This window comes from Panthera tigris, chromosome D4 (genome assembly GCF_018350195.1).
Source record: "Panthera tigris isolate Pti1 chromosome D4, P.tigris_Pti1_mat1.1, whole genome shotgun sequence".
NCBI lineage: Eukaryota > Metazoa > Chordata > Mammalia > Carnivora > Felidae > Panthera > Panthera tigris.
Window position 1 is genome coordinate 51,428,038 of NC_056672.1, and position 144,179 is coordinate 51,572,216.

Consider the following 144,179-nt stretch of genomic DNA (forward strand, 5'->3'; position numbering starts at 1 on the left):
TTTTTTTTTTTTTTTTTTTTTTTTTTTTTAATTCAAGTTAGTTAATACACAGTGAAGTCTTAGTTTCAGGAGTGGAACCCAGTGATTCATCCCTTACATTAACAACACCCAATGCTCATCCCAACAGGTGCTCCCTTAATGCCCATCACACATTTAGCCCATCTCCCCACACACCTCCCCTCTAGCAACCCCAAGTTTGTTCTCTGTATTTAAGAGTCTCTTATGGTTTTCCTCCCTCTCTGTTTTTGTCTTATTTTTCCTTCCCTTCCCCTATGTTCATCTGTTGTGCTTCTAAAATTTAACATATAAGTGAAATCATATGATATTTGTCTTTCTCAGATGAGTACACCATTCCATTAGGGAAGCCCTAACAGTAAAGAACTGTGGATAGTGTTTAGAAAACATGGACAGGCTTTTAGGAGCTGAAGACAATTAACAGAGGTGTAAGTTGGCCTTTAGTTACAGGGGGCAAAAAGCCAGGATTCTTGGTCCTACAACTACAAGAAATGAATCTGCCAACCAACTGAGTGAGCATGGATATGGATCTTCCCCTGAGCAGAGAATCCATCTAGTCTGAGCCCAGACTCCTGACTCACAGAAAATGTGAGATAAGAATGTATGTTGTGTTGTTTTAAACTGTTGAATTTGTGTTGATTTGTTATGTAGCCATAGAAAATGTATACAATGTATGTTAAGACAGTATGGCACAGGGTTAGTAGTACCACCATCTACCCACTGTTCACCCTAGATTGTTTTCTCCAACTTTCCTCCCTCAGTCAATTAACCATCAGACCCATTTCTCTGAAGTATCACTTGATTATTTTTATCCGTTGATCCCTACCTACTCTCATTGCCTTAAGACAGGCCTCCATCATTTCCCACCTGGAAAAAATGTTGGCTTTTGTTTCTAGAGCATTTTCTTTTCTTTTCATGAATAGTTTTGCAAATATTTTTCAAAGTTGTTTCTAGAGGAGCTCTTATCAAAAGTAAACATAGGAAGACAGAGATGCTTTGTCTTTTATATTTCTATCTCTTTCACTGGTTTACACAAATCATCCTATACAATTCCCACCTCCCCGGCAAATTCCTCTATCTTCCAGTCTATATTCCTCCTTCACTCCTCCTGACAATGGACCTTTCAGATACCTCACAGCCCTTCACATTCTATGAAGCCAACTCACTCCCAAGGGTCGATCAAAAGACCATACTAGCTTAATTCTATTTACATTTTAACAGAAACCCATACAGGCACACTGCCATCACATGGTATTTTTCAGATGTATCTTGCCAATGGAACCATTATTGCAAATAAAAGTAAACAAACAAAAAAAATTTTTTTAATATATAGAACAGATAAAAGCGGGTTCAATGAAGATGGTGCTGTGGAGGGACAGGTGGGTAGGGTGTATAGAAACCTGGTGCAGAGCTGGCTCAGTCTCTACTAAACACACACTATGTCAGCCCGGCAACATACATGAGGAAACACAGGGCTCAGAGCAAGACAATTTGAAAAACATTTAGGGGAACCTAGGTGGCTCAGTCAGTTAAGCCTCCGAGTTTGGCGCAGGTCATGATCTCATGGCTCATGAGTTCCAGCCCCATGAGTTCCAGCCCCATGAGTTCCAACCTCACGTCAGGCTCTGTGCTGACAGCTGGGAGCTTGGAGCCTGCTTCGGATTCTGTGTCTCCCTCTCTCTCTGCCCCTCCTTTGCTCATGCTCTCTCTTTCTCTCTCTCTCAAAAATAAATAAACATTTAAAAAAATTGAAAACCACTTTTTTAAAGCAAAATTTCAATGATCCTCAAGAGAGACTGGTAGACATTCTTGATGGAATCAGGTCATTTTGCCAAAAATTTAATTCACAAGATGCCAGTTTATCCTTAAATTCTTTACATTCTCAAATCGCATAAAAAGCCAATGTATTAATTTCACCAATTTTGATCATTTTCATGATAGCTAATCCTGGGGTAAAGCTGATTTGTGAAAACAAAAGTATTCATGAGATTTAGGCTTTTTCATTCTTTCCCATGTCACAGTAAATGCACTTGAGGCTATCTCTGACCTTTACTACATTGGATCAAAAATTGACTTTTTTCTCCCTATAGCCTCTATCCTCCATGTGCAAGCAAAATTTTATGTCTTAATCACTGACAGAATGCTTTGCTTAGCCTCCCTATTGTATCCTTACAGAACAGGGGCAGGGGAGCTGTTTCTTAAAAAGAAGCAGCACATCTATATACTAAAAAATTTAAAAGAATAACCATCTCATATCTTAGTGATCTTGGGAATCTTGGCTAACTTGTATCCAACATTTATATAATGAATGTGCATATTATGTCATGAAAGTGATTCATGTCTCCATGTGGAGTTTTAGCAAAGAGGATTTTAAAAGCTTGCATAATAATACAGATGAATCTGGCTACTACCATTGCAATAGATTACTGTTACTTAATGACACTAGTAGCATCAACAGCTAGAATTTATTGAATTTACTGTTTGTCAGAGCAAAGTTAAAGACTATACATAATGCGGTTTACCAAGAAAACATATAATTTGTTGTTAACTCCATTTAATAATTTAGGAAAATGATACTAAAATGAATGAGGAAACTTCAAGGCAGAGACTTCTAGTAAGTCCTAGAGATGGGGTCTGATCTTAGCTCTCATCATCTGCAATACCTGTTTTCTGTGTTACTGGCTTAATTTTGGGTTGTAATGGAATACCATACCCAAAATTTAAATGAATGATTATTCATAGTAAATGATAATTTGCACTGTGATATCCTCATATCAATTTCTAGGTTTAAGCACCAAGATGGGGCACCTGGGTGGCTCAGTCAGTTAAGCATCTGACTCTTTTGTTTTGGCTCAGGTCATGATCAGGTCAGATCAGGTTCGTGAGTTCCAGCCCCAAACTGGAACTCTTACAGGCTCTGTGCTTTAAGCACGGAGCCTGCTTAAGATTCTCTCTCTCCCTTTCTCTCTCTCTGCCCCTCCCCCTCTCATTCTCTCTGCCTCTCTCTCAAAAACAAATAAATAAACCTAAACAAAATGTTTTAAGCACCAAGAACCTTAATGATGTTATTTGCTTTAGGAGGAAAAAAATGGAAATTACTGTACAGTTCTGTTTTGCTGCTAAAATAATCCCAAAATAATCCCAATAGCTCAAGGAGAAATAGTGTTTAAAGCCAATATATTCTAACACCTAAAATTTGGTACCATTTCTCACTTTTATCTCTGTAACAGATAGTTTATTCATTTAATAATTTATCCATTAAATATTTATTACATTCCTACCATTGATCAGGCACTTTACTATGCACTCAAGATGAAGGCCATCACTGTAGTGACCCAGATCTGGCAATGGACAGTGAAAATGTAATAATTATTCTACCACAGATGTGTACAAGTTCAAATGGAAGCACAAAGAGAAGCATCCTTAAGTCAGTTGGCTAAGGTCTAGTCTCATTCCAGAGTTAACCTTTGATTGTGATGATATCCTTCTTATCAAGCTTACTCTGAACTCTATCTTGGAGTTAAGGTCTTTTTCAAAGCATGGCTCTGAAATGTTAGGCAAGTCTAATATCATGTCCTTTTAGAACTTGGAAAAATAAATACTGTGGTTTGAAAAGGCTGGTAGGATTGTAGATAGAATATATTTCTCCTTTAGAAATGTATTCCTAATTTTTTAAATTTGTTTTCTCTTGGGGAGAGGGGTAGGGGGAGAGGGACAGAGAGAGAGGGGAACAGAGAATCCAATGTGGGCTCTGTGCTGACAGCAGTGAGCCAGACATGGGCTTGAACTCATGAGCCATGAGATCATGACCTGAGCCGAAGTCAGACACTCAACCAACTGAGCCACCCAGGTACTCCAAGAAATTTTTCTTATAATTTCCAATATACTTTTTATTTATCTGAATCAATGCTTTGATAAGCTTCCTTTTCATCACCTTGGTGATAGCACCTCCACCTGGGTAAAATGTACTCTCCCTATATATATCCTATTAAAAGGTGGTACTTACCCGATTTATTCTTTTACTCTAACCAAATCAGTATCCATGCGCCTACTGACATTCTGAGTATATTATAAAATGAAAATTGGTAAAAAAAAAATGAGATTATTTTGGTTTCTAGCTATAACTTTTGTAGCCCAGTTAAAAGTCTGACACAAGGCAATTTATAATTGAACATGTGGTTTTCCAAAAGATCTTTTGTAAGTCAGTTGTTTGGATATAGAACTCATTTTTTTCCATTAAAGATTGCAATTCGAGATTATGTTCCCAAACCAGTCTTTTAACCTAATATATGAACTCAAAAATGGTACATGAGTATTAACAGTAAAGACTTGTATTCTGTCTCCTGGGTCCCATACGATTCAGGAAGAAGAATAAGGAAAAATATCCTTTACAATTCCTTGTGCACAGTTCTTTCTATGGGTAAATTTTTGAATATCTGAATTATTATTTTAGCACCTTATTATTTCTTTTCTGTATCTAGATTCATATTTTCAGTAAATTCACTCATTACTATACCTCAAATGGTCTTCCCTATATCCCAAAGGACTTCCTGATGAAAATAATGCCTATAACAATCACACGATGCTCATTTATACTATCTAAATCTTTGCATATATACCAATTCCTGTAGTCCTCACAGCAACCCTATGGAGTAGATATTATCCCAATTAAAAAAAAAATTAGGAATCCAAGGCACAAGAAATTAAATAACATGACCACAACGACACAATTAGTAAGGGAAGACAGAACTAGAATCTAGACCCAGGCAGTCCAGCTCTAGATACCATACATTAACCATTTTTTCATATATTAACCGTGTTGGGGTGGAGGGATGAGGAATGGAAAGGCAAGGGTAGCCAAGGCCTTACCTGAATCATGTGTGAGTTGGCTTCTTATCTACCAGAGACAGGAAATAAGTCACTTTCATAGATGCTTTTAAAACTACAATTTCTCATTACATGAGACGACAGTATCTCTAAATGTGTTTTCATGGTTTTATCCTTCCTGAGACTCTTATGCAACTTATGAAATTGACTGTATGTGAACTGTACCCATTGAACTGTCAGCACACTTCATGTGCTCCAAATCCTGATACAGAAAATCAGTATTACTATAAAAGAACAGAACAAAGCAAAGGCATTTCAAATTTGTCACGATGGTCTTGATAATGAAGAGAGCTATCCATAACTGGCAGGCTTATCTCAGAGCAAACCGTATTAAAACAGATGTCACCGAGTTCTCAACAACAATTATTACATTCATTCCTATGTTGCTTCATTAAGCAATAAATATATGAAAAAATGTTCAACTTCATTAAATGTCAAATAAATGAAACTTTTAATTGATATATACATCATACGGGCATAATGTTTTATATAATGGTAACATTCAGCTTGTGCAAAGGGATGGGAAATAAAGGACTCATATGCCCTCTTGATAAAAAATCTATATCCAAACCTAGATCTACATACCTATTTCACAGATAAAACTCTATATCCATATAGATGAGAATCTATATCTTCATACAGGATACTTTGCTAATAGCTATTAACTTTTTTAAAAGATTATAACTAGTGGAAGCCTGTGTGGCTCGGTTGGTTAACCATCTGACTTAGGCTCAGGTCGTTATCTCATGGTTCGTGAGTTTGAGCCTCACGTTGGGCTCTGCACTGACAGACTTAAAAAACTTAAAAACAATAAAAGGTTATAACTAGCAATTCCACTTCAAGTAATGTAGTTTAGGAAAACATCAACAGAAATGCACTGATAAATAGGTAGATGGATAGACGTAAGGCAAAAAAAATCAGTTGATAGAAATATATTTTCAATGGTTTACAGTAGTATTTTTGGGAAGCAGCCTAAGTGTCTGTCAGTGAGTGAACAATTAAGTAGATGGTAGTACTTCCGTACAATAAAGTATGATAAAGTCTCCAATACTGTTGAGTGAACACAGCAAACTGCAGAATATGCACAGAGTATAAAAATATATATATATCTGTTAAAGAAAAACCATCTGGAGAATGAGAGCATATTATTTTAGAATACATATACTTTTGAATTATTTGATTTTTTACAATTAAAAGTATATAAAGTTAGACACTTGAGACTAATGTAACATTGTGTGTCAACCTTACTCAAATAAAAAAAGTGAAAAAAAAAAAACCACATAGATAAAAGTATAACTTGACCAGTTAAAATGGTTTTTTGAAAGTCACATATTTTGGTTTGATGCATGAGCTACTGGATGCATTTTGACAAAAATAATAGTATTTTTGAAGTGCTATTAGGATTGATTTTCTTTCCACTAATTTTCCTTTACATTATGTGTATTGTAATGTCCTAAGAGAAACAAACAAAAAACAAAACACTTGATAACAGCTTTATTATTATTATCAGTTATTATTATTAACAGGGAGATATTTTTCTTTTTTTCTTCCTTAATTGTGAGCCTATCAATTTCTTTTTCTTTGCATCACACAAACCATTAACTTCCTTTGATACCAGCTTCTTTTTCTTTAGTTGTTGGTTCTTTTCGAAGCTATTCTAAGCTACCGAAATTTTTCTCTATCCTTCTGCTCTCAGTTGGCTATTAAAACAACACTTTGACACCAAATTAATTGTAACAAATACACATACTATGATTCTCCACTACCCATTTCATTTTCCCTGGTCTGATGCCCCCCAGTTTGGGGACAGCCTTCTTTACATTGTTTGTAGTGAATGGAAACGTGGTAACAACAGGTAATTGCACTGATTACCATATGCCAAAATAGGCTGATCTAAAGTTACACACGAATAAGATTTGCAAAAGTAAAAGCAAATTTACTAAATGTGGAAGAGCCTTTCACATGCATTCCAAACCTGCAGTTAACTTCTGAAATTAAAAATCTCCAACACAGCCTCAAGTTGATTTACTGTTTTGCTTACCAATGAATGAATGAATTCATTTCTCAGCACCTAATAGGAATTAGGAAAACTTGGGTGATAACACATTTATAAAGTCTGTTTTCAGCAAGCTTCCACTCTAATAGAAGGTAAGTCAAATTAACAGAAGGATTAAGAGTGTTCATAGAGAAGCAGACATGAGTTTTTGCTGGAAGTTCAGACTAGGGAATTATTATTGCAAGCAAGTGAAATTCAAAGATGCTAGATAAGTTGCAGAAAGCTAGACAACTTTAATACCATATGAAAAAGCTACTTAATTAATTAAATGTCGAGCTTCATTGAAAAGGAATTAAGATGAGCTAAGGTGGCTGAAATTTGTCCTGTCAGAAACAATAGAGACTCCGCATTGTAAAAGTGACATGATCTAAATTTTTATTCCTTAGCGTGATGACTTTGTTTCTATTATTTCCATAGCTAGTGAGTGTCTGATATTATATTACTGCTATTTTCTTCTTCTCCTCCTCCTGCTCCTCTTCCTCCTCCTCCTCCTCCTCATCATCATCATCATCATTACTATCATCATTAACTTAGTTTATTCTCAACGGAATCCAAAAAGTAATCCACCTAATCTCCATACTTAATCTCCAAGAATTCAGAAGTGAGATGTCATATTCTTTCAAAATTTTGTGAATAATATATTATTTTTCTCTATTCAAGTAGATTCTTATTCTTGGGCTGATTAGAACGCCATATGAACTCACAAGGCAACTAGAGTAGAAATTCAATTTAAAACCAGAAACCTTGATATAAGATAATGATCCCTAGTTCTGACCTCATTTCTTCTTCTTCCCGGTGTTCTGTCTAGACCTGCTTCCTATTAACTCACTTTGTCACAGTACCCCAGCATTTCTGGTCAGCATATCTTCTTGAAACCTGTTAGGCATCTTTCACACTTACGGTACTGAGTATAACTTCTGAAAATGGAATTTCACTCTACACAATAAAATCTACTTTGGAAAAAAATCATTTTACTTACTGCTTAGAATATTTTTTCAAATTTTGTTATGAAGAATTCTAGAGTTTTAAGAGTTATTAAAAATTGGTACCACCTCTTTCCAAATTATAGTTCATTTCATTTCCAAAAGTTCAGGTATTTGTTACAAAAGAAAGAAAGAAAGAAAGAAAGAAAGAAAGAAAGAAAGAAAGAAAGAGAGAGAGAGAGAGAGGAAGGAAGGAAGGCAGATCTAAGTTGCTATCTTGGAAAAAGTGCTGTGAAACACATTTGCCTGTTTGTAACTGAAGTAGAAATACTATTAAGGGAAATAGGGGTAGCATGTCTAATATAAGATGTGTTAAGGAGTCACATTTCATTGTCACTATAACTGTTGATAATCTTTTTGTTAAGTGGAATCTATATCATCAAGTAAACTATAAAAGCCAATCAGTTCTAAAACCCCAGGACATTTCTTATTGCTGCAATACTTTGCAATATTTCTCTGGTTTTACATAAAATACAATATTATTTATAATTTAAAAAGCATACAACTTTTTGTCTAGATCATCTCATAGTTCGGCTGTAACAGCCTAAGCTTAAAAAATACACATGAAATTTGGACACAAAATTCTGTCAAAACTAGTTACTGATTGAATAACTACTGAAAATTGACAACTGGAGAAATATCTTACACAATGGCGGCTCTATTTATGAATTACTTAGAACTTAGAAAAGTACCTTATAAGCTGATATATTTGCAATGCCAAAAAGACATGATACATACAACCTATGTGGACATTTTTTTGAAGATTAAGCTTCATGAAAATCTGAGATGTTAGTGACATAAATTCTGGCTCTCCCATGCTTTTTCTACCTGGTTAAAATTTTCTCAATGATATTTGTATCACGGTTGTTTTATTTCATGATAAACACATTTATAATAAGTCACATATATTTAGTAAGCTACTAGCATAAGTCCCTTGTACATCTCTAAATCAGGATTCTGTTATTCAAAAAAAGTCATACTTTCTCAATGGAACTAGAGATCCCAAAGGCTAATGTAGTATGAAATGTTTAACGCTATTCAGCTTGTTCTCAATTCGGTGACATCTTCCCCAAATCTGAGCTCAAGTCCTTCAGAGTTGTGTTTTGTTAAGTTACAGGTCTGAATATTTAGTAACATATTGATAACCTCCAGATCAAGTTCTTTGGCCAACTCCCCCAGGCCCTATGCTTTCTTTAAAAATAGACTTCATTTTTTTAGAGTACTTTGAGGCTCACAAAAAAACTGTGTGGCAAATATGGAGAATTCCCATACACTCGTCTACTACTCACACCCCTCAGAGTCTAGCAATATCCTGCACCAGACTGGCACAATTGTTACAATCAATAAACCTACACAGACATATAATCATCACACAAAGTCCAATTGTTCATTAAATTGCACTCTCGATGTTGTGCATTCCCGTGATTGTGTGGAGTTTGCCATATGTATTTTATTATAGCTGACTCAAGCCCACTTTCAAATAATACTATAACATTTTACAGGTAGTACCTTATAATAACAAAACATACCTAATTCCTCCCCTGTATCATCTATATCATTCATTTCACTTACATATATCATCAAGTACATTTTTTGTTATATTTATTTTGGAAAAACAAAACAAAACAAAATCTGTCATCTGTTAGGTCAATTAAGAAAAAAAAGAAAGAAAGAAAGTTCTTATTTTTTAATTTGTTTTTAAGTTTATTTATTCATTTAGAGAGAGACAGAGAGAGCAAGCAGGGAAGGGGCAGAAAGAGAGGGGGAGAGAGAGAATCCCAAGCAGGCTCTGCGCTGTCAGCACAGAGCCCAATGTGGGGCTTGAACTCATGAAAATGCGAGACTATGACCAAGGCGAAACCAAGAGTTGATGCTTAACCAACTGAGACACCCAGGAGCCCCCAAAAGTTATTATTTTATAAAGTCTTTGCTTTCCATCTCTTTGCTTACCGTGTTACCCACCTGTTCTTGCATGCTGTCTACTTTGTCTATTCAAGCCTTTAATCAATCATAGATTTTTAAATTCATGATATGATAATTCCAATATTCTTGCCATATCCGACTCTGGTCCTGATGCTTGCTCAGTTTCTTCAAACCATGTTTTTTCCCCCTTCAGTATAACAGTTTTTTTCTTGATAGTCAGACATCATGTACCAACTATAAGGAACTTCAGTAAACAGGCCTTTAATAATATGGTGGTAAGGTGTGGAGAGAGGGGAAGCATTCTATATTCTGTGACTTTCCTCAGTCTTTCTATATCCTCAGACTAGGCCTGGGACTGTGAACTTCACAACTGCATTTCAGTCCCACCTAACCCCTCTCAGTGAGATAGAATGGCTCGAGTGGGAATTGGTTATTTCACTTTCCCTAGGGCAATTGGGCTTTAATGAAACCCCAATAGTTTAGGCTCTGATAAAACAGTTTTTCTTGAGGACAGGCCTATTTCAAAATGGCTACTTTATCCCTTTCCCTGCCTCAAGCACAAAGGGCATTTTCTTAGATCTGTGAGACTGTGCTCCTGTAGGTAAAACTCAGGAAAGTGCAAGGGTCCCTGCATGCCTGTACCTCCCTGGAGTTTGTAACTCTCAGCATTGTTCCCACTGAGCCTCCAGTAACTCATCAATTACAGTATAGGTTGGCTGCCCCAGGACTGGATCCCACAGGTTTCTGCGGGTGGGTTGTTTCTCCAGTAACTTGTGATTCACTGAATCCAGCCTGCCTGTCTCTTCAATTTTCTGAGGCAGCACTTTGCCTTGTGACCTCACTTCTCTGACAGATCTAAGAGTCATTAATTTTTCAGTTTGTTCCAAATGTTACATGTTGTTAGGACAGAATAGTGACTTCTAAGCTCTTTAAGTGACTTCATGCCACACTGAAAACACAAACTCCACTTTTTTTTTTTTCGTTAAAAAATTTTTTTAATGTTTATTTATTTTTCAGAGAGAGAGAGAGAGAGAGAGAGAGAGCAGGGGAGGGGCAGAGAGAGAGGGAAACAGAGGACTAAAGAGACTAGGGCTTGAACTCATGAACTGCAAGATCATTACCTGACTCGAAGGTAGCCATTTAATGATCTGAGCCCCCCAGGCACCCTAAACTCTTTTTTTTTTTCAAACAATAAATATCACTTACAAACCAAGGGCATAAATATTCTATATACCATTAATGTTTGTGTTTATAACCCCATTCTAGGGATTATAATTGTGAATTTCAATATATAATTGTGGCTTTGAAAATATAATAGTTCTTCCTAAAATGTCTCAATGCCAACTAACAGCTTTTTTCTATTGCCTTGTCTGCCATTCTCAAGGTTGGTTTCAAATAGTGCTTCTGAAAACATGAAATGGTCTATAATTGAAAAAGAGAAGAGGTCTAGGGACCATGCAAACAGCAAAGGCATTGGAATGATCATCATTCACAAAAGACTCAGGAACATTATCAGGCATAAAAAGTGGTTTTAAAGACAGCTTTTCGTGATTATAATAGTTTTCATACTATAGTACGCCTATATACTATAGTATATAGTATATGAAATATAGTATATAGTATAGGCATACTATAGTATGCCTATATACTATAGTATATAGTATATGAAATACTATAGTATTTCATACTAGGGATGAAGTTATGAGACACAATATGAAAACATAATTAATGTTCCTAAAAATTAGCTTTTCAAAGATTATCCTCTCAGGGAACAACAGTTGGCCTGGAAAAGTAGGTGGCTTCTTTTAAAGTTCTTGGGTACATTTTGGTAAAAGTTTAAGTCAAACTTGTAGAGCTTTAAAACTAGGATGACTCTTCTCTTCAGGATATACATGTTATTCTTTATTTTTTCCCCCAATAGACCAATTTCTTTCACATTGAAATCTGTTGGGGTGTGTAATCCCCTTCTTTCAAGTTCTATAAAAGGTTTCAGAAAACACTGGTGACTCTGCTCACCACCCTTGCAGCCTCACACTTCTATATCACATGCCTACCATATTTGACTTGGAGCATAAATACTCATAAGATCTACTTTCACTTTGCTTAATCTTTACATTCTCAAACTATCAGCCCTGACACTGGGCCATCCATCAGGACCTTATCTGTCTCTTACAAGAACCTTTGTCTCTAAGCCTCCTCTTATCTTAATTGCTTTTCCAGTCCCTTATCCCAAAACAGACACACCTCCTTCATTCACCTTAACCTTCAAGTTTAGGGATTTCAGGAATGAAAGCCCTACTTAATCACCTCTCCTGGTACTAGGTTAGAATCCTGGATCACACGTTCTCACAGAAACATGCCCCCTTCTTTCAGAATATGTAGCTTGGTTTGCAGTTATGAATTCATACAGTGTGATGATGCTATGAAAAATTAGTAAGTGTGGTGGCTGCTTTTGCCCATGACTGTATCCCTATATCTTTAGCACTTGGTAAAAAATGAGTGATAAATCAGTATTTGTTGAATGAACAAAATAAACATCATTGAGTCTCATAAAATCATTATATGCACCAGCCAATTAACCTAGTGAAGGCCTAATGGAATGGTATATATTGATAGGAGGAAAGAGAGGCACAGTACACAAAATCAATCTTCACAGTTTCCCAAGGTCATTGTTTTTCCACTGACCATTAGGTAAATGCATGAATTCCCCTAATAATCCATAACTTCTTTCATATTTTCTCCATCAACCCTCCTGAAATGCACATATTTCTGAGTCTTTCAAAGTTAATTCATATTTTCTTATTCTATCTCCGTGTCTACTCCAGGGAGTTAAAAAAAAAAACTGAAATAAACTGTAAGGAGGAGTAGGCTTGAAACCGACTCTAGTGAGAGCTAGTCCATTTTTGTCTTGCACTGTCTGCTGCAAATTCCCAAGGGTGGCTCCTAGGTCTTGTAATGATCCCTTCTTCCCACTGTCACTCTTCCCAATCACGAGATGCTGCCTGGTCTGTTTGGAGGCCTAAGACATGAATGAATACCTCAGGGGCCTGTATCAGTATTTATTGTCGAGGTGGTGAAGGGTGGGAGGAAGAAGCAGCATAGTAAAAACCATCTGTGCTAAGAATTATAGAAGCCAGAAAAGGACTAGCAGGGAACCCAGCATCTATCACCACATGGAAGCCCAATTAAAACACACACATTCGAGAAACAGGATCTTGGCAGAACATGCCTCAGTGAGAAAATGCCACAATTCAAATTATACTGAACTTATTCACTATTAAGAAGAACAGAATAAATGGAACTAAAAAGGCAAGAATAAAGACCTAATGAAACGTTAAAAGTTTTTTTTTTTAACTTTCCCAATTTCAAGTAAATAAAATTCACATTTCCAAATAGACTAAAAAGAAACATGAATGAAACAAAGATTGGCAGAAGTTACATTATATGACATTAAGAATAACTATTCTCCTTTACAAATAACAAAATAGCATATAATTTGAAGGCTTATGGCCCAGGCATTAATATCTAGTAATATGAAAAGATATATTCTTTAATACACTGAAAAGCACAGAAAGTTACTAAAATACAAGTCTCTAAAAATAAAAATAAGTATGCCTGTTAGTTATGCATCATGTACAATTCAGGGATCCACACAAAAAGCTCCTTTGTTCACCAACTGATGAGCCTTGCATCATGGACTTGACCCTTATAGATGCCTCATCACTGTGACTATTTTTACCTGCCCTTTTTAGTGCTTCTCTTTCTTTATCTACCTAAAAGACATTGCAAGGCTGTGTACAGACTTCTTTGATACCAAATTAGAATTTCTGTTTACTTATAACAGTATCTCAGTATTAAAAACTTCTTGAGATATCTGTAAGCATGATTTGCTGGCTTTTGAACTTTAGAAATAGGAATATGGTGTGTGTTTAGTTCCTACACATTGCGGGAAAAAGTCTTTTATATCTAAGGTCATGTTCCAAGTTTTCCTTCACTAAATTTTCAGAATTTTACTTCAAACAATGCAGTATCACAATGAGAGATTATGAATCACTCATATGTAAAGGTTTTTTTTATAATATCAGGAAGTATTAGTAAATAGTATAAATATAAACATAAATACTCTTGCCTAGAATAATACTCCATTTATCTAGATGTGGTATATAAGTGAATTTTGCAAATAAACAAAACTCTGTTTCATAGTACTAATTACAAACAATATATGCATATTTATAATATATATAACATATATTTATCTAGTTCTTTACAGAAATATACTCAACATGATATTCAACATGGTTGGTGATTTAGGGTTGTTAAATAAATGTCAATTACTTTACTAGAGATTACTAGAGATTAATATGCCAGTGTTTCTTGAAATGTGAAAGACTATTTATTTGCCTCGGTTATTTAACGGTTAATATATGAATGTACTTTTCAAGTTCCAGAGGCTATATTTTATTATTTTAATCTCATTGACCTCTTTATGAGTGACATAATTTCTCCTTTTTTTTCTAACTATAAAGTACATTCTAGATAATTGAAGATGTTTGATAAGTGGACTCTGAATAAGAAATGTCACACATCTAGCTATTAGATGCCTATATGCCTATATTTACTTCATGTAAGTAATGATGACATATTTTTCAAGAAGTTTCACTAAAGAAAAAAAGAAGGGCTTAATCAGCACATGAAAAGTTTGTACAAATACTTGTTCAGGAGTTAATAGGAAACTCTTTGGGATGCTTAGCACAGTCTCTTTCTACCTCCTACTAATCATATTAAGTAAAATTGTACTAACCTTTAACATCCCAGCTAAAATAATGCTCCCTTGGGGATAGCTTCCATGAATCCCTCTACTAAATACTGCATCAGTACTAGATTGCAATTTCCAATCATACATTTGTATGAGTAGATTAATATTTGTCTCCCTCATTAGAACAAAAGCCTCAAGCACTGTTTTACTCACTATTATGTATAGCACCCAGGACAGTGTCTAGACAAAAGGGGTATTAACGGACATGCATGGAGGAAATGAATGAATAAATACAGTAATGGTGGTTCCGGAGAGAGGGCCTGGAGGAAATACAGTAGGGGAAGGTTTAAGCTCTGCAGACATACAGATCTGAGCTTTAATACCAGCCTCAGCATTTATCACTAGTATGTGTATTTAAATTACCCTTATCTGTGTTCATTTCCCCTACCACTTTGAGTGACAATGATAATGAAATAAAGCAATTTATATGAAATAATCTAGTACTTATTCAGTGCTTAAGGAAGATTATTAGTTTAATAGCTAATAATCTATGCTTTAGGGCCAAACCTGAGTTTGTAGCACATCCCTGCACTTAAGAGCTGAGTAATCTAGAAGTTATTAATTATCCTTAAGATTCAGTTTCCTCATCTCTAAAATGGTGATAATAGTATCTTCCAAATTTTTTGAAAATTTATATCTATATTTTAAATAAAGTGCTTAGCCCAGAGCCTGGCATGTGGTAAGTGCTCAGTACTTTCTTCTCAGAACTCACACACTATTCTCTTAACCACCTAAACCCTCACTGTAAAGTGAGCAGTGATTCCAAAGAGAACTCAAATGCATTAAGTATACAACCTAGGGAAATTAATATAAAAAAGGTGAAATGACCACGGGACCGCACATGACTTAAGTGTGGAGTCACGGTGGGAGTGAGAGCAGGGTTAGTAAGGGTTGCTTCTGGAGTCAAAATTTCTAGGATCAAATCCAGCCTCCTTCAGTAACTGATCATGTTATTTAGCTATTCTAAGCCTTCATTTCCTCTCCTGGAGATAAAAACAATACCAACATAGAGCTTTTATAAGGACTACATGAGCCAATGAATCAAAAGCACTTAGTGCAGTGCCTTGTCCACTGTAAGAACTAGCTAAAACTAACTGAATATATATAGAAGGAATGAGGCCATTAAAGACCACCTGTACTTACAACAGCTCTGGGCTAGAGACTGTATTCTCTTTCTTGTTGAGAAACGAAGATGCCAGGGATAGGAAAAACTGCCTTTCATTGAACTATAGCAGCATGGCAGCCAGTAAGTCCAGCATTTATAATGAAAATATTTAAGAGATGCTCTACTTACTTCACATTCCACAGAAACAGCCAAGGAAATATCTAGGAGCTAATGAAGTATGACAGATAGGATGAAGTCTTGTAAAATATAATAATTACAAAGCTAACTTTGCAAAGTATTAGTGATAAGTGTATATCCTTATAATAATTTTAAAGAGGAAATAAATGTTATTTTAAGGAGTTTATCCTAAATTCAGCACTGCCACCTATTTGGATTATCACAATGAATTTGAAAATGCACGTGTAAATATAAACAACATGGGCTGAAGTTTCATCATATCTCATATATGGAAACTCTATTCACTAGTAACAGGGTTTTACAAAGCATTTTAGAGAGCCAACCCTAAGGTTCTTTGGATTTTGTCTTTTCTCCTTGAACTGACTATGAGCTCAGAATTTCAATGTGAAAGATCTTCTATTGAATCTCAGATCCAACATCTTCACTAGACCAGTTACCTAATTCTCTGAGCTTCCTGTATCCCATCTGTAATATAATGCATATAATAAACACCTATTTCAAGTGATTACAATAAGAATTAAATGAGCCAGACACTGAAAGCATCTGGGAAGGGCCTGACACATGGGAAGAGCTGAATTAATACTGGATGTTATTATGGGGCACCTAGGTGGCTCAGGCCTAAAAAAGCCACCTAGGTGGCTCAGTCGGTTAAGCATCTGACTCTTGATTTTGGCTCAGATCATGATTTCACAGTTCAATTCACAGTTGTGGGATCTGTGCTGATAGCATGGAGCCTGCTTTGGATTCTCTCTTGTGCGCTCTCACTGCCCCTCCCCCACACATTCTCTCTCTCTCTCTCTCTCTCTCTCTCTCTCTCTCTCTCTTTCAAAATAAATAAACTTTAAAAAATAATAGATATTATTAACTCCTAAGTTTTATCCTTGGTTAAGTACAATGAAGGATCCTAAAAGTAAGTGAAAATCTAAGTATTTTAAATAAGCAGAATCGCTTATTGCATACATTTTGTTCAAATGCTGGTTAAGAAACATTACAGAATTTAAAGAAACATTGTATTACAACTCCAATTCCCAATATTACTATCTCAATAATTATTTTTAGGTTTAAATTTATTTGTTTGTTTATTGCTTATTAAAGCCAATTATAGCATTTCTGTATACATATACATATTTGCATGCAAATATAATAACTGGAAGTTATAAATATAACTGCCACATACTGATGTTCTATTGATAGCTTGTGTGGCAGAGATTGCTAATTACCAAACCATCTGCCCTTCTTTATTTTCACAGAACTAGACCTCTGTTTCCTTCGCAGTTAGTTGTGATCATCTGACTATTCTAGGCAATGGGATGTGAGCAAAAGTGATATGTATTTCTTGGAAAGTTGGATCCCAAAATCTTCCATGCTCTTTCCTCCTGACTGATCGGTCAGTATTTTATTTTATTTTCTTTGGTTCTCGTATATTAGATGCGGTACTTTATATTAGAGACATGGGTTTGGGATGTGGCAATGATGTTAATTAAGAGGTGTTTTGTTTTTTGTTTGTTTTGTTTCCTGTTTTTTTGTTTTTGTTTTTGTTTTGTTTTGGAGTGGGGCTCAAGAATGGCAAAGGTTAGGCACTTCTAAGAAGACAATGAGAACTGTAGCCAAGACAGTAAAGAGAGCTTGACCACATTCAATCTGGGAGTGAGTCACTGATTCATAAAACTCTTGCACAATTTTATTGTCTTACTATGCCGTGACAACTAAACTAAAATAGCCGGATCTGCAACAATAAAAAAACATATCCAATGATAGGCGTTCACATCTCCCATGGCTCACTGTCCTCCATATACTTTATACATTTCGTGCCAACTGTAGCATCAATCCCAATAGGATCCTAATCATTATCAATGCTTCGGTAACTTGCCAAGCACTTCTCAAGTTCATGTTGGAACCAGGGAGTTGGCACTAGATCTGCCAGTTGCTCTGTAATATGCAGTGTTTCCATATTCCCTCGCAGATAGCCTGAGGGTCACAATGTTGTTATAAGCCTCAGAGCGATACCGGACATGAAGATGGCAGAACCTTTTCAGCCTGATTCCATACAATGCGAATAGAGCAAAATCCCTTCTACCATCAATCAGTAACAGCTATGTCTTTATTTTTCGCAAGACACAGTCTTCCACTGCGTCAAGCCATGGGTTTCAGGTTCTTTTTATTATAACTGCTAGTATTATCTAACTAATACAGTTAGTTTTTCATAATGTTTATGGTTTCAACAAGTTAGAATCACCATAATAAAAATACACTATTAATTCTAAAACAAAATGCTTTATTAAAGTTGCCTAAATGTCCCAGGGTTTTTATGTATGCATTCCACTTTATCGTAGAAACTCAAATTCTGACCTTATAGTTCTACAATATTATTCACCCAGAAGATGTTTTTAGATGAATAATACATGCAAATAAAAGTGTGAATTTAAGAAAATTTAAGATTTTGTCGTTGTTCAGCTTAACTAAACTATGAGTCCATCCATATCCTTTGTATACTTATACCTTAAATTGCTTAGAATGTGAGGCTCAGTCAGTAATTCTAGAATCTTCTATCCTGACTAAACAAAGAATTTAAGAGGATCACCAGACTCCAACCTAAGACTGTAAGAACATTTGGACTGGTGATGTATTTTTCCAATTACTGCTTTCAATGTTCGCTGTCTATGAACACATTGAAGCCATTTAGGATATATTATTCTAGTAAATGAGCAGACTGTTCACACACATTAAATTCCTGTTCCTGTGTAGATTGTAAAATGCAATACCTTTATCTATTTCATGCTGGAATTAAAAATCCATATCACAAATTCTTAGAAAATAAACCATTATCCATTCCTGAAAAATGTAAATGAGAATGAGCATATATATTATTAGAAAAGTACTGAATTATAGCCACTATTTTTCTGGGTAATGTAGGTAAGATTAATATATTCTGCAACATACACCTATAATGTATGTTCTTAATACTTAAGCTAATGGAATCAGAGAAGGCAAAGGCCTTAGGACCCAGTGGAAGAATGAAGAAAGTATTTGTCTGTGAGCTGAGACTCAGGAAAAAGTTGGTGGTGGAACTGTCAGAATAGATAAATAGGTTTTAAGTAAAACTAGAAGGCCATTTTCCCAGTTTTCTCATTTTATATGTTTGCGCAACAAGATGTTCTGCTATTTATTTTAATTTAAAATATCCTCTAGGATTATTAATACTTACTTATACAGACATGCCACTTCTCTGCAAAGGATACTTTCAGAGGATGTTTGGCAGCAACTGAAGAATAAGTTAGATGACAGAAAGAAAAAAAAAAAAAACGAAACTACAGGCAGCTGTGGCTTTAATTTACACAAAAGATGTCTGCCTGTATCAGGCTTGTGTCTGTGGGAAAGGAAATTAAGCAAATCCAGAAGATGTTTCCAATAAATAATCACATTCTGGGGCCAAGCTGAATTTGAGACATTCTATAGGTAGTCGGGAGTCTAACAACAAAAGTAAGAGATAAAATGTGTGACCATGTCTTCATGCTGCCACTGTGTAAGATGAATTATATGCATTACTCTAGCCCACACTATGAGTCTGGGGGTTAGGAATAACTCTTCTGTCTCAAGTGGATACACCATCCCCTATTGTTAGACACTTGATTTGCTTCCAAAGTTTTTCTGGTATTAAAAAAATATGACAACAACAACAAAATCCTCTCAGCAATATTTATGGCCTTTTCCATGCTAGATTCTGGTTAGAATCAATTCTCAAATTCTTCTTCTTTTTGTAAAGAGAAAAACAATACATAAATATTGAGGTGGAGAATTTGAAGGAAATGGAGATGGCAGCATATGATAAATCGTAATGGCGCTCAGGAACTTAGACTGGAAAGAGTCCCAAATTTTCAGACTGAGTAAGTTTTATGACAAGGGCACATTGAAAGCAATGTTATAAGAAGCCTATCCTACCTAACACACTGACATAGTTCAGACCCAGATTTGGGTTTGGTAGAATGGGCCCTGAGAAGTGAATTGAAAAGAAGCCAATATGGGATCACATATCTATCACAAATACAGTTTCATTAAAACAAAGTTAAAATAGAAGCAAAGGGAAAAAGCAGAGGTTTTATAGTATATCTTGTACACTTTGATTTGCAGGCAAGAACCTGTTCTTTGAGGCCAGAACCTGTTCTATTCATCACTGTCCAGAGCACTTAGAATAAAGTCATTACCTTGTACACCGTTACATACATATATGATTGCAGTAATCATCTTTAGGATGATCACAGTATAGTTCTTAAACCTCTAAATGTCTGCCATCAAATTATGTCAAAGGAATGAGACAGACTCATGTTACCTAACTTCGAGTGTAATTGTAGGCGAGCGATTGTAAATTAACTGTATCCATTTACTTAATCACAGAGGACATCTGGAAATTCCTCATGGATTTTAAAAACATAAAGTTTACATAAATGAGGTACTTTAATGTAAATACATCCTGTAGTATAAAATCTGGTATAAAATTAGACACAATAATATTGAAAATTAGATGTTATGAAAAATGATCAAAGAGTTACCATGAATCAGCAAAGATTTTTTCCCCTGATTTGTTAAAATGTAACCCCCAAGCAGGCTGAAGACTCTGTTAAATTCACAAAGGTATCCGAGGAATTAAATTCTAGACAGAGTCTCTCAGAAGACTGTAGACTAATGGCTGCTCTAACCCTGTTGTCCAGTATCAGCGGGGCCATTTATTTTGGAGGAGTGTGCCCATCAGCTGCTTAAAGAGGCCCATGGCACTTAACTGAGCTCAAAGTAGGGGAGAATTACAGGATTTATTTCCTATGAACACAACTTGATTAAAGTGGCTCTCATCTGAAATGTGCAAAAAGATAGCAGGGCTTTTAAGCAAGCATTATTAAAGTCCAGGTACAGGATTAAGATCAATGGCTTAAATTAGGTAGGGCTGAGGTAGGTGTAGAAATGAAGAGAAAATTACAATAACACTTATGAGATTCTGGAAAGCAATTTACAATGAAACAATGAAGACAAAAGCCTTAGGGAGGTTCACCTCTGTCTTTCTCTCACACACACTCACGCACAAATGTACACAGAGTCATAATTTCTTTTCTCTGAGCAATTTGAATGACTTTGTAGATATGTGCAGAAATTGATTGTAGAGAGCTTTTCCTCCCACTGAAAATTGTGAAGTAGATGAAGACCTTGTACATCTATCCTTCCTGCCTCTTTCACCTTCCCCAGGTACACAGCACTCAGTGTTTTTATACTATGCTGGTTCCTTAGAATCCAAAAGGACATTTTGTTTTTCAGGTGGTGGATCATTTACTCACAACTTCTGTCATGCAAACCCACTGCCCAGTAATCCTCAGATTCTGCTAGATGATAGTCAATACATATAAGAACTAATTCAAAATGAGAGGTAATGATCAAGTAAGTTCAAGGAACATTTACAGAGTATCCCATTTTCACAAGAAAATACACCAGGACTGCAGCGAATAAAAGATCGAGTGCTATCCTCAAGAAACATATGATCTTCATAAATAAAGAGAATATAAAGGAGATTATGACCAATATTATAACAGGGATCTAAAGGGCAGAAAAAAAATGTGAAAAAAAGCTAGACAAATTTCAACAAAGAACATATGGGAACATTGTTCATAGGGAAGAAGAACATTCTTCATAGAGAAGGTGAAAGTTAAGAAGATGCTTATATCATTTACGCATAAAGAAAGAAATAATATGGGACTTTAAAGTTATTGGTAAATTCTAATCAAGGTTATAAATAGCCTGGACAATATGCTCAGTGTTTCTTCAATTAGTTGTAAACTGAGAGCTCAGGTACTAGATGGCCCCATTCAAGGTTGGATATGTCACAACACTCAATGGGAAAAATAGCTTGACCCACACAGCCCTCTAATCATATTATGTATATACGTCAAATATATGCTATATGTATTTCTTGCATTTATCTTTCTCTGCAACTCAATGCTGTCAACATACCACACAACCTCACCTTGTACCCATGGACCATTCCCATCTTGCATACTCCCCTTTATTACATCCTGACTTAGCCATCTCTCTGAAATCCCCCCCATTATAAATCTTGTAATGCTCCACTAATTTCTACTAAATATCCTTATGTTTCTCAGAAGGTCCATTTGTTCCTAGGCTAAAGGCCTCCTAACTTTATTTTTTTTAATTCATTTATTTATTTTGAGACAGAGAGCAAGCATGTGTGGGAGTGGGGGAGGTGCAGAGAGAGAGGGAGAGAGAGAATCCCAAGCAGGCTCTGAGCTATGAGCACAGATGCTGACACGGGGCTCAATCTCATGAACCATGAGATTGTGACCTGAGCAGAAATTGAGTCAGATTCTCAACTGACTGACCTGTCTGAGTCACCAGGTGCCCCTGTTTCTTTTTCTATTGAGGTTACTACTCAGCTGTCCCAGTCACTGTTGTGACATACTTAACTCATCCTCTGTCTGTTGCTCTAGCATTGCTGACAATGCACAATACTACCTTTCATGAACTGATGCCACTGGAAAAAAAAAAAAAAAAACTTAATATTCTAATTGGAATCATTATAAATTTATGATCCGACCCTCTGCTGGGTCTCTAACATTATTTGTACCCATTCAGTTCTATCGCTGGCTTTCCCCAAACAGCCCTTCCAAGTATATTCAGTCTCTGCCCTCTTCCACTCTCAGCAGACAGTCTATTGCCTGCTTCATAGAAAACAGTAGGGAACATCAGGTGGGAGCTCCTAAACTTTAAATCCTCTCACTTTTAAATCTCTGATTAATGACCTCCCTGCTGTCAAGGAGGAGTAGGAGTGTTTCAGCATTTCAAGGTTAATTTCACTCTTCATTTGAGACCACACACCTCCAGCCTCACCCATTTGTATCTTTTGTCTCTTCTTTCTTAGCTTCCTTTCTTCCACAACCAACATGTGCAACAGTCTCTAATCCTTCCCTAAAGTAACTTCCTTCCCTGAAAGAAGGAAATGTCTTCTCTCTCCAGTGCTGCCTGCTTTGAACATTTGTTATCAGACACCAATTCCTCCCCATTCACTCCTCCCCTTCATTCATGTACTGTGCTGGTAACCTACTGCTTTTACTCTTACCAGACTCATCCATGTCCAAAATCTGCTGAGCATTTTCAATCCTTCTCCTATTTGACTTCTACATGGCATCTGGATAGTCCCTCTTTGTTCACACACCCAACCACTCGACTTCTACCCTACTCCTTCTCATTTCACCCTGTTTTAGGGACACTCTTTTTCTCTTTCTTTTTCCCTTATTGATCCTTCTTGTTCTCATTTAACACTTCCTGGGACATCCTTCACTTTAAAAAACTACATACAATTCAAATTTCTGTATCTCATAGGGATCACTCCTCCCCAATTTGGGTCCATAGTTTTTACTGTTAATTAAACATTAGGAACCGGCCATATGAATCTCAACATGCCCGAACCTAAACTGTCATTTACTCTTACTTATCTCTTTCTCTAGTCCCACAAAATAACTGCATCAATTGCATAAACTCAAAGTGACTTTCAGATCTTCCTACTTCCTCATCCTTCCACACCTTACCAGGAACCAGTCTTAGTAAGTATGTATCATAAACAGGACATGAATCTCTTATCTGAATTACTGCAGGATCTGATTTATTTTTTGTGTCACTCCAAACCATCTTCTACATTGTCTTTGAATTTATTTTCTTCAAAAATATAAAATAGATCATGCCACTTTCCTATTAAAGCACAACTAACACCCAACCAGTTGCCACACATTTAAGTACAAAATTAATTTGAGTAGCTTCATCTAGCTAGGCATGCCATCTTTTCCCATAGTCCTCCTTATGCTTTGTCATAGACTCACTCTCTGCTTCAGCCACGACATCTAATGTTGTGCTACCTACAGACATTCAAAGCCGTTTCTAGAATTCATGTCTTTGCAGAAGTTGCTTATTTTGCTCTTCCTCTCTATCTTTGAGTCTCATGTCTCAGGTCTTTCCTGTAAAGCCTTCACAAATCCCTTTGCACCATACAGTATTTGAACGATCAGCTCACTGTACCACCAGTCCATGAGTTTTTTAAGTGAAGTTCATGTTTAAATATATCTATCATGAGTCTTTGCCCCTATTCTCCCACTCAGAACTCATTGAAATGCCAGCCTGTGAAAACTTCTGACCACTTGAGTGCTAAATATATGCAGCCAAATAATTATAATTCAAGAAAAAATGTAGAAGGAACATTAATTGACCTGATTGAGATCTGAATGTATTCTAGAGAAATCTAACTCTTCAAGGATAAATTTGTTTTTCTTTTTTTTTTAATCATTCTTAATATAATGGCATCGATGTTATAAGAAAGGAATCTCGTGGTCACTTCAATGTCATGGTGTGCCTTATCTCGTATGCTTTTTCATATGAAATGCATTAATAAGCATAGGTTTTTACAACACTGTCTTCATTTCATGTGGAATGCGTTTTAGAGCCATCCAGAAGGACCCACTGAGATGTCATCCCTCAGATTAAGGGCTTTTCGTTTGCTATGTACTCACATCTGAATCCTGAGAAGGTAAACTATTGCCTGTGAAGACAGATATATTTTTTTCATCAATGTCTAAACTTGAGAGCTTACTAAAAAAGCCAGAGTTTGTTCATTATCTGTGGATTTTTTTTAATATTACACAATTAACACATTTGAAAAAGCTTCATACTATAGATAGGTGATCATGCTATAGATAAATGATAGAGGCATATATACAGATATATTCGAAAATCTTCATGAGGGGAAACAAGAAAATCCAAATAGCCCACACATGTTACATTTCATAATCTTCTGTGTTGAAAAGATGAGTCTCTGTACCATGGGGGGGGGGGTACCAATAAATATGAGATATATTTCCTGCCTTCATGGAGTTTATGACTTACTTAGAGAAACAAGCCATAAATATGTGAAAAGTGAAATAACAAAACTTAAAAATAGACCAAAAGAACTGCTAAAGAAATATTGCAAGTCTGTTCATTAATGATCAAATAAATGCATGCAAATAATAACTGACAGGAATTCATGGGAGAAAAAAATATCCTTTCCTTTGGGATACTGAGACAAAATTTTTTAGACTATGTGTTTTGAAATATAAAGGTATTTTTTGTTTGACCTCAACAAAGATGCTGAGGTGTATCTAAGACCGAATCTCTATGATTACAAAGAGCTTAATTTACACTGTTTTCTTATAAATTTCAAACTTGTATAGCCCTTTGAAGAATTTTGAAGTAAAGCAGTTAAAAAGTTCAATCAGTGATTTTTTTTTTTTTTCCTGTGTGACTAAAGACAGTCTTGGCAATAGTAAGCTTTCCTGCCAGTGCCAATACTAAAAGAAAAAAAGGGACATATCAGACATATCAAAGTTAAAACACAGAATTACAAAGGAGGCTGAAATGGAGAATGCTAAGAACCGGACAATCTCCATTTTTCTGCCCTTTGAAGGGCACTAGGTATGGACCCTCAGGAGAGCCATGCACGTGCATGTGAAGTAGCCTTTGCTGCTGGCTGCTATCTGCTTCCCCAGCCAAGAACAATCCTATCAGAGTAGAGCCCAACAGGCTCTGCTTCTTGTCATCCTTGAGATAAGCACTGCAAGCTATTCTGTCTGGAGGTAAGAACAATGCTGATACGGCTTTGGGCTAAAACCAGTACGGCCAGGGAGCTCTGATGTCATCCACCAGCTGCTATCACATGGTTAAGCCTGTAGTTTCTTAACCATAGGTAGGCATAGAATCAGCTAAGGAGCATGTAAAACATACTGATGTCTTTGCCCCACTTCAAACAAATCACAATCTGTGATGGTGTGTTTGGACAGCACTCCTGAAAGTCCTCCATATGATTTAAGTGTGCACCCACAGTTATTAAACACTTTATCAGAACAGTGTTTCTCAGTCTTTAAAGTACACCTGAATGACCTTGAGATATTGTTGTAATGCAGACTCTGACTCAGTAAGTGTGCCGTAGGAATTGAGATTCTGCATTTCTAATAAGCTCTCACGTGATGCTGATGCTGTGGGTCTAAGATCCCCACCTTGGTCTGCAAGTTTTTTATACTTCCTTTAAAAAAATCAACAGAATCACGACAGAGTTGATTTTAAATCCCGAATCTCAGACTCTCCCTGTAAGAGACCCTGATTCTCTCCATGAGGTATTGTCTATACATGTGAAATAACAACAACAACAATAATAATAATAATAATGATAATAATAATAATAATAATAATAATCAGATGATGTTGACACTAGTGTGTAATCTTGGTTTAAATATTCGAAGCTACTGCTCCAAGATTTCCAAGGAAAATACTATCTACCCTGAAAACTACCCCTTGGTGGAGGTGCTCTCTCTCAAGGGAGGATTATAAATCATGGATGGCAAGTCTGGCTAGTGTAAGAACAGAATTGTTGAGCTCTGGTTTCTCCCAGAGTATTTCAAACATCAATCTCAGTAGCAAAGCAGCTCTGTTGGTTCAGTGGATTAGATGGAGAATTCCTTCCCTATTCATCACAGGAGACCTCCACAGGTATTCTCCCAAAGACACACCAACTTTAGCATGCCTCCATTTCCTCTATAATAGAAGGTATCATAATAAGCAAATTGGGATTGCCCACAAAAAAAGAATACTCTTAAAAATTATCGATTAGGCTGATGAGTAATTGTGTACCTCTCTTAGACAAGTTACCAAATAAGACAGAAGAGTTTTCTTAAAAGAAAACTTCATATAAGGGCGCCTGGGTGGCTCAGTCATTAAGCATCTGTCTTCAGCTCAGGTCATGATCTCACAGTTCGTGAGTTTGAGTCCCACATTGGGTGAGCTTGAACCCTGCTTTGGGTGAGCTCATGCCCCACAATGGGTGAGCACGAGCCCCACTTCGGGTGAGCTTGAGCTGTGCTTTGGGTAAGTACAAGCCATTCTTCGGGTGAGTCCCACTTCCCTTTCCCTGTCTTTCTCCTCTTCTCTCTCTCTTTCTACCCCCCTGGGATTCTCTCAGTCTCTCTCTGCCCCTTGCTCACTTGCATCCCCCTTTCTCAAAACAAAAACAAAAGCAAAAACAAAAACAAAACAATACCCTTCATGTAGAAAAAGGAAGGGAAAGGTCAAGAGCCATCCTAAAGCAAGAATGATCATGAAACCCACGTTAAAACAGAAAAGATGAATTTTGCTTTTTTTTTTTGTCTGATGACAGCAGCAATTGAATATAAGTACAATGCTCTATTTGTACTTTGGGTGTGTATTCTGTGCACATCTGTGAATATATACAGAAGAAAATACATACACACAAGAAGAAGATAAATTAAGACTAATTTCACTCTTTTAAGTAAGTGCTGAACTTGGTATGAAAGATTAGATCTAATTCTAGCTCTGTGACCAGGGTCTCAGCTTCCCATATGAAAAAAGAAGGACTTGGACTGCAGACTAATATCACCACTGCTTCTGAAGTATGTATCATGACAACTACTGGGTGAAGTCTTTGGCAAATCATGAATCTTCTTCATATCCCTGTGAAACACAGTATGTTGCACCTGGTTTTGCAAATGAGGAAAGGGAAGGCATAGAGAAATCACATCTGTTGTCCAATGGTGGGTAAAAATGATCAAATAGATTTAGTTCCTGCCCTAGAGAAGCTTTCCATAGGTCATTCTTTCATCAACCTTTTTAAAGTCTGCATTCATGCACTTGAAATTAGGATTGTAAAACAAGCCTAAGGACTCCAGAACTCCACATAGGCCTCTCATTCCCCTTGGAGTAAGCCAAGATTGACCTGGATGGAAGTTTCTGATCACTCCATCATAAGGCAGAGCCCATCTAAATAGGAAATGAAACATGAGAGAGAGACAGGAATCAATTAGTTTAGAAAAAAAAATGTTCTCTTCTTCAGACCAAGTCCAGCAAATATAGCTGATTAACTGTTGGGAGGATTAAAGATGGGAAGTGATTAGGAGGGAAAACCTCACAAACATAAAGCTTGTTGCAGGGCCTTCCTCCGACTAAGATTTTTAGAAAGACAATCAACTCATCATAAGTTTAGAGATTATTCAGATCCAGAAAGATAACCATTTGAGAAAAAAACTTTTCCAGCACCAAGGCTCTTAAAACTACAAGAAAGAGACAGGGGCACTTGCGTGGCTCAGTCTAAGCATCAGACTTCAGCTCAGATCATGATCTCACAATCAAGGGAATTGAGCCCTGCATCAGTCTCTGAGCTGACAGCAAGGAGTCTGCTTGGGATTCTCTGTCTCTGCCCCTCCCCCGCTCATGCTTTTTCTCTCTCTCAAAATAAACTTATAAAGAGAGAGAGAGAGAGAGAGAGAGAGAGAGAGAGAGAGAGAGAGAGAGAGAGAGAGACAGGAGAGCTCAATGGTGAGGATTCAAAGTTTCTCAGGCAAATAGAAAGGATCCCAAAGACCACACATCTTCACAATATTCAGGGGCTAATAGTAGCTTGGATGGACCAATTATAACTTAAGATAAAAATAAACACAGGGGCACCTGGGTGGCTCAGTAGGTTAAAAATCTGACTTTGGCTCAGGTCATGATCTCATGGTTCATGAGTTTGAGCCCCACATCAGGCTCTGTGCTAACAGCTCGGAGCCTGGAGCCTGGAGCCTGCCTCGGATTCTGTGTCTCCCTCTCTCTCTTCCCCTCCCCAGTTCTCTCTCTCTCTCTCTCTCTCAATAAATAAATATTTAAAAAAATAAAAAATAAATAAACAAATACAAAGGAGAGAGAAAAATTCTGGGGGAGACAAAATTAGAAAAGAAATAAGCCTACATATGAAAAGAAAAATCAGGAGTATATTTATATATTTTTACATGATCTATTCCATAAAGCAGAAGACCATTTTAGACAGTAGCTGTTTTATTCATTCAAGGAAATAAAAGGTAACACAGACTCAACAAATACAAAAACAAAACCCATAACACATAATATTTACATAATACACCTAATACATACAATATTTATGCATTTAGTCTCATCCACAAACGAGAAGGACAATACATGAAAATAAAAGGAGATTCCTAAAATTAAGAAAGTAAGTAAATTACAAACTTTCATAATTAAAAATAATTAGAAATAATAAACGCTATAATCAACCTTGAAAATATCAGCAGTGGAACAGACTGAGTAAAAATAATTAGGAGAGAAGGTATTCAATGTAATAGAAAGGCAATGGATATACAAATTATTATAATTTTTATTCTTAAATGAAAGAGAACTATCCATATGTAACAGAAAAATTCCACAAAGATGACAGGCTATCTCAAATCAAAAGGAAATCTCAAACCCATGGTATAAAGAGCTCACTATAAACCAGACCAAGAAAAAAAAAAAAAAAAAAAAGGGCTAGCTACAACTTGGATATAACAAACAGCAGATTGCAAAGGTAAGGAAAGCATACATAAACAAGAGAAAAAGTAAGAAGGAACAAACACATCTCTTAGAACAATAAATATAAAAGTGATCAATTTACCTATTAAAAGGGAAAACCTCTTAGATTCAAGCAAATAAAAAGCATACATTACAGTTAAAAATTGAAAATTAAAATTGAAGAATAGACCTGAAAATAATACTAACCAATTATAAAATGGTGTGTGTGTATGTGTGATATTTCATCAAGGCAAAAATCTAAGGTAAGTACTGAAAAGAATAGAAGAATAAAGCTTGATTTTTGTTTGTTGTTTTATTTGTTGTTGCTGTTGTTTTACAAAAGTATAATCCAATTTAGGAGTGTCACAAACTTTTTATGTCAAGCAATATAACATGTGCCAATTATTTGTACACAAATGCACAGCTTGACTTGGTAACAGTTTCATGCGCTACATGTATCATTAATCTTTTTTAAGCTGAGTATTGACTTTAATTTATCACATGATGAGCAATCATTTTAATTCCTCTGGAGGTGGTGCTGCTTATCAGTCAAAATGGTGTGTGGGAGCAGTGTCCTCATCTTTTTTTTTTTTTTTTTTACAGCAGTTTTTTGGGAGTTAATTTGAGCATTCCATTTTTTCCTTATTAATTTATGAAATAAGTATAAAATGGAAACATAGAAGTGATAATATTAGTATTAATATAATCAAGACCACAATGGCTTGCTGAAGTGAGGCTATAGGAAAAATAAATAAATTACAAAAAAGGAGAATGAGTACAATTCACATTTTCTGACCACAATGAAATAAATCTAAATTTTATAATAAAACCCTAACAGAGAACTCCTTGCATTTAAGCATGTCAACTGTGTATACAAATGCGAAATAAATGAGTACCATTAAAGGATAATCATGAAATGCTGGGCATAGATCATTGGATAATCTCTGTGAAAGGCGAGATGTATTATGGATTATCTGGAACAATCTTAAATTTACGGGTTGATATTTTAAATGACCTCCACCAAAAACATTCGGAGATCCACAGCAGATAAGCGGAGAGCTTGCTACAAACAAGAGATATTTTGTGCTTGTTCGTCTCGATTTTTCTTGCAATAAATATCAATTATTTGTATAATTAACACTAGCAGTATAATGAAAAAAATTAAAATGTACTTTTAAAATGTGCTTCTTAAAACAACAATGGGCTAATTTAGAGGTGACATGATGTCAGCTAATGAGATTTGGAGTCAGAAGCTCTATGGCTTGTGACCCTAGGCAAGTCAAAACTCCTTGAAATCCTAGCCTCCTGCTATGCTAATCCTTCATGATGACAGTGAGATAACACCTGTGAAAAGGAACTGACTATGGAAAATCCCACTATGGTACAAAATATGTTTATTATATCATTTTTTGTTAGAGTCTAACCAAGGACAGCTTTCAGTGGTAGGAACTGAACATAAAGGGTATATTTTCCCTGGTGGCCACCTTGCTTTTCCTCCCACAACTACCCTTGTTCCTTGTATCTATCAACAAATTTCTTGCATTCACATTTTGGGTTAAAGGTCTGCTTCTGAGGAAACGTGAATTATGATACAGGTTTTTGAGGCACAGTTTTGTTTTGTTTTGTTTTGTTTTGTTTTGATGTCTGGCCCAATAGCTATTATACTCTAACCACCACTGCTATTGCTGTCTTTGATATATTGGTTCCACTCCATCAAAGGTAATAATTAAGTGTCAATCTCCTGATACCATAAAACAGAACAATCTACCCATTCCACTTCCTGGGAGATCCTGGCCTGATGCAGTCACTATTTTAGAAAGACCAGTCCTGGAACCAAGCAGGGACTTTTCAAATGAAGACCCACCAGCCCCATCGGCATGCTGGTCGAGAGATGTGTAACCTCATAATGATTACAAGTTTGCCTCCAGGTAAAGAATATTAAGACAGTATTAATATGATACTTATAATAATATTAATTAATTAAAACAGATGATTTTTTTTACAAAATTATTCACACAGCACATCCACAGGTAGGACTACAGCCTTAGAAAACTAGAAGCACTCTTTCTCAATACTCACTCTCTGCATAAACCAGTGTCTGGGGTGGGGGAAAAAAGGAGTTTGTGAAACCAATCTACTATTTCCAGCATTATTTTCTTCCCTTTATCCTCCAGTTTGTCTGGGAGAGAAAGGTCATATGTAAAGAGACACAAGCCATCTTTGGCCTCAAGAGATAACACTGCATTGGCTCTCTATATGTTTTCATCTGTAGAAAGGTTATATCACTTACTGGAAAGTCCCACATCAAAAAATGTTGTAGAAAATTGATGGTGGCATTAAGTGCACTTATGAACGTTTGATGAGTGTTACTTCGCCAGCACCTACTCATCCTTCTGTAATTTTCAGGTTAGAGGTAAATGCTAGTGTGCATGTCCATCTGTGCTACCCCTTCTCACCTGACATGCTATGTGTAGGTCACCTTGTGAGCCTGACTTCCCTTTCCTTCCTTTAAAATTGTGAGTGCCACGGGGGTTGCAGTAACCAGCCCACCTTCTACTCTATCACTTCTGTGATATCCATCATTATCCAAGTTAACCTCTGCTCTTCCCAGAAGAGTCAGTTTTGCACACTGCACAGCTTTCTACCAGAAGGCTTTTCACTGCAGTATGGCAGACGCTCCTCTATTTCACCATCTACACATTGAGGATATCCATTCACATCCCTTAGTCCTCATTGATCAAAAAAGGAAAGGTGGGCCAATCTTTTTGGAGTGGCAATCACGTCCCAAGCACCATCACTAAGTAAAGTAGTAGGCATTTTACGCACATCGTCTGTCTTTATCTTCAGACAAAGTTTAACAAGTATTACCATCTTAGTTTTTCAGAGAGAACTAAAGCACGGAGTGTTAAATATGTAGCTTTCCCAAGGTCACATGGCTGCTAAGCGGTGGAATCAGAACTCAGACCCAAGTTTGAAGTCTATATCCTTTTTTTTAAGCTAGTGTTTTCCCCTTTTCTTTTGATGTATAATTTACAAACAGCAAAATACAAAAGTCTTAAATGTGTCTTCACTGAATTTTGACAAATGCATTCACATATGTAACCTAAACCACTATTAAGAGATATCAAATTACCATCATTTCAACAAAGTTTCTTCTGGCCTGTCCCCAGTAAACCCACTATCCACCCCTACCAGCAATCACGGCTGTGATTTACAGTATAGATCCTTTTGGCCTGTTGTCAAATTTCATATAAATTATGAATATTTATTATTCATAATTAACATACCATGTTCTCTTTTGTGTACGACTTCTCTCACTTAGCATCATTGTTACGGTGTTTTCCACAATGTTTCATGTTTCTGAGTAATATTACACCTTATGAATATACTAGCTTGCTTTTGTCCTCTTGATGGACATCAGAACTGGTCCCAGTTTTTGGTCTTTCTGATGTCTTTTGCCTTCTTCCTAAATATCTTTACTGTACCCTGACATACATTATACAATTTCTAGGTCTTTTTTTTTTTTTTTTTTTTTTGCACTGTTCTTTCTCAGAACTTAAATAAAGTATAACATCTAATGAAGGAGACACGGGAAATGAGGTGCGGGAAGCCAGATGGAGAGAGAGAATCACACCTTCTCTGTTCTACATAGCACCTCACTGGCACCATGCTCTGAAGCTCAAAGTACTCCTTACTACTTAGTCATTTATTTAACGAGTTATATATTTAAAAAATTATTAATACGTCTGAATCAGCACTTACTTATCACTGTATTTCCAACCCTTAATTACCATATATAACAATTTTTAAAAATATTTTCACATCAGATGATGCTTTACCAATTGGAAATCTTTTCTTTAGGCGTACTTAGTAAAAATTTCAAATTACGAATATGTCCACTAGGTGGTATCACACAGGTTTCGATTAGATCTTAAGTAAGGTTTTTATAATTATTATAAATTATTCTAAAATCACATGACAGTTAAGAGACATACGTATTCCTTACCAGCAGCACATATTTTCTCATAATAAACATCCCTATATTTAAATATCTTGAAAATTCTTTAAAAAGAATAATAATTTTAACACATTGTTTGAAAATCTTTGATCTGCAACAACATTCTTTTAATTATCACATTTCCTTTCTTAACCACAGGTGAAAAAAATACTGCATTACTTTAAAAAGAAAAACTTGTCAAAGAGTTTCTAGAGAATATTAAGCAATCGCATATTTTAAGGAGAAGCAGAATAAGTATCCATCCCAATGGCACAGGGCTTCATATGATAGTTAAGGATTGTAGGACTTCCTGTTTACAGTCACAAAAAGAGGATTTTTCTGCTATCCTCATTGAGGCTGTGTGGAAGTGGATATCATGTGAAAAATTAAAATATCATTGAAAGACATGACAGACATGAACAGTTGGTCACTAGTCCATGACTGCATAACATAAGAAACACTGAAGCAGAAATTCTCTGGGTTTGTTTCAGGATTCAAGCTAAAGCAATTATGTAGAACTCAACAGATTCCTGGTTGTGTCAGAACCCACCTTCTATGTTCATTGTGGACACACAGGGCAAATGTCTGTGACAGCTCCAAGCATAAGAGAGGAGACTATGAGGAGAAGAACAGTAAAGTTACCCTGGCTGAAGTATGCCTTATAATTTTGTTAGTTATTACAGATCTTTCTAGTCTCTAGTTTATGTCAAGCTGTTACAGAGTGAAGACAGAAGCTGATACAATGGTAGATGATAGTGTATGCCTCGGAGTCAGAACAAGGTTGAAATCATAATCTTTTTCTTTTTTTTAATTTTATTTTTTTTATAAAATCATAATCTTTTCTTAAGTAGCCATATAGTCTAAATACATTCTATAACCTCTCTCAGCCTCAGTTTCCTCATTCATCAGCACTTTGTTCAAGAGGTTCCTGCAATGATTAAGCAATATAACGTAAGTTATTCTCTTAGTGGATGCTCAGTGAATATTGTTAATGATAGCTAACATGTTTCCTGTGCTTGAGATGTGCCAGGTGTTTGTGGTAAATTGCAACAAAATGGTCCCCAAGGGATCACGCCCCCTAAATTCAGGCCTTGCGTAATCTCTTCACACAATGGCCTTACAACTTGTTTTGACTGACAGAATGCAGTAGAAGGGACATTGGTAAAGTTGTGGGTTTAGATCTTAAGAAGATTATAGTTTCTGCTTTTGATTTCTTGCCTTCCTGAGACATTATGCAATGAAGCTTTGGCTAGACTCCTTTAGGCAGAAAAATGACATATTTAGAGAGAGGGAAACACTGTAGGATGAATGACACAAAGAAGGAGGAGGCCCAGGTCAATCATCCTTACCAGGGCACTAGACATGGGATACTCTAGCCAAATTGACAGCTGACAGAAAACATGTGAATGAGACAAGTAAACACTACAGGAAGCAAGGACAAGTCAACTAGCTTAGCCCAGCCCATACTGGAAAGGAATCTGACTCAAATTCTTTCTTCTCTTGTTCCCCCCACCTCCCCTTTGGTCATGCCTCCAAAGAAATGTTTTAAAAAGCAAAAGGCAATATAGAAGACATATAGATATTGATATAAATAGGCATATAGATATACTCTAAATTTGAAACTTGGTAATGAGAAAGAAGAGGCATGTCCTACAGGGGAGGTTTATATGAATACACATTTTAATGGATATTTACTGGATTTTGGCTACCCAGCATTCTTGCACCTTCTTCTTGCAATGCAACTCAATTTCCTGTTTGGGATTACCCTTCATCAAATGGAAAATATGTGGTACAGGCACTGATAACCAGTTCTCTTGTTTCCTTTATCTGAGAAAGAAACATTAACTCATGCTAAGACAAACATATATTTCTTCCCAGAATTGGGTTGTGGTGTGGACTGAGGACAAGAAAACAAGCATGAATTAATTCCACCGTACTGTATGAGTAAAACTTTGAAGCAATTCTAGCCATCAAAATATCTGCTCTATGTCCACTGCTTCAGCCTTCCCTGCAATCCTGAGATGTATCTTAGTCCTAAGCATATACCTCCAATGAACTCTCTCTTTCTCGAAGCTGGCAACCAAAGAAATCAAATTAATACACACGCTCATTTAAATATGCTTTTTAGAAGTATGATGTCTTAGAAGAAGACATCTAAGACAACTCATAACTAAGCCTGGACATCCAGGTAAGTTAATAATTTAGTATACACAAACTTTCCATGGAACATGCTATTCATGAGGCCCTATGCTACTTTCAAGCATTCAGAACTCTTTGATTAAAAATGAAACCAGGGGCGCCTGGGTGGCTCAGTCGGTTAAGCATCCGACTTCAGCTCATGTCACGATCTCACAGTCCGTGAGTTCGAGCCCCGCGTCAGGCTCTGGGCTGATGGCTCAGAGCCTGGAGCCTGCTTCTGATTCTGTGTCTCCCTCTCTCTCTGCCCCTCCCCCATTCATGCTCTGTCTCTCTCTGTCCCAAAAATAAATAAAACGTTAAAAAAAAAAAAATGAAACCAAATCACAAATCACAAGAGCACCATGGTTCTGCTAACAAAATTTGACAAGAAAAAATCACCACAACAAAAGCAAAACCCACCACATATTAATCTCACTTATGAACACACAAGAAAATATCCTAAATACGGGGATACCTGGGTGGTTCAGTTGGTTAAGCATCTGACTCTTGATTCCAGTTCAGGTCATGATCTCCCAGTTTATTGGGTCAAGTTCTGCATCAGGCTCTGCAGTGACAGCATGGAGCCTGCCTGGGATTCTCCCTCTCTCTCTGTCCCTCCCCAACTCATGCTCGCTCTCTCTCTTTCTCTCAAAATAAATAGACACTTTTTATAAAAAGAAAATATCCCAATAAAATATTACCAAGTTATGCAAATATTATAAAAATAATAGACAATGACAAAATTTGGTTTATTTACAGGATATAGGGGAGATTTAAAATTAGGAAACTCATTAATAAAGTATTTCATACCAAAAGGTCAAAGAAAAAAAAAAAACACCTGATATTATCAGTTGCATTCAGTAGAAAATAGAGATATTATTAGTAGTTATTTTGATACTAAAACATAACATCCATTATTTTAAAAAAAATCAGTTAACTAAAAGTCAAACTTAATTTCTGAACATGGGAAATAATAATTTTCTAAAATCAAAAAACATCATACTAAGGGCACCATTTCCCAAGTTGTATTCCATTAATTTTAATATATCCTGGCCATCCACAATTTCTATGTTCCAATAAACATGGAAATGGTGATTCTGACAAGTCATGTTTTATAGCAGTCTTTTTCTTATTATTTAACATCAATTGTGTTGCTGATGTCCCAAAAGGCATATAGACTTGAGTGGGTCTGAAATGTATTGTTTTTTATTTAATGGCTGCATCCTTTCACTATTGAGCCACTTTGGGTGCCAGTTTTTCAAAAAATATGTTGAAACACATTTCATAGTATAAGTATCTCTATTAAATTCAGGAAAAAATAATGCTAACTCTTGATTTCTGCTCAAGTCATGATCTCATGGTTTGGGAGTTCAAGCCCCAAGGTGGGCTCTTCACTGACAGTGCAGAGCCTGCTTGGGATTCTCTCTCCCTCTCTCTGCCCCCCCCCCCCGCTCTCTCTCTCTCTCTCTCTCTCTCTCTCTCTCAAAATAAATAAACAAACTTTAAAAAAAAAAGACAGACTAGAATATCCATACAGATTCAATATGCTAAATAATTAAATATATGATAAAATGGCACTTCAAATAAAAAACTAAAAGGATGATTTATTCAATAAATTAGGGTGGCACAATTTAAGTAAAAGCATTGCATTACACCCACACATAGATAAATTTCAAAGGAATTCAAAATCAAAAAGATAAAGCAAATATAAGAAATAGAGAAATATATAAATATTTATTCTTGAAGTTGGATTTGTCTGTGTAAGCAAAGATGCAATTTAAAAAAAAAATTGAAAAACTCTAGTTTGGAATTCATTCAAGTGAAAAATATCTGTATGGTAAAAATAGATTATAAGAAAAGGGTGATATATTTATCATAAAATAGATTTGTAAGTCAATAAGGAAAGGTACATGCTAACAGAAATATTGGCAAAGAATATAGATAATATATCCATACATATGTGCATGAAAATACATAACACATGCATATGCAAATGTAGACATTAAAATTGTCAATAAAATATTTTAGAAGACTCGACCTCAGTAGAATTCTGAGTAGTACAGATGAAAACAAACTCCCTTCCCTTGTCAAACTGAGAAAGATACAAATAATGATCATGGACTATTGGTTAAAGTACAGGTACATGGTTAAAAGTGCAATGATTTCCAGCAAAAAACAAATTTGCATAATTACCAAAGTGCAAATTTGTCAATCTGCAGCAAGAGCGTTAAAAAATATACATATTATTTGATTCAGGAATTCTACTTCCTGGAATATATATTAATATTATGATCATAAATACACAAAGATGTATACGTAAGAATAGTTTTTCAGAAACAGCTTGAATAACACAAAGTTCATATTCCATTCAACTCACCAATTCAAGGGTACATCTCATGTTTTTAGTATATTTACAGGATTGTGCAGCCACCACACAATCTGATTTTAGAACATTTTTCTTCACCTTAAAAGAAACCTCTTGATTATTAGCCATCCGTTTCCATTCTGCTGTTTCCTCCATCTCTACATTCAGCCTTAAGAAACTAATAATCTTCATTCTGTCTTCTATACATTTACCTAAAATGAAAATTCAATTTGTGGCTTTTCATGTGTGAGACTGACTTCTTTCATTTAGTATAATGTTTTAAAGGCTCACCCATGTTTTGGCATGTATCATTATTTGATTTCTTTTTGTTGCCAAATCATATTTCACTGAATGTTTATATTAATTTTATTTATCACTGATTTAATAGACATTTGGAGTGTCTGTTTTTTACGGCAACTATGAATAATTTTGCTATAAATATTCATGTGCATGTTTTATATGAACATATGTTCTGTTTTCCAAAGTGGCTGTACCATTGGACATTCCCATCAGCAATGTATGACAGTTCCAATTTCTTTACAGCATTGCCAGTTCTTGGTATTGTCTTTTTTATTATAGACATCTTAGGTTGCATGAAATATCACATTGTGGTTTTTATTAGAATTTCCCTAATAGCTAATCATGTTGAACATCTTTTCATGCATATGTTGGCCATCATGTATCTTCTTTAGAGAAAAGTCTATTCAAATCTCTTGCTTATTTTTTAGGTTAGCTATTATTAAGTTGTAAAAGTTTTGTAAATTCTGGACACAAGTACTTTACCAGATATATGATTTGAAATTATTTTCTCCCATTCTGTTTTTCTCTCCTGTTTTTCATTCTCTTTTTTAACATTTTTTAATGTTTATTTATTTTTGAGACAGAGAGAGAGAGAGAGAGAGAGAAAGACCGAGCATGAGTGGAGGAGGAACAGAGAAAGAGGGAGGAGCAGAGAGAGAAGGAGACACAGAATCCAAGCAGGCTCCAGGTTCTGAGCAGTCAGCACAGAGCCCCACGTGGGGCTTGGTTTCAAACTTGGACCGTGAGATCATGACCTGAGCTGAAATCAGACACCTAACCGACTGAGCCACCCAGGCATTCCCTGTTTTTCATCACTTTCTTAATGGTACCATGAGAAGCACAAAAGGTTTTAATTTCAATGTAATTTAGTTTATTTTTTTTTCTTTTGTTACTCATACTTTAACTGTTGCTTTTAACATTTCTAACCCAAAGTGATGGAACTTTTCGCCTACATTTTCTTCTAAGAGTTTTTAAAGTTTTACTTCCTACATTTATGACTGTGGCTTATTTTGATTTAAATTTTGTGTATGATGTGGGGTAGAGATCCAACTTTATTGTTTTGCCTATTGATATCCAGTTGTCCTGGCACCATTTGTTGAAAACACTACACTCCTACCACCCTCCCGCCCCCTCCCCCGCAGTGAATTGTCTTAGACATTATGACAATGTCACGCTGTGTTGATTACTATAATTGTGTGGTAAGTTCAAGAAATGTTGAGCTCTTTAACTTTATTTTTTTTTTAAAGATTGTTTTGGTTACTCATAAATCCAAAATTTAAGGGCTAATTTACAAAGCATACCTTTGAAGGAAAGAAACCCAATGAATTATGTGATATTATCAAGTAAGTACACTAGGTAAATAGAAAAGATGATGTGGTGAAAGATACAAAAATGACAGAGTAGTTACAAAGGCAGGACTTTGGAACAGATAGTTCTGGGTTCACATCCTAACTCTGCTACTTTTGAGTTATTTGATATTGAACTTCATATTTATACTCCACACAATAAAGCAACAAATAAATACATTAGAAGGCTGTTGCAAGAATTCAGAGATAAAATGTGTAAAATGTATAGATTCAAGATAGTAGTAAAAAATGTTAGCTATTAACAAATAAATGATAGTACAAATTATCATTTGTTAATATTTAATTTGTTAATTTGTTAACATGCCGTGTTCTACATTTGAAATCCTGCCTGGATGCAACAAGTGTACTTTCTCCACAGGCAGATCTGTTCAACAGAGTTAGTTGCTATCTATTTCTAGTCCCCTTCTTAAGAAAGATTCCTTCAATCCACTAAAACTCTTCCATTTTTCTGTCTTGGGAGCTTCTATACTGCTAAATCTTCTGCTAGCCATTTTGGCCTTAGATTTTAGTTGATACAAGTGTTCTGTGATTATGAGTGATTTCCAAAGATTTCTAGCTCTTCTAAAAGTTTGTTTTTTTTTTTTAACTATACTAATAACTAGATTTTTCTTCTATGAATTTCATTTGAAATGTATTTTTCTTTTTAATAGACACCATTATACAATCAATATTTTAATTGGTCTCCAGAGGATTAACTAATCAAACACAAAATGTTAGATGGATTCTTCAGGTTCTGAGTGTTGGGGTTTTCTGGTTTTTTGTTTTTTGTTTTTTTCTGGGCAGTATTTATAGTGATCAGGAATTGCTTCTGAAATTAGGCTAGTTACTTCTCACCTTAGGTATTTTAATAATGTAGCATTCTAGAACTTTAAAGGAAAGAGTTTTGGGGTTAACAAGGATTTACTTCTAAGCTTCCAGTATAAAAGTAAAAAACTACAACTAAAACGAATTTTTTATGGTAATTTTGTTTTGATCAAAAAAGACAATATTTTATACCTTATGCTTACCCTGTTTCCTCCCCTCACTGAAGCACAGAGTAAATGATGATGATATTCATGAAGATATGATGAAATAAGGAATCACATACAACATAGGTGCAGTCTGGCTGTATTTACATCATAAGGACACAATGGACAGGGAAACACTAGTGCCAGCTCTACAGTTTATTACCTCGACACACTTCTTCACAGCTCAGCTTCCTCAATGGATTTGGACTAAATCATTTTTGAAGTTCCTTTCAGCATTAAGATAGAAAGGATCTATGATCAAAATTGCCTCATGCAGTCTCTGGTAAACAGAAGGTCAACAAGACACAAAGCATCAAAGAAACCAAAGCAGAACAGCATTGCGGACAATAGTTTGACGATCAACAATAGAATCGTGCTCTAAAATTTTGCCGACTCTAAATTATAGGTGAATGGATTGAATTTAGCTAACAATTTTGATGAATAATTTGATGATTACATCTACCTATAAAATTAAACATACACATTTTCCTACTATTTAATAGTCATGCTAAATAAGCCATACATTTTAGGACTCTTTATTTTCATTGTATAACTCTCCCTCAGGTAAAACCATTGTCTAAAAGGCAAAACCTATTTGCTAATCTAGTTAGTTTCAAATAACTCTTGATTTGACAGGCTATGTAATGTCTGAGAAATGTTATCTCTGGAAGGCACCATAGGGAAGTTCCTCTGTAGTTCATTTAGATTCAGGGAAGACAACCCTGTTTTTCAGATGAGTTTGGCAATGTATATTGAATTGGTAAAGATGTTTTTTAAAGTGGTTGATTTCTTAAAGATTATATAAAGAATACATAGGATAGAATTATAATGGAGTTGTTAAGAACTCAGCCTTTGGAGAAAGAAAACCTCAATTCAGATCTCGACTTTTTCATGTTATGTATGTGTTCCAAGGCTCTATGAACCTCAGCTTTTATGTCTGTAAAATAAGGATGATAATATCACCTACCGACTTCTTTGACGTTAAGATCAATGAAATAGCATAAATAAAGTACTCGGCACAGTCCCTGACATATATTAAGCACAGATAAATGGCAGCAACAGTGAGATCATTATGAAATTGGCTTCTGAAGTCCACCAGCCTGTGTCTGAATCCTGGTCTGACCATTTGCTTGCTCTGTGACCTGGAAAACTTCTTTAACTTTTCTGTGCCTCACTTTTTCCCTTTGCAAAATGAATAAAATCATATCTACCTCAGGGCTGTGATGAGGATTAAATTAAGTTTCTGAGTGTCAAGAACTTAAGAAATTTCCTGACCTATAGTAACTCCTAAAGAACAACAAAAAACAAATTAGTTATTATTATATTTTTATTGGATGAAGCTGCATTCTATAAAAAAAATTTTTCAGATAACTTCAGAAAGTACCCATCAGAAGGAAGCAATCTGATATGGGATTTAACTAGAAGCTATAAACATGAAAGAACAACCTATGGGCACAGCTGCTTTTATTTTGAGAGGTAGGAAGTTCTAAATATCCATACTTCACATTTACAAGCCACTGGCAGGTAGCTACATACCACAGAAGGAAAGAAAAGTTGCTCTTGGCCATTCTATTTATTTATTTTTAAAGAGTTTCTTAAAACATTGTTTATGACTAGTAATTGTGGTTCTTTTGTTTTGTTTTGTTTTAAGTTCATTTATTTTGAGAGACAGTGTGTGAGCAGGGAGGGGCAGAGAGGGGGGGAGGAGCGAGAATCCCAAGCAGGCTCTGTCCTGTCAGCATGAAGCCCAACACAGGGCTCCAACCCACCAACTGTGAGATCATGAGTTGAACCGAAATCAAGAGTCAGAGGCTGAACCAAATGAGCCACCCAGGTGTCCCTGTTCTCTGCCATTTTAAAAGAATAATTAACTACTTGGTTTGTCTTGATGGTGGTGCCAGGGTTCTTGTTGAGGATTAGGGCAGTATCTTTCAACTGGGGCTCTCTTGACTCATCTTTGATACTTAATTATAAACATATTGCTAATTCAATACTACTCCAAGGAGAAAACAAAGAATGTAGATATTTGGAGACGATTATAAATGTTATACTCTTTGATGGGGTGCCTGGGTGGCTCAGTCGATTAAGGGTCCAATTAAGGGTCTTGATTTCGGCTCAGGTCATGGTCTCACAGTTCACGGGCTCAAGACCCATGTCAGGCTCTGCACTAAGAGGGTGGAGCCTGCTTGAGACCCTCTCTCTCCCACCCTCCCTCATTGTCCCTCCCTGACTCGTTCTCTCTCATGCTCTCTCTCTCTCTCAAAATAAATAAATAAACTTAAAAAAAAAGAATTCAAATATTCTTTGATTAAAGCCCATTTCCCTGAAGATGGCTCTTCTTTGTGTTTATCAGAGCCTGCATTTGATTTGTGCTGTGCATTTTCTGGAAAATAAATTACACTGATAATCATCTACAGTGGTTCATTTTATTGAGATAATTTCTGTCAACTAGAATTTTTCAACCAATAGCATCTCCTAATTAAGATAAGAGTCAATATTGTTAAATAAGATACTGCAAGAAAAAAGGGAATAAAAGATACATATCAAAAGTAACCATTGTTACAAAATAATTCATGACTAAAATATTGTTTTTTGTAGGCGGGTGGGGAAGCATATCCAAGTGTTTTCAGTTAGTTTGCTAGATTGCTATCCTGAATATATTGTTCTTAATAACCTGGGATTTTCACAGACTAATCAGATTTTATTTTCTATGAATAGTATCAAATTTGCTTGAGAGGTTCCCAAAGGGTTTGTTGTTGTTGTTGTTCTTAGACTGAATACCAAAGAAAATTGGGTAATTTTATGGACTCATTAGGACAACATATGTATAATTATATTCTTTAAAAAAAAAAAAGCCTCTTCCAAACATTTAGCACAAGTGTAGACAAAATTGCCGAAAATAAAGATGTAAAATGCTATAATATTAACAATAAATCAAAATAGAAATTGATAAAGAACTAGGCATACATAGTTATCTAGCATATGGTAGTTGTAAATTTTTATACCAATTCGATTGTTTGATGTGTAGTCATTCTCAAGAGATCATATTTTGGCTATAATGGTGAAATGCCTCATCTTTGCGTAGTTCTTGCTTATGACCTTAAAGTTACCTGCAAAAAATAATGTAAATTTTCTGGCAATAATGTAAGCTAATTTCCTAACCTTCAGATCACAAATCCAACATGACTTTCAAAGCCTTCCATCACAAAGTTATGCTTACTTCATCCTAAGGCTTTAATTTCCCATTCCCTGGTACGAGATCCTGTCTTGTCAACACTTCCCAGATGTATCGTACCCACCACTGTGTTCAAATATCTGCTAGGGAAAGCTTTCCTTCTGAAAAAATGTTCCCTTTGCCCTCTCAAGTCCTGAGTCTTTATATGGTATCTATAAACCCATCTTTGGTATTCTATTCCTGAATAACTTCCTCTGCATTTTTTCAAAATATTTATTTTGACTTGGAAATCTATACTGGAACTATATATAGCATAATAAGTTTAGGATTTTATTTTAGAAATCTCAATTTAGATGCTTTGCCCTACAGATACCATTTTGAATGAGTCTCATTCACTTGTCTAGTTATGTCTGACTGGGCTTGTTTTACCAATTTTTAACCAGTTAACTGGAAAATGTACACAAAATTCATGCAGAAATCTTTAACTAGTATTAATATCTACACTTTCCTTTTGGAAACATAGATATGTTTTACTTTCTGAATTTGTCTTTTCAGATAAAATTATGTTCCTTAATCAAAACACACAAAAATAAATAAAGCAGGGATTTAAGAGAAATACTATGGCAAGGCAGACATCTTAAGAAACCCACGTCATAAGCATTTTATTTTATTTTATTTTATTTTATTTTTAGTTATATATTTTACTTTTAATGTTAATTTGTTTTATTTTTAAAGTTTATTTATTTATTTTGAGAGAGGGAGAGAAGGGGAGAGACACAGAGAGAGAGGGAGAGGATCCCAAGCAGGCTCTATACCACCATGCCAGAGCCCTATGAAGGGCTTGAACCCATGAACCATGAGATCATGACCTGAGCCGAAACCAAGAGTCAGACACTTAACCAACTGAGCCACCCATGTGCCCCAAGCATCTTTGTTTTAAAAAATAAAGAAACTACTTCAGAGGAGGTGATTGGTCCAAGACCATTGATTATACAGTGGAAGTAAGAATCCTATATGAAGCACCCCAACAGTTTTAAATTTGTGAGCAGATGACCATATTACAATGAGCAACAGACTCTGAAGAATAAATATGTGAAGAGTTTAGTGTTGTAATCAAATAACACTCACAACCAAATTAATCTGATGCATATTTAATGATATGCATAATCATTATTGTGTTGCACAGTGATTAGGCATAATTGCTAAAGGTTTCACATAAATTACTATCATTAGTATTGTTCTTACACAATCAAACTAAATATTTCTAGGATTATCTGAAAAGAAAGAAGAGAAAAAGCAACCAGGAGAAATGGGAAGCTGTTTTAATGGGAACCAAAATTTAAAGGAAAATAGAGCTCATTTACCTTAAACTATCTCTTTATACTGATGTACAAACTGATGATTAGAGAATGTAATTGCCTGTTTGGGTTATCTGACTTTAAAGTACATTTTTTTTTTTTCATTTGTCTGACATTGCCTGCTCAGCTCTGGAATCAGGAGAGGAACTAGCAGTCATGGGAACTGAGAGTCGTAAGTTTTCTATTTCATCTGTTCTTTAAGTACAACCCCCAGTCCCATCTTCTGCAGATGGAAGAATCAGGTAGAGTAAAGCCAAGATTCTACTTTCCTCTCAAGGAGTCCTAAACCAAACTGCAGTGGGAAGGGAACCAAACTGCAGTGGGAAGGGAAACACTCCAGCCTAGAAGACTGGAAGAAAAAGCAGAAGCTGCCATGAGAATACATTATCTTCTGGTTCCCACCGCAGATGACTTTGAAGTCTTCCTGGTTGGGTCTAGTAGTCTGAAGATGTTGCTCAGAACTGCTTCCTCTGTTGCCATCCTGGTCTCTTTCCTCATTGTGTCACTTTCCCAATTGGAAAAGTAATGATTTATGGTGAGAAAAACAACAGGTTTGGAGTCACATATTTATGTCTAACTGGTCACATATTCTTGGGGAACTCAACCTCTTTGAACATCCATTTCTTCATCTATTATGTGGGGGAAGTAATGTCCACCTTATACAGTTCTTTTTTTAATTTAAATAAGATATGTATATCAAGTTTAATTATAGTGTTTGGCACATGATTTTGGAAAGCAGTGTTCAATGGATATTTTGAGCTCTACATGTCTTGCTGAGTGCCAGAATCACAAGGTCATGACCATCTTTTCACCCAGAAGTGAAAAAATGCATTGCAATAATGCATCATGCAATCCAGCAATGCAATCAGTCTTCTTCAGGATGAAGAGGTTGGCTCACTGTTTACTATAGACGTGGTTTTCCTGGCACACAGAGCATGTCCCTGACTAAGGGACTTTGCACTTTGTGTTTCTTCTGAGCGGATCTGCATTGAAATCATAGATCAATTTCAGAAGTGACATCTTAATATTCAGTCATCTGACCCATGAATATGGTATATCACTCCATCAATTTGGATCCTTTTAATTTCTCCCAGAAATATTATACAATTTTCAGTGAACCAATATTGCCTATCATTAGTCGGATTTCTCCCCAAGTGTTTCAGACATTTGATACTATTTTGAATGGTAATTATTTTAACATATTTTAAAGTCTTCATCATATATATATATATATATATATATATATATAAATGAGCAAAGTCAGACATATATATATATATATATATATATATATATATATATATATATGAGCAAAGTCAGACATACTTCATATCATCCCACAACGACCTGGGAGAGAAACAGTGTTAAAATTATTTAACAAATAATATCAGGCTCAGGTCTGAACGGTCTGAAAATGCTGCGTAAGTACTAAGCTCCTGGTGGAATCAGGAAGTGGGAGACCAGCAGGAGTGACAAGTGCAGGGAGAATGGCCCTTTGAATAACTTCTCTTGCTAATTTTGCCAAAGCCAGCTATGGCGCTCCTCCTAGAGACCAAACACAGTCAATTTCCAATCAAGTGGAATAGCCAGAGTGAGTAACCCTGTTGTTACTCATTCAGAAATCTGCAGGTAGATGATAAAAGGTGTGCTACAAACAGAACATTTGATATTCCACGTGATCATTCATGCCGCAGCTTAAAGAGAAATACACAGAGACACGCCATGTTTGTGGGAATTTACATGTTCACAAATAACAGCATGTATTTTCCACAGAAGAAATTTAGTATAACAACTTCTCTGTGAAGTACTCAGCAGAGTGTATCCAGGTTGTTTCTCAAAATCCCTAGGAAATATTCAGAAGTAAGCAGTCTCTTCCCCACATTTACCAAGTTAAGCGGAAGGGATTCATGAGACCGATATAAAGTTTGGAAACCTTTTTGTCCGGTCTCTAACTCCACACAGTTCTATCCCTCCTCATCTTAACTATGGGATACCAGGCTTTGTTTGGACTTTGTAAAGAGAAGAGTGCTGACTTGGGAGCATGACAGCCTAATTTCACATTCTGGCTCTCCCAATTTCTGTCTCTGTGTCTGGGGCAAGTTATTTAACCTCTAGGCTCCTCATTTTACTTCTATATAAAATGGAGATGATAATACTGTCTGGAAAAGGTCACTGTGTCTGGCATTCAGTAAGTACCCAGTGAATGGGGCACATCATTAACACTTTCAGGTCACAAAGCACATTAGTGGAAAAGGCCGACTGTGATACAGAGACTCTTGATATTTCACAGTATAATCAGCTGGAAAGCTTTTTTGTCCTGTGGCTCAAAAGAAGATTACTCACACAAAACCCCAGGTGAACTATTTGGGAGGGTTTTAGAGAAGTCCTCACAGGTCTACACTTGCACTATAAGAGTGACCCCAAGAGAAATAATTCCAGGGAACAAGGCGAGCTTGATCTGGAGCTGCAGTATTGCTTAGCACCTCAGGGCTTCGCTAAACTCTTCCTTTGACTTTAAATAGGACAGTCTCCTTTTTTTAATCTTCAGAGAGAGGTATTCCATTCATTCAGCTCTTACCTCCTTACTGAGAAAAGGACATTGATATGACAAGGTTACAAAATGTGAAGGCAGAATCAAGAAGGAAAATCAGCTACTCTTTTCAGAGCTAGTCCTCAAAGATGATGGCTTAAATCATAGCAGATAATGTCTTACATGGCAATTAATCCTGAGCTGTTTACAACTTCAAGAACACACTGCAACATAACTGAATACTGAGGGGCCATGGGGGAAGCTTTCAATTTCTGTGTTGCTCTTCTTCTTTACTTATTAATTTGTATTAATGTTTATTTATTTTGAGAGACAGAGATTGAGAACACATGCATGAGCAAGGTAGGGGCAGAGAGAGGGAGAGAGAATCCCAAGTAGACTCCGATATGGGGTTTGATCCCATGAACCATATCACGACCTGAGCTGAAATCAAGAATTAGATGCTCAACAGACTGAGCCACCCAGGCTCCCCGCTTTTCTTATTTAATTAACCCTAAATAGGGAAGCAAATTTGGGATCTGGAATGGGAAGAAGATAAAGGACACTAGAAGGAGATCATCTTACAGATTAGGATGTGCATTTGAATCAGAAAGAGCAAGGACCAGATCCTGGCTCTACCACTAGTAGGCAAACTTGGCAAGTAACTTAGCCTATGTGCGCCTTGGCATACAGACAGGCAAGTAAGGGAAAGAAAACTTCATGGGGATATCATCCGAGTTAAAAATATAATGTGTGTAAGGCACTCAGCAATTAATAAATATTTATAACAAAATAAAATAGTAGTATTTGAAAGTAAAATTAAAGAGAAAAAAATTACATTCTAATAATTTCTTCATGCAAATACATTTTGCACTAATTTTGATTTTTCCCATCCTAAATTTGTTAGATGAAAACAAAGAACACAAACACACGTACATATACACATAGACACACACAATTTATATTTTAATAAAATGCCCTCTACTACAGGTGTCTACTAGGTGTCTGTATTTCCTTTCAGAGTATTTCTCAACTATTCTAATACACTAGGAGGGAGGAAAGGGAACAAATATTTACTATCTACTGTGTATCACCTCACTGAACATTATACTAGGTGCTTCTTCCATTTAATTCTCACCTTCTTCCAACAGAGGATTATTGTTCACAAACACCTTGCCATGAGTCACTCATCTGGTAAGTATTAGAGCTTAGGCTAGATCACAAATATGCCTGATGCTGAAATGGTAGCTTTTGCATGGCTAGAAATCATTCCAAAGTTGATATATATAGCACAGTGTTTCCAAAACTTCCAGGATTAGAAGAATCCCTGAAGGTACTTGTTAGAAATATAAATTTTGGTGCTTCATTCAAATCCAAATCTACATGACAAGGCCCTAGGGAAGCTCTATGTTTAATGATTGCTATGATCTGCATAGTTTGAGAACATCATTATAGAACATGTAGACTAGTGTTCTAAGCCTTTTATCTGTTCATTTTTAAAATACAATTGTTTTAGTACAGACTTGTTTTGAAACAAACATATTCTATAACATTAAAACTATATTAATGGTAAGTGTAAAAATTAATTCTGAGTTTTTAAGAAAAGTGGATATATGTCATTAAAAATATTCCCAGAATTTAATAAAAAAGATGAATACTATAAAATACTTAAGGCAAATCATATAGTCATGTCAAATTGATTTTTATACTCTTTAGTAGCATAAATCACAGAATGTTAGGCAATATGTGGAAGTTTTAAATATGTTAAAATTATTAAAACTGATAAATGATAGGCTTCTGAATATAAGTAGGAGTTCTAATTTTAGAGCTAGATAAATAAGTTATATAAGTTATTTAAGAATAAAAATATGAATGGGGGCATCTGGGTGGCTCAGTAGGTTAAAGTACCAACTCTTGTTTTTGGCTCAGGTCATGATCTCACGGTTTGTGAGATCAAGTCCCACATCAGGCTCTGCACTAAAAGTACCAAGCCTTCTTGGGATTCTCTCTCCCTCTCTCTCTGTGTCCCTCCTCTACTCATGCTCAAGTGCTCTGTCTCTCTCTCCAAATAAATAAACTTCAAAAAAATTAAAACATTAAAAAAAAACTTATACAATAGAGAATCTAAATAGGCCTATATCTATTAAAGAAAAAATATGTTAGCTTTTTTTAACGTACAAGTACAGAAAATTATTAATTAGTAAACACAATGGAGTAGTACAAAGAACAAAACGTGTGGAATCAGAAGATTCAAACCGAGCCCAACCTTTTCCATTTATCAGCTCTGTCACCTTGAGCAAATCACTTAACCTCTCTAGGTCTTAGTGGCTCCATCTAAATAATATTTGGAATAACATTTTCCTTGCAGAATTAATGTATGGATTAAAAGAAACAAAATATGACAAATGGTTTATTAATGATCTCTTATATAGAGCTATAAAAATGAGTGGCTTTTACAATCATGATGTCAGTAGAAGGGAGCTGCTCCTTCTTTGCCAAGTCTAAATCCATGAATGTTTTCTGATTCTCTGCCAAGCCGGAGAAAGGGGAAAAAGGCAGGAAGGTAAAAAAGATGCTGTTTTACTGAAGATGTTACCATGGCCTCTGGGTAATGCTAAACTAAGGACTCTCCTTTTGTATTACGGGCTACTTAGAAAGCATTTAAGATCTACAAATCCTCTTCAATAGGGGAAAATGGAGAAGAACATCATCATAATGTTCTTACACATCTCTCCTATATGTCTGCAATAAAGGTCTATTGCTCTCAGCTATTTCTGATCATTTACAATGGTGGAGATAATAGCAACCTCATAGACCTTGACAATCCTATTCTAAATCAGTACTTTAAAAATGGCTTTGAAATGTCTTTATACTCAGGAGCATAAAGGCCAAATTTAATTCTGATGTAGTCTTAATAAGAATGGGAGTGAGAACTATCATGGTAATGTATATAATAAGTATAACACTTCAAGGATATAACTCATTTGGAACTATGATTTGACCCTGACATCACTTTACTCATTGTATAACTGGAATATCAAAAACTACTAGCATGTATGAGCCACCATTCCTAAAGTTGTTTGTGATTTCAGAAAATGAGCTGACACATACAACATAGAAGAGCTGACATATAGAAGGCCTTGATTCAAATTCTAGCTCTTGGGGAAATTTCCTAATTACCTAAATGCTCTGAACTTTAGTTTCCTCATTCTTAAAAAAAAAAAAAAAAAGAAAAGAGGTAAGTGTAACTATCTTATAAATGAGTTAAGGTATATACAAACCATAAAGTGATCTATCAATTGTAGGTATAATAATGGTTATTAATAGGGTAGGATTCCAATGATGGTGATACTGATTAAAGGTGGCTTTAGCTTTAATCAGTTCATTTTAAATCTCTAAAATCCTATAAATGCCAAGCATATTCCCGAGAAAGTCTTAGCAATCTCTAGCCATCATGGATACAAGTACTTAAATCATAGTTCCATCTTTTCCCTAACTGAAATCAAACCTAGCATAATACTTATGACTTGATCCCTCTAAAAGATCTGTTTCCCAATCTGTAAAATGCAGTGTTATAAATACTAGATGAAGGGATATAAAGCTAACTATCTAGTTAGTATCCTTTAAATATTTGTCAGTTTATTAACTGAAATTTTCTGTTCTCATAAGGCTGCTCTCCAATGAGCCCTTTTTGATGCTATTGTCTAGATAAATAATTCTGGTAATATTCTGGTTTGCTCGAATAACTAGCTCCATCTGCTCACTAGGACCTCAGACTTGGCCTGTCATCCATGAGGAGGGCTGTAACTGAAGTCAGCATCCCACTCAGCATTGGCAACCTTCTCAAAGCATAGCAGGCTACAACCTTCCAAGAGCTCCAAATCTGCCAGGTATGTGGGCTTTCCCAACCAAATCCCACATAATCTGTCATCCAAACCCAAGCTTTCTGGAACCCAGCTTTGCCCTGGGCTCCAGATAACAATGCACACATGCTTCCTGTATAGAGCAGAAAGGCCACAAAATTTTGTATTCTCTGCTTCCTCCAGAGAATACGCCACTATAGCTCTAGCAACTTCACTTAGGTCCCAAGGGTTCTCTATGATAGGATGACAAGATGTTGGTACATGTGCCTCTCCTTATGGGCCCTGGTTTGCAAATTGCCCTCATAAAGACCACTACTTAACCAATACAAAATGGCACTGTGGAACTTGTCTTTACCCACCTTCGTCCGTAACTATCATCTACCTCCTGAGCAACATCACTGGAAAAGTTTTATACATTGCATATTCTCTTGTTAATATCCAGGCTCCCTGCATTTCTCCTCTGCTTTCACTCCTCACCGTCTGGTTAGTTTCAGGAAATTAGAGTGCATCTTACAGGAGCAAACCACCCTTTTCCTAAGCCCCTATTTTCCTATAATTTAGTGCTGTTTTTCTATGTTACCAGAAAATATGGTCACCAAGGATAGATACTGTCACTAACTTTAAAAACACATTCTTACTGGATCCATTCACTAACTGCTAATGTAGTGATATTCCAAGGAAATCTTAAATGATTTATGAATGTTTCTGATAACCCAAAATCAACACTGCCCCCCAAACCTAAGAAATATTTTCTTTTCCTTCCCACATATTTGTCTCTTTTATAGAGCTTTGTGTTTTTGTGCCATTTCCATGAGTACCATTGAGCAGCCTTCCATTTATTTCAGGATGTCATGGCTTTAACAATTTTTAGCTGTGTTTAGGACTCTTGTTCTTTCTTTCTTTCTTTTTTTCTTTCCTTCTCCCTTCTCCACCCCCCCAACTTTTTTTTTTTTTTCCTTTTCAGTTCCTGTGACCCAGTAATTGTTTTCCTGGCTTACTAGTCAAGTGAGAAATGCTCTGATAGCATGTCAACAAAATGTCAAATACTGGGGGAGAGACTCTATGAGTGTTATTGTGATTGATTGCTTATTTGAATCTTTTTTGCTCCCAGCTGCTCCTTGGATGTTGTATCAAGGAAGATGAAAACTATAGCTAAAGCTCCCCTCTAAAACTTTATAGAAAACAGAGAGCAGGAGATGGAAGCCAGGCAGGGCTCCTGGGTAGATCACTGAAGGGAATATTGTTTGCAAAATATCCATGGCTTATAGGACAACCAGGCAAAGTGAGCTGATGAGAACTGCCCAGAGCCACACAGCTCAAGAGGCACTGAGTTAGGAGTCCTGGCTATTTTCTGGTGCCTCTGCCTGGATCTCACAGTGGAAAGCAACACTACCTCTTCTATAATCTGAATTACTGAAGACATAGGAAAAAAATGGAGGTGGTAAAACATAGTCAAGTCCCTAAGAACTGTTATTCTATGACATCTAATAAATACCATCCTCTACCATTTCCACCAATAAATTCAAGACATTTATTTAGAGTCTGTCTTGTGCTAAGTTATAGAAGTGTATAAAACAGGGTAAGCTACCCTCAAGGAGTTTACTGTATAAATAATTCTGATACAGTAATAAGAGCGTTCTTGATCAGTAATAAAATCCCAATTGAAACATTTTTGTTTCTGGAAGAAAGAATCTGATTTATGATACAGATACTGGGCATAAGTAGTAAGGTCAAAGAGTATTTTTTTTTAGCAAAGCAAACATTTGAACAATAATGATTAAAAATGATTACCTTAAAAAGTAATAACATTCCTTCTGTAGGGGAGTTAAGTGGAGGTTCCTAAATAGTTATTCTACTCCAAATCTGTTCAACAAATTACTGAAAATGTTGGGTCTAACTCAGCCGTCCCAGACATTAACCATCGCTGAGGGTTATTCACAGGTATCTTTCCTCAGTCCAAGAAAGGGACACGAGATTTTTAATTAAGAGACTGAACATCAAAAAACTTTCAGTGATTTGTCTCTCCTCTAAAGGCTTATTAAATTTTCTATTTAATGCAGCAAAACTTCAGACAGAAACGTTCTTTGAAAAAAAAAAAAAACACCATAAATTAGTCCTAGGATGCATTGGGCTTTAACGAGGGAAGAGGAAAATGACAGGAGAAATAAGTCTGAGATATTTCTCAAGCAGAAGTGTCTCTATTTATAGCAGCAGCTAACACCCAAAACAGATAACCATAATTTCAAGAGTTGCCTGAATAACAGCTATGGAACACCCAGCAGGCATGAAAGGGTTACTCTAGATACCCTGAGGAAACACAAAGGAAAAAGTCAGCATGATCCCTGCCCTTGAGGAGTTTCAAGTTTAACAGGAAAAAGGGCTCTCATGTGAAAACAAAACAAAACAAAACAAAAATAATAAAAACCCAAATACAGGCAAATTAAAGGCACATAAGAAAAGAATCATCTTTTCAGAATTATACAAATTCCACTTCTAATAGTCCAAAGAAGATAATACTATCATAGCTTAATCTGTTCAAAGAAAAAGAAAATGGCATCTTTCTGTGATAACCTTAAGAAAAATAACCTCTTACGGTGATATTCTTATATGAACAAGAGCAAATACAAATTAAAGATAAGAGGATTAATTCTTAGTGTTGAAAATAAGGCAAGAGATTTCCTTCCCCTCTTTTTCTTTGAGCATTTATTTTCAAAACTTTCTAGCTATAAATATTTTGAACTATGTACAATTTATTTTGAAAACTAGATAGGCCTTTTGTCAGCTTTACAACCCTGAAATGTGTTTTTGTGTTTTGCTTTGTTTTGTTTTTTGTTTTTTTCTCAAAAACCAGAGAGCTATCTTTTTGAAAGGTAAACATCAAGGGAGCTAACACCCCTATCTTGTTTCTGTGGAAGGGTAGGAGCCTGACTTTGATTGGTGCCCTACTCTAAGTTATAAAAATGCCTCCTGTCATAAACAAATGAGGAATTTTCATTCCCCTAGATAAATTCAATTAGCTAACACAGATGATCAACCCAATTACTAGGTAAAGTTAGGTGAACTATGTGTAGTAAATGATGCCATTTTCAAGTACTCTTACTTGAAAACAGATTTGTAATGAATTCTATGTGCTTGACCCTGAAAGGGTGAGCTTTCTTTCAGTCTTTGCAATCTCTTAGCAGATTGTTTGTGATATGCACCACAGATTGGCGTAATGCTTATTCCATAATAAAACTTTTTTCCTTCTCTACTCTCCACCTTTGTGGAGAGGATTTCTAAGTTGGAAAAAATTTATTTTATTTTAGGTTTATTTATTTGAGAGAGACAGACACAGTATAAGTGGGGGAGGGGCAGAGAGAGAGGGACAGAAAGGGAATCCCAAGCAGGCTCCACACTGTCAGCGCAGAACCCAATGCGTGTGGCTCAAAACCATGAAACTGCGAGATCATGACCTGAGCTGAAATCAAGAGCTGGACGCTCAACCAACTGAGCCACCCAGACACCCCGGAAAAAAATGTATTTTTAGTTTTATTTCATCAGTTTGTCAGTGAATGACATTCCTGCTTCCTCAAGTCTATCATGAGAACTTAGAAAAACAGATAAAATTAAATTTCATAAACTGGGGTAGGCAAAACAAGTATTTTTTAATGCCCTTAATATTTATTTCTGTTTTAGTTGTCCTGTTTACAATTACACCCTATTACAGGGAGCTATTATGATTTTAATTGTTATGGTAATGCATTTGTAAAGATAGCTAAATTATGAAAAACAAAAGAAGGAAGAAAGGAAAGGAAGGGAAGAAAAAAGAAAAGAAAAGAAAAGAGAAAAGGAAAAAAGAAAAGAAAAAAGAAAAGGAAAGGAAAGGAAAGGATGAAGGGAGGGAGGGAAGAAGGAAGGAATACTTTTGGAAATCAAAGAGTTAAGTTCTAATTCCAAATTTCACCTTGTTTGTAACTGACAATGATTCACAGTGTCTCCATTTTTATTTATTTTTTTAAATATGGAATCGATTGTCAAATTGATTTCCATACAACACCCAGTGCTCATCCCAACAGGTGCCCTCCTCAATGGCCATCACCCACTTTCCCCTCCCTCCCACTGCCCTTCAACCCTCAGTTCATTCTCAGTCTTTAAGAGTCTCTTATGGGGGTGCCTGGGTGGCTCAGTCCGCTGAGCATCCGACTTCGGTTCAGGTCATGATCTCGCGGTTTGTGAGTTTGAGTCCCACGTTGGGCTCTGTGCTGACAGCTCAGAGCCTGGAGCCTGCTTCAGATTCTGTGTCTCCCTCTCTCTCTGCCCCTCCCCTGCTCATGCTCTGTCTCTCCCTCTTTCTCAAAAATAAATAAACATTAAAAAAAATTTTTTTTTAAGAAGAGTCTCTTATGGTTTGCCTCCCTCCCTTTCTAACTTTTTTCCCCCCTTCCCTTCCTTCATGGTCTTCTGTCAAGTTTCTCAGGATCCACATAAGAGTGAAAACATACAGTATCTGTCTTTCTCTGTATGACTTATTTCAGTGTCTCCGTCTTTAAAGAGAAGACAATATGAGGCACCTGAGTGACTCAGTCCATTAAGTGTCTGACTTCAGCTCAGATCATGATCTCATTCTTGAGTTCCATTCCTGTGTTGGGCTCTGTGCTGACAGCTCAGAGCCTGGAGCCTGTTTCAGATTCTGTCTCCCTCTTTCTCTGCCCCTCCCCACTCATACTCTGTCTCTCCCTCTCAACAATAAGTTAAAAAAATTTTAAAAATTGTGCTAACTTTTATAGTCATTACTTCCTTGAATCCCTTTCTGGTTTTTATCACCCAAGTATGCATCCTCAGACAGTAGAGTTTAATCTCACCTGATTAAAAGAAAAATTGTATATATATCTTTTAGGCTTCTTTTAATCTATAGTTTCCCCTTCCACCTCTTTCTTTTTCTTCCAAGTTTCTGTGAAAGATCAAAGGCCATTTAATCTGTAGATTTTCTCACAATCTGATTTTTTTTTAATATTATAAACTCTGTAACATGCTCTTATGTCCACACTATTTCCTACTTGATCAGACTCAGGTTTTATCCACATTAAGTCTTTGACAAGGCTGTAGATGGCATCATGTTCTTTCATCAGAAGGCACATGATACCTCATTTTCTCTCCTGTTATGGGATGTTAACATCAATGACGTTAATGGCCGTTGATGCTTATTGCAGATCCATTTATTCACTGGCAGTGTAAAATAGTGATTTTTGAATTCTATCATTTTGTTTTCATTTATTAACTAAAATAATTTTATAAAGAGACATTTTCCTTGTAAAGAGAAACCATGCTTTATTTGCCTACCCAAAGTTATAGGAATATTGGATGGGAAAAATAAGTGCTTGTTGTTTTCTTGTTATTTGTTAGTTGACAAGATAATGAATCAGGTGCCTGTGATCCTGGAAAGGTAACCAACTGGCTTTTTAATATCATTCTGTACTCATCAATTTCAACATATTTTATAGGTTGCAATACACTGAAATTGGTATCTTAAAAGTCAAGTTGTTCCATCTTTAAACAGTGGGAGCCACTTGAAGTTATTCCCTGAGTTCTTTTGACATTATTTTTAGAGCTGTTGATATATTCTCTGCTATCTAATATGGCAGAATATTCCACACTTATCTTGTACATTTTCTTCTCCAGACCATGTATTCACCATTCCCCCAGAAGCACTGGTTTCTTTTAATGGGAATTGGCATTTCAAGACTATAAAACTGAGCACTAAGGATGCTCATGGGTAGGGGTTATCATTATCTATAGACCTGTTCAGTACACGGACTTAGAAATACACACACACACACACATACACACACATACACACACAGTACATATACATGTATTTATATACACATGCACACATGTTTAATTTTTAAATGTAACTTATCTCATGAGTTTATTCTGGTATTTCCAATTCAAATATAGTACTACATAGTTTCACTGATTTTTTTTCTATGTTACACCCTTATCTTTTTCTCTACTGACAACCTTGATTTCCATAAGAATATAATACGATAGAATTTAAATATCCCATATATTTTTTTAATGTTTATTTGCTTTTGAGATAAAGAGAGGGAGAGACAGAGGTTTGAGCAAGGGAGGGACAGAGAGAGGGAGACACAGAATCCGAAGTAGGCTCCAAGCTCTGAGCTGTCAGCACGGAGCTCGATGCGGGGCTCCCTCTCATGAACTGCAAGATCATGTCCCCAGCTGAAGTTGGACACTTAACCAACTGAGCCACCCAGGAGCCCCAGAAATATCCCATAATTTTTTATTTGCCTTATCCAATGCCAAAAACATAATATATACAATAATAGTCTCGGAAAAACAGGACACATATAACTAATATTCTATAGTTTTTCATTTGTTTTATTCCATTTTATAAAAACATTAGTATAAAAATACTGTCATCACTGATTATAATCCTAATATATTTAATTTTGTTTTTGCATATGCTATTTCCATTCTCCCTCCCATTCTCTTAATAGTTTTTCTACATCCACATTGTCAAAATATACATAAATTATGCCATAAATATATATTCACTCCCTTTTAGCCCTCATTTAATTTTAGTTTTGTAGATACATAAACTTAATGCTCAAAACTACATCTTGATATCAATGATTCTCTGGGCATTTTGCTCATATGAAGCTTTTCTCTAGTAGATTCCTCAGGAAGAACTCAGTAGGAAAAATTCACTTAGCTCTTCCATTTCAATAAATATTTTGAATGCTTTTTATGCTTGAACATAAGTTTTACTGGAAATATCTTTGGCTTGCATTTTTATTTCCCTGAATATTTTAAATGTTATTCTATTTGTTTTTCTGGCATAAGACATCGATGTTAAAATGTCTGATAACAATCTAATTTAATCTTCCCTTGAAGTCATGTGCATTTTTACCTAAGCCTAAAGAAATTTTCATTTTTAAACTCCATAATTTTATAAGAAAAATCTGATTTTGGCTATCCTGAATCACAATTGTCAGCTATCTTGTATGGTCTTTAAATGTGTATTTTCAAATCTTTTTTTTTAGGACATTTTTTTGGAATTATAATTTTTATTATTTATTCCATTTGTTGGCTTTGGTTTATTTCTTCAGGCATTCCTATCATCTGTAGAATAGATCTTTTTTTCTATCTTCAATTGTTTTTGGCATGCTGTAATCTTCTAAAATGTTCTGCTCCTTATTCTATCTTTTTAATGGAATTAAAAATCATTACTTTTATGTTGCTCATTTTAATTTTAGTTTCTCTAAACTTTTAGGAGTGATCTTGGACCTGATAGCTTTCTAACTTCACAAAGCTTCCTCTTCTGTTGGTTTTCAGTAGTGTTACTTCCGGTGGCTTGCTTTCTGAATTGTCTTCGCTCTGTTACCCTTCCTGACTTTTAACTCAACTTTTTTTCCCTTGACTCTACTGTTTCTGTCAAGTTCTGTATTGATTCCATGCCCAGAGATTTCTCTGCCATGTGGGGCACTGTTGAAGAAGAGCAATCTGGCTGTTCAATTTTGAGAGTTCACTAGGTCTAGATTATTCTATTCCTTCCAGACCTTCTCACTGTGTGCCACTTGTGCTCATTGCTGATTGGAGTGGGTAAAACCCAATCTCTTGTTAGCAAGGTCCACTGTCCCTTCCAGGTTAATATCTCCAACTCTCTGGAGGTTCTTCTATTATAGGTCCCCAGTCTCCCCACTGTTTTCCTCTCCTAGTTGCTGCACAGATGCTGATAACACCTCTTGTGGCTACCGGTGTTTTATCCTCACCTACTTGTATGCCACTGTAAAAGTTAGCCATGTATTTTTGCTTTTGATATCTGTTTTGTCTGTCAGTTTTTTATGGGAATCTGGGATAATACAAATGTCTGCTTCCCCTGTCATCCTGTCTTCCTAGAATTCCACACTGTGGTCCTCAGTACACTGCAGGTTTTCATTATGTGTGCAATTAGTTTTAACTGAATAACAAAGCGAATGATAAGTTAGGAAAATTCTAAGTCTTAAGTCTTTATCAATATATATTGGCATAAGTTATAGCATACATTGTTTATGCAGGTACTCATATGTAGATATGTAGTATGGCATAAGAGAAAATAGGACATATGGAGGAGAGAGAGTAGTGTGATTGTCATTTATTAGCATAAATTTTACCCACAAAAAAATGGTAGATGTTCGCAGAAGTCACTGTTGGTCAGATAAAAGGACAGAATCTCTGCCACTAGCTTTACCCTCTTTTACTCTGGTTTTGTATATTCAAAATCATCCTGGCTTAATGGAAAAGGTAAAAGACATTGATTTAGACAGAGACAAGGATCGCCTAACTATATGTATTCTCATTAGCCAAGTGCTCAAGGCCATTTGCTATCAACCTGATCTTATCACCAAGTCTTACAAATTACCTAACTACCAATTGGTCTCATCTTAAAAGGAAACCTTGTCTGAGGCTTACTTCTTCTTTGATTTGTATATTAAAAGTTCCTCCTATATACCTGTGATCTGTTTATATAGGACTGTAGAAAGATCCCACTAATGAGTACCAGTTCATGAAAAGATCAGCCTCATGAATTAAACTCAGTGAGAATAAATATAAAATGGAAAAATGACATCTTGGTAGAAATAACCTGCATTAAAAGAAACGCTGTTAAAATCTCTTTCAACATTGATTCATTACATTCTAGCATTTAATATTACAGGTAGTACACCTGATGCTGGTCTGGCTATCTTCTATTTCTGTGACTGAGATCCCTCCCCCAACTGTCTTTTTTTCTACTTCTTCATTCTTATTTATTTATTTATTTAGTTAGTTAGTTATTTGTGAGAGCAGGTAACATGTAGGTCATAAGTATGAGATTTGGAACCAGACGTTGTTTAGTGTCCCACTAAGTAAAAAACCATTTAAAACATGTGGGTCCTGGGGTGCCTGGGTGGCTCGGTTGGTTAAGCTTCTGATTTCCATCTTGATTTCTGCTCAGGTCATGATGTTACGGTTCCTAAATTTGAGACCCAATGTCAGCATGGAGCCTGCTTGGGATTCTCTCTCTCCCTCTCTCTCTCTGCCCCTCCCCTGCTCGCTCTCTCTCTCTCTCTCAAAATAAATAAATAAACTTAAAAAAAAAGAAAATAGAAACAAAAAAAGATGTGAGGCCCAAGGGAATTTACTTGACCTCTCTAATCCTTAATTTTCTCATCAATAAAGTGGGAATAAAACTGCACCTCATACTCAGAAGGTTATGAAGTTCAGTGATATGACATATTTAAAGGGATTAATAGCAAGCATTTAACCAAGGTTACCTATTACAATGCTTTATTATTATTATTATTATAATTACTGTTCGTTTTTTTTTAATTTTTATTTAAATTCCAGTTAGTTAACATATAGTGTAATATTAGTCTCAAGTGTACAATTTAGTGATTCGACACTTCCATATAATAGCCAGTGCTCATCACAACAAGTGCCCTCCTTAATCTCATCACCTGTTTAACCCATCCCCCCACCCACTTCCCCTCATCAGTTTGTTCTCTATAGCTATGAGTCTGTTTCTTGGTTTGCGTCTCTCTCTCTCTTTTTCCCCTGTGCTCATTTGTTGTGTTTCTTAAATTCCACATATGAGTGAAATCATATGGTATTTGTCCTTCTCTGACTGACTTATTTCATTTAGCAAAACAATCTCTAGCTCCATCCATGTAGTTGCAAATGGAAAAATTATCATTACTTTTTATCTTTATAATTCTAAAATTTGGGGACACCTGGGTGGCTCAGTTGGTTAAGCTTCCAACTCTTGATTTTGGCTCAGGTCATGCTCCCATGGTCATGAGATCAAGTCCTGTGTCAGGCTCTGTGCTGACAGTGTGGAGCCTACTTGAGATTTTCTCTCTCCCTCTCTGCCTCTCCCCAGCTCATGCTCATGCTCTCTCTCTCTCTCTCTCTCTCTCTCAATCATTGAATAAATTAACATTTTTTAAAAATTCCACAATTTCTCGAGGATGTATCTAAATGTGGATCTTTTTAGTAACCATGAGCATCTAGGCAAAACCTTTAATTTATGCATATCATATAAATTATCATATTTTATTGGCATAACATTTTTATTTGTTTCTATTTATGAAATAAATGAATACTCCAGGAAAGAAGGGAGTATATCTACTTTGTACTACTGCAACTTATATCTAGCACAGTGTCCTACAGACACCCAGTGAATATATGAATACATGAGTAAATGATTTAACAATTTATTTTCTCAAATGTCTAGATATGAGGAAGGAGATTCCTTGCATAACAAATAGAATATCACTTTAGCTCATTTGTAAATTAAGACATTGGCATCTGGTTTATACATCTGCCTCCTATGGTTGATTATTATGAGTAAGTAACCTCATTTTGGTCCCCTTTGAGTAGTTGATAAAATCCAGCTCCTCATCCTGGAAAATTCAGTCAGACCTTGGTCTCAGGCAATATTCTGAAAAAACATGCAGCTGACAGTACTGCCTGAGCAGTTCTCGGGCTTTCTTTCCTCTGACATCTTTACTATTAGCTGTGCCCCTTTTGAAAATCAGTCTTTTCAGGCAAGAAACTCTGCAGCTAACCACTGAAGACCAGTTGCATGTACGTAACATCAGCATCACTTTTGGCTACTTCTGAGCACACATGAATAAGCAGTAAAATGAGACCCCAGCTTAGCAATTCTTCAGTAAATGAATGGGAAACCATGCTCTAGGCAGTTATTGATATTACTAAATGGCCCTTGAAAATTGCCCACTGGAGCTGAAAGCACACCCTGTTTCTTCTAGGCCTTGCATTTTCTTTAACTCTCCTTTTTTGGCCTATCTGTACTCTTGCTAAGGAATGATAGGTTTTATAAGCAAGGCAGCAGCCCACTGGATACACACTCCCAGATGATACTCAGGAAAAAAAGTTAACTTCAAAACTGTATCCCATGGAGATAAATACAAACAGCCAAGAAGGAGTTCTGAGGCTCAGATAGTTGAGTAATATGCTTAAGTTGGCACTGCTATCAATTTATAAGGTGAACTCAGATCTTTTTAATCCGATTCACCCACAATGGCATGTTACTGAAATGGAGCTGAGGTTCAAGCCTCTTGATTCTAAACTCCTTCCATAATATCATGTTGCCTTCAGAGAGGAGTGAGGCAATGCCATTGAAAAAAAAAAATCAAATACAAATGGAGTGCTCAGTTACGTTAGACATAAAGCAATAAAACTGACCTACATGCAAAGATGGTGTTTGAAGAATAGCTATTTATATAGGGTGAAGGATACTGTTCACTGTTTACATAGGAAAAGAAAATTTGGTGTGATTGATGATGATGATGATGATGATTTTGCTACTAATGTACTGAAATTTTCAGATTGCCCCTATTTAATGGTGGGCTGTATACTGAATAATTCCTCCCAAATACCATAGCTGGAAGCCTGCGTCTTTCATGCAAACCTTTTAGGTTTATCTATTATTCATGCTGCTTGTTTGCACAATATTATTGATTATTCACTGTTTGGCCAAATAGTAACATGATATTTCATTTTCAATGAAAACCCCTGGCAAATACTTTAAGTACAAAATTAGATTGTGGAGGGCATTATATAAAGGGCAACTCAACTGGGGAGAAGGTTGAATATGAAGAACTAAACAAAATGAACTTTATGTTAAGTGTAGATAATATTTCTCAATCATCAAGAGTCTCATGGAACTCAAAATGCATACTTAATTATTTTAAAGGAAATCCAGTTTACCTTGAAAATTATAAAATATGATAATCAAGTGACACTCTTATAAATATAATTAAGTTTAAACTTTTTGATGGTTGAAAGAAATTCTGTGAACGTCATTTTCAGTTTGTTACATTATTCTCTCACATTTATTTATTTATTCTTACTTTTTATAAAGATAAGACTTAAGACATTTTTTTTTAATTTTTTTTTTTACATTTATTTATTTTTGAGACAGAGACAGAGCATGAACAGGGGAGGGTCAGAGAGAGGGAGACACAGAATCTGAAACAGGCTCCAGGCTCTGAGCTGTCAGCACAGAATCCAACGCGGGGCTCTAACTCACAGACCGCGAGATCATGACCTGAGCCGAAGTCGGCCGCTTAACCGACTGAGCCACCCAAGTGCCCCTTAAGACATTTTTTTAAGCAGCTGGAAGCTTGATCTTTCTGTTGTTATTTTGATAACAGAATATGAACTCTATAGCAAAAACAACTTCCTATTCTCATAAAGTTTTTTTACACCACATAATATATACATCTTAACTATGCAGGAACAAGTTTGGATAACTCTTCCTAAAACAATTCTCTAAATAGCAAAATATAAGTGGGGGTGGGAACACCTTCTCCTGAAATAAAATACATCTTTTGTATTTGCTATTAGTTGAATTTGCTTGGTCAATGCTGTCCACAAAAATCTTATGCTTGGTTGAAGAAAAAAAGTTGGGATTCCTTTACATACATATATGTGTCTATACATATGTGCAGATGTATACATATACGTTATAGAAAAACAACATTGGTATATTTTCTTTTATAACTGATACCATTGATGTGTATGTTTTAAAAGACAACCGGCCAACTCTGAACTAAAATAAAGCAGAGCACTTAAATTTTTCTGGCACTAGAGGTCACTAAAACCAGATTACAGATGAGTGACTACATTTCTGCTAAATCCACAGAGAGAGCGCATAGTTAAATCCCACAGCATCCAGTCAAGTGAACTCTAGTTTTCGGAATATCCAAAGAATAACACAAAGCATTGCAAAATTAAAACATACGATAGGGAATAAATCAACAAAACTGTAGATTTTCAAAGCAAATAAATAAAAAGGAAATTTTATGTTTTCCCCTAAGTTTAACAGCTGTGTACATTCATTCAAAATGAACCCTTAACCTTTGGACCCTTAACCTTTGCTACTTACGTGTTTTGCATTTCAAGATCACATAGGAGCAAGTGTTAAGTAAGTAAATTATTTGTGAACACTTTTTTAGTACACCTGGCAATAAACATGTTAATTGGGTCAAGGAAGACAGAGTGGAGGAGAAGGGTAAGGAGGGGAGAAGAGTGGAGAGCAGTGAGGAGAGGGACTAGTGAGGCATGTTGGAGATATTGCTGCTGCTGCTGCTGCTGCCATCAAACTGACCACAAGTGACGCTACAGAGCAATGAGCTGTGTCTTGCAAAGACCAGCCTTGCTTGGCAGCCACTGACAACTGACCTAATTCTAGATTCTCTGTGTTTTAGCACAGGAGACTTCCTGGGTCTTGGGCTGGTAAACACCGCCATTTTCTAAAGGCTTTCTGTTGTGGCTCCCCAGCACCATCACTTGATTTTGAGAAAGCAGACTGTTGGCTTACTCCCTTCAAATGGAGGAGTTATTTCCATTTGTGATGATCACTGCTATGTGCACCAGGTTTCTTAGCTCCAAAGATAGTGGAAATATCTACACTTAGTTTCTGAATCATTATAATGAATGACTTGCCTTATAGTTTCCTCAATGGCCTCTTTAAATACCAGAATGGTTTAGAAATCAAGAGAGATCCTCGATCACTTATATTCTAGGTGTCATGAAGAAGGGCCCAAACCTCTTTTGGCCCAAATACCCTGAGCACTGAATGAGGTAACTGGACTATGCAGACTCTAATATTATAAATCTAATGTATATTGAGTCAAAGAGTCCTGCCTCAGAATTGCATAATTGAATTCTGCTAAGAGCTATTAAAGAAATAATTCTGGTGGAATTTTCATGACTGATAACAATTGGTATATCTCAGCTCATTCTCTCTGTAAAGATACTGGCCATTCTGAAATTTTATATTTTCTAATATTTCATATGTTTGAGAAAGAACTTTTTTAAAAAGTTAACTGGTTATGCCATTAGAGCCTTACTAGTGATATCTTTAAAGAGCAAAAGGAAAAATATTCAAACATCATATAGCTCTTATTTTGCTTCAAAATCCAGAAGAATATTTGAGATGCCCAAGGACAGGCATCAGCACTCACCATGTCACTGGTACCTGGCTAACAGTAAGCACGCAGAGTGTGTGTGCTTGATGGAGTCACCAAATTAAGAGTCAGCATGTTTATCACTGACTTGAGGGTGACTATTCTTTTTGGATTCTGAGGAAGTAAGTTTATGATATCTCTTTGTTCTAAGTCAAAATTTCACCATGAATGAGCCCTGCCTCTTTGGGGAAGAGTAGGCTTATGTTAGGAGAAGAGCCAAGTGCCCACAATATGGGGAAAGAAGAGAGAACACAGTGCACATGAGGTTATCGTGATATCCCCTCTCTTTCTTCACTTTCTGCATCTTACATTCTATGTGATAGTCTATAAATCAGACTAATAAAAACTTTATTTTACAGAAACTCTGAATTAAAGTAATTGATGCTAAACCTTAACATCTAGTAACAGTCACTTTATACAGCCCTGCCTTTCCTATAGAATTATTGAAAAAAAAAAAACAACTAAATAATAGGTGGAAATTTCAAAAGGCCAAAAGGATGGTTATTCAAATTCAACATTCAATTGTTACTAAATTAACCTGTAGCTATAATCCTTCCATATAGTATTTACATCTGCCCAAAAGGAAAAATATATAAAGAGATATTTTCAGCAGGTGAGCTTGTGGAAACTCTTTCCTTCCATGCACCCTCACTTCCTCTATCCATTCCACAAAAATTGTATGGGCCCACTGTGTGCCAGGCACCATAGGTTCAGAAAATGCAACAATGAGATAAACAGACACTGCCCTGCTCTCACAGAGGTTACTGTAAACAAGAGAAGACTGTCAATCAAGTAAACAAGCATTAATGATGAAATGAGATTCATGCCAGGACAGAGAAATATAGGGACCCCAGTAAATCCAGTAACACAGACGCCTCTTCCCTTTTTGGACAGTTTAGAACATAGAAGTCATTCCATAAATATGTGTTGGATTACACATGCTGAGCAATTGGGACTGAATGAAAACATTCATCACTGGAGAAGAAAGGGAGGCTCAGACTGTTTAAATAATTTTTCTAATATTGACCTCTTTATGCATTAGGCCAAGAATCATGTGCCTGGGTAAAAGTTATGAGGAGCAGGTGAGCAGAGCCCTGTTGGGAGATACTTAACCACCAATCTTCACTCACAGGAACTAAAATCTCTATGCCATTTTGTGAGCTGTTGAAAGATGGAATGAGAGCTCGCATGAGGATAAAAGAGAGATAAGGTGATATGATATCAAGTATGGGGAAAACAAAGGTTACTTCAGCTCAAACTGTACAGCAGTGAGCTATCTTTTGCCCATCAATTCTCCAAAAAGATGTATTTTGATTTCACTATTTCAATATTAGTAAGTCATAGGCAAAGGGCACCCTACTTTGGGAAAAGAGGTATGCGGGCATAAGTAGAGGACGATCTCCCATGAAGATCTTTTTGTTTTGTTTTTGTTACGGGACAGAGAATAAGACAGGGAAAATCTCGTTAAATGGCACAGGGGTTTGTTGGAAATTTGTGACCCATCAGGGGCTGAGCTGCTTTCATTAAGTCTCATCTATAACTGTGCTTGCTCAGAGAAGCTGACAAAACAAGTGACTTCCACATGTAAGATAGTTCATAAATTCAAGCTACTGAATTCATCTTTATTTTATTTTAAAATCCTGATTTATCTCTTTCTGACAGCACATCCCACAGTTCCTTTTGGCTTCTTGCTACATTAGAGAGCAATCATGAACGTCAAGTTTTGATGGGCACCATGAGGACCCTTCTCTACCATCCACAGTCCATGTGGGTCTTTCTGATATGATTGATTGTGGCACAGAGGCATTCTCCATATAAAGATTAATTGCTTCAGCAATTATTCATTACTAAATGGTTGACTGTGACTCCACAATTTTGAGTCTTACTTAAGCAAGCAGTTTCCGTGTTAGGTTTATTCACTTTCTCCCCTCTCTTTTTAACTAGCATATATTCATGTTATTTTTATATTTTACATTTAGGTTAAATGTTTCCTTTTGCCTATCTAGGTGAGATTCTAGCAAGGCCTCCATAAGTCATAAAGAACAGGATGCACTAAAGAATTGATGTGAATTTTCTCTTCAATAACTCTGGAAAAAATATTTATGGCAAGGCTACGAATCAATGTGGTCAAGGAAAAAAGGGAAATCTTGTATGGTTTGTTGTCTCCTTTTTCCTTTAATGCAAACACATAAAAGTACTATAAATGAGTCAACACTGTAAAGTTATTTTCCACATTTAATTCTCTCAGAGTGCCACTGAGTGGGACTAGATCCTGATGAAATGCAAGAAGTTAAGAGAAACTAAAAGAACTGCATACAAATTGTTTCCAGCATATTTAGAAAGGCCAGAGCATAAGCCACCTTACTTTTGAAAAGTGAAAAGCAAACTTTTACTTAAGATTGCTCTTGATGAAATACCCTAGGGCCAAGGTTAAAAATTTTCAACTTGTTCTACAAAAACAAAACAAAACAAAACAAAAAGTCTCTGGGTTCTCTTTAAGTAACTCTTTGGTAGCTATAAAAGGTATTTTTTAATTTACTATTTTCTTAAGGAAGTGCCTTAGAGCTAGAAGACGCATCTATTAAGAACACAGGAATGATACATTTAAAAAGAGTATGTATAAAGATTTAGATTCAGAAGATAGTGAACATTCTGCATCTGTGGACAATATATAGCTATACATGGAGGAGGAAAAAAAAGTTAATTCCAGTTAAGATCACATGGAAGAAAAGGTGAAACAGGAAGCATAAAACCCAGATCTATTCTCAGACCACTAAATACTTGACTCTACAATCTTTAAAATATGCTTGTGCTTTAAAACTTACAAATGGTCGCCAATGCATCTGTTGCATAATGTTCTGTAGTGCACAAACTAAATAAATTGATCAGTTTTACCGGGATGTAGGGAAAGGAATATCTAGCTAGCTTTCATTAGTTTTTTTGGGGGAGGGAAACTGTATTTGTTTTTTGTTTTGTTTTGTTTTGTTTTGTTTTTAGTGTGTACTCACCACAGAATGAGTACAAAGCACGGCATTATTAACTATTATATATATTCCATGATAGATTAGCATTTTTCCTTTGGACAGCTTTTTCCATCGTTTAGATTGTTGGGGTGTGGTTCATCCCAAATTCCCTCTCTGTCTTGTACAGTGGGGCAACAATCAATCTGTGCTCATTGCTGTGCTATCTTGACACAGTTCACAATGCAAAACATCTGGGGCTACTGATGAGTCCACATATTGCAAAACTATGCATTTTCCCCTGAGGAGTACTTTTCATTATATTTTAAAATAAGAATCACTTCATCTGAATAGACAGCTTACCGATTATTTAACTTGAAGAGAATAAATGAGTGTGTGAACCAGAGAACAGAACCCTCCATTGCGCTACCACATTCACGGTGACAGTAACAAGTGCACAATGTCACCTGTGAAACTCACTTGTGTGGGCCTTAGAGTGCATTTCTGAACTACTAATGCAGGCCACAGGTTTCCTTTTTTTTTTTTTTTTTTTTAATTTTCTTAATGTTTATCTATTTTTGAAAGAGAGAATGAGTGGGGAAGGGGCAGAGAGAGGGAGACACAGAATCTGAAGCAGGCTCCAGGCTCTGAGCTGTCAGCACAGAGCCCCAGAAGGGCTCTAGCTCACGAGCTCTGAGATCATGACCTGAGCCCAAGTCAGACACTCAACCAACTGAGCCACCCAGGCGCCCTGGCCACAGGTCTTGATTGCTTTTTTCTCAAATTTTACAGGAAGATGTTTTTTTCTTTTTCTTTTTCTTTCTCTTTCTTTCTTTCTTTCTTTCTTTCTTTCTTTCTTTCTTTTTTTTTTTTATGTTTATTTTTGGGAGAGAGACAGAGCAGGAGCAGGGGAGGGGCAGCAAGAGAGAGAGAGAGTGAGAGAGACAGAATCCAAAGCAGGCTCCAGGCTCCTGGCTGTCAGCACAGAGCCTAAAGTGGGGCTGGAGGTCCAACCTGAACCTAAGTTGGATGATTAACTGACTTGCCACCCAGACACCCCTGATAGGAAGATGTTTCTAATGCACACATTGTTTTCATCCCCCTCAAAATGCTTTCACCTTTGCAAATCTAGCTAGCACCTGGGTGCAAATGGCACTTTAACCTAAAACAGATTCACGGTATGGAAACACTGTATGATTTTACCATTAACTCTCTCTCTCTTTCTCTGATGCACTAGTTATATGGGAAATTCAGGCAAAATGTGTTTTCATTACCCTTTTTCTTCTCTCTAAACCACTAAAACAAAACCTTAACTTAGCTAACCTCATGCTCATAATTTCTACCCATTCCTTTGTTCCATTCACACAGCCTAATTCAGATGGAATATCAGGGCAAATTATTCTTATGAAAAAATAAGCTTGGATATTTTGATAAAACTGCTCATTATAAATTAAAAGTGTGAGACTTTTGTTAAGCTAATGTTTCCCCTGCAATCAAGGGACTTAGTAGCCTTCTGTACTCTTCCGTGTTCAAATCCAAAATATGACATCACTGCACTTGAGGTTCAGTATTTTATGCACTTTAATCGACATTTAAAATAGACCATTTTGTGAGTGGATATATTTATGCTGTTCAAATGGACACCTTAGAGGCCATGAAATAAAGTTTATAGGAAAGTGAATTTTTATCTATCTTAGGAATAAATATCTAGCAATTGGAATCATTTATCATTATGTGCCAACTCCTTAAAGGGTCGTTAAAGTAGTGGCTGGCATTTTCAAATATGACCTTATTATTATTGTATGTATACATTTGAGGCTATATTGGATGATGGGTTGGTTGTGGTTCTCTTGAAGTTTTTAAATAAATCAGTGGGAAATTAACAGTAACAAATACATCTTTGAAACTCTAATTTGCAAGGTAAGAGTGATTACATTTGAATATATGTGTGTGTTTATATAGAAAGAATCACAGAATGGCTAATCCAGAAATGTCCTTAGAAGGCTTTTATTTAAGTCCTATCATTTTATATATGAGAATACTGAGACTCAAGTCATATTTCTCTTGATCCCTTTTCCATTGTGGTCTGCACTAGGAAGGCATGAATTGGAAAGAAATGCTTTGATGGAGGCTGGGCAACCAGATGCTGGGCTCTTGTAGGCTCTGTGGAATGGATTCCTACAAAGGGTAGGAAGTTAGACTATACAGTATCCAAGGTGTGCATTCCAATTCCAAGATTTTATTTATGCACATTTGGAAATAAATTGTGATGAAGAAGAAAGAGATGAAGAAGCTCTATAAGGGTAGCATGCCAAAATGTTTGAAGCTCTTCACTCAAATAATAGCAAAACAAAATTTATTAATTTTCTAATTTTCCTTTTGGCACTATCTCATACTTGAGAAAAATAAGCCATCAACCCTTTCTTTACCGCAATAACTTTCATAATTACACATGTTATTAAACAATTGGTAAGATAAGAGGCATGAGGTGGATTCCATTTCATTGGCATCATCTAGCTACAATAATGAATGCTGCCAAAAATCACTTCCATTCAGCTGATAAAGCAAAGGCACAAGAGATCTACAAACCAAAGTAGTTAGCACCTGGCAGTCAATCAGTGAAGTTACCATTAAAAGGAGACAAAAAAAATCCACTTAATCCCCTGATACATAAAAAGAAGTTTAGAAGTACTGACATTATAAATATAAACCTCAATACCACTGTACATTGGCAACATCATGAACGTTCTCAATGGTGTTCAAACTCAAATGTTATTGTCAAACAATTTTATATACCAAGGCTGAATTACCTCACAAGAAGTTTGAATCTTTTTACAGTAATTTGTAGGCAAACTGCAGATTTTTGAATGTTGGAGTACAAGAGAATTGATCATTCCTTCCTTGATTCCCCGATTTCCCGAGCTATCTCTGCACCACTAATTCCTAAAAGTCTAGTTTGGAAGCCAGATCCTCCGGCAAACTCTCTCCAGTGGCATTAATGACAAAATACTATACTATGAACCCTGAAGTCACCCTTCAATGAGGGTTAAAAAGACCAGAGAATCCAGGCATCCCTGGGGTAATCATAAAATGAGATGAAAAAGCAGACATTTTCATTAGAAACCCAATATGAGACTGAATATGAAATGCAAACAGGAAAGAGTCATTCTTCTCCAAAACCAAAATGTCAATAATCCCCTTCCTTTATTCATTTGATACGCATAATTTGTTCATCTGCTATGTATCAGGCACTGTATTAGGTGCTGAAGATACAAGAGGTTGGCCAATGACCAAGATGATGGCCGTGTGTAAAGTCCAGGTCCAGAGGAGGACCAGAAGGATAAAAGGCAATTCTAACAAGAATAGGAGAAGGACTGTGCATCAGCATGTAAAAAATTAACTGCATAATATGACAGTAGGTCTCACAGTACTGCTGACAATTTGTATCAAGATACCTGACAAAGAGTTAGAGTGAGAGAAGTAATATACCTTGAATTCTGGCACAAAAGAAAAAATGTATGATGTAAAACTCTGTCTTCTTTTTATCTGGTCCACAATGAAGAGTTTGCTCCTTGTGTGAAAGCTATCCTGGCACCATGGGAATGAACTTAGACCAATGGATAGCAATGGTCTATTCTTCCACCTGCAACTTTAAAAAGTATAAAGTAAGGACAATTCAACTTTGGTGCTCAAGTTAAGATTCATTGACAGGCATTGTCAGTACATAGAGAGATGACAATGTGTTGTCTTTAAGCAGACAATTGCTAAAATGGGGGTATAATAAAAAGCCCTATGAGAACACAAACCCCAGGGCAAACACTCTGCCTACAGGGCTTAGTGAAATCTGCACAGAGAAAATGACATTTGAACTGGGTGTTGAAAGATAAATGAGATTTCGTAAGGCAGAAAAGAAAGCAACACGTATTCTGAACAGAGGAAACCTCATGTACAAAGTCAATGTAAAAGAGAATGGAATGTTCTTTGAAAAATTCATCCTCTTTTGCATGGTGACTTTGCAGAGGCAACTACTGTTCCCAGTTTTTTTGTAAGAAGAGACTGCTGTTTATTTATACTTCGCTAATTTATTCATTTGTACAAATTTATAAAGTCGTTAATATAGACCACGTGATATGTTAGTTCTTGAAGAGAAGACAAAGGGAATATTGGACAGACATCTTCTATCCAGAAGCAAACCATTTAAATGCAGAGGGAAGTTACAGTGTGCAAAGAACACAGCAGGCTTTGGAATTAGAAGTCAGTTTGAGACCCAGTTCAGCTACATACCAGTTGTGTGATCTTATGTTAGTGATTTCAGATAAATGACTCAATTTACTCATCAGTACAGTTAGCACTCTAAAACTTAACATTTCAGGGTTGTTGGGGGTTGGGGGGGAAGAGTAAAATGGATATAAAATGTTTGGTACATAGCTGATACTCAAAACAAACAAACAAAAGTAAGAACAAAACAGTCCCCTATTACTCTAATTGTTCTCAGGAAAGAATTAAATATTATCATAAGATGGTATATAATTTAGTGCCAAAATCAATGGCTGTTCTGGACTGGGCCCATCATGGAAGAGCCAACTGAGGGGTATAACATGGATTGCCCTACGTAAATGACATTTGTAGAGGTATGATAAAGAAAAAAAAAAAAAGGAAATTCCTTTTAGGGAAAAACACAGGTCTCAGGATTCAATTTAGGGGGATATTCTAAAGTATCTTGAAAAGACACATGTTCTGTGGCAAAATGGAGCTGGGGAAAACAGTTTTGTGTTAATGAGTAATGAGTATGTTGGATAAAACACATTATACTATGAAAAACCTTGAAAACCAGAGTAAAGATCTTAGTTACTAACTGAAGGACATTAGGGCATTAGTGAAGGTTTCAAGACATATACCTGTCCTAGAGGCATGATGAAGAGTAAAAAAGCAGAATGCATGACTGGATCCTTCTTAACATGGAGACCTCACATCACCTCTCATCTTATGGTGATCAACCCTGAACTTGCAATCTAAAATAGACTCTCTCTCTCTCTCTCTCTCTCTCTCTCTCTCTCTCTCTGTAATACCATATTATGTAGAAATTTCCTTGCTTAGCTATCTGTTCATTGAAATAGTTCTCTTTTCACACTAGATATTGTCACTTTAGGTTTAGTGCAATATTTCCAACCCTTAGACCAGTACCTTGAACACACAGCAGGCCCTCACCTGCTCTTTTCCTCTCCTTCTCTCCCTCTCCCTCTTTCTTTCTCTCTCCTTCTCTCTCTTTCCCTATCTTTCTACACACACACATACTCACATGCACACAGTAATATTTTTATATTTGCCTGGAAGGAGAAAAAATAGAATCTCTTGCAATAGCACACATATGACCTAGGGAAGTAGAGTATGGGCAATGGATATGCTAAGGAAAGAACACATAGGACTTAACATTCATGCTACCTATATAGACCTAGCATTTGTCAAAAATAATTTTTCATGCCAGTATGTACACTAAATTCATATAATTAAATAAGTGTCTAAATTTGCCAAATCATGACTTTTTGTCACAAATCCATTTATCTGCACGGAAAATAGTCTACCCTCTCTCTCACAATAGTTCACACATGCCAGCTCTCTGCTCACTTGTATGTCATGCTTCCATAAGATATCTTCCTCTAGAAGAGGCCTCTAGACAGGCCTTTCTCTAGAAGGCCTTTCAAGGTCTCCTGTGTAAATACACACTAGGCAGTATTTAATGACAACCCGTTTTTCTGATTAGCATGATAAGGTAGGGTGGTCACATTACTTTTTCTATCAGAGAAGTTACTGTGTAACTGAACTTTTTCACCATAATACTATTAATAAAAACCCTTCTCCTAAGGTGCCTGAATGGTTCAGTCAGTTAAGTTATTTGACTCTTGATTTAGGCTTAGATCACAATGTCATATTTGAGGATCAAGCCCCGGTAGGGCTCTGCGCTGACAGCATGGAGCCTGCTTGGGACTCTGTCCTTTCCTCTCTCTATCCTTCTCCCTCCCCTGCTCCCATGTACTCATGAGCTTTCTCTCTCAAAATAAATAAGTAAATATGAAAAAAAAATTAATACTTTAAAAAAAGCAAACCTCCTACAAGAACAGGATAACTGTGTTATGGTCCATTTTAATTTGACATAATATCTTCAGGGAGCAGGTAGAAGGTAAAGAGAAAAGGAAAGGAATTCACTAGATATAAGTTCAAAGGATAAAGGACCATTCAGTAACTGTATTATTTATCACTATATCCCTGGCATCCTACAGTTTTCCTAGAATAAATGTTTCATTGAATACCTACTGCATTTCCCTGGTAAAGATGAAGAAACTCAATAGTGAAGAAAACAATCACTTGCCCAGGGTGTAGGTAATGTCATACTCTCTTCACTGCACCAGAAAGACTGAGTTGGAGACAGTGAAGACAAACAAATGAATATGTCTTCCTGTCTTCCTCGTTTATTTTGGTTTCAGTCCCAAATCCCAATTACCCATTGTCTGACCTCCCTCATATTCTGGAGCCGGAGATAAACCATGGGGTTTCAGCCAGCATCCCTGAAGAATCGCACTCAATAGGTAAGAGCAGCTGAAGAAGCACAGGGAAGTGTGGAAATATTTCTAAGTGTAATGTAAAAAGAGGAAAAGAAGGCTGGGAAACAAGGACCTTGACAGGTAGCCTGGAGCAATATTCAGAAAGAAAACAAACAAACAAACAAAGAAACAAACAATCTCCCCTTCCAGAGTTTAAGTAATCAGGACATTTTGTATTTTCCTTCCTCAGGCCTGCTATGATTAGTAATATATGTGTGGCACTTGTAAAAAGCAGTAAGCAGTAATACACTGACAAAGAGGAAGTTCTAGGGGTAACACATTTGGTATGTTATTAAAATTTACCCTGGCTTAATCACCGACTGGTGACACTATTCCGTACAGCTGTGTTAAAGAAGTGTTGGATGTAGGTAGATACAGAGGTTGACACTCATTTGTGCAAGAAGGGAGTGGGATCAGGAGGAGCAAAAAGAATAAATCCAACACTATTTTTTCCCCTAAGAAAACACCTGGGCTTAATAGTAATACAGTAAGTAAGGAACAGTGATCTAGCATGCTTAAACACATGCAACATAACACACACTCACAAAACTTAAATGGTGCTACACTGGATAAGAAACTGGTGTTCATTTACAGACTTATGCATACTAATCATATACTTATACCAGAGTCTATATGGTTTTTGAAAGGCTCTATACAGAAGAAATTATGTGGCATCTTGTGGAATAAATCTTTCACATTTGCTAAATGAGGAGAGAAGAATTCAGAGAAAAACCTATTTTCTCAAACAGGAAAATTGTTCTTAACTGCCCTTATCACAAATACTTATGTCAAAAAAAAATCTGGAGCAATAAATGACTCTGCAAAATGCCTGCTTTCCGACTGTGAGAAGGGAAAAGAAGAGTGCCTTTTATCTGGTAGTTCCTCAGTAACCTGCTCCACATTTAGAATATTTTCTCTACTATTAATATTCCTTGCCATAGCTTTTAATAAGCCAACTGCATAGTTATGTAATGTTGATTAAACTTGCCAACATCTCTTATTTACTATGTAGTTATTTCTGTAAACAATCCCATTGTTACCAGTGTAGACAGAACTTAATAAAAATATGAATTTTAAAGATAGTCATATTTTTTATTTCAAATTGCACTTTGGCAGTATATTCATGCTTGATTCTTTAAAGAATTTTCCCTTTGCTTCAACATCAAAGTCATGTTCTCCTTGGCTTGACGGTTGTTTAAAACAATATCTAAATTTACTAACTACAGGTATTGCCTTTCAGATAAATTATATGACCTAAACATGTTTTTTGCAGCCCTAAACCTGATAAGCTGTATCTGAAGTCATCTGAACAATCTAGCAGGGAATGAGAACTTGAAGGAAATTAAGACAACACTAAAAGATATAAAGCTACAAAAAATAGAGAATTGTTTAAGATTGAGTCTTGCCATAATGCAATTACCATTCTGGTAAAAGTATCTTACAGTTAAATTTCATTACAAACTCAGTAATTAAACGTTTTTTGCGTGAAGTCAACTAGTCTCTGACCACGGCACAGTGAAGAGAGATTGACGTTTACGACAATAAGCTATAGCATATTTTTTCAAGCAAATGATGTTTATTGGCCAGAATACTATCCTGATATTAGATGGGCCTGGTGGGTAATTTGTTAAAAATAGCTAAATCAATAATTAATGCACTTTTTTTCTGCATTTTCACTATGCAGAAGTAGGAAAACTAACAGACAATGGAGTGTTTGATATTTGAGGGTGAGCCACAAGACTGAAATATTGTTTGGTTATGATATGCAACACAGAACTGCATTGCTTGATAGAAATGCTTTGAAGGGTGAAGTGAAGTATATCTCTTAAATTTTCTGTTATGTAATAATGCAAATGCATTCTTACCAACAGGTAGCAAAATAAAAATATAAACTTCATAGCAAAGGTCCAGCCCTACACAAATATATTCATGATTTTGACAAAGCATCAATAAAACAATTATTTTAGACTTTGGGTGAACTTAAAGTTATATTCACAGCTTTAAAATATCACTACCTTCAGCATTTTAAATATTCATTTACTTATTTTTGAGAGACAGGGTATGTGCGTGAGCAAGGGAGGGGCAGAGAGAGAGAAGGAAAGAGAATCCCAAGCAGGCTCCATGCTGTCAGCATGGAGGCTGACATGGGGTTTCAGTCCATGAATGATGAGATCATGACCTGAGCCAAAATCAAGAGTTGGACACTAGACTGACTGAGCCACCCAGGTACCCCTACCTTGAGGATTTTACATTTTTTTCTTGGTGTTTACAACACTGGATTTATTTAGAAAATAAGTAAGACCCTGGGAATCCTTTAATGGAATTTTCTGGTAAAAAGAATCACACTATTTTGAGGTAAGGGAAGAAGGATAGTTGACATATTTGTTATTACTGTGATAAATGGAAACTATTATCCCAATATTTTCTTATTGTTGTGAATCACTGATTCATATTGGATTTCTAGCTGCTTACTGACAATTATCAAATGGACAGTGTTGTTTTAAAAGAGCCAAATAACTAAGTAATAAAGGGTATTTTACTTTCAGTAGGCTAAACAGTATAACTTTTTACTTAAGAGGGTTCATTGTTTGCCCAAATTAGAGCCTCTAGCTTCATGGCTGTCCTTAGCTCCATCTCTAGGAAAAGAGAATCCAAAGTTCCCAAATGATTCACCTTCCCAGTCCATGGTCAACTAGAAAGAGGTAAGCACCTGCTGCTGGTCAGGCTGAGTGCATGTACTGAAACATCACATAGAACTAGGTCTAGAACTGATGTCATGGTTAACTTAGAAAGAGTAAGGTCAATTTGTGGAGGAAAAGGAAGAAGGCAGCCCACAGAAGACTGGAACAACCAGAGAGAAGACAAAGGAGAAACTATGAACTTCCTTAGAATTAAGAAATGTGAGAGAGCAAACATGTTCCTTGAAATATTCCAAATAAATAAACACCAGATATCATACAGATTAAAGAGTATAAACAGGGGGTTAAACAATTACACACACACACAGGAGAGAACAACAACAACAAAAAAAGATAACTAAAAACAAAAATAAATTAACCAGTTCGTCACCAAATATGTTTTATTATCTAGGCCATAACTCAAATAGAGATGTATTTCAGGGATAGTTTGAGGCTATAACAGGCAGAACTACAGGTCATAATATGGGGAGAGGGAAGAGAGGGGGTGAGATATCTCAGTTACCTCATCTCTGTAAAGAAAAGATGGGAAGTGCACATCGGTAATTTTATATTTATTTGTATTTTACTATAAATCTTTCAGCCCAAATAATTGTAAGATAAGCTAATCAGCAAGGATTTGCATTAAACCAATTGAAAGCTAATGATGAATCACTCTACAAACTCCAAACACAATGAAATATGATCATAAACATACGATTTACTTTTAGCCTCAAAATGATATGGGAATTAAAATGAATAAAGAAAAGACCGCACTGCCAGTTTTGTTTTAGATAGTAATTATCCAAATGAGCTTTATGTTATGGTGTCGCTATGTATTGGATTCTACAGCTAATTGCACTAGAATGAAAACTTTGTATAAATATATGGTGACCAATCCCGCAGTTGAACACCCTCTTAATAAAAGAAACAACTACCCCTATCCAGAATATTTGAAGATACCTCAAATGACTTAGGGGGAATTATTTCCATGGTGGGCACATCACTGGAGTGCTTATTAAGATTTAGAGTAGCAGGAAAAGTTAAATTTTCTCTTCATGTGGTAATAAATTCTTTCTCCAGTGAATGCTGGCTTAATCCACCTAGTATATAATGGGACTCTACGACAATTATCTTCACAAAAGTAGGAATCCAATATCTTTACTCCCATAATAACAGTAATGTCAGCTTTGGACAAAAGAATAAAAAAGGATATGACACAGAAACAACAGCAGCAGCAGCAGCAGCAGCAACAACAATATAATAGTGTCACTGAACTGATTTGGACAAATAAAATGACAAAATTCACAGGAATGATAATTTTTACTTTTTAAGCCACTCGGGTTACCTGTATTTTAGTCACTTGTTTGAATAACACTACAAGGAGCAGGATTATTAAAGATCCTTTAGTAGACAAAAGCCTATTGTTCACTTAGAGAATCTTATCCTTTAAAGGAATTTATATTCTATCCATACTTTCCATGGTCTGCCTAGTCTCACTCTTTTTCACACACTATTTTCTTCATTTTGTGGAGTGTTATTACTTCATTCCAAGTAAATTTGGGACTTTTCCACAATCAGTCTAACCCCTAAGTTTTACTATGTTGCATTCTTATATTACAACCCAAGAGACTCCTTATGTTTGCAGATTCCCATCTACACACATACAAGTAGGAAGCTTCCAGAAGCTCCCACAAAGCAGAATCGTTCCATCCCTTGTTTGTCCAACTTACAGAGAGAAGAAATATGACACATGAGAACAGGAGACATTCCAAATCATCCTAGTAAAATATCCCTTCCCTTTTCTACTCAAAGTGTGTTTCTGGGATCAGTAGCATAAGTACCTCTTGGGACCTTGCTAGAAAAACAGAATCTCCAGCTCCTAGATTTGGTCCTTGGAATCTGCATTTCTACAGGATCCCCAGGTGATTCACTTGCATGTTAAAATTTGAGATTCACTGCTCTACACTCAGAATTCCCAAGTTCTTGGCGGATAATCCACCAAAAATATATATAAAATAATTCTCACCACCCTACTCCTCAAAACCTTACCACCACCCCATGAACAAACAAGCAAGCAAACAAACAAACACAAAAACAAACAAAACACAGTATCAAACTTATTGCTGTGAGTGGAAGATTTTGATCCACAGTAAGTTTATGTTACACCTCAGGGAAAACATTGAGTTAGCTATGGGAGGTTAGTTTGTTCATCCACAGATCAATACAAGCAGGAACAAGCTCTCCTAAGTGGAAGACACACATTAAATGACTTTATTTTTAATTGCTGCCTCACTAGACAGTATTGCACTGACTCCTTTGCTTCCTAAGATAGCCTGAGCATTCAGTTCTTTCCAGTTATTAGCAGAGTCCCTCTCTCATTCTTCTATAAATAATAGCTATCTGCTCAATGCTTCTTCTCTGACTCCCAATAAGATTTATGCCGACAATGTAATTATAAATATCCTTTGCTGTCTATATGACTTCCAGGGGAGATAGATGGACTGACTGGACATTTTTTATGTGTGTGAGTGATGTGACACTTAAGGCAAAAGGCTAAAGTTGTATCAATTAAATGCAAGGATGTAACATTTCTCCAGGAAAAGGAGTCTAGCTTTGCTCTTCATGATAGGTTCATGAAGGCAAGGGCTGTGTGTCAAGTTTGTTATTGCTGTATTTCCACATAGTCCTAGTCTAGTCCTAGATATTCTGTATCTATGCCCTGTAAGTTATTCTATTTCAGGGTTACTTTGTTAGAGCAACTTACCAAAAATGCAATCTTACCAAACTTACCAAAATCAATGCAATCCCCCTCTATCAACTATTTACAATAAATCTAAAGATTTACATAAACATCTGGATAACTTATGACACAGTAACTTAGGTTTCTGGATCTTTGTTCTCTTATTTCTAATATCAAGAAGTGAACATAAAAGGAGGAACAGTCTAAGACCAATGGAGTAAAGCAAGGTGACACAGTTTTAAAAACAGCCTTGGACTCAGGTATAAGACTCCTGGAAGCAAGAAATGAAAGGTAACTGAATGCAAAGCCTTCATTAAAGCATCACAGAAACTAAAGCTAAGACTTGGGCTTGAGGTCCCTTGTTAAATTATCAGGCTTTGAATCTTATTTCGTAACTCCTAGCTAGGTGTTTTCTACCTTTGTAATGTTAATTTAGTATTTACTTTTACCCAATTAATATATGCAGTAGTCAAATTGTACTATAAGACTCTCTCTTTTTTTTTAACATTTATTTATTATTGAGGGACAGAGAGAGACACAGCATGAGCAGGGGAGGGGCAGAGAGAGAGGGAGACGCAGCATGTGAAGCAGACTCCAGGCTCTGAGCTGTCAGCACAGAGCTCGATGCGGGGCTCGAACTCACAAACCGCGAAATCATGACCTGAGCCGAATCAGACGCTTAACTGACTGAGCCACCCAGGTGACCCAATGAACATCAGTCTGCTTCCCCGTAACACTCCTTCTATCTTGAGTGCTATTCTTTCTAGGTACCTCTTTAAACTCTGTGAATGGTTTCTTCTGAATTTTATCTCCTTATTTCTAAATATTATAAATATACATGCTTATTTATTGATTTTTTTTTTCAGTTTCTATCTACTGCTGTCTTACTATGATAGGTTAGGACTTAGGTCACTGACACAAACACACACTTGCTCTCCTCTATCCCCATATTAAGTGTTTACATTATTATGACTACAGAAAAAAAAAATGCATGACAGAACCATGTAGTATGGTGTATATTTCCTTTCTTCCCCAGAGTTAACAATTGACCTATTTCATGTTTGTTTAGTTTTTTTTTATGTAACTATAACAGTTATTTCTCAAATATTCCACCATTGGTTTAAATTTTCATTCAACATATTCAAGCAACCTTTCTTTTTCATTCTTTTTCTTCTGCCTAGCACTCTTAGAGAACTCTGTTCTCCTACCCTAATCTGTACTGAATCCTCTAGACCTGACACTCAGCTATTGATTTGGGGCTTCCTGTCATCATCACCCTGAGAATTCTCTGTTCTGTGTCCAGTTCTCTTTGTAGTGATTTCTATGCCCTCCTCTTTTTGGATTTATTCCTTGGTTCTGGTAAAATACTTTCCTCAATATCTTTTTAAGAAAGAGACTGAAGGAAGTAATTTTTTAAAAGATTTTTTTATAACTGAAGAGATATTTATTCTACCTTCTTATTTGATTGACAGTTTGGATAGCAATTCAAATTCTAGAAAATGAGATCATTTTCCATAAGAATCTTGAAAGCACTGGTCCATGATTATTTAGCTTCAAGGATTGTTTTCAGAACACTAATGCTATTGTTTTATTAAGGTATAGTTCACATGCCACAAAATCCATTCATCCTCTTAGAATGCTCATTTCAGTGGTATTGATTATATTCAAAAGGTTGTGCAACTCTCACCACTAACTCCAGAACGTTTTCATCACCCAAAAGAAATTCTGCTTTCAATTGAATGCACCTGCCCTTGGCCATGCCTGATCCTTGAGAACAGAGCATCTGTAGTAAGTTGTCTCTAGAGTCCACCTCCAGTTTATGGTGGGATATCAGAAAGGTATTTACCGGCTATGTGGGGTGAGAGATCATGATCCTGCTTCTAAAAACTTGCTTCTTAAAAAAGACTCTCAGTTGATTTTCTTGAATACCCCATTGCACCATTTCCACCCTTCAGCAGTGTCAGGCACATCTACTCGTTGAAACTTTCAAGTGTTCTGTAGTATAAAATCCTATTACTGAGAATGCCTGCCAGAATTTCCTCATTCACAATTTTCTGGACACCGAAGTTAATTATCAAGAATCCATCTGTTTTGCTGGTTCCAAATTATTTTCGCTGTTGTCTTTTCTTGAGTATTTTTTCCTTAGCCATTAAAAAAAATCTTTACCATCTTTTTAGTAAGGTATCAGGAGCAACCGGAGAAAAACTCATGTTTATACAGTAGCCTAAGAAGTTCATTCTAGTATGCATGTGAATCATGTATTATTCACTGGAATTGTGTATGCGGCCAAGGAGAACGGCTTTATAAGTCTAGATAACCAGTGCTAAGGACACATGTACACACAATTCAGAAACAAAGAAACAAAAGGTGAGGAAATAATTCTGTAAAGTAATTAGGAAAATAACTAAACAGACAATGTACAAAAATCTTTAAAATCTACAATCCAGTCATATATTTGAGAGTAAAGATAACTTTCAAATTTATTTATTGACACCAAGGTTAGACACCAAAGAGGTACTAGAACTTTTAACTAAAATATACATTAGGCATTTGGAATTGATATTTCTGAAAACAGAACATTATCACTTAGATATCCATAGTCACTTGCAGCTGGCATAACTTTGAATCTATCTGGGTCATATAATCTTCAAAAGGTAGGCTAAGTTTCAAAAGCTCCTAAAGCTATATCCCAGAATTACTTTTTTAATGTGACAGAATTTTATATTTATTTTAAAATTGATCTGGTACCATAACATATGTCAAGCGCATTATCACAAATGGGTGGTTAATGAATATAATTTATGATAATTAAATGATGCACTGAACCTATTGAAATGTTCTCATTTTTCAGTTTATATGAAAATAGAAAAGTGTCTGTAATTAGCCTATTTTATTAAATAAAACAAGTTTCACATCATGATTTTTTTGTACAAATTTAAAATAGGGAGGATATACATTTCCTTAATCATAAGAAGTCTCTAAGATTCACAAACTTTTGAAGTACTGGAAGTGAAAGATCTACAAATCATTAAATGTATGGGATAGTCCCAGGATATCTGACTTTGAGCCTCCAAATTTGCTGTCAAATGCTGGGGATGCATCTGATACAATGCAGAAGTTTTATCTCATTATGTGTGATTTTTTTTTTCCCCAAAAATGTTTGTGACATGTTTTGGGATTGAAGGGTGGTCTACAATGTATTCTAAAACGGTGGTTGTATATATATGTGGTTGGACTAGATTATTGTTTGTATGGAGTTTTTTTGGTAAAAATTTTAATTGTAAGCAATCTCTCCACCCAGTGTGCAGCTCAAACTCACAACCCTGAGATTAAGAGTCGCATGCTCTACCGACTGCACCAGCCAGGTGATCCTACTGTTTGCATGTTTTAGGATAGACTGTATGTAAATTAACTTGCTTCTCAGAGATGAAGAATGTAAATTTGTAAAAGTCTGGTTTATAGAAAATATTTGAGTGAAACATTCAAGAACTAAGCAATATAGCCTAGTAATAAAGAACACTAAGTCTAGGAAAAGAATACTGAATTCACAGAACTTGGGTGATTACTGAATTGGCTCTAAGCCTCAGGTATCACTCAACAAATATTAATTAAATACCAATGTTTCAGGCATGGTTCTGGGCACTGGTTAGTAGTAGGTAAGGAGAAAATATCCTTTATCCTAAAAGAGGTTATGTATATAGTTATATACACATATAATTCTCCCTCCCATGTCTTTGCTCTTACAGTGTAAAGGCAGAAGAGAGAGAATTATTAAGAGGTTACTAAAATAACTCGGATGAGAGATGATGATGTCCTAGACCAAGTTGGCAATAATGAAATTAGTATGTTCTGGTCTCATTATTAGATACTGGCTATATTCTTGAGGCTGAACTGACATGTTTTTCTGATAGATTAGATGTGAAATATACTCAAGAAAGAGACAAATCAACAAGGACTCAAAGATTTTGCTCCAGGCACCTAAAAAACAGGGTTGCCATTAACTAACATGGGCTAGACTATGTGAAGAGAATGCTCAATATAGTGAAAGGATATTAGGATTCACTTTTGACATATTGAATTTTATGTTAGGTGCCTATTAGATATCCAAATAAACCAAATGAACCTTTGAAATAGGTATATTTGGAATTTAGGGGAGAGATCTTGGCTAGAGATACAAGCTTGGTATCAGAAAGCAGATGATATCTGAGAATGCAAGACTGGGTGATATCATCAAAAGTGAGAGTGGCGAAGAGGGAAGGTGAGTGTGGGGGGGGAGGACAGGTGAAGGGGATCAAGAGTGGATTTACCATGATGAGCCCTGAGCAATGTACAGAAATGCTGAATCACTATATTGTACACCTGAGATTACTGTAACTCTGCATGTTAACTATACCGGAATTAAAATTTAAAACTTAATATTATTTTTTTTTAAAGAGGTGAGTGTGGTGAATGAAGAGAAAATGTACAAGGAACGAATCCTGGGCTACCCAAAAGTTGAAGGGATATGAAAAGGGACCAGGAAAGGAACTTGAGATGGAATAGCCAATGAAGTAAGAAGATAACCATGCAAATGTGTGTCCTGGAAGCTGAATGAAGGAAGAGGGAATGACTCAGCTAGAAGCTCAAGTAAAGTAAGGGCTAAACAGTGATCACTGGATTTAGCAACAGTGACCTTGACAGGAGCAGTTTTGGCTGAGTGGTAAGGGTTAACACCTGATTTCAGCAGGTTCAAGAGAGAGAGAATTTGAAGGCAATAAGTATAGATGATTATTTCCTAGAAATGTGTTGTTAAGGGAAGGGAAAATATAAGGTGGTAGCTAAATGGGGCAATTTGGGCCATGAGAGATTTTTTTTTTCTTTTTAACGGTTGAAATAATAGCATGTTACAAGTCAGAATGATATATAAGAATAGGAAAAACTGATGATGCAGGATAAAGAGAAGAAAACTGAAAGAACTATCTTGAGTAGGAAAGAGGGGCTAGGTTCCAGTGACTCACGAGGGATGGTGGCCTTAGCTATTCCTGTGGAGGCTTCACCAATGCAGCAGGAAAGAAGGAAGAGAGCAGAGCACGGCTACTTGTTGTTCTGTGGCTCTGGGAACTGATGGAGTGTTTCTTGTGATTGCATGTATTTTTGCATTAAAATAGGAATTAAGGCCACTATTCCAAAAACAGAGGTGTCATTGGTTTGAGGAGAGAGAGGAAGGAGAGTATGAACTAGTATTCTCAGGAAGTAGAATGGATTCACTTGAGGTTGATGAAGAGAAAGCTAACCTGAAATGAGTCAGTTTCAACAAAGAGCTCTGTGCTCTCTTCCAGCCACATTCACCTGCACAGTTGTAGGCACAGAACAGGTTGAAAAGTGGCTTTAATCAAGGATTTTTTTTTTCCAAATGAAGCAAGCAAAAAACAAGCAGGTGGAGGCATATAAGAAAAGTAATTATAATGGTTGAATATTGAATTTATGCCACATGAGAAGAAAAATGAGACAAGGAATGGGAGGCACAGGAAATGCTGATATGATCAGTGGGTTTTGGGTCAATTAGGGATCAAAAGATTGCTAGGCAGAAGGAGAGAAGTTGGCAGTCAGAAAGAGGAACACATAAAACGGAGATTATGGAAAAGCTGTATTCATTGGTAATAATAAAGTTTATATCATAACCATGATTTGCTACAACATTATGGAGGGCAAAGTCACTGGGAGGGAGAAAGGTCAAAGAACTGAGAGATTAGGTTATTGAAAGGACAGTCCACATATTTAGGAAATCACTATGAATAATAATAGGAATAGCATTAGATAGAGTGACAGTGAGCCAGGACTTACATCTTTTAAGAAATTAGGAGGAATGACCAGGTGGCAGTGATGAATAGAACAATGAGAGGCAACAGTATAGCCCAGAGGCATAAAGATTCAAAGCTTAGTGTTTTTAGGGAAGATAGATGGGTTGTGGCAATATCAATAAGAAGCAAGGAAGTGTCTATACCCATCTAAGTCCAGTGGTCCGAGGAATGTGAAAGTGAAACATTCACCTCTTGAGGAGGACACACAAAGCCTGTGTTATCAAGGGAGAGGCAGGTGGCAAATGAGCCAAGAAAATCAAAGTGACCAAAGGAAATGTTCTGGAAAGGGTAAGTTACTCAACATTTTTCTGGTGACTGTGAAGCAAAAGTATCAGGGTTTCAAGAGCTGAGCAGTGAGAAAGGGAGTCAGGGAGGTGTGCAGTGATGTGTGGAGACTACAGTTCCAGAAATGGCAGTGCTGGTCATAATTGATAATTTCTGCATCTATAAAGTGGAAGTAATAATACCACCTATGTGGCAGGGTTGCTGTGACGAGTAAATAGGATAAAGTTGTGAAGCACTTAGCCAAAACTATTAGCTAGCATCATCATTGTCATCCTCCTCCTCCTCCTCCTCCTCCTCCTCCTCCTCATCATCATCATCATCATCATCTTCATCAGTCTAACAAAGACACTGAGTCCATTAGGAGTAAGCCACACTACTTTCTAGGAATCAAAAATTTCCTTCTAGAAATGGATCTCTGAAATTACAATGTAACCTGATAAGGAAATATGAACCATGGCAAAGAAAAAATCATGTAGCAAACAACTTTTTTCAGAACAATGACAGCTATTTTCTTTCTTACTTTACAACTTAGGTTTATTGACTTTGTTTCAATGATTCTATGGTATTTGACATGTTGGTGCTTTTGATAAAAAGATGAGCAGAATCAAAATGACATTTTACATGTCAGCAGAGAGAAATACAAAAGAGATTTCAGATTCACTGATTTTTCCCCCCAAATCGTCATAGGTTCCTAGTTTCTTTTCAGAAGTAACTCCTTCATCCCAAGTTGGCAGTTAGCATTTCCACGGAAAATGTCTTCTGAGCTGAAATCTATTTTCTTTCACAAAATGGAGAAATGTCCCCATTGTTTGATATGGTCTACCAGGAATTTTTTGCAATTTAAATTTGTATTCCCAATCTCTTTTCCCAGAAAGTCCTGTTTATTCCCCTTTTACCCCTCCCTTGGCTCTCTCACTAGAGAATGTCCTTTTTGCAAATAATTCTGCAGTCTAGTATAAGTCTGCTCTGTGTTAATTAAAGTGGCATCCAAATCATTTGGGGGTCTAGTTCCCATATATGTATTGCTTTAGTCTACTTACATTTAATTTCCCACTCAGCACTAGCAGTAGCCATATCACTGGCCATGAAGGCACTCACAAGATTAATGAAAGTGGATAAAATAAATGGAGTTGTAATTCGGGAGGACAAGCTAAACATCCCCACTAAGCAGACACTGCCAAAACTAGCAGACTGTAGCTCATCTCTTATTGAGCCATGACAGTAAACATTCATCAACTGAAGGAAAATAATATGTCAGCCTTAAAATGATATCTTACTCTGCATAGAGACTGGAATGCTCTGACTCGTCTTTCCTAATTAACTGTAAATAACAACAGGGTGATGTTACAATGGATACACAGCTATTTTTCAGGCAGTTCTAGCGCATGAAGTATGCCCTCAAACTGCTTGATGAGATAGAAAGCCACACGTAAAAGCAGATGGACAGCTAATAAGCTGTTCTGTAAGGTTGGGCAATATGGCATGATTGGCTAGAGATGTTACAATCCCATTGAACCTCTCTCAGAAACAGGCAGTAAATCTGAATCCTAATTACAGCAGCCCGGCTCATTTCCTAATCAGACTGCCAGATAAGAAAGAATCCCATTTTGAAGCATTAGCCCTCAAAGTCAGCTAACAACCAAGTGAGAAGCTTGAATCTTTGGTTTCTGCCATATTAACCATAGCTTTTGTCAACGGCAAGGCCTAGAGATTTACAAGCCAACAGCAATGCAAAGCTGCTCAGGATGGGTGGAGGCAAGCTGGTAAGCCTTGGTGATTTTCACTGAAACCGGACAATCTCAGCAGAGAGTATATTGACCAAAAACGTACACAGACTGACACAAGGAATAATGTAGGTAGAGTCCAACCATGATCCAAATCGGTAGACAGTTTTCAAGACTACTCAGATTTTAAAGATTCTGTCCACTTGTCTCTATTTGCTTCTGTCATATGATGTGATCTGATTTAGGGATGCAAAAATATAGTCTCAAAACTATGGGATGCTGGAGACATGCAGATACTATTTATGGTAATCTAATTTCAGCCATTTTAGAGTTGCTCTGCAGTCCACATTGTGTCCCCTTGTTCACACATTATAGCCCACATCATGTAATTTCTACCTGTTAACATATGTTTCACCTTTGGTTGTAAACTCCTTCCAGGCAGAAGCTACATTAATAATGTTCAAATAAAGAAACTGTGTTAGACTTTGGAGGTGTAGATTATACAATAATAATAATAAAATAATAACAATAATAATAATAATAATAATAATAAAACTGGGTCTCAGATTTTAGGAAGCTACATGTCTATTAGAAAAGCCAGAAGTAGGGGCAACTGGGTGGCTCAGTCAGTTGACAATCCCACTGTTGGTTTCAGCTCAGGTCATGATCTCATGGTTCATGGGTTTGAGCCCCATGTCTGGCTCTACTCTGGCAGTGCAGAGCCTGCTTGGGATTCTCCCTCTCTCTCTGTTTCTCTCTCTCTCTCTGCCCCTCCCTGCTTGCACTGTTTCTGTCTCTTGAAAGAAAGAGAGAAAGAAAGAAAGAAAGAGCTAGAAGTAGGCAAAAATAAAATGCATGTATATACATATGCGTATACATACGTATATAGGTGTAATGTGTTTATTTTATAATTAAATACATATTCATTGCAAGAAATCTGAAAAATATAGGCTACCATTTACAGTAAAATAATTTGTAATTACACAATCCTGACTTAAACATGGTTAAATTAAATTTTCACATATAATGGTTTACCTTTTCAGTAAATATAGGAGACATTTACATTTTAACAAAGAATATTATATGTATATATAACTTTTCTTACCTAGCAATATATTGGTCCATAACCTTTCTGATTTCCCTCTAGAATATAAATCCAAAGTCTTGTCTCTCTCTTTCAATAGTGTATTTAAAGCAACTGGCAGACTGCCTTGTATATAGTGAGTGCTTAGACCAAAATCACTCATTATTTGTCTACAGTTAGGTCGTCTGTACTCTCAAACAGAAAGGATTCCAAAAGTTGTCCAAAAGAAACATCAGGGACAGATTTTTGAGAACCACAAATGCCTAGAAGAAAGGTCTGGATTCTGTAAGGTTAAATTTATCTATCATTTTTTAATATAAATGATTTGATCACTGCTTTATGTTATTGCCAATAAAGTATCCTACCAGCTTGCATTTTTCACTTTTTATTTCTGATTAATCTATGGTAATAAGAATGTAAGTGACATTTTCAAAGATATTTGTGAGAGTGGTGGTAATTTCAGAGGTAAGCCCAATTTTGTCTCTAACGTAGAAGAAACTAACGACAAGTATGAAATCATGTTGGGTAGCATATCCACCAGGTAACTTATCTGGAGCAAAAAAAGGACTAACTAAAACTTACTATCTTTAGAGATCTATTTTTAAAGTCTATTCATAGAGTCCCAAATTCCAGAGAATATCTGCACAGCAAAGGGCAAGGGGCTGGGGTGGGGGGTGGAACTTGTCATTGTTGCCAACTCTTTGAGCTCTAGTTCTCCTGCGACTAGGAAGCGTAAAACCTCCAAACCAAAAAGCCACAAGAAGAAAATAGCACTTTATGATATTGTCTCCTAGTCCTCATGTGTTTTAGGCATCGGTGATTTCTTCTCAGCCTCCGGATTCAGGTACACTTCCATTAGAATCATAATATGTTAGAGCTGGAAATAACCTTAAAAACCAGGACTCTGGGAAAGATCAAAAACAGTAATAAGTATAACTAGTTAAGCCAAGATCTGAATTGCTTAGTTAGAAAATGTACCGAAAATGTTTAGTGCATTTAGAGATGACATGGGGCTATGTGAGCCACATTGCCAAGAATTTGTCCCTTGGTAGCAAAATATAAATGCTTTATTTGACTTAAATCAGGGAAGTGGATCATAAACAGCACTTTAAAAAGACAATGTAATAGAATGCCAAACTGAGGGTGCACCGTAAACAAGGTAGTACTTTTTTTCAGATGTGTGTTTGTGTATATGAATGCATATGTGTATGATCATTTATGTACTGAATCATACTGTGAAATATATTTTTATTTATTTTGGGTGACAGTAAACAATATTTGAAAGCTCCTATATTAGTCTCATATGACAGAACTATAATTAGGGGTCATCACTCTAAAGAAGGAGTTGACATTATGATTAGCAGGCTTTCAATGCATAAATAGGTTTATGTTCATTGGAAATTAGAAAAACATACTGTCAAGTCATAGGATGTAACATCACAGTTATTTAATTTCCCTTCATTTACAAGGGGTTGAATGACTTTCCTAAAGTGATACAGCTTGATGCTAGGCATGGTAAAATCAGGTGTTCTGATATCTAGTTCAGGTATTTTTCTATTAGTTCGTATAATGACATTTCCCCTATAATGGCCATGCAAAAAGTATAAACACTCTTAAACAGCCCATAATAGGGAACCTCATGTAATATATGAGAAAAATTTTTCTCCAGATGATACAGGTAACCTGTGTGAATATCCCAGGTATAATCAAAATCAACTAAATGGTAACAAAATGTCATGATGCTCCTTTAAATATTTAGAATATTTTTTGTAAAATAATTCCTGTTCATTTTTCTTCAAGAAAATATAAAGATAGGCTTAAACTCATGCCTCCTCTCATCCCAATATATCACCGTGAATATTTGCCTCTAAAATATGCATTAGAGGGGTGCCTGGGTGGCTGAGCGGTTAAGCGTCTGATTCTTGATTTCAGCTCAGGTCATGATCTCATGGTTCCTGAGTTGGGAGTCCTACATAGTGCTCTGCACTGACAGCACAGAGCCTGCTTGGGATTCTCTCTCTCTCTCTCTCTCTCTCTCTCTCTCTCTCTCTCTCTCTCCCTCTTTCTTTGTCCCTCTCCTGCTCATTCTCTCTCTCAAAATAAATAAACATAAAAATTTTAAAAAAACATAAACATGCATTAGAGAATATCCATATTTGAAAGATCCAACTAGGAATATACTTATAGTTATTGTTGTATTTAATGTAGGTCTCTTGTGTTAAATCTACTCATCCCTCTTCTCTTTTCTTCTTCAAACCTGTTGGGCCCCCAGCCTTCCCCATCTCTGGTACTAAGTCAAAAGGAGGAGTGCAGAGGGTAATAAACAAAGCAGTGACTCCCACAGACCTTTATAAATGTGGTTATTTGGGCCAACATCTTTTTCTCAGGGTCCTAAACTGATGTCCATGTAAGAGACCATCCATGAGAAACGCAAACAAATTACCACAACAAATTTAGAAATTAATGCAAGTGAAATTTACATGTTGAACAGACATTACTGAAAGAGCAGCTCAAAAATACAAAGACATGACCATTTGCCTGAGTAAGTTAGGTCTGGCTGAATATCGTAGAGGTTCAAGAAAGCTTCATTTATTCAATTTCTAAATCTTCAATCTGGTATATTCTTTGTTGGGTTCAGGAGAAAAAAAGAGCTGGAAATAGAAGCATTAGTTTCTTATACACTATTTCAAATTAAATTTCAATAGTTGTCAAGGGTACTTAAGATTTCTCCAGGTCAAGAAAGGAGCTGAAGCAAAGCAGTGCACAGTATGATTTAATAAATGCCTTAATCAGAAGGAATTTTATTTATTTTTCTCCTTAAAGTAAAGTGTCTGTATTTAAGGTAAAATACAGAGTCCTAAAGTCCAATTCTTTTCAAAGATAACCAACCTTAAAAGTAAATCATTAAGCAGGTCAGTGTCTGGGCAGTTAAATCAAATCACAGCACAGCTGGAAACTTTTCTGGCAAATCAGACACCATCTTTATAATTCTCATCGTAGAAAATGCAGTAACATTATTCCTAGTGCTTCCTTCCAGATAAATGATGTATTTAATATTCTAGTCAGCCTCCAGTGCTGGATGGCCTTCAATTTTAAAGTGATGACAACTGAATGTGTGAAAGCACTTTAGAAAAAGATTAAGATTTCATGGAGATTACATGAAACATTCAGGCCCTACAAAGTACGTGTCTTAACATGCAGGACTGTTTGCTCTTTCAATTCTGATCTGTCAACACTTGTCCCAAACCTATAATTTGTTAATAATTGAGAAATTTCTTTAGCACTTAGGTAAGACTTGATGTGTGATATTCAGGTTCTGTTAGTATGGATATAAAATTCAGAAATTCACCATCACATTATTTTTCCTTGGCACATTAGATATATTTATTGGCATCATTAGTTCTTGCCTATATGTCCTCCACAAGTATGCATTTTAGTACTGTACAACTCTAGGATACCACAGTAAACCGAGCATCAGAGACTTGAGTTCTAGGTCTTCCTGTGTTACTAAGTGGCTCTGTGACCTCAGAGACTCTACTCTAATGTTGGGCACAAGTTGGTTGCTCTGTGTCATTCTAATGGGCTGACAAAATATATCCACTACGTAGCTTCCCTCATCTAATTCCATGAATGTAACAGTGAAAGTTGAAGCCCTAAGATTTGTGTGGCTACATATGACTGTTGTGTATACAGATTGGTCAGTTTGTAATATCCCTTTACTTGCAAGTCTGCCCGTCTTGTTCTGCTGGGCTGCTTTAACAGCACTGTGATAAAAATACTGATCCAGTCTTTAAATAACTCCTAACATAATTGGGTTAAGGTAAAGGGATGTTTCTAAAGCTTGCTGGAAACTACCTATTTCTGATTTTATTCAGGGTTTAAGGAGTTAGTATGCCTAAACGGCCTCTCTACAGTGTATATTCTGTTGAATCTAATCTTCTGGGTTATGACTGGGGAGTTCAAGGGCAGGAAGACTATGATTAAAATCAGTATGCATAGGCTTTGAAAAAGACTTGGAGAATTTTCTAGTAAAAACACACAGATTGGGGTGCCTGGGTAGCTCAGTCAGTTGAATGTCCAACTCTTGATCTTGGTTCAGGTCATGAACTCATGGTTCATAGAATTGATTCCCACCCCCACCCCCTCCACCCCCATCAGGCTCTGTGCTAACAGCGGACAGCCTGCTTGGGATTCTCTCTCCCCATCTCTCTCTGCCCCTCCCTACCATGCATGTGTGTTCTCTCTCTCTCTCTCTCTCTCTCTCTCTCCCTCTCTCCCTCTCTCCCTCTCTCTATCTCAAAATAAATAAACTTCAATAAAAAAAAATAAACACAGACTTTCCATACAAAAATTTGCATGCAAATGTTTACAGCAGTTTTAATCATAACTGCCAAAAATAAGAACCAACCAAGATGTCCTTCAGTAGGTGAATGAATAAACAAACTGTGGTTCATCTACACCATGGAGTATTGTTGTTAAATATTAAAAAGAAATGAACTACCAACCCATGAAAAGACATGGAGGAACCCTAAATGCATATGACTAAGTTAAAGAAGCCAATCTGAAAGGCTACATACTAACTATATAATAACAAGTGTGTAACATTCTAAAAAGGCAAAACTATGTGAAGAGTAAAAAGGTCAATGGTTGCCGGGGAATTGGGTAGGGGGAGGGATGAATAGGGAGAACAAACAGGATTTTTTCAGTGAAAATTCTCTGTATGATACTATAATGATGGAAACATGTCATTATATTCTTGCCCAAGCCCACAGAATGTACAACAATAGCAATTATGCAAACTAGGAACTGTAGGTGATAATGATGTCACTGTAGGTTCATCCTTTGTTAACAAATGTACCACTCAGGTGGGGATGTTGATAATGGGGACACTATGCATATGTGGGGCAGGGAATATATAGGAAATCTCTGTACCTTCCTGTCAATCTTGCTATGAACCCAAAACTGATCTTTTAAAAAAGTCTTTGAAACACACATACACTCACACATGTGCACACATACAGATAATTACAATATAGATTTCATTTTTTTTTCCAATCCTATTCTATTTTTTCAAGTGTGTAGATAAAAACAAACTGATATTGCTTAAAATCATAGCTGGTAACGTTCTTTGTACAATGAAATATATAGAACATACATGAATATTTATCTCCTTTAAATGCTGTTGGAATGATGGGATTTTCAAAATTATCTCTCAGTCAAACTCCATTTGGTTGAGGTGAAGTCAAAACCAAGAAGGCAGTAATTCACCACTGAGTGGGTACTTATCCCAGAATATCCTCATGGAAACTATAGACATCTCCTACATTTCTGTTTGAATAAGTGATTTCCCAGAGATTTATGCCTGATGAGTAAAACTGACCTGTCAGCATTAAAAAAATCATAAATGTAAATCAGAGAGGCATGCCCACCTGTGTGAGGAAAGCTGCTGCCTCCAAGATCCCTTCCTGGTATTTCATGTGTCTTTAATGTCAAGGTCCTCTGCATTTTGGAAGTTTCCAGATATGGTATTAATAACTGGATTGTACTGGTATTAGAAATGCTGAGTTCTAATATCAGACAATTAACTTTGAGAAGTTTTGACTCAGTTCTATAAAATGGGGGATACAGCTCCATGCTGACTATAGACTGCTTCTATAACAGCATGAATGCTTAGCCCATCCTCTTCTAAACAGGTTTCAAAAGCAAATAGGCCTGCCCTTACCCAGAGCTATAAGAACTAGGATACCATGCGCACGTCAGAAAACATACCCATGGTCATCTTCTACACAAGATTCATCAGAAGCCAAGTTGACAGACATGATCTTTAATAAAGGTAATATAATGATTACGCTTTCTTTGTACTCTTTAAAATATTTAATTAAAAAAATTATGTTTATTTATTTTTGAGAGAGAGAGAGAGAGAGAGACACAGAGAGTGAAGGGGATGGGCAGAGAGAGAGGGAGACACAGAATTCAAAGCAAGCTCCAGGTTCTGAGCTGTCAGCACAGAGACTGATGTGGGGCTCGAACTCACAGACCGCGAGAATACGACCTGAGCCAAAGCCGGATGCTTAACCAACTGAGCCACCCAGGCGTCCCTAAAATAATTTAACTTTTATACATTACACCAGATCAACAGAACTTTGCATTTCTCAACCACATTTCTCTACCCTCCTATAAAATCATCTTCCTATCATTACACTTCAAAGTTTTATACAGAGCCATTTCAAGAAAGACCCATATTAAGATTGTTTCTACGCTTAGACATAAAACTGTTATATAAGTCCCTGACTTAATTTTTACTGTATGAGGTCCCATGTGAGAAACTGCTTCTAAAATTGAGAGGAACAGAAAAGTTTATCCCACTGAAAAAAATAGTCTGCTTCCTTCTTTCTAATAAGAATTCATAAAATTCACCATGCTTCCCTTTTTCCTTCCTTCCTACTGGTTGATTGATTGATTTAAATTTTAATGTTTATTTTTGAGAGAGAGAGAGAGAAAGGGAGAGAGAGTGGGGAAGGGGCACAGCAAGAGGGAGATACAGAATCCGAAGCAGGCTCCAGGCTCTGAACTGTCAGCACAGAGCCTGATGCGGGGCTCGAACTCACAGACCATGAGATCATGACCTGAGCTGAAGTCGGACTCTTAACGGACTGAGCCACCCAGGTGCCCCTTCTTCCCTTTTAGATTGCCCAAACTAAGCTTACGCATAGTTTGGGTAGCATTGGTCTTGTTTCACTATGCCAATTTCTATTTAGCCTTTATTTAATATATTTGTTCCATCTGTGATTAAGGTTAAATAGCACACATTTGAAATAGAAACTCTAACCTAAATATATATTTTTACGTGGCAAAAATAAACAATTGAGATAATATCTGTCCAATCTAGGCTTTTAGATAACTGGAACAAAGTCATTAGGAAATAGTAAGAGAATATATACTAAGTTTCTTATGCTATTATAACAATTACATAAAATGACATGTTTTATATAATCATAGTATTTGTAATTATTAATTTCTATCTATTTCTTCCACTAGATAATAAGCCTATGAAGGTAGGAATAGTATACATTTTAGTAACCTAGGTTTAGACAGTGCCTGACACACAGTGGACCCCAGTTACTGCTAAATGAATAAAGGAAAGAGTAGGTGATGGACAAATGTAGAAATATAATGATACAATGGCCTTACTGACATCATTTATAATAATATCATGATACAGTCTACAGATTTTAACATTATCAATTATCAGATCATCATAATGACAAAAAAATGATCATGAAAACACCTCATTTCTCATCATACTGTAATTTTGAATCATTCCAGCTTTTCTCTCAATGCAGTTTCAGCAGTGCTTTAAACATTCTGCAGAACCAAAAGCTTTTAGAGCTAAACGCATCAATTACACATAATCTTGTGGTACGATCCTGCCACGAATCCTTAGTCATTCACCCTCAGCCCACAGAATGCCATCTGCTTATTGTGAGTGTACCTTGTTACAAAGAGAAAAAGGGGAAGGAAGTCTTAAACTGATTTCATTCCCCTGAATTATGTAACTAAAGTATATTTTTGTTTGAAAAAAAACATTATGTTTTCAATGACATTACTGACTATAAATGTTAAAGTTTCTATAAAGGTATCATTCTGACCTTTTTGATAAATTATCTTTGCACACATTCCCTTCTGTAGATTCGGAAGGTAAAGCGAAGAATTATTTGAGGAAAGTTTTCACTCGAGATATTCCATGAGCCACAACCCTTCCCGAAGTTATACCTTTAGAAAATCACAACATTGTTAGGGGAGGGTTTGGACTGTTTATTTCATGTGGCAGGCTCTGTGGGATACATGGAAAGCTATGTCATTTAATGGTGGAATGACCAACCAAGAATGCATTCTGTCTTCTCAGCCAGCAACGGTGACCTGACTTAAAAACCACACAGAGGAGAAATGGAATTACAATCCCACTTGGTTCTATTCATTCAGTAATATCATTAAAATGTTATTTTTATGATAAACATTCAAAAAAATAATCAGTCTCTAAATATTTCCACCATCATTTGATCCTTTAGTTTTACAACATCTGTGGGTAGAGTGCATATAAGGTAATAAGTGCACATAAAATGCATAAGGTAAATATTCTTAGGTAATAGGAACAGTTAAAAGAAAAACGGGATCTAAAAATCTGGTTATCCAGTGCCCAGAGTACACTGTCTCCAAACCCTCCTTTCTTAGCAGTTTGTTATGAATTTTATGTATTTTTATTATTCCATTTTACATATTTACTGACAAAGATATAGGAGGCATGGCTTGGGCCATGATGTAAACAAATCTGGCAACTAGAAGTGCTTCTTTGATGAAAGCAGTTAATCATTTATAAGATGACCCAAAGATGCTGATCCCTGGAAGGTCATAGAAAATTGATCAGAGAACAGTACCTGCTGAAATGCAGTAACTTTAACATGTACCAAACTTCTTAATAAAAATCAAAATATTTATGCCACTGGTGGAATGAAGGGTCTATTATGAGAACTGATACAATCCTGGCACTTACTCAACTTTCTATCTCAACTACTTCTCTTGCCAAGGTAACACCATCTCTTTCCAGACTACACTAATAGCTCCCCAACAGGCTACTCTACATCCATTATTCTCTGCAATCTCTTCTCCACAGCTCCATCACAGTGATCTTGAAAAAGAAAAAAAAAAAACTTTTTATGTCATTTGCCCATTAGTTTTATGGCTTCCAATTGAACCAAGGATTAAATCCAAATTTCCTAATATTGTTTAGAGTCTCTTATTAATGATACTTGCCCATTCCTGGAAGCTAATCTCTGTGGCTCACCTACTCCTACTATTTTGGCAATCTTTCAGTTCCTAAAGACTGTATCTTCTTCTTCACTTCAGAGTTTTCATACCATTCTACCTTCCACTTGGAACACATTTTCTCTGCCCCCCTCCACACACACACACACACACACACACACACTGTGTCCCCACTTGCTCTCATTCATCATTTAGCCAAAAGCTCTTCCTTCACTCCCAGTTCCAACAGTATAAATAGATCCTCCTGTTACATTATTGCATCTACCCTTTTGTCTTTTGGCTTCCAGAGTTTATCCATATTAAGGTCCTTTATAATCTCCATGAACATAAAAGTAGGAAAATGGAAAGATAAGCCCCTTAAGTCATTCATCTACTATACAGAACTATTCAGATATTTTGATAATGGGTCTGAAATACAATCTGAAATATATCTTATTTACATAGTAAGCCTCTAAGTTCCAGGATGATTAAATATATTGGCAAAGTCAAACAAGAATTTGCAAGATCATACCACAGAGGACAACTCAAAGGAAAAAAAAAAATTACTTGAGTTGATTTTAAAAACAAGGTATCATATATCATTTTTTCAATCACGCAATAGAATTAAAGTTGTAAATCATGCAAAGATCTTTGCAGCAGAAATTATAAAGTGTTATTTCAAATAGCAGTTTTGATGGATTGGCCAGGATGGCTGTGAGATTTGTTGAGAAAGAGCACTATGATGTCTATCCTGGACAGAAAAGCAGATAAATAGTGATTCACTTTACATCTGAAGAGGACAGTACTGAAGACTACTGTAGTCCTAAATACTGGACTTCACTTTTTCAGGGAATCTGTCAGTAAGTGACAAATCTGATCTCTCAGTAGTAAGCAAAACAGTTGAAACACTTTTTTTTTTTTTCCTTCTGGCTTCTATGACATACTTCTATTCTCTGGTATTCCCCTACCTTACTGGTTATTCTTAAATCTCCTTTGGATGTATGTATTCCTGTGCTCAAACTTTAAATGTTGGGTTCTTCAAGGTCTGTCTTTGTTCTTCTTCACCTTCTCCTTAGATAACTTCATTCCATCCCATGATTTTAAATATTTTAATGCTGAGAACTATAGCTTTTTATTTCCAGGTCTCCACATGGACATCTTGTCAGTATTTCAAATTTAATTTTAATATGGACAACACAGAAATCTTGGTTTAATGTTAAAACTTACTGCTATATCATCTTCATTATTTTCATAAATGGGACCACAACCTATGAGTTTTTAAGTTCAGTAATCCAGGTTCTTCTCTTTCCCTCTCCTTCGCATTCAATTAGCCAATAAGTTCTTTTGACTTGAACTCCAAAACTCCTGAAAACATCCACTCTTTTCTATTCAATTTCTATTCAATGACCCTTAGGTACGTCCCAGTTACCATTATCTCTGTCTGAGTTACTTCAAGACCCACCCAACTAGTCTCCTCCCTGATCCTCTTTTTGCTCCCTTGCCTCCAGCCTTCTCTATATGGTAGTCAAAGTGAATTGTTTTCAAAATATGAATAAAATTTTGTAGTGGCCTTGCTTAAAATTCTCTGCCTTTAAACTTAGAAGTAAATTCAGACTCCCAACCCTGGATTCTGAGGCATTATATAATGATAATCTGTTCCATTCCACTGGTGAATCTTCATTTTATAACACTTTGCACTCGGGCCCTACATTTCAGCCATATTAAGCCTTTTTGATTCTTCAACCATGCTACACTCATTTCTACTTTACTCCTAGCATAACTTAAAATTTTTTTCTCAGTGACTGTCTTGTCCTTATCATTCACACTTTGCTTTAATTTTGACTTAGATGGCCTTCTCTAACCATGGGTGTGCAGTAAACAACCATACACTCTCCTTCACCTCCTTTCTTTATTACCCTCTTTAATTTGCTGCACAGATCTTATGATTTCCAGCTAATTGTGTTGTCTGTTTATTAATTTTTCATTCATTTGTTTATTATTATCTGTGTCTCTACTTGAAAATAAAATGCATGAGAACAAGGGACTTGTCTCACTTGTTAGCCCCTAGAAATATATTGGGTGCATCATAGGAATGTGATATGTATTTACTGAGTAAGTCAAACATATTCTGGGTACAGTTTTCTACATTTAACACATAATTAGCCCCTTTTTAAGTTCCTACAACATATTTTTAACTTTAGGCAACATTCCTGTGGTAATTTAGATTTTTTTGGATCACTCTTCCAATAATCTTTGGCATATACTTAGAATTTACAAACATTTATGTAAATACATCTTTATTAGAAAAAGTAAAACTCAGACAGGGACTAGAGAAAAGAGAAAGACTACATGCCAAATTAAAATACATATTTATTAATTTTAGTGTGTGGTTATCTGGTAGTTCTTATTTTCAAATAAAAACCTTTAATAAATAAAAATTGTCATCTGAAATGGTATAAATGTGGCTGTTTTCTGTTAATAAGGCATCTGAATTCAGAAAGATTAAATGGAAATAAATTTCTTTAAAAATCTTTCTGTCATGATGTGCAATCATTTGCTATTGTTCTGGGTGTGTCATAGTTAAGCTATGCCCTATTCACATGAGAAATTCAGGTTTCCAACTGTGTGGAAGGATGTTGTGCAAATTCCCATGCTTAATGGCCTAGTTGTATATCCACCAATAACCCTCAGGTGCCATCTAATGTCCAAGCCACATGCACCAAAAGAAAATTATTACCCATATCTTTCTCTTAAAAAATACCTTAAGAATAAATACACTAAACACACTGAAAGCACTAAATAAAATGGTAAATTCCAGAGTGGAGGATTTTTTTTTAATTTTTTTTTTTCTTGTGAGAATGGTTTTTTCAGAGTTTAAACTTCAAGATCCAAGTAACTGTGCTTTATTCTGTTGAGATAAAGACGAGGAGAGAGACAGGCTCTTATGAGCTGAGATCCCAACTAAGTGAAGCTTGAAGGAAAAAATCCTAAATGACAGGAAAAGGAGGTAGATAGGGCAGCTTGTTGCTGGGGAGAAAGGATTTGCAGCATGTGTGTCACTGACGACATTGGCTCCATGTAAGGAAGCACACCTTCTATTTTACCATAACTGGAGTTGACAAATGATGTTTCCAATACAATGCAGAAATGCAAGCCAGTGTTAACACAGTCATAGATAGTTATACTGAGGCAAGCTTTGGAATTGTGTAGCCAGCTATATTAAAAAAATAATTATAGTGGATATCACCACTCACCAGATTATCTAAAGAGTACCTTGGATGTTGAGGTATTTCTTCACATGTGGCAGTGAGAATTGCCATGTGAGAGAAAAATGGGATACAAGCCTCAATGAGCCCTTCCTTCCTTCCTTCCTTCCTTCCTTCCTACCCTTCCTTCCTTCCTCCCTCCCTTCTTTCCTTCCTCCCTCCCTTCCTTTTTTCCTTCCTTCCTCCCTTCCTTCCTCTCTCCCCTCCTTCCTCCCTTCCTTCCTTCTTTCTTTCCTCCCTTCCTTTCTCCCTCTCTCCCTCCATCCCTCCCTTTTTTCCTCCCTCCCTCCCTACCTCCCTCCCTAACTCCCTCCCTTCCTTCCTCCCTTCCTTCCTTCCTCCCTCCCTTCCTTCTTTCCTTCCTTCCTTCTTTCCTTCCTCCCTCCCTCCCTTCCTTCTTTCCTTCCTTCCTCCCTTCCTTCCTTCCTCCCTCCCTTCCTTCTTTCCTTCCTCCCTTCTTTCCTTCCTTTCTCTATTTAATAAATATTTAATGGGCATGAGCATCTACCATACTGTCAGGCACAGGATATGCACCATTGAACTGGACAGAAAAGACTCTTCTCTCATGGTGATTCTGGGACAGAGAATAAATAAATAAACAAAGATTACATGTTATAGTAAACACTATACATACAAAAAATCAGGGTAAAAATATGTGATAATAATTGGAAGAGTCCATTATTTTTCTTAAGTTTGTTTGTTTATTTATTTATTTATTTATTTATTTATTTATTTATTTAGAGTAGATGCATGAGTGGGAGAGAGGCAGAGAGAGAGGGACAGAGAGAAACCCAAGCAGGCTCCATAGAGACTGACACAGGGCTTGAACCCACGAACCTTGAGATCATTACCTGAGCCAAAACCAAGAGCCATATGCTTAACTGACTGAGCCTCCCAGACACCCTTGGAAGAGTCTATTTTAGACAGAATAATCAAAGAGTGCCTCCAAGTTGAGGCATGAGAAAAAAAGATTAAACCATACAAAAAATATCCCAAAGAGAACAAAATGGGCTAGAAGCAGAACATATTTTATCATGTATGAGAAGTCAAAAGACCAGCATGATTGCAATGAAATCATCATGGCAGCCTGATATTAAAAGAAGATGTAAAGAGAGGCAGGGGCCATATTTAGAGGCTAGGAGGTATATATACAATACCTACTGATAACAAGTCTAGCATTATTATGGAGAGTATTTCAGCATAGAAACACTCCCCACAAGCCTAAATAGCACACAAGTCAGTGTCTAGGCCTAGACCCAAATCACACATGTATTAAGATTTAAAGCTAGGACTATAGCCTGTCTTCTGATGCTGTCTCTAGAGTTCATTGTACATTATCACAGTTGCCTGTCAATTCTTTGTCACAAAAGCCTAATAAAAGCATGCAGGAGGAATGTGAGCATGGATGTAGGCCCTTAGGGTTGATGGATATATTATAAATATATTTCTATAAAGTAACCCACCAACTGAGAAATTTACAGTTGATTCTAAATCAAAACACAGATTTTGGGAAGTTGCTTAAAAAGTCAGGGCAATAGCTGTGTAACCTATAAAACAGAACATTGAACTTAATTAGTGGTTTTTAACATTTTTCTTTGTTTTCATAAGGCAGCATAACACTTTATATTTATTTTAAGTAAATTAGATAAAGAATATCAGCAGTAAGAAAAAGAAAAGGGTGGATCTGCTCTAGGGCAGATAGAGGGTCAAGAGCCCCAAGGGTAAGTATTGAGACAGTGTCATAAACCTTAAGGTATCTGTGATCAAAGTCTATGATGATGCCAACCATTCTTTTATCTATAAGATTCTATGATTTTATCTTTGCATTTCTTGTCAGCCAAATAAAGATTTCAAGGGAAACAAACAAACAGTATAAAAATAAAACCATATTGGAAGATTAGTAAAGCATCATAAGAGGCAAGAAACTTATCTGCTAAAAATGCTAAAGAGTTCTCAGTATTATACTTGGTGTGTATCATATACCAGAACTGAGCAACAGGAATAAAATCACAAAACTAGAATGAAATATTGGGGCAGCAATCTTAAATCTAATTTAGAGATTACTCTTAGTATTTCAGACAAAGGTAAGGAAAACAAGAGTACAAAGTATCAGCATGTAATGCTTCAACCAAACCACGAGGAGGATAAAAAGTCAGGGTTCGGCCAAAATATTTATCTCTGCAGCCCAGGAAGCTGGGTATCGTAGAAGAGCTGACATCAGGTCATGAACTGGCTATCATTAGGTCATGGGAAATCATCCAGGTAGTCGTAGGGACCTGGATGAAGCCAAGTTGGGCCAGCAGATTACTCTCATCTGCAAGGGATTATTTCTATCTGCCAACTCCCCTCAACTACACTTGGACAATGCATCCAGTGGTTCTTCCTGGCTTGGAATTTTCTCCTTTCTGTTCTGCCGTCTTCCTGGTCCACTTGGGAAATCCAAATGCTCATCAGGAGACTGTAACAAGCAAAAAACCTGAACCAGCTGGACAGCATCACAGTTAGGCTCTATGGCATACACTCAGTGGTCAAGCCATAGTGTGGTAGAAAAAGCACGTGACTGCTATCTGAAGAAAACCTTAACCCTGATTTCACTAATTATTAATGATGTGGTTTTGCCCTAGTCACTTAAATTAGTGAGTCTCAGTTTGCTCGTGTCACATAATAAGAATGAAAAGATTTGTAAAAAAATGAAAGAATCTTACTACTGACATTAACATGTTAAAGGAGAACATTGAATGAGAAATCTTCAGGAATTCTAAGTTCTCTTGATTTGGGAGGCTAAAAATACTGCCATGTCTAAACAGCAGGGAAATAGAGCCAGAAAGGAACACTGGACACATTCTTCCCTCCTTCATCGTTGTTTAAATTCCCAAGTAGTACATGTACGTCACTGTGCTCAGATAGTGAAGACAGTGCAAACAAATTAGGGATGTTAGTCCTGACTTTGGGAAATGACAATCTACCTGAAATGTTCAAGGCATATGTATCCTCTCCTGAGGATATAAGATCCTTAAAATACTTCTTACTACTTGAGATACAGCAGGACTGAGATGCTATATACAATGTAGCATCTCACACTGTAGTTCTCAGTGTACGGCTGCGGGTGAGGTCGGGTGGGGGGGGGGGGAGTCCTGATGTGGATATACAGGAATTACACACATACATAGATATTGCTTCAGCAAGCAGGCATTGCAGAGAAAAGAAAAACATTTTATTTATTTAAAAAAAAATTTTTAACATTTATTTATTTTGAGAGAGAGAGCGAGAACAGGGAAGAGACACAGAGAGAGGGAGACATAGAATCTGAAGCAGCCTCCAGGCTCTGAGCTGTCAGCACAGAGCCTGACATAGGGCTCAAACTCATGAACTGCCAGATCATGACCTGAGATAAAGTCACGTGCTTAACCGACTGAGCCACCCAGGTGCCCCAAGCAAAAACATTCTAAAAAGTAACTCTTTTAATAACGAAAAGTTTATTATCTTGTTTGCAATATGTATTCCCATATTTTTGTGCAAGAACATATCTTTGTTTTTAATCTATAATCACTCTCCAATCCTGTTTCTTTCAAGCTACTTTCTTTTCTCTCTGCCTTTCTTTTTACTGCCAAATTTGCTTTGTTTTTAAGTTTTTATTCAAATTCAAGTTACTTAATATGCAGTGTAATACTCTTTTCAGGTGAACAATACAGTGATTCAACACTTCCATACAACACCCTGTGCTTATCACATGTGCCCTCCTTAATCCCCATCACCTATTTCACCCATCCCCCCCCCACCTTCCCTCTGGTAACCAGCAGTTTTTTACTATAATATGATTTCACTGTCTCTACCTCTTTTTGTCTTCTATTTATTTCACAATCTATTGTTTTCAGCCCCCAATGGTGCACTAACAATGTTCCCAAAGAGTTTCAGAGTTGATAATGAATAAACCTTTGACTTAATCAAGAACAAACCCTTTTCTTCTTCCTCTTTTAATACACTGAGAAGCAACGTTAAGCATGCCATTACCTCTGGTATACTGGCCTGACCATTTTCCTGGTATTGACCTGCCTCTGTTTTTAAATCCCATTTAAATCCCCTTGACAGGACAGTAACGGTCCGTGTGCATACAGATGCATGCTGCTAATACAGGAATCACGACCAGATCACGGTTCATCGACAAGCTAAAAATCCTGGATGAGCAGAGGTTACACCAATTACTAGCAGGATGCAGTCTCTCAAATGTTTTAAATGAACCAGAATATTTTCACAATTCCCTAACGCCAAATGCCCCTGTAACTACTAAAGTATTCTGTGTCAGGAAGAAGATAGGGCTGAATGCTGCAGCTTTTGCCGTCCAGGCCAGGTACCGAGAATCTCAACCATCATTCACAATTAATTCTGGCAGGAGAAAGAAATGCAGAACCATTCAAGAAGGCGACAGATGGAAGTTCGTTCCACTTCTGTAAACTAGAACACTTAGATGATCACATTTAAAAGTCAGGCCCTGCTTTAGTAGGATTTTTTAAATTCCTTGGATTTGGTGAATATACGAACCATAAAAAGTTCATAAGATCCAGATGGATGTAGAAATATTACCTCACTCCATCTCCCTGAAAAGAATGTTTTTTAGTATTCCTACTCAAATGCATTCATTTGTTGATATTTAACTAGGAAAACCTTATGCCTTCTCTAACTCCCAGCTATGTTTATTTGTTTTTATATAATATGATTTCTTAAAATCATCCACATGCTACTATGAAAAATGAAAAATGCTCAGTTTTTCCCTTAATGTTACTTACTCACACAAATATAAGGAAGAAGGGTCATAATATAATAGAGATGGCCTTTGGGGGAACGTGTGATTAAGTGATCAGGAAAGAGATGATAAACATGTTATGGTAGAGACAATATGGTTCAAGAGGAGAAAACAGATTTGAAAAATATTTATGAAACAGATACTCTAGTTTGATAGACAATTGTTTTAGGGATAGAATATGAGAAAGGAATCAGGAATAAGGTCAGAATTTTGGCTTGGGAAATTATGTGAACACCATGCTGTTCAGTGAAAAGTGGACCAAGAACAATGTGAAAACGTACTGGGGGAATGAATTCATCTAAAGCATGTTAAATTTTCGGTATTTTTAGGTCATATGCCCTGAGAAGTTCAAAGGAGATTGAATAGCTCTGTAACTACATAAGGAAGAGATGGGGTGGGGGTGTGTGTGAATTCTCTCTCTCTCTCTCTCTCTCTCTCTCTCTCTCTCACACACACACACACACACACACACACACACACACACACACACACACTTTTGGGGTTAAGAGAGAACTGGTTGTATAGAAACCACAGGAGTGACTAAATCACTCAAGGAGAACATAGAGAGCAAGGTGTTGTAAAGGGACATAGATCAGACTCATGACTAAGGCTGATATTTAAACAATAGCAAGATTAGAAAGTGCCCTTGAGCATTTGTTGTGATAAGCACTGGGTATTATATGTAAGTGATGAATTACCAAATTCTATTCCTGAAACCATTGTTACCCCACATGTTAACTAGATAAAATTTAAATAAAAACTTGAAACAGGAGAAGGAAGGAAGGAAGGAAGGAAGGAAGGAAGGAAGGAAAGAGAGAGAGAGAGAGAGAGAGAGAGAGAGAGAGAGAAAGAAAGAAAGAAAGAAAGAACCCTTAAAAATGATTCAAAGGAATTGGAGGGAAGGCAGGATCAAATGATGAAATTGAAAACTAAAAAAGGAAATTTGAAAACTGCCAATATTTTCAAATCCTGTAGAGAAACCAAATCAACTGAATCAGCAGCTTTAGTTGTTAGAGAAACCCTTTCAGTGGGGAGGAGAACCAAGTAACAATTGTTTGAGAAGTAAATGGAGACTCACCACATAGCAAGAAATTCAGTTACCAAAAGAAGGTGAGCTATAGGGACATACCTGTCAAGGGGCAAATAATTAAGACACAATTGGTTATTCATACTTTTTGGCTTTTAAGATGGAACAGATTTGGGCAGTTATAAGAACTCAAGGAAAATACTAACAGAGAAATTCAATATTTAGAAAAATGAGAGATTGAGCATAGCTCAAAATGAAGGAAGAAGAAATGGAATTAGAGCAGAGACAGAGGATTGACATTAACAGAACAGCATTATTTTCTTAAATGCATCTGGCTTCAGAATGAAAATATCCATTAATTCAACTCCTCCCCCCCAAACCCACCCCATTGTCCAAGCCTAGCAATCATCTCTGGAATGAGATACAGGAGGTAGAAGTTATTCCCAGGAAGGTCTCATGCTGGCTTCCTTTTAACTTTAACAACTACCACTGTTACCAGCACCAATACAACAGAAGTCTAAACCTGGAGCATAGTGTCAAAAGCAATTCCACATATCTTATCTCATTTGGCCTTTTCATTAATATTTCCAGCATTCTTCTACAAAATTTGTTTAGAAGGGTTCAATAGCATATGAATTATCAGAATAGATCTTACATGGAGCTGTCTCTAGAAGAAACCAGAGTAAACTGAATCCCCACCTTGGTCTTTCCAATTCATTCTCAATAGGAAATGTGAAATTAAAAAAAAAAAAAAATTGCTTTTCCCTGAGCCATTCTGCCAGGGGGCAGCAGTCTGAATCAGAGAGAAAATGCTTGGGCAAATTCATTTATCATCATTCACCTTTTTAAACTCAATAAAAGAATCACTGTGATTTTTTTTTTTATAAACCTCACTTTCTTCTAAAACCAGAAATTAAGATATTCTTTGCAATTTAGGCAAACCGTAGGTAGGAAACCCGGGTTACAATTGGACAGAAAGTCCCATTTAGTATATACCATTAAGTAATAATCCTCATTCTTTTTGGCTAATTTTACATCTGAACAACTGTAATATCCATCGTTACAAGGGGTCTATGCCTCTACTAATTTTAGTCTAAAAAAAAATCCTCTCAGAATATTTTTGCCAACTATCATAGGAGTTGCCTGGCAACTGCTAAGAACAAACGCAAAAAAAGAGAGGTGATTTAATAAAGAACTCAGACACAATCAAAACCTTGTAAAAATGAATTAGATATCTGCTTTACTTGGAAAAAATAAATACTATCCCTTGAGTTGATTTCAAATACAAAAAATTAATAACTTATTGTGAATCAGCTATAATATAATTAATAAAAGAGAGTAAGACATGGGGACTGATGAAAAGTAACCAATGAAGCATTTAAGAATCCTTTTTTTTTTTTTTTTTAATCCCACAATGTGGTTTGTTCAGTTATTAGATTCCAGGCTTATGAATTTATTGTACTCTCAGGCAACATTCTTAAAAATTTGTCTGTGGATATGAGGAAGCAAGTAAGAAAATCATACCTTATCTAGCATGGCAACACAGAAATTTTACAGATTTGGAAATTTAACAGGTTCACAAGTTTTGCTGAAGCGTTAAAGACCTCTAAACATTAAAGAGACAGAAAGTCATCATCAGTAGAATGTGCCTAAAAAACAAGAAAACTTCAATACAGAGCCTAGTTAATGTCTCAGATATGTAGGGATTTGATTTAACATAAAAGGGATGGGGTTCCTGGCTGGCTCAGTTGGTAGAGTATGCGACTCTTGATCTTGGGGTTGAGAGTTTGAGCCCCATGTTGGGTATAAAAAAAAAGATAAAACACGGGAATCAGTCATGTACAGCCATTTTTTTGTATTAATAAAGAATATTTTGTTTGCAAGTAATAGGCATCTTAATAAGTTAGGAAGAAATAAAAACTAATTGGTTGGTTACTGGGCTATTTCATATACTCATGACAGGTACAGAGATGTAGTTTGTCAGCAGCAATGACATAGGCATTAGCATGCCTCCAGAACTTGGTCTTTCCATTCTTCATCCACATTTCTCTCTACACAGTGGCTTCCTTCTTCCCATCCAACTTTCTCCTCTACATGGTAGAAATATGGCCACCATCTGAGCCCATGGCTTCCTTTTCAAAGTTGCAATACTAGAAAGGAACTATTCCTCTTGCCTTCTTATATATAGCTTGAAACACCTCAAAGAAGGACGTGTATTGGTCAGGGTTGGATCAAGACTCCATCCAGAATCACCAATTGTGGTTAAGGAGTTGGACCCTACCACTGGTTGCCTCCATTAGAATATGCCTCCTGAAAAGGAGGAGAAACAGTTCTTCAGAAGGAGAGTATATTAGGAAGATGAGAACGTTTCGAGCCAGACATAGTGCATAAGGAAATGAATATGTTTGGCCTTTGGATTTCTATTTCTTGGTTTGCCATTTTATGTCCCATGCTCACAGATTAACTCTCAAACACTTTATTTAGATGCTCAGCTCTATTTCTCTTTTAACATGTGTCACTCTTCCAGCCATCCTTTACTTACAGGAATTGGAAAAACAGTAGGATAAAGAAAGAGGCATAGGGCACTTGGATGGTTCAGTCAGTTGAGCGTTTGACCTCGGCTCAGGTCATGATCTTGCATCCGTGGGTTCAAGCCCCACACTGGGCTCCGTGCTGAACAGCTCAGAGCCTGGAGCCTGCTTTGGATTCTGTGTCTCCCTCTCTCTCTGCTCCTCCCCTGCTCATGCTTGGTCTCTCTCCATCTCTCAAAAAATAAAATAAAATGTTAAAAAAAAATTAAAAAAAAAAAAAACAAGGAAAAAGAGGCTTATGTGCCCATAGCCTAGAGTGAGATGCAAGACGCTTGAGGCCACAGAAGGACTTTCTAAGAGGTAATTCTCGTACTTTTAAAACTTAATGATGGAACTCACACCTCTGTCCAGGTTGGGAGTGAGCCCTGGTGGGGTGCGTGTAAGTCAAATCTCATTCTGTCAGCCATGTATGCAGTTTATTAGTACAGTCTGAGCCAATGCTCAGTGTTAGGTGGCTGGTCTGGAAGCAGAGGTGACAGGCTCTGCACCAGACATTTCTAAAGCACAGATCCTGGGGGGTAGTAAATAGCTAAGTAACATCCTTTCTCTGGAGCAAAGGGAATTTAATTCACCTACCATATTAACTTTCCGTTAGAAGCATCGATTCATTCCTATATCAGTTTATAGCAAGTTAACTGCTGCCCCTGGGAATCTGTACCTGTCAGTTATCAAGCTCAAACCTTAAGGAGATGAACTTCCTAATTTGCACTTTGAGTGGCAAGGAAGGAAGACAGGATGCGGCTCCTGCATTATTCACAGGGTATGAACTATTAACAAACTAAATAATGCTAAAGCTGAAAAGCACTCTTGTTAACTCCAAAATGTTTTTGTTTGTTTTGTTTTCATCAAAACGAGGCATAATCAATCTTTAACTATTCAAATGAGAAAGCTAAAACAGTTATTGTCTCAACAAATAAATACATAAATGTTTATTTTTTTGCTTCTTGACAAAGGTTTTCAGACGAGGGTTCTTCATTTCGATTTCTCTGTATCATGGACACACTCATCATCCTTTGATGAGCCCCACATCCTCAGCATAACTAATTCAAGGTCCTCAGCAACCTGTCCTCAGCCTGATCCATCAGTGCTTCCCTCCTATGACCATGCTGTGGCAATAGCAGACTCTGCCATTTTGAGGACAGGCCTGCACTTCCCAATCTCTGTTCTCACTCCTGCTGATTCTCTGCCTGGGATATGCTTTCTTCCAATTCTTTGCAGTCTTAGAGGTCATCTCAAATCCCATCACTTTTATAAAGCCTTCAGCAAATCCCTACCCACCCTCCTTCCTCCCCTCCCAAGTTGGTAGCTATGTCTCTTCTTCTTCAATGCATCTACATTTATAAAAAGTGTTTCCTTATGTAACTTTTGATATGGCACATTTATATATTCTACCACTGTTGCATGTTCCAAATTCTAAATTGTGTTATATTTATTTGTGTGAATTTCCCCTCTCTCCTGGTTGTCAAAGTTTCCTTGAGATTTTGTCTCATTCTGTATCCTGGAGTGTCTATAAGAGTACAGCAGTTAAATACATATCATATTGTAAAATTTTGTGGTCATTAGACTTCAAAAAAAGCCATTTTCCCCAAGACCAAGATACATGGTCTGAGCAGATTAATAATTTGATACCCCTTCAAAGCCATATTCTTTAAGTTCTTATTCAATATTTATTTAATGGGGACAGGGCCTGTACCTGTAAGAATTTTTGTTTGGTTTTATTTTGTTTCTTTTGAAGGTAGGGTCTTCTTCCATAGGAGTGGATCCTAATTGCCTATTATGTTTGGAGTCATATGTGGAGCTGGAATAAACTGATATCAAATTTTGGGGTTATTCTAGAGATGTTAAATCCACTTATAGATCTGTATTCTAGACACCCTTTAATCTAGCTCTGAATATGAAGTTCATTCATTGCCTCAGTTATGATATATAACTAAATCCATTTATTCAATGAATATTAAAAGCTGATACAACATATTGTTTCAGACAGTCCTTACATGTTTTATGCCTCATGGTTGTCTTCTATATAATGGGAATATCAATCCCCACCTCATCAGGGTACTGACAAGATAAAATGTGTGCATAACACTTAGCTTAGTACCTGACACATAATATGTGCTCAATAAAAGGCAAAAAGATAAACAGGATTTTGTTTGTTTGTTTGTTTTCCACTACAGTCTACCAGTACTGCCCAAAAGACTTTTCTGTGATGATAAGAATATTCTGTGGCTGTGTCATCTTATACAGCAGACACAAGCAACATGTGGCCACTGAGCAAATGAAATGTGGCTCAAAGGACTGAGAATTCAATTTTATGTCAACAAATTTTCACTGAAATACCTACATATGGCTAGCAGCTACCATATTGGACAGTAAACTGCATGAGAATAGTGCTATGTCTAGTTCACCATCTTACCACCGAAGATCAGAACAGTTCCTGCATATAGTAAGGGTTAAGAAATAGGTACGGAATGAATGAAGTGAGTAAATTTTAAATGAAGCAGGGAATCTAGAGAGAGAAAACAAAATAAAATGGGATGATTTCAGGCATTTAAGTGGTGGAAAAAAGGTAAGTACAGTTGACACATTTCATGGTGGCCATGGACTGCCATGGGCCAATTCTATCCAGAATGAAATCCCCAAGCCAAAGATAAGCTCATACTATATCCCAAGGAGAACTAAAGTCAACTAGCAACCTCTCCCTTCAATGTAATCACTGTGTCAGGGTAAGAAATATCACAGAGGAAAAATTCAGGAAAGACAGAGGTGAAAAGAAAAGGCAGGAGAAAGAAGAAAATTGTTACCCTGGTGCTGACGAGGAAGTCAGGAGCCCAAGTGCCCAGCTTCCTTGAGAACTTAGGAAGTTCCCATCACAGCAGCCTTCAGGGATGCAGGAACCATGTATTCTATGTATTCTCCATCTGTTCTTTGTAAATTTCCCTCCTACCAAAGAAAGGGAAGGGCATACATAGAGAATTTCCTTCTCCACACCTTCTCTACACTATTCCTTCTCCAAATCCCTCACCCCCTGAGTCAAATGGTCATCTCATGCTTTCAGCAAGTCAAATAGTTTGCTGAACATTTGGGATTATTCATATACAGGGGTCACGTTGACCCTGATTTATCAGTGTAGCTGGGAATATCCAATGTACAGCAAGACTAAATCTCATGAAACATCCCAAAGGAGTCAAACCAGTAAGCAATATAGTAACATAATGCTTATTGCCTGGGCATTCTAGGATATTGGAGTAAGATGATCCTGGCTTAGGAAGGGGCATGTCCTGCAGAGCAGATGGGGAAAACAAGTCCTAGGGGCTATAGAAGGCCTTGTGTGCCACTCTGAGCAAGGTAATTTAGAAACCCTTCAGAGAATTTTCCACAGGAAAGAGAAGAGGAAGAAAATGACATTACCAACCTTAGCCCATCTAAATACAACACTCTAAATTTCCATTACAGATGCTGAAGAAGATGTGACAGCTTAAAAACCACGTCATCCGATGCTGTATGTTGACATTTATCACACACTAGTCAAGGTCAGAAGGATTGCAAACCGTTCAGTTTCACCTGGAATGAGGTCCATTATATTACAGATCCACAGCGCTGATGATTTAAAAATTGAGGACGGACCGCTTTAAAAATGATTTGCAAAAAGCTGGCAAATACAACTGGCAAATATAAGCAGGAGAACATAATTGATCTCTCATTCCAGATTCTGTTGAAAATAGTTGTCCTGGGGCCATTGTTAAGGCACAGAGTAAGCACAGAAAGTTGGAAGCCTATCCAGTTTTTACTCCCTGAGAAACAGCAGGGGTCTTGGCTAATAGAACTGTGAATATTCAGTGAAGGCTAATAATCAGTTTACCACAAAAATAGCAGCCATCACAGCTCTGACAACTTACAGGCTTGCCAGGAAGGACACCCCGTACCCACGCACATACTTGGTAAGGGGTGGAGGAAACACCATCCTCGTAAGTGAACCTTCAAGGCTTGCTTTTTGATGGTTCTGTCACAGGAAGGATTAATGATGCACAGCTTCTTTCACTGCTGCTTTCACAGCTAGTATTTCAATATGCCCAGAATTCTAAGGAAGCTGTTAGTATCTAACTTAAATAGGAGGAGGCAATGATTTACATGCTTTCTTGGGAAAAATAAATAAATCCCCCAAGCAGCATGTTGGTTATACAGAGACAGACGTCCCTAGTGTTCAGAGGGAGCATCACACAGGGTGCAGCAACTAGGGGCATACCTTGGAGAATCCTACAACTGTATTCTTGTTAGACTCAAACAAAATGCTGTTGCTTATGAAAGTCTATTGAAGTTGTGCTTCTTTGTTTCCTGAGACTTTCTACCCATGATGAACAGGGAATAAAGTACCATAGAAAAGCTGAGCTCAAAGATTATAAAAAACAAATAAGCAGGGGAAATGTTATGTCCTTCCTGGTGGGATACTCAACCCAACAAAGGCGAGTGATGGAGAAAGTTCCCAGGGACTCATCTATATAGAGCAGGGCAGTCTGCAAAAGAAAGCAATTGAAAACTTCAACCTTGAGGCTTGATGCCTCCAGCTGTGGTTGCTACAGGCCCACCTGAATACCACCACCAAAGCAGACTATTGTAAAACAGTCTTGTTTAGGCTTGGGAAAGCCTAACGTGTATGTCCTGCGTTTTATGAACAATGGGCCTGGTGCTGGCTTCTCAACCACATATTAAGGATGTTACTCTGGCAGCCTATCCACAAAGTAAAGATAAGCATGGGTCAAGACAAGGGGTAAAAAGAGGGATAGGGTGAAGAGTTTTGGAAACAAAGGATAGGACATTCCCACTTCTGTTCCATGACACCCTCAGTGACTGTTCTGTTGCTTCATGAAGAAACAGAGAAGATAGAGGAAAAAGCAGTAGTTTGTGACCATTCCGGCAACCAATGGCCAGTCAAGGTAACAGCTATTAGAGGGGTGGGCACTGCTGGAGGAAATGCTACCCCTCTCACAGGGGGTCCTCACTGATAGGGCACCAGGATAAAGTTGGATACTGTCACTTCCACAGTCAAGCCTACTGGCAATAGAGGCTATAAGCAGCAGACAAAACCAGCCTGGCCAGAGTGAGGACAGAGATGCTTCTGTATGATGCATAGATGACCAGACCATCCCTCTCCTTATCTCCTGTGGCTCTTATGCCCTCCAACCCCACTGAAGTCAGAGTCAGTAAAGGGGGAGGGAGAAGGATCTCAGAGTCAAACCATATTCAACCAAGCTCAACACCCGCTGCACTGTGATAAATGGAAGGCTGACTGAAAGAGCAGATAGACCAGACCCTCTCACCACTCCAACACACCCAAGATAAAAACCTGACCTGCACCGTGGGGAGAAGGAGATGTTACACTGGGCACAGGGTGGGAGTTTTAGCTTTAGCAGAACTGTAATAATTTAAAGTAACCAGAAATATAAGAGGTGGGGAAAAAACAAACAAAACCATACATGCCAGAGATGACACTGAGTACAGGAAAAACAGCTAAAAATGGAGCATAGTTCAAAGTAATAACTGAATATAAAAATATACTTTTTATATTAATAGCCCACAGCTTTTGGACTACCCATTAAACCTGATACTAGGTTAGCATATTAACATTAACATGTTTAATTCTTACAATAATTATGAGATAAAAGTTGTATTTATACTCACTTGGGAGAAAAGTAAATTGAGGCTAAGAGAGGTAAGCTTCCCAGAATTCATTTATGAAGCAGGGATTTGAAACCAGGTCATTTTGGCTCTAAAAAACATGCTTTTTCTCTTAAGCATCTTATTTTTCCAAGCTTTCTTGGTGATGAGATAGTAGGACTTCAGGTTCAGAAAGACCTTCTTGGTGTGTGCCAAATGCTGGCAGTAAAGGGAATTATAAATGGAAGTATATATTGTAGTAGCAGCATGATAAACTATGGCAGTGGGCCACTGGATGGAGATCCAGGCTTATGGTGACTGGGAGAGTAGCAGCAGACAGGAGGTCGATATCTTAGAAGGTGGGCAACATAATCTGGCAGCTACCCAACGGGCAGAGGCAAGAGTCTTGCAGGAAGACTGTGACAGATTGCATTTTTTTTCAAAGATTACCTTAACATCTCCAAATATCTAGTACTTCTATCTAGAACTTTGTTACTCCCCCACTAAGAGGTAGAGTCTATGTTCCCTCTCCAGAAAATGGGCAGGCCTTTGTGATGCTCTGATCAGCAGCGTATGGCTGAAGTGGCTCTGAAATTAAAGAAACAGCATGCATTTCAAGGACGCTTGCTTTAGAACCCACCAACCATGCTGTGAGTAAACAGGGGAGGTTCAAGTAGAGAGAAACTAAAGACCCCAGCTTATAGCCCCCCCAGATTTGCTGCCATGTGAATGTAGATCTTTAGTGTGCAAGATGAAGCTTAATATTTTGAGAAGGAAACACAATTTTTCCTCTGCCCTTCTACGTTCTTGGTTGAGAATCCCCTCTAATAAAAAGAATTAACAAGTGAAAAACAGACAGAAATTTAATAACATGTATACCTCCTGTATACATGGGAGATGCCCAGGAAAACTGAGTACCTTCCCAAAATGGCCCAAGCCACCACTTCAAACACCATCTCTAGCTAAAGACAAAAGAAAGATGTTGGCAGACAGTGGGGAGGGTGGGGCAGGGAAGGCAGTTACCAGAGGTTACCAAGCAAAGTAGAATAAGCAAGGGTATTTTTGTTATGTAGATCTAAGTGATGTCTTCTCTACAGATAAGAGTTACTGGAGATTTAGAGTCATTCTCTCCACAATACAGAGAGGGAGACACCCTTTCAAAAGTAGTTTCCCTTATAAACCTACATGCTTCTTAAAAAGGGAACCTTCTACTGTTTTCAGAGCTCATCTGCTGTTTTTTTAAAAAATAATCAGCCTAAAATAATTATTATACCAAAGTAGTATATTTTGGGGTGTCATATTCTGCTCTCCTTTAATACATATAAACATTTCTTTAAGTCCCTCTAGTATTTGTTAGGTCATACCTTGTAACTGTTTTTAGCTGTGTACTTGGACAAACTTAGCCTGAAATGGTAGGGTTATATATTGACTTCAAGTTCATGACTATTCATTGTTAAGCTATGAAATTAAAACTCTGTATTTTACTGGCAATCAGGAAAACAAACCAAAACAAAGGCAGCTTATACCACATGGAGCAGAAATGAGCCATTCCTGAAAAGCCCTACCAAAAATACTGATTTATATAAAAGGTTAACACTGCCCAGGCTGCTTTTAGGCAAACAGGTTTGGGCCAGGAAATGTCGACAGGGCCACAGGGACCACCTGGCTGAATAGAGACAAGGCAACCAGGCAACTCACCTCAAAATATCCATATGCCCTAACTGATCAATGGGCTACTTACAGGTAGGCACAGTTACCAAAAAAGGGAAAACCCCATCCTCATCTTCCCCAGTTAAAATCAGCCCTCACCCACTGCCTAGATGCAAACAGTCAGCCTCTCCTTTGCTGTCCTACCTGCCGTGGCTCCCTTGCAGTGCAATCCACACACTGCCTCATGGCAGACAGCCTCTCCTCTGCTGTCTGCCCTCTTCTCCCTGCCGTATAGTCAATAAATTTCAATCTCCTTCGTTCTGCTTCAGGTGAGGTCTCTCACCTTCGGTGCCACCAGCTTCCACCCAATCATCGTCCCACATTTGAAGCCCTCATCTCATCGACAGACACCATATTTAGAGGCCACAAATACTCATTATTCTCTCAAACCTGTAAAGTCTGGGGATGGTTTTGAAACCATGTAAAAGAATAAAGTTGAACAAAAATCAAAATGGCTGCACCAACGCTTCAGCGAAGCTGTATTTTAAAGTAACCTTTTTCTTCCTCAGCAAACCTCCCCTCCTCCCTTCTGAGCCTTTTGTTTCAGGGACCTGATACACCCTGAAAGTGACTAAGGAGGCTGGCATGCACCTACACAATTCCTGTCGAAACCAGCTGGATCCTGTTATTTCCCTATAAAACTTCCCAGGCCCCTTCCTCCAGGTGGGCTTGCAGGTTTTGAAGGTCAAAGCCTGCTGTACCTCCTTTGCCCAGCAAAGCAATAAAGCTATTCTTCCTCTCTATCCCCAATTCTGTCTTCCCATTACATTTGGCTCCAAAGCACAGAGTTCGGTTTCTGACAACAATCTATTTCACAGTAATACATGATGCAGGGATGCAGTCACAGCAGCAGACAAAGAGACGGACTCTAGTCTTTTCGAATATAGGAGAGGACTCAGGACCAGACCCAAGGCTGGAGGAGCTGACTTATGAAACAGAGCTCTAGAAATGAGGAACAATATAGATCATTTGTTTCTAGACCTTGGGTCAAAGGTAGGAGCTTAGCCCCATGAATCAAAGTAGAAGTCCAATTAGCAGTCACTAGATTAGGGCAGGTTTAACAAGTGTGACTTGATGTTGAAGGAGTTAATTGGCCCCAGATTTGGGACTAGGAAGGGCTATCCTGAGGGATTAGAAACCAAGCATGTCATTTTATTGACTTTGATACCAGACCATATGAGTCATTTCGAGATTCTAGTGCCAGAATGGCAAATGAGTTTCAACTTTCAGACAAGTGATTTATTGGTAGTAGTTGCCTACAGTACTCTATTGAGAAAGACTGTGAGCCAGCATCCAGGCTCAGCAGGAAAGACAGGGATGACAGATTAATGATATCTTTCACCATTGTAGGAAAAGCTACACGACATGCATACCATGCCTTCCCTAAACCTGTGTCAAATGTGACTGCAACATCATAAATGTGCCTCTCATCACAGGACCCAGTATGAAGACAAATGCAAAATACCTTTATTGCTTTTTACAGTATCATGAATGGAAGAACAAATCTATAGTCATAAGATTAGTGTTAAATTGGTAGTCTGAACTAACTTGTAGTATGACCTTGAACAAAGCACTTGATCTCTTTTCTTCTGTAGCACAAGAATATAAAATCTTCTTAACAGGGTTGTTAGGAGGGTGAAAGCAAGAACACAAAAGCATATGCTTTGTAGACCATGAAGGCTATCTATGTGCCTATCAGTAGTTATTAAGACTTATTTTGTTATGGCACATTCTTTCCTCATTTTGGCCCAACCGTGTAAGTCTTCTTTGGTCCAACTCTTTCAATTTCTATACCTAATCCATCACAAGTGCTATTCAGTCTTCCATTATAAAGCAAAAGGCCTTTCCTTTCTGTTTCCACCAATGTCTCCTCAGTTCTTGTTTACTACCTAATACTTACATTATGACATCGTCCTCAAAATGGATAGGTTTTCTTGGCTAAAGTGGTTATCTAAACTGGATGAAGCTGTAGGTAGAAAGAAGCAAAGTCAGGACAAATGGTGAAGAATGAGGTAGACAGACCTACAGACCAGGTAGATAGACCTAGGGACCAGAAACTGACCAGAAAAGAACAGAATCAAGGATCCAGGCGGGTGCTAAAATGTGGGAATCTGAAGTGTGAGTCAAAAATCCATGTAAGAGTCTGGCCATCAAGAGTCAAAATGCAGAGGCAAACAGGCAAGAGATGAGGGACAGAAATATCAAGAAGCTTTCTAACAAATCCACACTGAAATTAAGAGCTCCCATCTACTTTCCCAGAAGTTGCTATCCTATGTTTCCGGGTTTCACTCAGATTATATTTTTATGTTGTTTTTTTTTTTTTTTTTAAATAACAGAATATGCAGTTATGCATTCTTTTTTTAATATATGCATTCTTTTAAGAAAAGGAGATTTGTTACAAAGTTTGAAAGCCACCGTCCTTCACCAATCTTGCTGCATCGTAAAACAAGTCTGCATGCTATTTCACAAATATTGAGTACACTTTCCCATCTCTACTTTACTTAGGCTTTCTATGCCAGCCTCAGACCCTTGTCCTAAGTTCCTCCTAGATTCCCCTATTGAAAGTCTCTCCATGGTGAAACGCACAGCTCAGATGTTTGCAAGTCTTGAGTTAACACTGGAGGAACTTCTCTCCCCCTCTCTCTCTCCTTATAGAGTTTTTAACATTATGCTTTTAGCAATTATCACACATCATATTGCCAGCTGTCTTTGACAAATTCAGGTGCCTGATTTCTTCACATTGGATTGTAAGTTCACTCTCAAAGGGTCTCAAAAATGATTTGTATGCTTTTTATTTCTCCAACTGCATTCTACCTATATAGTAGGGGCTTTTTAATAATTTAAATAAATATAAATTCACAATACAATTGGCTTACAGATACTTCTTTTTGTTATAAATGAATTCTACTGATTCTAGAATTAACACATAGGCAGAAAAAAAAAAAAAAGAAAAGAAAAGCACATTAATTTTCATCATGCATAGAAAACACCCAGATTCATTCTTTCTTTAAATACTAACCAAGCAAAAGACCTCAAAGGGTATTTCTATAATGCTGTATTGGGTTTAAAAAATATTTTTTCATTACTTGGATGATTTTAAGCCACAATTTGAAAAGCAGCAATGTTCCCATGCACAGAAAATTTATATCACCTATTCCATCTCTTAGACAAAGTTAATCTGTTTTGATTTCACAATGCCAAAGCATTTTCAAAGACACATTGTCCTTTTTTAACTTCAACTGAAGAGATTCTGTTTCATCCAACTAGTGTGAAAGTTATAGTTGATATTAAAAGCCAAATTAATAAAAGATAATATCCAGAAATCATTTCAACCTGATGATTTTATTTGAATATATACTGTGAAAGAATGAACTCTTTAGTGAGTAAAAGAGAATAAAAATAATGCAGTTCTCTGAGGAAGAGGGAAGTGGTGAAAAATTTGTATGGCTTCATTGGACCTGGGGAAATATTCTCTAGCCTGTATTTCTTCATGGACTTAATGATGATCTCATGACTTCATATGTTTGCCAAAAAATGTATCCATTCTATGCAACCTTGGGTATTTGCTTCTGAATCTACTGGTAATGAACATGACGAAAGGATACAAGCACCTAGATGTCTAGCCTAATGTGTTTTGATCAATATTTTAAAAAATGTTGAAGATCATAGAAAAGGAGAAGTACCAAAGAAAAAGGTAAGAGAAAAATCTCTTGAATAGAAGTGAAAGTTATAATCTCTTTTGCCACTTCTGAAACTGTTCAGTTGAATGGGAAAAAAATCTGGAAAGAACTTGAAGAAATTATTTTGGAGCTAATAAAATTACTGTAAATGGTTCTATCATTGAATAAAATGAAACATAGCATTGATGGACTGTCGTGGCATGGGTAGGTCATATGTCATTGCCATTCCCTATGATTTCTATAGCCCAAGAGTCTCAACATTAGTTTGCATTATGCTAAGGCATAAAGCTACAGAGATGAATGGGGATCTGGTTACCTGGACAGAAACTAACCTTATGCAGATAGTAGTGATATCTAAAAAGATTAAAGGCAAAAGGGGCACTGAACTAGCAAAGTAACACACCAACCAATCAGAACAACCTCTGGCTGTGAATAACCTGTGTGGCCACAGCAATGTGTATTAGTTCTGCCTGTTGGTCCCTTAGGAGTGATTTCATTGTCTCCAGTGCCATCAACATCACCATCATTTTAGCTGTTACAGTGAGATCTTTGTATAATAGCCAAAAGGCCTTTAAAAATGAGAAGAGAATATACCTCCTGCTCTATAGAGAAGAAAGATATGGTCAGGACTGAAGAGCTATGAGATGTATCCTCTTCCACCATCAACAGCTCTCTGTTACATTAAGCCAGACTTTTCCTGTCCCCCTGCTAGAAGCTGAATATGGGAATCTGTAGAATTTGGGGAGAGGAATACTGCAGAAACCACCACAGGCCTGCCAAAAGCCTTGATGTTGTTGATTATGCTCCAGCACAAAGATAATCTGGTGTGGATTATTGCTGGCTGTTTCAGTGATCATAAAATTGGCCAGGTGACCAATTCAATGCTGGTAATAAACGTAGGCCTCCATCTCTGAGGACAGAGGAAGATGTGGTCGGCCAAAAGAGTGCCAGGAAGTTAGTCTGAAGATAAGCAACAAACTCTGTTTCTTTCACTGATGGTCTCTCTTATTGTTTTCTCATTAGGATAAGGTGGTCAAGGGAAAGACCGGGGACAAGGTCACAAGGTACAATCAACACACCTGTAAGATTTAGAGGTGGAATATAGTACTAGGACAACGATGAGAGTCTAGCAGAAGGGAAATGCAAAAGTGATGGCCTCTGACAGCACTTTTAAAATTGAGTTTCAAAGTGTGGATGCCATGGTTACGTACATGAGGAAATTCACTTAAAACAACGTCCCAGTGTCTGTCCATAGTTAAAATGGGCATAAACCATTGTTTATTCTAGTGACAGAAATTCAACACTTTCTAAAAACAATTCATTAAAACAGTAAGAAATGGGAGAACAGCATTTGGAAATGGTGCTATGAGAAAGAAGTCAAGGTATTTATCTGAATCAATTCTACAGAACCGTAGAGTAGAAAGAGACTTAAGGGTTATCTATCCAGTGTCTGTGCAAAAGCAGAAATCTCTTCAAAACATTCATGTTAGGCCATTATCTGGGGGCTTCTTACCTGCAACTAGGGCGAATGAATGGACTCATTCTTGATACAGTCTACCTAATTACTCCTCCATACAGTGAGTTTAAGTCAGCTCCCTTGACCTCCTATTCACCATTTCTAATTGTACCCAATAATTTCATCTACTCTTTGGCCTGACATATGTTCATTTACATTCAAGGTAGGAGCTTATGAGCTGTAAACCTTGGGCAAGTTATTTAACCTCTCTGTCTATTTCCTTATTTTTAAATGGAAATAATAGTACCCATCTCATAAGGTTGTCTGAATGGCTAAGTGAATAAATAAGTGTAAAGTATATAGAATAGTGCCTGACAAATGATGGGCACTCAGTACATGGGTATTGAATGATTTAAGAACTTTTGACAATTATACAAAGAGTGATAACTAATATGTTGGAAAGCATATTTAGAATTCTAAAAGATTTGATTAGGTTTTGACAATCTAACAAAACTCACAAGATTAAAATTAGTAGTGATACATTTAAAAAATTCTGTACAAAAAGAATGTTTAGATTCTAACAGTGATTTACTTTATAATGGAAGAGAATAGGGTTTAATGATAATATAAATGAAAAACCTTGAGAAGTTTCTTGACCACAAAACTAGTGTAAGCTAAGAGTATGAGTAGGCTATTTAAAAGTCACTCTGGGGGCAGGGAAGTATGTATAAGATAATGTGGATTGTATGTGACAGTATACTAAAATATATATGCCACCTAAAACTGCGCCACTTTGGCATGTGGATTATTTTGAGCTGGAACCAATCAAGACCTAGCAGCCTCAAGAAAAACTTTTACCTGTCCTTTAACTGCTTAAAAGAATTTAAATAGGGGGTCTGACCTAGAACAGAAGCTATTACCAGAGATATATGTATATATTTTTTAATCTGAAAAATTTACCTGCATGGCAGGGCAAACAGCTGGTTACCAAACTTCTGCTTATCTTCCTGTGAATTGCCCTCTTCCTCCTTTGAAGTGCCCCCTATCCCATTCCTTACCCTAGGATGATGGCACATTAGCCTCAAACCCTGACTTTGGGTCTCATATTTTTATTGGGCTCCCATACATACAAAGTTAAATTTGTTTTTCTCCTGTTAATGTCTTATGTCAATTTAATTGTTAGGCAAGCCCAAAAACCTAGAAGGGCAAAAGAAGAATTCTGCTATCCTTATAATAACTGCATCTATCTAGATCTCGATATAGACATATTTTAGAGTATGTGCAGTCAGTATTTGAAAAGACAACCACAATCAATCACAGTGGTTATCTTTGGGGACTGGGTAGGTTTGAGTAACTTGGATGTTGCATTGCTGTAAATTCCCTCAACCATATGAGGTTATAAATATATATTATTTTTATAATGATTAAAAACATAAAGGAAATATAGTCTAAGTCTGCACTAATGGAAGTAAATGTTACATTCTTATCCATATGTTCTAAATTCTAATAGACTATGTTTCTTACCATTTACCATGCCATTTGGCTGTCTGGTTAAATGCAATTCTTCCCAAATAATGGCTTTAAATGCATACAATAATATACAAATGATTATAAAGGAAATTATATTAAAATTCATTATCATAATGTTAAAAACATTGACATATTCATATATAATCTGGCCGTGGATACAATAATTAATAATTAATTAAGAAAAAAATAATTTATAAAAAAATAATTTATAAATAAATAATTTAAAAAATAAAAAAATAACAAAAATTAATTTTGAAATAGAGATGAGCTTATAAAAATTTCAAATAATATTATCACATTACAGTTACGATTTATGTTAGTTAGGAAGTCAGGGATATTGCTAATCCTACTGCCCTTTGTTGCCTACATTTGTGATTGAAGGAAAAGATAAATTTTACTTAGAAATTAGCTTTTGATGGGAGGGGCAGGGGAGGTCTTTTTTTTTCCCTCCCATCTAAGTCCTCACCACACTCTGGGCTGATTAGACACACATACCAAGAATCTGAGATCCAATGAGGTTCTCCTATTCTTGGAAGAACATCAGTGAGTCAGAAATAACCTAGAGGAAGACACAGAGCAGAGCAAGGGGTCTGGAAATCATGTCAAATGAGAATGCTTAACCCACAGAGGAAGACAGCCTGGTAACTGCCTTCAAATAATAACACAACTTTTACCATGTGTCAGATACTGTTCTCAGGACTTGTGCCCTTACTTGCATTACACAGGCCAGGCCTTCTCCCTGACCGTTTCTGTAATCATCCAGTTTTCTTCACAGAAGAAGGGACCTCAGAGGCATTATCACCCGTGTAGTTAACCAGCTAGGCTCTTTCTCTTATTTAACCAATTCATTTCAGTTCAACATCTACTTATTGAGCTCCTACTTTGGATATGAATGGAACTAGAGACTTCAAGGGCACTAATAGGGAGGAGAAAAACAGAAAGAACAAGACCAAGACAAGAAGAGACCGAGACGGACAGAATATGAAAGACAGATATTTGGCCTGAGTCACCATTCAGATCACATGTGGGGAGTAGAAAGGGAAAGGCAAAACATTTTATTTATTAATAATGATTTATTTGTACACTTCCTCTTCCCAGAAAGATAAAATTAAGACAGTTGAAAAGCAGTTGCATATACATAACTTTAAACTTGTCAGGCATAACATAAATGCAATAATCATAAGGAACAAACATTCAGAACCAAATCTAGTGAAACACTGTCTGACAACAGATTACTAGAAATCAGAACTCTTCAATAAAATTTAAGATAAAAGTTCCCATTGCTGTCATAGAGGAAAAAAAAAAACAGTACTGCAAATCCACAGATGAGAAAACGACAAATTTGGCCTAAAATACATGAGAGAAGGGGACATTTTACAAGGCCTTGAGGGATGAGTAATATTTCAACAAATGAACATCACAAGAAATGCTTGTCTGCTGGGCTGATGGAAGATGGGGTAGGGAGTCATGAAAGTTCATTCTGGGAGTGAGCATAGTCTGACAGAGCTCTAACACTGGATGAGTGGACTGGGGGCAAGGCAGGGGACAGTAATACAGAATAGAGCTGTGAAAATGGATGGGTGGCAGATTGTGGGTGACTTGTAATCACTGGCTAGGAAGTTTGCTTTGGTTTTCTTGTAACTTTTTTATTTACCTATTTTTATTCAAGTATAATTACTATACAACGTGGTATTAGCTTCAGCTATACAAATATAATCATTTGACAATTCTACACATTTCTCAATGCTGAGCCTATGAAATATTACTCAGCCATAAAAAAAAATTACTCCCATAAAAAAATGGGAATCACCAAAGGCTTTGAACACAATAATTGAAATGACCAGACCTCTTTTTTGAAGAAAACCCTGGCCACTCAATGAAATATACGGTGGACACACATAAAGATAAGAAGCAGGAAAATGTGTTAAGAAGGTAATGTGACAGTCCAGGTAAGAGGACTTAACTTCCCCAAAAGAGAAGATGAACTAAAGGTAGTTTCGGAGTAGCTCTGGTTGATTTTATAATTTATAATTCTAATGATCTTGAGGTTGTAATCTTCTCTTCTTTCTTATTCCCTGCCAAAACCACTGCTATCACAGGCACGGCCTCTTACCCCCACAGAAGAATGCACACACATTAACATAATATGAAAAACACGACCATTCCCCACAGCATTGGGCCACCGTGGGAAGACAGAGGGCTGAAACCACAGTGGAGGTTTCAGCAGTGAAGAAAGTAGAGTTCCTTCTCAAAAAAGGGAAAGTGCTAGATTCCTCTTAGTGATAAATTAATATTAAGCAATAAATTAATATCAATGAAGAATTCTGCAAACTACATAAGTCAGATGTGTTCTGTAACTGCATTAAAAGAACAGAAATTAGCAATGGCCATGTTTAGTGATCTAATTTAAGCCAGCCATAAGAATATGTGCCTAATATATTCACATACTTGTGCTAATTATCAGTTTCCTACTATAATACATACAAAGTAAGCTTTCAAGGAATTTTAATTTTCCTCAAAAAAAATTTAAAAAATTGCAAAGATAATTCTCATATAGGGATACACAGGCTGTGTAGTAACAAACTTATCAGAGAAATTTTTACAGACAGAAGGAATGCCAGCCACATGGTTCTAAGCACACAAGGACACAAGTAATCAAATGCTCCCAACAACTTTTTATCATCTTAATTTTCTTTTATGTATTTAATTTTTAGTTTTTATTTCTTTTTAGAGTAAAAGTCAGTAGTCTACAGAAGGAGAGAAATTTGCCTGGACAGTAAGCAGTAGAGATCAATTTAAGCCCAGATCAATCAAGAGTATTCATCAGAGGCCAAAATTAAGGCTGAGAAGCAAGTGATAAGTGTAGCTTGGCGTAAGCAGGGAGGAGGTGGGAGGTGATTAGATGAAGAATGATAAAAAAACAAAAAGGACAAAACAAAACAAAAAACATAGCTGAAATCTGTAAAGCAATTAATAGGTGACAGATCTGGATGAAAGGAAAAGGATGGATAGATGACTGAATGAGAAAAAAGGAAAAAGAAAGCTACGGTACCAAGATTAAAAATTGGAATCATGGCTATCTTTTCACCCAATAATTCCAAATGACAGAACGTGGACACATTCCTAGGGACATTTCTGCTTGTTCTACAGTACAACCAAATAGTGTAAAACTTCAGCCCTCATGTAAACTTTAATTTTACATTTATTACTTCACTCTTCTCTTCTACATGAATTGGCAAAATAAATAAATAAAATAAAATAAAATAAAATAAAATAAAATAAAATAAAATAAAATAAAAATGTTTAAACAAATTCTGGGGCACCAGACTTGAAAGAAACATGTAACAGAGAGGTCTCATGACATTTTCTTTCTTACTCCATGTATATGCTTTTTAAAATTCTCATTTAATTTCAGAACTCTTTGACTCACTCATGTTAAGTGAAATCTTTTAGTTAATTTGGATTTGATTTTCAGGAAATTATTTTCAATTTAGTGGTAAATTAATATCAATAAAGAAAAGCAGTTGGGGGTGTCAATATGTTAAAAGGAAACTCATTAGCATTTCCTTTTATACTTATCTGACATAATGAAAGCAAATGCATTGTTTCCCACACTATATACACTGATGACATTTTTCTTTACCTACGCAGCCTTTTAAAACTTTTTGTAAATCTTATACCACTTGTTCAAATTATATTTCTTGCTGAAACTTAAAGACAAAATTAATGTTGTATGGAAATCTGACCAGTAGTCCAACTTAGTTCAATAATTCCAGAGCTAATAGAGTACATTATTTTATTAAGCATATGTTTTATCTTATCTGCTCTACAGAATCACAGAACTCTGATCTTCTTCAATAGGGCATCTTGGGATGATATAAACATACCCACCTTCCTCACAGGGATTTTCTAGAAAATAAGCCACTAGCTCACACTGCTCCACAAAAAAAAAAAAAAAAAAAAAAAAAAAATCATAATAATAATTTTAGTCACATTCCACCCACATAATTCCAAAAAAGACAAAAGTAGAAGTTTCCATGTGAGAATACTGATTCAGCCATGCCCTTTCAATATTCCTGCACATTCTTCCTTCCCTAACCACCCAGAGAACTGCAGAGCAAATGGCACTGCCTGAGTCAAGTTTTCACTGTATCATACCCACAGAGGAATTCCTTTTTCATTAGCATTGATTCATGTCTTGATTAGAGTACCTATTACATTTTATTCAAATTTCTGTTTACAGGGTTGTCCAGTCTCTCTCTTATACTACTGGCTCACTGAAGGAGCCCATCTTTTGATGACACGACAACAAACCAGCTTGTGATGAACTGGTTTTTCAAAATCAGAGGCATAGACAACTTAGTACTTTTTTTTTTTTTAATTTTTAACGTTTATTTATTTTTGAGACAGAGAGACAGCATGAACGGGGGAGGATCAGAGAGAGGGAGACACAGAATCTGAAACAGGCTCCAGGCTCTGAGCTGTCAGCACAGAGCCTGACGCGGGGCTCGAACTCACGGACCACGAGATCATGACCTGAGCTGAAGTCGGCCGCTTAACCGACTGAGCCACCCAGGCGCCCCGAGTACTTTTTATATTTATAACTGAAACTATTGGATACCCAAACCCCTTCCCCCAAGGCAGACATGGGATGTTACAGTACAGTTCCACTCTGGACTGTGATACTAACAATGTTCTAACCGATCTTACGTGCTAATGCAGAAACTGTGGCATAGGGTGTCCTTCAGTATAGCGAGCATCTTATTTTCTACCATTCATCAACTTCCTTTGCATGTGAGTTCTTAATCGTAGAATCAAGGATCTGACTATGATTCCAACACCTTACTTCTCAGTTCCTTTTAGAAGTTGTTCTGTACACAGCACTCCATGATCTACTGAATAATCCCAGATGCTCTTGGATAGTCTGCAAAGAATCTTTCACATTGACCACAGACTCTGATTTAGTTTCCTACCCATTCAAGATTAGGCTTGTCATCCTTGCCAATCATCTGTAGTAATTAAAAAAAAAGATAATATGTAAAGAAGCATATACTAGAGAGGTAGGGAAGAAAATTGAGATGCCATAGTAGTATTTCTATCTGAATACTGTTGAATTCTCTGCTTTCAAACTAAAGGTTTCATAATCATTGCCACAATCCATGTACAAGTGTAAATGTGTAACTTTATGAAACCCTTGGGAGATGGTGAACATGCAGCCTGTGTTATTTTTCCAGGGTTTTCCAGAGGTTGGAAGGAAATAATTAAAACATAGAGCTCTGGAAATGAATGGGTAGAAATCAAGGTTCAGCAATGAGATATAAGAAAGAATAAAGAGGAAACACCTTTTCCATTTAAGACAATGCTACAGATAGGAAGTACCTATAAGCAATCACCACCCTCAGACATTTTTTCTATTCTTCTAAACACAACTCAAGGCCTGCCTTATGCAACCTTCACTAGTGCCTCTTCTTTCTATTGCACTCATAGAGTGCATTTCATAATTTATGGTTCATTTTGTACTGGCTTAGCCCATGTGATTATAACCTCCTTGATAACCGAAAATCCCCCCCCCCACTCCAATTCTTCTATAGCCCTTGCATGCCGACTCCAGTACTGAGCACATGGTAGATGACTGATTAATTGATTAGAAAGATGAAAAGAAAGAGTTCAACACTAACAAGACTGAACTCAGATCTACTGGAGATAGGTTTAAATTCAGAAGGAATCTGGCAAAATGCTTGGAATTAAAGACCATACCATCTAGACTGTTTTTTAATAAATGATGGGAACCACTCAAAACAAATGAGAGAAACCAAGCCCAGAATCAAGGAATCTTTCAAAAGTCATCATACTGAGTTCATAAGATTTAAAACATTTGGGTGGAAGTTTATAGAGATGAGCACTGGGTGTTGTATGGAAACCAATTTGACAATAAATTTCATATTAAAAAAAAAAAGAAAGTTTATAGAGTCTCTTACTATGGTAATTGTTAATGTGAATTTTCACAGAGATACCAGAAATGTTTAAATGTTGTTACGCACCTATTTTAGAACAATATACAGAGCGTCTTATGTTGAAATCCTATTATATTTCCAAATCCAAATGTGTTAAACTGACTTGATGTTTGCAAACTTAATCCTGCTAAATATTATTTTAAGCATTTTGAAAACATCTATAATAATAAACACCACATGGAACTAATGAAGTTACTTCATCTAAGCAGATCAAAGTGCTTTTAAAGACTGATGATTTGTCAGTGTTCTCCTGCTTTCTACACTGACTTCGTTCCCTCTCTTCTGTAACAATACTGATCTTACAGGATTGTAGGTTTTTTTGTTTTTGGTTTTTTTGTTTTTTTTTTCATTTTTAATGTACTGTAGTAATCTTCCTCAACCTGCCATTAACCTGACAGAAAATTCAAGAACACTGAACTTTACATCTATTTCCTTTTTTGGCAGCTTAGACAATTGTGGTCCCATGTAAGTAAATTATTGACTTCAGTTGTCTCAGAGTGAATCAGGTAGAGAGGAGAAATCATGTCTGATCTTGTTCACTGTTTGATCTCCAGTATCTGTTACTGTCTCTAATAAATAAATATATGCTGAGTAAATAGTGTTTGAATGAGTGAATGAAGTAGGCACAGCAGCTCAGAGACAGAAGTTGTGCAGTGAAGACTCAAGAAAGATAAGAAAAGGTACATCGAGGCCTGTGACTTGCTCTCTGCAAAAGAAAGTGATAAGAACAGGCAGGAAGCAGGACTGACCAGGTGAGAGTTGGTATTTCTGGAGTCATGAACTCAGAAAGGCACTGAGTTGGAGTGCCTAGATTCAGAATCTCATGGAGAACTAGATTCAGGAAACAAGCTTTTCTTGGTGTGTGTGTGTGTGTGTGTGTGTGTGTGTGTGTGTGTGTGTGTATATATATATATATATATATATATATATATATATATATATATATATCAGCCCCAAAGCAAGAAGAATTTATAAGAACCTTACTAAAACTTGGTGGAGGGGGTCTTCTGCAAAGTTTCTTCTGAGCAAGAGATATTAAGTGGAAATTGATTAATATATACTATACAAAATATTAGTATGTTGTCTTTCATGATGTAACATGCTTATTGCTTATTATTATCAAATAAGAAAATATCAATAAGGATTTTTCAGGATTACTTAATCTAGTTATCCTTATTTTTTAAATTTTTTAATGTTTATTTAATGTTGAGAGAGGGACATAGACAGAGTGCAAGAGAGTGAAGAACAGAGAGAAAGGGAGAGACACAGAATACGAAGCAGGCTCCCAGCTCTGAGCTGTGAGCATAGACCCCAATGTGGGGCTCAAACCCACAAACTGTGAGATCATGACCCGAGCTGAAGACAGACACTTAACTGACTGAGCCACCCAGTGCCCCATAGCTATCCTTATTTTTCAGAATCAACCAACTTGGTCAAATGAAATATTCCTACCAAGAAGGACTTTAGAAACCTATTCTTAAGACTGAGAAGAGATAAGTGAATGATTATTTTATATCCTACTGGATTTATTTTTTTATGGGAATATAATTATTTGCAAAGTTTATTTGTTTATTTATTTAAATCCAAGTTAGGTACCATATAGTATAATAATGGTTTAAGGAATAGAACTTAGTGATTCATCACTTACATATGATACCCAGTGCTCACCTGAACAAGTTCTCTCCTTAATGTACATCACCCATTTAGCCTATACCCCCCAACTCAACACTCCGCCAGCAACCCCTCAGTTTGCTCTCTATATTTAAAAGTCTCTTATGGTTTGCCTCCCTCTCTGTTTTTATCTTATTTTATCCTATTGGCTTTAGCAAACATATAATCTATATTTCACTTCATAGTGTCTTAATTTCTACAGAAAATGGGTTGAGAGCTGGTGGTCCCAGTAAACACACAAAGGCCTATTTTACCTATCTAGTCTACAAACACCATCTTTTCTGTGCAGAATAGTCTCTTTTCTCGGCCATTCCCATCCCTCCTTCCCTTCTCCTTTCGCACTTGTTACAATCCTATTAATACTTCAAGGCCCAACTGAAATGTTATCCACTCCTACGGTGACTGTCTTGCCTACAAGAGTTAGATTTCCCACCTCTGTAGTCATCATTGATCACACTCTGCTTTACATCTTTTACATCCTCTTTGCCTTATCAGCTCATGATCAGTTGGATGGCAGGGACCAACTCTTTTTCATTTTTGTCTTTCCAGAACCTGAATATAGCAGATGCTCAACAAATACTAAATGAGTAAATGTCTGAGTGAGAGAATCAACAGGTACCTTGAACAAAGAAAATGTCTTCTCCATAAGAGAAGACAATACAAACACACACTGGGATGTGATCGTTACAATCCAAACGGTGATGTGAATGAGAAATTAACAAACTGAGAAACAAGGATTCCTGAGTACCAAGTCCTGGCATGTGGTAGGAGATCGGTACGTGTCAATTCTCAGATAATCTAAATCTTATTTTAGCATCCTATTTAATAACAACTTTTGAACAGATTTTCTTACTCTCATATCATTACTTAAGGATCTATTTCTTATTTGATAAAAACAGAAATAATTAGCACAAAATGCCCATCCTTTAAGTGAAGGGACTCTCCTAACACATAGCAGTCCCATTTAATATGCAGGAAAAAGCAATTTACTGAATAGTACTCTAACATTAGGGAAGTGTGTGCAATTCTATAGTTTAGTCCCAAAAGACTAGATCTCCATTAAAGGCCAAAATTATCCTTTGAAAGAAAAGTATGTCTTCTACAGTTGTGTGTGTCAGTAGATGTTTTTGAACTATAAGATCAGGCTTCATAAATATATCCCTCCGTTCTTTTCTATGCTGTGTTTATTCTGTTTGTTCATACCAAGAGCTAGAACATAAAAGGATGATTTCTCAAGAGAGTGAATATTAGAAAGTCATGCATCTAAGTGCACAGAACATTCAGTCTGCCAAGAACAGAATCAAATATCTGAAAATGTAGTTTGATTTCGTGGTTAATAAAATTTCCTATTTGCCAGCCTACCCTTTCTGAACAGAACTGGTTCCCTAAAGAGCAAAGTAACTATGAGAAATGTGGTTGGGATAATAGGGGATGTCTGGTGGTACAGTGCCAAACTGATTTGAGAATCAAATATGGAGACAGACAGTAGAGGCTTCCTCCACTGGTCCTATGAAACATTCATTATTCTACAGTCCAAAAATACCAGAGAAGGATGAGTTGGGAAAGCCAAAGTCTGAGGTTGTAATTTCTAAAAGCCCAGTGAATAGAAGGGTGGGAAGTAAGAATTAGGGGTAGGATTTCCAGAAAAGTTAACTAGATTTAAATTTAAGCATACTAGAATTTCCTATAAATGCAATTCAAGGTTGGGAGAAGGACAAAGAAACACAGTTCTACAAAACCACTGATCTTCACAAGAAGGGAAGTAATGTGAGAACTGGGAAAAAAAGAAAAAGAAAAGAAAAGAAAGGTTTGCAGATCAATTACCTTAAATCAAAGACATGTGTGATCCAGAAGCCCTGGGATTCACAAGGTGAAAACTAGTTTCATAATTATACTAAGATATCATTTGCCTTTTCATACCCATCAGGTATGTCAGGACATGTCACAATAAGGGTATTTTCCCAAAGCTACATGCTATGTGATATCAGACCAGAATGAATGCAGAAGCAGATACAAGAACCCAACCGTCTTCCATTAGGTCAGATATTAAAGAGATTGTTGAAAATATAAAATAATACCATTCTTCTCATTATTTGTTTCTAGATTTGGAAGATGACTACAGTTGTTTTCCTAAAATGTTTTTGTTTAAGTTTATTTATTTATTTTTTTGGGAGTGAGCGCAAAAAGAGGGAGAAAGAATCCCATGCAGGCTCCGTATTGTCAGTGCAGAGCCAGACGCAGGGCTCGATCTCACCAACCATGAGATCATAACCTGAGGCGAAATGAAGAGTTGGATGCTTAACTGACTGAGCACCTAGATGCCCCAAAATGTATTTTTTAAGATATTTATTTTTAAGTAATCTCTACACCAAACATATGCCACAAATTCACAATCCCAAGATGAAGAGTCGCATGGTCTACTTACTGAGACAGCCAGGTGCCCCTATAAAAAGTATTTTTTAACATATGATTATTTACTAGTTTTATTCTAAACATATTTTTAAAATTGGTGCTTTAATATTGACTATGAAAATATTGACATATGTTATACACATAAACAAAAGTTCTGGAGAATCCTCAGTTACCTTCTAACCCTCAAAGATACCTAAAGACTAAAAGTAGGCTGCAAGTGGGGGAGGAGCAGAGAGAGAGGAAAAGACAGAATTGGAAGCAGGCTCCGGGCTCTGAGCTGTCAACATAGAGCCTGATGCGGGGCTGGAACCCACGAACTGTGAGATTATGACCTGAGCCCAAGTCGGACGCTTTACTGACTGAGTCACCCAGGTACCCCTGACCTGCTCACTTCTTTTTATCCCTACTACATCACCATAACTTGAGACCCGTCTTCTCTGACATGGCAACAACACCTGTGCTGACATCCTTGTTTCTCTTCTCGTCTCACTCCAATCCATTCACTCACTCAGCAGGGCAATTTTATCCAATAGATACTACACTACCACCTCAGTGTTCAGATCCTGGGAATCTTCCAAGGATGTGGCACAATGTTTGGAACTTAAGAAAAATAATCATTGACTCAATTTTCTTTTTTAAATACACAAAGTAAAAATGAATTCATATTCATTTTAAAATTTAAAGACTGCCATATCAACTAGACAACACAACTCAACTGGTTATAGAAAAGTTATATTTAATGAGGGATATGGATGCAGTTTTATATGCATGATAAGATACAGTATAAGGTCTCTAGAAGGGAGTGTATTTGGTCCATGCCTATTTCTCCATTTGTATATTTCCCACTTACAGTGATCTTATAACACTGATGGGACCATTGCATTTGAAGGAATAGAACAAGCTCCTTCCTACCTCTGACCTTGGGCATGTGTAATTCTTTAAGTCTGAAGTATTCTCCAAACTCTTCTTAGAGTACCTTACCTCTCATAAGAAACATGAATTTTTATTTTTCATAAAGGTTGTCCTTGGCCATTCTATTTTCTAAAAAGTCTTCTCTAAGTTACTCTACCAATCCCATAGGTTTATTCTTTTACAGTGCTACTTATCATACTCCTATAATTATATTATTTACCTATAGATTGCCCATTGCCTACATCCTCCAGTAAAATTTAAGTTATCTTACAGCAGAAATTAGAGATGGAAGATGTGTATGTGTGATATGAGGGGTGGGGGGATAGAAGTGTCCAGTACCTAGCTCATGCCTAGACAGTAACAATCGAAGCTCAAAAACTATTTAAAGAGTGGATGAAAACATACAGGTTACCCATTTCCTATTCACATTTCCTTATCTGTAAAACTAGGAAAATATTAGCTATTTATACTCACTCACTCATTCATTCATTATATATGTATTTGTCAAGAATCTAAAATATTCAAGGTAATATTTTAGGCACTGAGACTTTGGTGAACAAAAAAGACAAAATCACTCTCAGGAAACTTATACTCTACTGGGAAAAATAGACATTAAACAAGTGAATAAGCAAAATGTATACCACATCAAAAAGTGGCAAGGGCTGTGGGAAAATATAAAACAACAAAAGGATAAGGAAAGCTGGGTGTGAGGGGTGGGTAGGGAGTCACAGTTTTCAATAACAGGGTGTCAGAGAAGGTGAAAGATCAAATGGGTATTGTAGTTTCTGGGAGTAAGTTTGAAGGTAAGTGGGGGGCAAGGAATGGCCAAATAATAATTCGTATTTTTGCTGACTTTTGTCATCTCTTCTGCTACTTGGAAGAGAACCACAGGCACGATGCTAGTTGCTTCAAACCTGAGGGAAAAAACCTTAGTCATTTAGAAAGTTAATTTCAAAATGAGGCTTGGATAGTAGGGCATTTTCTTATAAGATTTTATTTTTTATGTAATCCGTACACAAACCTGGGGCTCAAATTCACAGCCCTGAGATCAAGAGTCGCAGGGTCCACTGACTGAGCCAGCCAGGCATCCTGGGGAGTAGTGCGTTTTGTGAATCAAGAGTCTTGTGGCTAAATTATCCTAAAAGCATTTCCTACTTCTCCTGTGGTCTCAGCATTCTGGTTCTTCTAGGCACTCCCTGAAATTGGACTGTGTTGTGTCAAGGAATTCTCCAGTTTTCCCGGGAAAAGGATGACAAGCAGGACCCACTGACAGTTTGGCAAAGAAATGGTACTTTATTCCTGCCAACTCTATAGGGCTGGAAGGTTGTTCCTGTCCCCTGAGTTGGAATAGATTAATAGCCATACCTGTAATAAAAATAGCTACATGTTTTGAACACTTGTACCATTTCTTACAAGTTTGAGATAGGTACTGTTATTACCCTATTTTTCACACCAGCAAACTGAGTCTCAAAAATTTAAGTGTGGAGCCATTAAGTGGCTGATTAGACCTCTTGCCTCCAAATACTGTGCCAGAGTTTCTCTATTTCACTTTCCTAAACACCTATTAAGGGTGAGAAGAAAGACATCACTGATGTAACTTCTGGAAATGAATGGAGATTGCCTTGTCTTCTCCAGGGCAGAGCAAAGAAATATCTTCAAGTGATGGGAAAATAAGGTGTCACTCACAAAAGGTGGATGTCCTAAAGTACCCACAGAATCCAAGTTCATTGATAGAAAGGTTAAGAATAATTCTTTTGGAATAGCTACATGCCCTTGGATCTTCTGCTGGTTCATCAAGTGGCAAGCCATGGGATATTCTCCCTCTATCAAATTAACTCAGATGTTTACATGCTGATTTGTGGTATCCTTAGTTGAGAACTGTCATCTCTTGGCCTAAACAAACACCATTCTGAAATCCTGAAGCTCTCTGGAAATACTAATCCTATCTCTCTGAAGGTATTTGATGTATGTCTATAAAGTTACTCTGGGAAGAGACGAGGACTAATTATAGAGGAGAGTCTGTTATTGACTCTTGGCTGTTTTTGGAGTTATTTTTCTTAAAATGTGACAATTAGAAGACAGAAATTAATATTTTACTATGCTCCTGGTGAGATACAATAGCTGATTTTTTACAGGAGTGTGATAAATGCTAGTTTGAAACTGAACTCAACAACTAATGGCAGCAGGGAGACAAATTTGATTAAAGCTATTGTGCTGTAACTCCTCCAAATCCTATGAATATCTTTAGAAATTAAAATATATGCTGCACCTTAAAATAAGAAATCCTTCAAAAATATTCAAAGCTCAAGAAATAATACTAGGTTGAGTAATAATAAATAGTCAATATTTGATCTTTGGGATGTATAAAAATGTCATTCATTCAGTTCAACCTAAAGGTAAAGCTTATATTTTTAGAGTGAATTATTTCCAATGATTCTGACCTTCCTGAGGATGGGTTTCCACCTATTAAAAAAAAAAAAATCATTCAGTACCCTGTTCTGTCTTTGTCTTGTACAGAAACTTTAATGATCTTACGACCCCAGGTCACAAAGAGAGATAAATACATCAGGCTTAAAATAATGACAAAAACATAAAAAGGGAAACATGAAGAAAGATAAGGGAAGAGAGAGTGAGAAAGAAAGAAGCATACTAAAAAATCTTCCAAGAGAGAGAAAAAAAGAGAGAAAGAATATAATGAGAGAGAATCCAGTGAATGAAAAGACCTAGAAAAGGGGGGGAAAAAAACAATGGAGGAGGAGGAAGAGGAAGACAGAAAGGTGGCAGGGGTGGCTATCTTTGCTCAGGAAAGTAACTCTATCTACCGAACTGCAAGGAACTCTAAGTTCTCAGGAAGTGCTGCTGCTGGTATTATTAGTGTTGTTATTGCTTATACCTTTTATATCCAACCTAATGATAAAAGTATGTATTTTTGCTTATATTCTGTGTCCTATTGCTTCACTAAGCTTAGTTATAAAGGAAAGCATAGGATAGTGGAATTAGACAGATCTAGGTTCAAAATACTGGCTCACTTCTTACTAGCTATGTTAATTAGAGACTTCTCTGAGTCTTTGTTTTATCTTCTTTCAAATGGAGTTACTTATAAAATCTACCTTGCATGGCTTGTGATAAAATATCAGTAAATGATATGTGTATGTAGCTATCTCAATATGAATACTTTAGATTTAAAATTAATTATCTCTTCCTAAAGAAAAAGACACATGGAAATAATTCAGTATGAGAATGGTGACAATGTCAGGGTATTGACTTAGGATAATTTTCAAAGTAATAAATTTATATTATTAGTATAGTGGAAATGTATGCATTTATAAAACATTTAACTTAAATATTCAGTACTGCATTTTTTTGTACTATTTGAAAAGCAATATCACAGACCACTGTTCTTTTAATGTTCCATCCTGAATTGATCTTTTTTAATCACTGCCCATCCCCACTGTCTGATGGAAACATTTTATTACATTCCAGGAAAGTAAAGCTCTTAACCTATGCTTTCCAGTGCCAAAATCTCTACCATCCAGTTATGTGTATTTTCAAAAAGAAATAAAGTGAACTCCTGGCATTATAGATTTAACATTCACAGCTTATATTTCAGGAAGGACCCCAAAGTTCCAGGGTATATAGTCAACTTGGCATTTCTGAGATATGGATTATTATTACAGGCACTTCAAGGCTGGTATGAAGACTGAATCACTGAGTTAGTGAGAGTCTAGTAGAGGCACTATGAGACACATCTCAACACATTTTTATTGTTCTCTCTTCATTATTATGTATTTTCTTTATAGAGGAAATTGTATGCTAAACAGGTATTCATGAATCTGAGGACTGACAAGTTCCCTCCAGGGATCGCTCACAAATGGTGAGAGCTTACCATACATCAAAAGTTATGAATATTTGAAGTACCTTGCCTCAATCAGGTCAGACCAATACATTACACCTCTTTAATGTACTCTTTAGGCACAGAGCATAATCACTTATGGTAGGAAAAAAGGCAAGACTCATGAAAAAGGGTGAAACAGATGTACTTGCTAGTGTGAGATGTCCAGATGCTCTCTGAATTGGGGTCATAAGGCAGTCATTGTTCTAATATGCTACCGAACATTTTTTGGCATGAACGGTTCATTTTTTTCCCTTATAAAATATCTGAATAACCCGTTAAAACAATGAAATTGTGAATTCTTAGCATCCATACTTCCTTTGGGATTAAAGTGGAAATAAAATAAGAATTGCCTTTCATTAAATTTTCTTATTATATCTTATGAAAATTAATTAGCCCTTGAATAGATCCGATGTAAAACAGTTATACATTGTATGTTTCCTATTTCCCACATAGCATCTTTTCAAAAAATTAATTATAGCCAATAGTTTCAATTCAAAAGGGAATAATTAAAAGCAATGTGGGGGAGTAAAGAGATACCCATGTCATTTTAAAATTAATTGAAGCATTTAAAAATTAACTGGCCTCTCTTAGAGTTTAATTTCTGTTCAAATTTAATCATTTATATATATACATGAGTATTCAATATTTATATAACATTTGATTTTGAAGTTATAGTCCGAGAAATCATTTAACAGGTAATTTCTCTTAGTTTTTTTTTTAATCTTTCAGTTTTTGTAAGACAAAATGAAATATTTTAGATAAGGAATTTCTTTCAAATGAGAACAATAAGCTTGCATAGCTGTCTGCTACATTTTGTGTATGTATGGGATCTTTTTTTTATTTAATTTTCTAATTTTTTAATTTAGAAAGAGAGAGAGCGCAGGCAAGCAGGTGAGGGGCAGAGGGAGAGAGAGAATCTCAAGCAGGAGGCTTACTGTTCAGCACAGGGCCCAAAGTGGGGCTTGATCCCACGACCCTGGGATCACCACCTACACCAAAATCAAGAGTCAGACATTCAATGGACTGAGTCACTGAAGTGCCCCGAGTATGGGATATTACTAAGGTCAGAGACATTGTCCTTTGGTGTCCCTAATTAAATTAGCCCACTAAAAGTCTAGAATCCTTCTGTTGAGTTTTAGTTATAATGACAAATTTCCAGAAAATAATAATGCATCAGCCACATGCACACACCCCAACCATCAGACATAGTAACAGATAAAGGTCATGAGTCTAGTTCTAGACAAGACATAGACACAAGGCTCACTGAGCATTTATCTTTCTCATCCCAGCCAAGAAACCCTCAGGGATGAATGTATACCAGCACCAAGTGGTCTAAGTGAATTTAAGGATACAATACCCATCTCAATCATCTCTCCACTGCAGTCAAAACACCTGATTCTTGTACACTGAAGAACCTCTTACTGTAAGCTTAAGTGATTTATTTCTGCCCTGTTTCAAGCCATCACATCCAAAATGGGTGGGACAGAGTTACTGGAGGCCCACTAAGGATTAATTTATTTAGAATGTGGTTTATTTGTTTTGTTTTGTTTTGTTTTGTTTTGTTTTGTTTTGTTTTCCATAACCCATCTGCTATGGAGCAATCACTCCTGAGAGTACTGAATTTATTAAAGTTTCTGGGTATTCTCCTTTTCTGAAAGAATGTAAAATATTAGGTAGAAGTGGGGGTTAATTTAGAAATGGCCCATACTCCCACCAGATAATGCTGCTGCTAAAGACATAAACAGACCAGTTAGTAGGACTTGCTAACTTCATCTATGATCACAGTAATTATCAAGAGACCCTTGGATCTGCTTCCACCTTTGCCCTTTGTCCCTATTCTTTTCCAGAGTTTGCCCAAATTCTGACCCAACAGTTTTAGTTATCACCTCTGGGCGCCATTTTGTTCCTTACAGTGCATTTGACCACCCTGTTTCTATACTATGAATGTGAGGTGTATTTGCCCATTTTGTTTGATTATGCTGCAATAACTATGAAAACAGTTTTCCATGGCTTACAAAAACAAGGTTACATCTCATTCACATCACGCTGAATATTGGCAGCAGTGTTCTCCTCATATAGTCTAGAATCCAGGCTGAAGAAAAAACAAAAAACAAAAACTCTTATCTTATATACACCCATGTTCCCCTGGCAGGAAGAAAATTGCAATGCCATACCCATGCGATGGCTCTTAAAGCTTCTTTCTACACGTAGCAATCACAGGCCACACATATTTCAATAGTCAGAGCGAGCCACATGGATAACCTGAATGTCAATGGGATGAGGAAATGTAATTCTCTCATATGGAGGGCTGGAGGGGACTGACCAATGATGCAATTCACTACAGATGTGGCCACTGTGCTCAACTACTTTGACTCACCTCTGGCCCCCCCAGGACTCCAATCCCAGGCTTACAGTGGTTGGTAGGCTGATAAGGAAATAGATCCTGTTATTGGCAATAGGAAACCAGCACACCTTAAGAGAAGGAAACATTAAGATAAAGGCATCCCTGACTTCTATAGAAATATGCTTTGACTTGACTCTTTTTTTTTTTTTTCTCCTACTCTGGTCAACCTTTCATGTCAGATTTTTTACAGGAATCACAAGGTTTAATTTATGGCACATCATTTCATCTAAGCCACATGTGAGACTCATGGGCAGTATGTCAGTTCTCATCTATCGTTTATGATCATGTCTTTTCTTCCTCCCCATGCTTCTCGGCCCTGTGGAGCTTATCCAAGCCCACAGCTCCATTTGAAGTGATTTTCTACACTGGAAGAAACTCCCAAGAGTCACATGTCAAGACCAGAAAATAAAGTAAAATTAAATTAAATTACAATGGGTCCACTTAACTTTGAGCTTCATCCTTTCAACTTCAAAATCTAGTAACTAAACACTTACATATCTATAAACGGTTATTTGTCTAAACCTGTGTTTTTTTATTCCATAAGGACTTTAAGGGTAGTTTTCAGATGCTATAATTACAATTGAGGAATGTGTGTCATTCACCTGAAATGGACAATACTGTACTTCTTAAAATGCATTTCAACTTTCCTGCTTGGTCTGCTGCTAAACAAAAGAGTACACTTTAACAAGGCCTTCAGCTTTATGATGGTTTTTAAAATCCCAGGTTATATCAAGTAGAGGGTTACAAATCATTATATGTCATGATGACACTGTCAGAGTGAAAGGCCACAGAAAGACAGATTATTTTTTCAGGGTGAAAAGAGATGGATCTATGGGAAAATATCCATGTTAATATCTAACACTCATTTTAACCATGGTTGCATAAGTATGAATAAAGCAAAAGACCACTGCATTGTAAACTTGAAATGAGTGAATTATGTGGAAAGTGAATTCTATGTCAATAAAGCTGTTCAAATACACATTCATAAGGGCTTATTCTCAATAATGTTGCTTCAAACTCATTATTTGTATCTACTGTAGATAGATATCTCTCATATAAAAATTGTTACCTCTTCTTCATTTTACTTTAAAAATGGCTGGCGAAACTTCCATTTCTTCCCATTCCCCCCTCCCTTTCCTTCTTACTCTCCTTGACCTTTTGGTCAAGGCAGTCCTATTGCCACAATTTAACCTCCTTAAACACTGCAGATGCAACCGATATCCTCTGCCTTGACTATAGTTATCCTCCTGTCCTCTTCTAGCTGCTCCCGATCATGACTTGTGGTTACTTCATTGTTCCTCCCATGGTGCCACCTTGGTATTGGTAACCTTCTTGGGGGAGCAGTGATGGGAAAATGGAGGGAAGAAAGTGCTGGGGAGAAATCTCAATTGCACTGCTACTGCTCTGTCTTCCTTCTCTGAATTCTACCTTCTCCTATAATTCCTCATCTCCCAGCTCCACAGGTGATTCCCTGTGTTTCAGCTCATCTTCAAAGGCCAAAGGCCAAGCTTGCTCCTATAACCAAATAGTGTGGTTCTATTAGGTATGTAAATTTATGAAAATGAGGTCAGAAAACCTCAGGGCTACTCTCAGTGCCCCTGATCTGCAGGGTAAATTCTTCCACGGGCACCCCTTGCATTTCCCAATTCCCTGGGCTTGGAGAGAAGTTTAGGAGTGTCTCCATTTCAGTTCTGATCACCTGACCCTGAAATGGTTTCTGTCACAATAGACGATAGAGTACTTCATGGTAGAAGCAGCGTCATAATCATGTTTCCCTTGTACCTAGAGGAGTCCCTAACTCATAGAAGCTGCTTCAGGTGTTTGGTGAAGAAACTTCTAACTGCCACACTCCTGGTCTCAAAATCACATTTTGTGTCATCCCCTGGGCTCCTTAATCCCTCATCTGGCCCTTTCCCCAGGCAATCTGTCACCATTTTCCTTTCAACCATTTATCCCAGTGATGCCTCCAAACTCAGTTCATACCTGGTGACCAAATACTCTAGAGTCGTACCTCCCAGGTTCTGCATAACACAAATAAATAATAAATAAAAATATCGCTATAAATTTGCACAACATTCTTTTGTTGTTGTTAAGTTTATATAAATTGGCTCCATTTGTCTCCACTGCAATCCTTTTAGATACTAGGGAAAAATCAGGAAACTGAGGCAGGAAGAGAAACATGACTTACCAGGGGTCTCTGTAGTGTTTTCTTGCAAAGGGGAAATGTAAACAGGGATACACAGATTATAAGTCAAGCACTCTTGACATAAAAGAGTTTTGCCTAATTCCTCCTCCCTATTCTGAGCATAAGACAGAAGACATAGTTAGGGAATTTGGGGAGGAAAAAACCTTCAACATCCCTGACAGGGTTTCCTACTTAGATTTCCACGACCTCCAGTAAGTAATCCTGGTCAAAAACCCCTGATAGTCTCTACTTTTTTAAAGCTCTTCTTGTTTAAAACACACTTAGCAGAAACACTTCTGCTTGATGGTTTAAAAACTTTCATTTTAAAATGCATAGATTTGGGCTTAATCTGAAATAAATTTTGTGTAGCAAGGCACCTCTTTTCCTCCCTGCTGTCGGTAAGTCCCTAGTGCAACACAGTACCTGGCACATGGTAACACTGAAAACCAGCCTGCTGCTTTGTGTGTGTACCAGGCAAACCAGAATAACACGGCTGTGTTAGCTCAAATGCAATCCATTCTGAGTTATCATTACAATTCAAACCGGAATCTAAATTGGATGAAGAAGCCTTTCTAGGCCATAGAGTTAACCAGAGACACTGAAAACTGATCTAATAGCATCACATTGTCTTTACATCTAAGCCCACACAGATACATAATTAGATGCATAGTGCATAATTAACACAGGAAGCTGAGACTTCTACAGGGCTC

General features: G+C 36.6%; 1 long non-coding RNA gene across 3 annotated transcripts; it reads left to right on the top strand.

Annotated features, from left to right (window-relative positions):
- The first annotated feature begins 18,563 nt into the window (after positions 1-18,563).
- Positions 18,564-113,483, top strand: LOC122233149. Of its 3 annotated transcripts, none has more exons than XR_006210631.1 (6): positions 18,564-18,583; positions 24,470-24,555; positions 31,116-31,324; positions 45,271-45,315; positions 51,438-51,560; positions 113,402-113,483. It is a non-coding gene; the product is annotated as an uncharacterized LOC122233149 (long non-coding RNA). The 3 variants fall into 3 exon arrangements; XR_006210629.1 differs by having other exon boundaries at positions 31,155-31,324; XR_006210630.1 differs by lacking the exon at positions 113,402-113,483 and adding an exon at positions 67,214-67,283 and having other exon boundaries at positions 31,155-31,324.
- The last annotated feature ends 30,696 nt before the right edge of the window (positions 113,484-144,179 follow it).